The sequence below is a fragment of the Erpetoichthys calabaricus genome, chromosome 5 (genome assembly GCF_900747795.2).
Source record: "Erpetoichthys calabaricus chromosome 5, fErpCal1.3, whole genome shotgun sequence".
Classification (NCBI taxonomy): Eukaryota; Metazoa; Chordata; class Cladistia; order Polypteriformes; family Polypteridae; genus Erpetoichthys; species Erpetoichthys calabaricus.
Genome location: NC_041398.2, coordinates 235728756 through 235872934, shown reverse-complemented (window position 1 = coordinate 235872934; position 144179 = coordinate 235728756).

The window sequence follows — 144179 nt, the reverse complement described above, 5'->3', positions numbered from 1 at the left end:
CATGTGTAGGCTGCTGGGAGACTCCATAATAATAATAATTCATTACATTTATATAGCGCTTAGACGCTTCATGGCTCATGAAGCAAAGCACCTGCACCCACAGGGTATAAAGGAGCATAAAAAGTATAGAGGAGGGAGAGAAAAAAAAGGAGAAAAATTACAAATGTTTTGGTTGGCAAGAGTGAGTGCAATTGAGGAGCAAAGGACAAGAGACTTAGCAGTCAGTAGTTGGTCCTGTGGTGAGAGAGAGGAACTGCACTCTTGGGGTTGGGTCAGTCATAACGAAGTGCTTTGAAAGGTTAGTCATGTCACACATAAAGACAAATCTGCCTGCCTCCCTTGACCCTCTTCAGTTTGCATACCGCTCAAACAGGTCAACTGAGGATGCCATATGCTCTGCCCTTCACCTCTCCCTGACACATCTGGATAAAAAAAGACACATATGTCAGGATGCTATTCATAGACTTTTGCTCCGCCTTCAACACAATCATCCCACCAAAGCTGGTTGTAAAACTGAGCAGGTTGGGCCTGCACACCACCCTCTGTAATTGGATCCTGGACTTCTTGACAGAGAGGCCCTAGTCAGTTCAGATGGGCTACAACACTTCCAGTATCATTACACTGAGCACTGGAGTGCCGCAGGGCAGCGTATTTAGTCCACTGCTCTTCACCCTGCTGACTCACGACTGCACAGCCACGCACAACACCAACCACATCAAAAAGTTTGTGGATGATACGACGGTGCTGAGACTGATAAGCAGGGATGATGAAACAGCAAACAGAGATGAGGTGGAACAGCTGTCTGCATGGTGTGAAGACAACAATCTATCTCTCAATGTCGAGAAGACAAAAGAGATAATCATGGACTTCAGAAAATCACATCCTGCCCACATCCCACTCAGCATCAACGGTTTAGATGTGGAGACTGTTAGGAGTACCAAGTTCCTTGGTGTGCACATAACTGAGGAACTTACGTGAACACATAACACCGCATCACTAACCAAGAAAGCCAAGCAGAGACTACACTTCCTGAGGTGACTGAAGCGAGCAAGTCTTCCCCCTTCCATCCTCACCATGTTCTACAGAGGCACCATTGAGAGTGTTCTGACCAGCTGCATCACTGTCCGGTATGGCAACTGCAACATATCCGACCACAAGCGCCTGCAAAGGATAGTGAAGACAGCAGAGAACATTATTGGGGTGCCTCTCCCCCAATAACGCACCACTCCCGAACGCAGTGGCCGCAAGGCCTGCAGCATTGTGCAGGACCCCTTACACCCCTCACATGGACTTTTCACACTTCTGCCATCCAAGAGAAGATACTGCAGCATCAAAGCCAGATCTGCTAGGATGCAGGAGAGTTTTTACCCCCAAGCTGTTAGACTCCTTAACACCAGGCTGCCCCCTGGGATCTTCCACACGGCCTCAACCACCGCTAAAAACAGAACTTTTATACATGTGAGCCACTTTCCTGCAAAGATGAGTGTGCGGGTAGAAAAGAACTGAGAATCTCATACTGACCTTTAAGGATTTTGACACTCTTGATATCCTTCTGCTGTGAAACATTCTGATCTGTCATTGTTTACACACGTCTTAAACAACTATTATCATACACTGATAATTTCTGTATTATCTATATCTATTATTTATTATTTATTATATTACACTAGCCGTGTGCGCCCAACTACGTTGTGCGTGTTAAAGTTGTCTGTGAAGGGCTCCCTGTTTAAACGCGGCTGCCAGTCGTGAATTGGGCCCTTCGTCGCACAGCATTATGATTTTTTATAAGGGAAACAAAATTACAAAACAAAACCCTTGGACATTGATTCGATAGGAACGGCCTACTTGGAATCACTGTCCGAATAGTAATTATGTGGTGGTGGAGGAGCATTTCTGTTTCTCTTCCCACAACTTATGGATGGTTCATCATAAGCGGCGTCTTCTGCATCGTCTTCGAGATGTAGCGTATGTGCTTCGCTTTGTTGAGCTTTTCGCGAGACAGCATCACAAATATCAAGTCGTTCCAGTCCCTTAAGAGGATCCACTGTGGGAGAGCGGCAAGACAAACGAATCTGAACACCAGCGACCCTAGATCGATCCCCACAGCTCCCACCCCAAATGAGACTGTCATTTATACGTAGCTTTTCGTGAGGCAGCAATTCGCGGACAAACAACGATCAAGATCCAAATGAAAATTATATGTAAAGATATCTTACACATCAATATTGCTGCTACTTCTTTGTCCTATCTTTGCACAATGTCTTGTCTTGTTTGTGTTTTAACTTTAAAATTTTAAAATTTTAAATTTTAATTCTATTTATAATTTATTTATTGCACATCATGTTGTTACACTGTGGACCCTGAGCTTCGCAATTTCATCTATCTGTATACTTGTATATGGTTGAGATGACAATAAAGTTCACTTTGACACTTTGACTTTGAGTCCTGCTGAGCTCCCAGGGAAAACAGGACCAACTGAAGGGGTTCGAAGGATTGTCCTATGGATGCTAGGGAGAAGGTGGTAAGAACAATGGGATGCCTCAGGGGGGGCCTTGCCACCTGTTGTATAGGGGATGGAACTGCTGCTGACTTCTGGATTAGTAGGAGTTTTGTATGTCATCACTGGCATGCGTCACATGAAAAGCCCTATTGGGAAAAGTTTGAAATGGGAGTGGCAGATAGATAGATAGATAGATAGATAGATAGATAGATAGATAGATAGATAGATAGATAGATAGATAGATAGATAGATAGATAGATAGATAGATAGATAGATAGATAGATAGATAGATCTTTAACTGCTCTCATGGGGGAAATCTGGCACACCCAAATTGTATGTAACTATAGGGCTTTGGATGTATTGCTAAAACTCTGACTTTGACCCTGCTTTAGTGATCTTGCTTGGAAGATAGAATTAATTTTCTGGTTTTGTCCCTTGCCTTATTCTTTAATTATATCTTTGCATATGAATCCATTTTGTTCCTTCCAATGTTTACTTTGTTTCAAGTTACCAGCATTCTATGGTCAGAATGATTCATCATTAGAGTGTTGGTAACACAGTGTATTATTTCTGTTCCTGCAATAATAAACATTTACAACAGGACAATGTTACTTATCTCCCTAGACACTAATGCTGACATACTCTGACAGCCAGGTTTTTAAATGTCTAGATTACGCATTTGTAATGTGCTTACTTTTACATTACTGCTCATTTAGGTAGATGTCTAGTTCCCCCCTCCTGCCTTGTCTCTCTGATCATATCAGATGAAATCTGTCCAACACAAATATAGCATTACATTTAGAATGAGAAGTTTAAGCTAGTTCTCTGCAATACACACAATATTTGGGGTGGAGTGGTGGCTCTGAGGCTAAGGATCTGTGCTGGTATCCAGAAGGTTGCCAGTTTGAATCCCCGTCACTGCCAAAAAGAGATCCTACTCTGCTGGGCCCTTGAGCAAGACCCTTAACCTGTAATTGCTCCAGGGGCGCTGTACAATGGCTGACTCTGCACTCTGACCCCAAGGGGTATGCGAAAACTAACAAATTCCTTATACAAGAAATTGTATAAGGCAAAATAAAGAACAAAAAAAAAAAACAATAGTGTACTGGAATGTGCCACGATTTACCATGAGATGCGACAGCTCACCCAACATTCAAAAGTGACTGAACATTCCTCATTATATTGAGGCAGACCAATTGTAAAGCCTTTCCTCCTTACTTTTTTCCTCTCCCTGGCTCTTTGCCCTTTCCGTCCAGGGATGAGTTGCTCTTCCAATAAATACATAAATAAATAAAATAAATAAGTCACACTTTATAGAAACAAGCTAGTAGCTTCTGACACAAAGCAATTTGACACCCTACAAAAAATAGTATTCTTGCATAATTTTGGTTATACTGAGCATTTGATCAAAAATTAGGAAAAAAAAAATACTAAAGAAGTCAAAGTTGAGGTTTGTTATAAACATTTTAATAATGAGTTAAATTGCTGAGAAAAGTGTATGTTATTTTGCAGAATATCTGTTTGGGCTGGGTCCCATGGGCCCTTGATGCAGAAACGCCACTCTTATTGAAAACTTTGCTTTATATGATTTTATTGTCAGGGAAGAGCTACATAACTACAATTGGGTAATCAAGAAAATGCAGGATTTTGAACTTTACTCCATTTAGACATCAGAAAATGACGTCCAGTTGTAAAGTGTTAAAAGGCCTGATAAGCTCAAAGGGATAGTTTAACATACTTAGACAAGATAACATGAATTATTCAGTTGGGCTGTCAAGACAAGTCACTATAACTGACATTTAAACCTAATATGGACTAAGGGACAAATAGTCACCACATGGAGGAGGTATGAGTCAGTAGTTTTTATGTTCAATTAAAGCAAGGATATCTTTCAACTGTTTTATGACTACAGTGACTATAAGTCAGTGAATAGACGTGCCTAAATTAAAGTAAATAAGTAAAAGAAACTGTGAAAAATCGGAAGATGTTTGGTTTAAAATGTTATGTTACAGTTTTCTTCTAGTTATTATTTAGCTCTCCTTAACAAGGTGTACTGTAAACAAAGAACAAGTCAGGCAACATAAGAGTATTTGCTTAATAACTAAACTATCAGAATTGTGATTCTTGTATCTCCAGGCTGTAAGTTTTGAGTTAAAAAAAGCACAGATGGCAGTGCTGTGGTGGTGTGAAGTAATGTCATGGAGAGTGTTTATTGTGAGATGACTCACAGTTCACTGATAGATGCCTGAGATTGATAGTGATATTGCCATTTGTCATTAACAGTTGTGACCTCTTTGGCTAATTCTCTCCTGCGCTAGAATAAATATACATGAAAAGTAAAGTACAGGAAAGGAGAAAATAGCGGGGAGAAGAGAAAGACAGCAAGTCACTCCTTATCAATCTTTTTTACCTCCAAAACTGTAAATGCCAAGTTAACAATAAGCTCTTTAGCCATAATACCTGGCAAAAATATGAAATCAAGGTTAAAGCTAATTAATGTAACAACCCAATACTATTACTTAAGATTATGAAATGTTCTCAAAAGCTCCAATGCATTGTCTCTCTGACCACACAGTGAACTTTGTAAGCTAGAATATCAAAGGACTCAATCATGAGCCAAAGAGAATAAAGTATTCTCTAACCTAACAGGCCTAGTTGGGACCAGTTTTGATGGCAAAGAGATTGAATCTGCCAAATAATTCACTCCAGCAATACAAACAAAACTAGAGGTGTGGGAATCTTAATACCTAAAACAATCTAATTTCTAGTATCAGACATAATATCTGATCCTGAAAGGAGCTGTGTCATGGGGATAGGTAATCTATTCAAATCTAAAGTAATTTTGACAAATATCTATGCACCTAACATGGATGATAGAGCTTTTTTCGAAAATGTATTTGCATCAATTCCCCAATATGAGGACTCATAAAATTGTGACTCTGAATACTACGCTCAGACATTGTCTATGCAATGTGTGTGTGACTTCTTTTAATTAAACAGGTTTTCTTCATGAATCTCAAAGCCATGTTTGCTAGGGTATTTTGTGATTCCAGGTTGCATGGGTGGCAGTGACCTTGATGTTCAAACGTTGATATTGTGTGGTTAATTAAACCCTGCAGCTAACACTGTGCGACCATGAGCAAGTCACTTAATCTGCCTGTGCTCCAGTTGAAAAAACAAACACAATTGGTTAAATTTTATCTCAAATGTTTTAAGTCACCATGGATAAAGGTGTCATCAAATAAATACATGTAATTTAAATGATTGGGCCCCTGTCAGACTGGCACCCTGCCCATGGCTAATTTTTCACCTTACACGCATTGCTTTCAGGTTGGGCTCCAACTTCTAGAGCTCTTCAGTACAATGAAATGGTATGAGAGTGTCATGTCATCCGCCTGATTTCATTTGATTCACACCACCTATGCAATAAAATACAACACAACTTATTTTTGTATAGCACTCCTCACTGAGTGCAGGAGCAGGGTGCTGTGAACAAATTATCAGGTAAAATACAATTATAGATCAAGCTAAGTACTAAAATAGAATTAGTATATATAAATATGAATTTGTCAAAATACGGGGAAACAAAGTAGAAACTGATTAATGTAAATGAAAGTTAACAATATCTATTCATTAATTAATTGATTAACTATGGCCAGTTGACAACGAAGGAGATGAAAATTGTAAAAGAGAAAGTCAGATACGGTGACAGTCCTGGAGACCTTGGACATTTAGATGCCAACCCCTTCCTGGACATTCTGCAGTTAAGTTTGTACTGGGCATCCAATATGATAAGAGAAGCCTTCCATCAGCATGGGAATGTTGCTATATAAATAAAATGTATTATTATTGTTATTAATAATAATAATAATAATTATCTAATGATTCAAAGGCTCCTTTATCCTGGATGACTTTTCCATACGCAGGAGAGCAGACTGGCAGTAGAGTAGTGACACCAAGTGACAGATTCAGATACTGAGAAGGAAAGAGAATAGAGGATGGCTGGGAACTGTTTATAATTATTTTATTATTTTTTATATTTTTGTACAAATGACTTAACAAACAGCAATAAATTATGCACATTTAATCAGCAGCTCTAGTCAGGGTATGCAAGACTAAAGTCATGAGTCTTCAGCCTGGATTTAAAAGCTGAGACTAAAAGAGCATCTTTCAGTGTTAATCAGAACAAAGAGTTGATTTGATAAATAACCATAGTTCTTCATAATGTTGATTCTGTGGATTTCTATTTTTATTCATCCTATTTGATTGTAGTGTTTTATGAATGAGCCCCTTCACATGAGTTGTATACTTATAGATTTTAAGGTTTTGTGGAATTGTTCCCCAATGTTCTGGGACTACCAAGGAGAACCTGTTACATTGGTGCGGTTAGCTGGATTTGTGAAACAACAAGCAGAGTGACAATCACCTTGCCATTAAGGGTGATATTACTGAAAGGACAACATAGAATGTGGAATATAGACGTTCACAGTTAGAGACCCCATTAGTTATAGAGTTCTCCTTTGGCTCTACTAGTTTTCCACATTATGCACCAAGTCATACCACAAGTTTGAGATTCCAGTGGGTATGACATTTGTGGGGAGTACCACCCAAGTAAAAGGCACCAATTTACTTAACCTTAAATCATAATCTGTAATTTCCAATATAATCCGAGTAACCAGATAGCTCCACAACTGAGAAGGTCTTCTTTTATGACATGACATTGAACAGTGACAACATGAGCATGCCTGTCATACGATTTGACATCACAGTAGTGTCGATATTTGATCTTTGTTACAATTTCTGATCACTAATCAAAGAATACCAACTAATATATAAAGAGATCTGTATATATATATATATATATATATATATATATATATATATATATATATATATATAAACTGCTACAGTCTGTCCATCTGTCATGCGATTATGCTCAAAATACAGCAGCTAGAACCTTGATCTTGGTGTTATTTAAAAGCTCATGACCTGATACATTTGGTAATGGATTTATTATAGCAAAGTGATGGCAAAAGCAAGTGGCATGGTGGAAAGGAAAAGTAAAGCAGCAACATCTGCTCAGTGTCAAAAAAATTGCAGAGGCCGATTATTTGATAAAGAACCCCATAACAGGAAGAAGATGGTGTGCTGCAGTATCTGCTAAGTGTAAGGCTAATTGAGGAAGGTGCTTAAATGACGAAGAGTTGAAAATAATAGGAAGTCAAGACCTTGCAACATATAAAGGAGCAAGATGCAGTCCTGAATATACAACACTTGAGCAGCAGTCAAAAACAATGGCATTGCGGCAACCCAAATCCAAGATACAACTGTACAGACACAAGTTCTGGTTATAATAAAAAGGTTTATTTGTGTAAATACCATACGAAAAGGTCTTGACATCACAAATAACACAATTCTTATCTTTCTCTCTCTCTCTTTATCGTCTCCTACACACCTGCCAGGTGAGCTTTTTCCATCTTCCACACTCGACTCCAACTCTCCTGGCTGAGATCAAGCAGCTTCTTTTATGTTTGACCTGGCAGTACTTCCAGCTGTAGGGAATAGCATGTTGGAAGCACTTCTGGGTCAATCGGAAGTCCCACAAAGTGAGGATAATTAACACCATCAGCTCCCCCTGGTGGCCCCCACGGAACCCAAGAGGGCTGCCCCATGGGCCTACAAGTCCCAGCATGCCATGTAGGTGTCTGTGTGGGAATCCTGTCCCAGGTATACTTCAATCTAGCATATTTGGAGACCCTGTCAGGACTACAGTCTACCTTCCCTTCTCCTTCCGTCATACCAGCCTCCCGGTTGGATAAGTGTTTAGATTTCATGATTAAGTATAAGTATTGTTTGTTTATCATTAAACAGAAAACCTTATTAAACGTAAATAAAAGGATGACAAAGTGGCCTGTAGTTGTTTGTTTGTGCTAAATCGATCGCAAACTATAATGGCAGAAAGAAAATGAAGAGCACCAACACCTGCTGACCATCAAACAAATAGCAGAAGGTGATTAACCCTTAAACTTCCAGAACGGGCTATAGTCGGTTCCCAATGCAATTTGCCAGCACGCCAGAGCCTAATATATTCGGCAATGTATATTCGTTGAACGCCGCAACCGGCTTAAGTCAACCCCCAGTGCAATTTAGCAACATGCTGGAGCCGAGTATATTCGGTGATGTACATTCATTGAATGGCGGAACTGGCTATAGTTGCATCCCATTGCAATTTGCCAGCACGCCGGAGCTGATCAGTCAGTGCTGTACATTTGTTAAGCAGCCAGCTCATGACCACTGCGGCCCCCTGCAGCATCACTGTCCCTGGGATTCAGCCACTGCACTAGACTAGCCTGTTACCGTCAGCATTGGCCTCCGTGTGCTTGCATGCAGCCACTTCAAGCGCAGTTGGATCAGTGATTTACTGAATTTCATCAATGGTGGCAGTTGCACCTTGTACATATTGTTCCAGTAGTTTTTTAAAATAGTTTTACAGTTCATTGGCAGTGTGTAAAATGATCAGTGTTGCAGTAATTGTGATGCTCTTTGCATGAAAAAGTATTCCATTAAAATTTCACTTTTTCTTTGTGAATTGTGATGTTTTCTTAAAAAGTGCAGCAAAAAAGTATTTGGCGTCCAGGGGTGCATTAACCCCCAATGTATGTGGCAGTTTAAGGGTTAAGTGATGAAGAACAAAAATTAATAAGAAGACAAGATGTTGAACCACAATGACAAGCAAGAAGTAATCCTGAATAGCGGAAAAGCAGGACGGCTCATAGGCACGCAAGACATAACCGAAGAAAGCCGAAATGTACGATGACAATCGAGAAAATGGTCAAGAGTCAAAATTTCCGAATATGAAAGCTTTGCTTTTCCAACATTATAATCGATAACTATTTAGACAACAGTTCCTTATCTAACTTTGTTTTTATTCGCATTTTATTTTAGAACCTTGGGTCAGGGCGTTTCACTGGTAAATGATGTCATTACAGAAAAACAGCATAAAAGAGTAATGCAGTTGTAAACTGGAGTCAATCACATTTTTTTTTACAGCTAATATAATTCAGTTGGAGACTATGAAGGACAAACTGAATTGATTATATTAAGGAAAAAAATTGCTTAATAACCATATTTATTTACTTATTTTACTAAAAACATATTTAATTTTACTGTAACTAACATTTAGTAGGGAATGATGAAAAAAATACTCAGAAAAATTATTTCCAAGAGATGAGATAGGGAAGAATGACATATATTATAAAACAAACAGAAGGACACAGAAAAAGATATACTTGAAAGTTTTCGATGAAAGGCAAAAATAACAAAAATAGATCTTTACAGACTTGAGTCCAATACAGAACTGAGGTACATTGGACAAGATGGCCACTATATAGCCAACTGACAGGAAGAGGCGGGTTTGGAAGCGGAAATGATGTCATGGGGAGGCAGGTTCTGAGGGACTGGATGTGGAAATGATGTTTGTAGTAGGCAGGTTCTGAGGGACAGGTGGCGGAAGTCATGTTTTTTTGAGAAGGGTTCTTCTGATGGTCTCCAGTGGAAAAGAGGAGAAAGAGTTAGAGTACACCGCCATTCACCTGTCCGGTAGAGAAACACATTTATTCCAACTCATAAACTGTTTCCCATGTGTATGTGTGTGACAGCATGTAATTCCATTTTTTCATATTTTCTAAACCGCTACTAAAATGCATTATTATGAGCACAAATGTCTTTTATTCAGGTGGTCCCTGCTCTCATATTAGATAATTCCACAGAATTTTGGGGTATTGGATTATGAAGTCTCAGTCATGACAAAAAGTGTATGAGACCTTCTAAAAGTCCCAAACAAGCGGACAAAGACCTTTATCTGCCTGTCAAATGCATGCACCAGTACATTGGGTTGCTGCACCCACCACATGACAAAACAGCTCAAGATCCTGGTTGGCAACCCCACAGGCAGACATGTGGTCCAGTCTCACCCTCCGGAAATGACTCACTATCTGCTGCAGCCACGTGTTACGTGGGCATCCCCTCGGCTTGGTCCAGCCACTTGGGTCCTCAACAATGATCGCCCTCTGGGAATCGCACCACATTGCCATAGTACCATAACTGACGCTCCCTCACAATGCAGGTAATGTGCCTCATTTGGGACTCCATGAGCGACACAAAGTCAAACCAGCGATACCCAAGGACTCTCCGAAGAGACACAATACTGAAGGAGTCCAGTCTTCATCTCAGGTCAATCATATTGCAAGACAGGAAGCTCCAGAACTCTAAAGACTTCGTCCTCTTGCAGAGATGTTAGGAGCGGCACACCCTCCTTTCCAGAGACCTCAACCCCCCCAAAATGAAGAACTGCTTTTAAAGTCTCAAATGTGTTTTACATGGGAGAGGACACTATAACACCTTAGCTTGTAGAGACAATCCAAACTGGAATCTTCATAGAGCAGATCGATGACGTATTCAAACCCCTTCATTTTCTTCAAACGTAATTGTGTTTCTGCCCATCAATAAACACTAAATGTCAAACCGAATACATGTTTTCAGAAAGGTTTACCAAATTATTAAAATTCAAACACTGAAATATTTCATTGAAAGTGAAAGAGTCTGAAGACTTTCTGAAACCAATGTTATCCTTTTACTGTTTAAAATCAGTCTTTTCAAGCAAAATAAAATGTCTCTCTAATACAAAAGGACTCGACGTATTGTTTAAAGACATTTTGAGGCTTCATATATTATGTATGATATGAAAATTGTAGAATTCTGGGCTTTAATGCTACCTAAACATGCTGTTCTTTCAGAGCAAATGAAGGACTTCATTAACCTGCTCAGTACTGCAAAATGGCCCCAAGAGGAATGTATCCTGCAGTAACGAGATATGGACACTAGATGGCAATGTAGACATTATGATTTGACGGTCTGCCGCATATCTTAATTTCTGAGCTATTTTACTTAAATGGCTTTTGAAGTCAAACCACGTTTGGTTCAAATTATGGATTGAATTTCTAGCACTTCTGCCTGCCTATTCTGCTTTAACAGTCAATTCATACAAGTATAGTCATAATGTAATGGCAGATAGGATTTCAGATCACATCCTATTCCAAAATGGAATCCTGGAAAAATATAAATAAATGCATTTATATTACATACTTAAAGCTAGTTTTATTTTACTTGTAAAAAAATGGGAAGGTTAGTTGCTCTTGTGCCATTCTAATTCTTCCATTTTTAACATCCAGTCAATGTTTGGAAGTTATTACACAGCAACCATGTATGGAAAATGGAAATGAATTATACAATTGAACCCTTATTATTTTTTTTTTCAGTGTCACGCAAGTGTTTTCAAAATCAATCCAAAAAGCAGGGCAAGATTAATCAAGAAAATCAATAGAGCAGTGTTTCAAAAACTGCAAGAATAAAAGAACAGAAGAAATAAAATTGTTAATGTTAAATATATTAACGTGAACTCCAAGGGCGCCTAATGGTCAGATAGAGAGAATGCAATGGTGACTCTGAGTCCACAAAAGTGTTTTTTTAATTGGGGTTGAGCTGTGGTTAGTGCTACTGCTTCACAAATCTGGGTTCAAATCCTGGTCCATTTTAATTCAATTCAATTCAGTTTATTTTTGTATAATAATCTTCACTTAGTGCAGGTGCAGAGCGCTGTGACAAATTCTCAGGCAAAATGCAAGAATACATTTTACAAATTTGTTTAAACACACAGAAAAAACATAAATGGAAACCAAAAATATTGGGCCATTGATTAATTGTGGAAATATGGCCAGTTGACAACAAAGGAAGAGAAAACAAAAATTTAGTCAGCAATGGAGAATAATAAATCTCTGGAAGGGGGGGGCCCGTGGTCAGTTAAAACAGACAAAGTCAAAAACAGTCACAGTCCTGGAGGCCACAGCCAGCTAGACGCCTACTGGTCACTCTACAGTACAGTCTGTGCTGGGCTGTCTGGGTGTCAGAATCTTTCTCCCAGTATCTCAGATGACTTTTCCTTGGGCAAGAGAACAGTTTGGCAGTAGAGTAGTGGTACAAAGTGGCAGATTAAGATGTAGAGAATAGAAACAGAATAGAGGAGGGTTAATAATCTTTATATATAATACGCTACTGTGGCTGTCCGTTTGTCTGTCTAGGATTTTAAATCACCTGTAGCTCGCAAACCGTTTGTCCTATTGACCTGAAATTTGGTACACGTGTACTACGTGATGTCTACTGTCCACTTTCTGGGTGATGATTGACCGCCAAGGTTATTCCTCTTTTTATTTTTATTTTATTTTATTGTAGAATCAACTCTCAGCAATGGTCAGCATGGTGGCCGTGCGGCACATTTGTACTGACGCTGTTCTCATCCCTACCACCTTCGGCGTCACTTGCCATACCTCTTCATATCTTAAATCATTCTTGAGGCAGATTGAAGACTTTAGTGCCAGCTTAAGTGAAAAATTAAGGAAAACATACTAAGTAATTGCAACACAAATACTGACTTAATCAGTTTAAACGTGAAAAGATGCTGAAGAAAGAAGAGAAGTAGTGGGCCGCTAGGGTGGAGAAAAGAAGAGCTGCTCAGGAAGCAGCAAATGCATAAACCTCTGAGCAAACGAATGCTAAACGTACAGAGAAAGAGGATGAAAACTAGGAATGCTCAAGTCAAGTGTATTCACTGCACGTTATTGTTATAGCAGTGCACCGCTACTGGTTGTATTATAATTATTGTAGTGCTTATATTTCTGTGAGAATGAGTAACAAACAGAGAAACAGTATGCACAGCTCATCAGCAGCTCTAGTCAGGGTATCCTAGAATAAGTAGTGAGGTTTTAGCTGGTATTTAAAAGCTGAGGCTGAAGAGGAACCTCTTATAGTAACAGGTAAATTATTCCACTGCTTCAGAGCTCCGTAACTAAAAGCATAATCTCCTACTGTTATTTTATTAATCCTTGGAATCTTTAGCAGGCTGATGTCTTAAGATCTTAATTAGGGTTCTAGTTTTTGTAGATAATGATAAAATCGGTAAGCAAGGCCTTGGACATTTTTGTACGTAAGAAGGAGAATTTGTAACCAGCCCATAGCTTAACTGGGAGGGACCGTAAGGATTTGAGAAGTGGAATTATGTGTTCCTACTTTCTAGTCCTTGTATTGATTCTTGCAGCAGTATTTTGATTTAACTGAAAGCTATATAAAGTTTGATTTGAACAGCTAGTGAATAATGCATTGCCATTTGTCAATCCTACTAGAAATACAATGTCCTCCATCAGTCCTCCATCAATAAAAAGGTGGCGGTATGCATACGTTGCATTTGAATCAAATTCAAGGTACAATGAAGGTATATAGAGGCTGAGAGTCCTAGCCCTACATATTTTGTTTAGTTGGTGAAAAATAACGTTTAAAAGTTGAAACTGACAAATCACCAGTTGCGTCATACTGCATAATATTGTGCTTGACAGTTTAAAATTACAAACACAGAATTTGCAAAAATCAAAGAAAATCAACTTCAAGTTAATAACGAGCTCAATATTCTACAAAAACTTGTTATGTAGTCCTGCAATGCACTCAATGCTTAATTTGATTGTGTTTTAAAGAAAATTCCAAACTTTTTGCATGTTTTCATCAAATGCAGTCTTTCCAATTTGTTCCTTGCTTTGTGTGTCCTCATCGTCCTCATCACAGCCATGAATTAATGTGAATCGAAGCGTGTGAGTGGAGGGCCAACCAATCGTATGAAGAGAAGTGTGGAGACAGTGCTTCTCAGTAAAGAGTCCCTCGATGGAGTAATAATTAGATTTATTTGCAAAAACTCACATTCACACTCACTTGATGAACCTGGACTACAACAAATATCGTGCAATAGAGGCTGCAGTTTTTAGGACTGCTTTTCAATGAGATACTGACAGAATCCGGGAATGTCGTTCGAATAACTGTAAATGCCTCTAATATGGATGACTATAGTACATACTGGAACCAGTTAAAGGAGATGGATAAAAGTATACACATCTGGACAGCACACAACTGATTATACCATCATGAATATGTAGTCGATGACATGACCAGTTGTCGAGGCCAAGATGCCCGTACGCCATACCAAAACGTACCATCACAAAACAGTCCTGCCTGCCATAATGTTTGAGACAAAGACACATTTTTCCTTGATTTGCCCCTCTGCTCCACAGTTTTAAATCAACAATCAAATACTTCAGACATTGTGATTAAAGAGCACATTGCAGACTTTAATTTAAGAGGAAATGACAGCGCTTTTTCTACATTGTCCTCCCCATTACATGGCGCCATAATGTTTAGGACAATGCTCGTCACAGGTGTTTGTGACACTCAAGTGTATTTCAATCCTTCATAAGATACCTCAGCTTGCTTCTACCCTTTGGAGTCTGTAGTTGCCATTGTTCAAGATCAGGACAGGAGCTGTGCCAGTGAAAGTCAAAGAAGCCATCAGGAGGATGATAAACAAGAATAAACCATTAGAGACATCAGTAAAGCCTTAGGATTAGGCCTTCTACAATGAACTACCATGATAAGTGTTTAGATCACACAGGAGCCCTGTCCTCTATTAGCAGTGTCTCTTGGGGGACCACCTATATGGCAGACAGAAAGATTAATAGACAAATACAAACTAAACAATGTTAATATAAAAAATTAACAAAACAGACATAACAGAGAAATGTAAACCCTAGCTAGAAACATAACAGGAGTAGTAAAATACATTTTTTGTGTTTGAGTTATTTTAGTAAAAGACACCTATTGTTTTGACACTACTCTTTGTATCTCATTTTCTCACAGGTTTGGTTTGGTCATAAACTACAAGATGTCCCCCAGGGTCCAAGAACCATGTTGCATCATTCCATCTCTATCCCTTATATAGCACCTTTCATATCTATCTATCTATCTATCTATCTATCTATCTATCTATCTATCTATCTATCTATCTATCTATCTATCTATCTATCTATCTATCTATCTATCTATCTATCTATTATATAGTGCCTTTCAATTCTGCTATCTTTATTTAAGGAATAATTTTAATATAACTTTATTAAGAGCCTGATTTATGAAATGATATTTGGTCACAGAGGATCATATCAAAACATAAACTGTACTTTATGTAAATAATTTCTGTTCTATAGAACAAGCAGCCATTTCTCAGTGTAAGTGAAGAGCAGGTGCATTTGCTGGGTTCCAAATTAAACTGCAGATCCGCATCGGTTCCATTTGAAGCAGAAAATTAATACAGTTAAACAAGACTGTCATAATATAAATACCACATGAAAAATGATAGCTTTATTAAAAAGAAAAAAAAGCCTGTAATTGCCCAGCTGCTGATCGTAATTCATACAGTGTTTTCAATGTCCAGCTTGTAGGTGGCTACAAAAATATCAGATGCCATCTGCAAGAGAACAGAATGACTTAATGGAAGGAAAAGTATTCTGCCTTTCAAAAATGAGTCATGCACATAAAGCAAATTGTCTCTGCTGCCTTTATTCTAGAGACAATAATTTTTAATTTGAAATATCCACAGTAATAATAATATTGATAATCATAATAATAACAGTAATTAATTACATTCATTTAACACTTTTTCTCACTACTCAAAGAGCTTTACCTGGGGTAGGGGACACTTTAATCACCACCAATGTATATGACCCACCTAGATGATGCGATGGCAGCCATTTCTGCGCCAGTATGCTCACCACACATGAGCTGTTAGATGGTAAAGGGGTGACAGAGAGATGGCCAATTAGAGAGAGAGGGTTGATTATGAATGGATGAGGCCATAATAGGCAATTTAGCCAGAACATCGGGATAAATCCTACACTTTTCGAAGACTACAGACAGCTAGGGCCTCAGTTTTATGTCTCATTTGAAGGACAGTAATGTTTGTACAGCACAGTGTCCTCATCACTGCACTGAAGCATTGGAATCCATATTCAGACCACAGGGTAAGTGGCCCCTGCTGGCATCTCCAACACATCCAGCAGCAACCCAAGCTTCTGGCCTCTCCATCACCTTTTTCATTAACACCCTAAGCTTTTCCAGATGGTCTCCAATCCAAGTACTGGCCGGGCCTGAATATGCTTAGTATGAGGTTGTATGGCTGCACAATAGATAGATAGATAGAAATTAATGACACTGTTAGATAGATAGATAGATAGATAGATAGATAGATAGATAGATAGATAGATAGATAGATAGATAGATAGATAGATAGATAGATAGATAGATACTTTATTAATCCCAAGGGGAAATTCACATACTCCAGCAGCAGCATATTGATAAAGAAAATATTAAATTAAAGAGTGATAATGCAAGCGGACAGAGAAAAATAGACTTCAACTGACGTCAACAGTTATTGCTAAGCTTGCTTTATTAATCCCAAGGGGAAATTCACATTCAAGCACAGTAAATCTGCTTTCTTGTGCTAGTCTGCATTGTTCAGATTCTGTACACAGCTTTTTGTTATCTTAAATAATTTCTGATCTACAGTATTTGTGAAACTGTCAATAATATTACACTACAGATCTTAAAGAGGGGTGGTGCAGTAGTAAGACCCAACATCCTGGCTTCAGATTCCACAGCTTATTCTTATTTATTGTATGGCTGTTGTCTCTAAACATTAAAGCAAGAAGCAGAGATGTCATTCATACTTTTAGGTAAAAATAAAAGAACAGTCACGTGTAAGCAAAGATCAAAACACTGAACACTTCCTGAAACTTTACACAGGTCTTCAAAATTAAACTCAAAAAGTGGTTTTAATTATGAATAGTTATTTCAATTTGTATTTATTAGCACTATAAAAAATATAATTACAACGCATCTATCACTTCACATTTAAGTGCAAAACTGAAAAGAAATGCAATTAAAATTAAACAAATTATACAGTTTTACTCATGTTTACAATATTGTTCTAAACCAGTTTTAAGGTGAAATGTTCATTCCTCTGCGAGTGCCCCTGGGGGTCTTTTCTGCCCATTGCTATTAGATAATTCAATGCTTAAATTCTTTAAGTAATTTTTGCTATTTCTGTATATATTTCAATATATATGTATTTATCTCTTTATTGTTTGCCCTGTGAGTCTGGATCTTTCCTTTTTAATGTTTCTGCTGCTGCTTTAGATTAATAATGTTCATCTAAACTAATCTAATGACGGTTGTGGGCGGTCCCTTGGGAGTGACATAATAATGGCCCCGCCTCTTCAGGTTGTCAGGGATTTTCTGTTTATTAAATAGTCAGTCGAAGCTCTTGATGATTCAGAGGTGCCTTTATTTATACCAGGGTACCAAGAGAGCCCAGCACAGCTACCTCAAGTAGGTTTCAGACTGAAGTGAGACAGTGTGGAAATTGCACGAGTGTTTAGAATTCTTGCACATCCTATGATACTCGGGTTAATCAGCAAATAATCGTTACTTAAGGGCACTTCTTTTGTTACATCAGTTTGTCCTGGCCAAATAATTCTACTAATTTTGTTAAATTCCAGAGTCTCACCTTCATACTGAAGAGTCTACACTTTAGCTTAAACTAAAACCTTTTATTTATTTTTTTAATGTAAAGATTTTCTCCTTCATGGTGGGGTGAGGCCTCCAAAATGCTCCTCAAGCAGGTCAGGATCTGGATTTTCCTGTCTTAATGTAGCCTCACCCCTGGGCAGTTACTCTCCAACTAATGTCTGCAGGTTTTGGCCTAAGCAGGCCCTAAACAGGGAGCAGGTTTTAAAGTTGAAAATGCAATGAAAGACCCACGGTGTTTTCCTTGATAGAGAAACTCCGGTCTGTAAAGACTATGAAAACAGAAATCTTTATAAACTGGAGATTTATTAAAATAGTTAGAAAAAGGAGAGCAAAGGCAGAAATAAAAAAAGCAATCTCTGGCACACAAATCTCTGATAAGCTATATTCGCTCCAAACTGCGCTGCGTGCAGTATTTTAGAACTGTTAGGGCTCATTTATACTTCACGCTCAGAAAGCGTACGAGCACGCATCATGGCTGCCATGTGTTCACAGTGTTCATTTGACGCATCCTCTGAGCAGGTCCTCAGAAATTAAAGCGACGCGTGTGCGAGTTTGCAGTACCAGCAAAAAGTCGGGGGGCACAGTGTGATAAATGTTGTGAATGTGATGTCAGAGTCTCTGTTTACTATCTACTTGTGACAGAAAGCCGCTATGCGCATCATATGAGATCAATGTGCGTGCTTCAATGTTTGATGAATGGTTCAATGTGGTGAAGCAAAATGCCAACATACAAATGCATTCATGGTGCTTTTATATTCAAGCGTCTCATATTCCCAATCGTAATGACACGATACATTTTAAAAGTCTCACATACCGTTTTTTGTGCCGTCTTTTTTTTCTGGGGCTTCTTCCTGATCTGACAGAAGTGGCAAACAGCAATAGATCACATTAAATGTGTGATATTCCAACTCTCTGCACATTTAGAATCCTAAGATTTATACTTGATATCACTTTCATAATGAAATGCATTAAAGAATGTATGTTACATTTTACAGATAAGTCGTTAATTTCCTTTAAAATAATGAATACACACATGGGGGTGACACAGTGGCGGAGCAGTAGCACTGCTGTCTCACAGGGAGTCACGTTCGCTGGTATTCCCTGCCTGGAGTTGACATGTTTTCCTGCTGGGTTTCCACCGTGTGCTCCGGTTTCCTTCCAAAGACATGGAGATTTGGTGACACTAAAATGATGCCAGTGTGTATGTGAGTGCTTGTATTCACCTTGCGATGAGTTGATGCTCCATCCAGGGATTGTTTCTACCTCATGCCCAAAGCTTGCTGGAATGGACACATCCCTGGATTGATGGATTTAATCATTAAACATCCTTTTCAGAGATTTTGCGGTAAGGTGTCATCGGAATTTATTGGGTGTTCCAGGCAATTCACAACACAGCAAAGATGAACCTGTTCTCACTGTGATAATATCTCACACTGCCACCTGGTGGAATCTTCCAGATTTACGTAAAGTACGCACGCAAGTATAAACAGTAAAACTCTTGCATAGCAGGAGCGCCTGCTGAAGCATGCGTCGCGTGAAGTATAAACCTGGCCTTAGTGTGCCTCTCCCACACTGCCACGCAGCTGCACCGTCATCTGTGGCTCCCAGAACTCCACTGGGGACCCTCCAAACTCGCCCATTCTGTATTGGTGCTTTGCTGCTATTGATACTTCACAGGGACCTGCTCCATGCCACCCACTAATGCAGTGGAGCCTCTTGATGCCTGAAATTTAAAGGGGAATTGGAGAAATCAATCATACAGTAAATACCAGCTCATGTGTTATTCACACCCACTAATCAGTAAAAGAAAAAAATTGTGGCACCGATTACCAGAAGCACACCAAACAAAGCCCCGATTTATCGAGCGTCTCAGAATTACACAAGGAATTGCACTATAAGTCGCTGTAGAATAAGAGTTTGTCCGGCCTCAGAGTAGGACATAAGAAGTAGTTATGAAGCGTCCTACTAGAGTTAGCATTTGAGTATGAATGACGTCACAAATTTATGGCAGTCTGAGATGCAAAGTGGTACTCATAATGATATTTTGTAGTCTTGAAAATCATGATGACACTTTGTAGGTTTCTAATACACTACTGCTTCACCACAAAGATGATTATAATAATAATAATAATAATAATAATCTCCTTAGCATTAGACCCAAGCATCACTCGGACTGTAACTAACTCATTATCTGGGAGTGAGCACCCCCTGCTGGACACAACTGACATCATGAACAGGAATGTGGCTGATTTACTGTTATATCTATATAAATTTGGGTTAAGAAACACAATGCAATCAAACTAACTCATTCCCACAGAATGAGCTCCCCCTGCTGAACATAACTGGTATTACGAACAGGATTGTGGTTGATTTACTGTTATATTTATATAGATTTGGGTTAAGTAACACGCTGCATTCACAAATGAACTCATTCCCAGAGAACAAGTGCCCCCTTGCTTAACACAACCATAAAATGCCATTAAAGAACCATTATTTTTAACTCTGTGAAAATTTTTAATCATGAAAAAAAATTGTTAAAAGCTTAAAATGTACTGTCACCCACGTAAAATTGAGAGATAGCTTAAGGGCTCTTCTGATGGTAGTTACCCGTCCAACCAGGGGTTGGCGCTGTTTGTTAATATCTTCCTTCCTCTACAGAACAGAAGACTGACAGCCATTCAATCTCTGATGTCACTTCCATTGCCCGCCCTCCTGGACCCGCCCCTTCCTGCTTGGAAGCCATTTGACCAGCAGTTTGGCCATCTTGGAGTTAGTTCAGTTTTGAACTCGAGTTTACAAACACATATCTGTAACTTATTGTTTGTTTTTGTTGTGTGCAAACCTTTAGTTATACGGGTTCACAAGGATGCTATTGTGTCTCCTTTTATTGTGTCTCCTTTTACTGTACTTTGTGAAGCTAATGATACAAAATGAGAAGACTACCCATGTTTGCTGAAAAAGAACACATTAGGCAAGGAGTCTTTAAATAAAATGACACACCTATGTTAATTTCAGCTAATTTCACAATATGATTACTTTGAACTGTGTGCCATCTCAGTACACATTTGGATTTCATGCTTCACTCGGCTAATAAATTGCATTATTTAAAATAAGAAACAATTTTATGCCATGGTATAATGACTTACAGAAATTAGCGTTTTGCAGAAGGTAATGTAATATTTAATTAGAACAGGCTGCAGACATTTCATGGAGGACATTCTTTTTCAGAAAATGGAATGAGATTCTCCTGTGAGTCAATGCATTTCATATTATTTTTCTCAAGTATTCAAATCCTGTTAGTTTTATTAGAGTGATTAAAGTAAACAAAATCGATAGAAAGTGTCAATAACGTATGACAGTAAAGATTGTGCTTGTTGCCCTTTATAGTTTTTTTCACATTCAGCTACTTAAATGAAGGCTTATTTAGGTAAAAGAAGATACAGGAAATGTCAGAAATCATTGGGGCACCATAGTGATCCCCATATATTGTACGGCCAAACAGAAAAACATTTCCAAATGGTAAAAAAAAAGTTCAGACATGGGCCTTCTTCAGACTGCCCCAAGATGGAGGTAGTGGCGGTGATAATGTCTGCAAGCTGGAAGGGGCGGGTTCAGTAAGGTGGAAAACCAAAAGGGGCTGTCAATTACCCTTTCTGCAGAGGGGAGAAGAGAATAGGCTTTAGACAACAGCGCCACCCTCTGGCTTGGAGTGTAACAATTATTAAATGAGCCCTGAGGTTGTCTGCTGGATGCATATCTGAGACAGTAGGTTACTGAATCTTTTTTTTTTTTTTAATTTATTTACTACTTACTAAAAGCTCAATTTATACTGTGGATTCAAAAATTATTCAGACCCTTTCATTTTACACACACTTTATTGTGTTAAATGGGCCAATCCACACTTAATGACCCATTATGACAAAGTGAAAACTTGTTTTTAGAAAGGTTTGCAAATTTATTAAAAATCAAAATTGAAATCTCTCCTTCATGTAAATATTGAGAACCTTTGCTTTGACACACCTAATTGCCTCCTGCTTGTTTAATGGAGACAGGCGCTATACAAATAAAATGTATTATTATTTAAATCTTTAATAAGATGTGTTGAGAACTTGATTGGTGTCCACTTGTGGCAAACTGAATTGAGTGGACATCATTCTGAAAGGCACACGTGTACCTGTGCATGTAACATTTTATAGTGCCTTTCTATCTATCTATCTATCTATCTATCTATCTATCTATCTATCTATCTATCTATCTATCTATCTATCTATCTATCTATCTATCTATCTATCTATCTAACAGTGTCATTAATTTCTATCTATCTATCTATTGTGCAGCCATACAACCTCATACTAAGCATATTCAGGCCCGGCCAGTACTTGGATTGGAGACCATCTGGAAAAGCTTAGGGTGTTAATGAAAAAGGTGATGGAGAGGCCAGAAGCTTGGGTTGCTGCTGGATGTGTTGGAGATGCCAGCAGGGGGCACTTACTCTGTGGTCTGAATATGGATTCCAATGCTTCAGTGCAGTGATGAGGACACTGTGCTGTACAAACATTACTGTCCTTCAAATGAGACATAAAACTGAGGCCCTAGCTGTCTGTAGTCTTCGAAAAGTGTAGGATTTATCCCGATGTTCTGGCTAAATTGCCTATTATGGCCTCATCCATTCATAATCAACCCTCTCTCTCTAATTGGCCATCTCTCTGTCACCCCTTTACCATCTAACAGCTCATGTGTGGTGAGCATACTGGCGCAGAAATGGCTGCCATCGCATCATCTAGGTGGGTCATATACATTGGTGGTGATTAAAGTGTCCCCTACCCCAGGTAAAGCTCTTTGAGTAGTGAGAAAAAGTGTTAAATGAATGTAATTAATTACTGTTATTATTATGATTATCAATATTATTATTACTGTGGATATTTCAAATTAAAAATTATTGTCTCTAGAATAAAGGCAGCAGAGACAATTTGCTTTATGTGCATGACTCATTTTTGAAAGGCAGAATACTTTTCCTTCCATTAAGTCATTCTGTTCTCTTGCAGATGGCATCTGATATTTTTGTAGCCACCTACAAGCTGGACATTGAAAACACTGTATGAATTACGATCAGCAGCTGGGCAATTACAGGCTTTTTTTTCTTTTTAATAAAGCTATCATTTTTCATGTGGTATTTATATTATTATTATCTATACAGGGGTGTCGAACTCCGGGCCTGGAGGGCCGCAGTGGCAGCAGGTTTTCATTCAGACCCTTTTCCTAATCAGTGAGCAGTTTTCACTGCTAATTAACTTCTTTTCCCTTCATTTCAATAGCCCTGTTTTTAAGGATTCAGTCCTCCTGAATTGATTTGTTTCTTCATTAAATGGCAGCCAAACAGAAATGAGATGTGAAACGAGCCAACAGATGACCAGCTAAACTGGGATTTCAAACTCCAACCAATTTCACTCCAAACAGTCTCTTAATGAGAAGCTGATTCTTGCTGTTATTTAAGCCCATTATTTAATTCAATGGCTTGTTGCTGCTCTCATTCTGCCACAGCAGACATTTCCAAATCTGTTGATTTTTCTGTTTTTTCTAAGAACATTGTCAAAATGTTTTGGTGACCTTCACATTTCTTTATTTTCAGATTTTGTGTGATGGGCACAGGTGAGCTGGTTGTGTGGCAGCTTGTTTCGTGTCTCATTATTGTTTGGCTGCTAATTATGGAAAAAGAGACAACTAAGGGGCCTGAGTCAAGTTAATTAAAACTCAGACAGAAGAAGTTAATTAGCAGTAAAAACGGCTCATTAATTAAGAAGATGGTTAGAATGAAAACATGCAGTCAATGCGGCCCTTGAGGACCGGAGTTCGACACCTGTGATCTATTATATAGTACCTTTCAAATCTATCTATCTATCTATCTATCTATCTATCTATCTATCTATCTATCTATCTATCTATCTATCTATCTATTATATAGTACCTTTCAAATCTATCTATCTATCTATCTATCTATCTATCTATCTATCTATCTATCTATCTATCTATCTATCTATCTATCTATCTATTTTATAGTACATTTTATATCTATCTAATATTATATCTAATATCTAATATATTTAATTTAGCATAAAGAACAGGAAATAGTGACAAATGATAAGAGGTTACAATTTTCCTGGCATCAAACCCAAAACTCTGTCACTTTACACAGCTAATGTGTGGTGAGTATACTAAGTCCTTTCATAATAATACTCCACATCAATAAATATGGCAAAAGATTCAGTTATAAAAGAAATTGAATCTCGGGATTATAGTCCTGTCCTCGCCTATTATTGAGTACGTGTTTGATTTACCTGAACCACAGTTTGTTCATTTTTTGGCAAACTCTAAACTTCCTTTAGTAACCCTAGTCTCGTGTGAATCAGACACCAATATTAAGAGCCATAGCTGCCCCTCTGGCATTGTATTCTATCCAAAAGTAGACACCATACTGAACATTCAATGCAGTTTTATTGAGATGACAAAATCTCATGCCCCACATTTCAACCTTCAGTAGAAGAAAAAGAAGAAGAAAAAAAAAGAACATATAGGCCATCTCAAAAGGGTTCAGGTTTCTGTCTTTTATTAGGTAAAGTTACTTTTGTTAGGCTATTGTATAATTTAGATCACCCAAACTGTATGTGAAAGGATGAGTCTCGTTTAAACACAGGACTGAGTTTGCTTCCATGACCTCACTTATTAACAGTCTGCATGGACCTGATTTCTCCATTTATAACGCTTTACACTGTGCGGTGCTTAAAGTGGGCCAGTACCAACAGCATCAATTTTTACTTCTATAGCACATTTTCATGCAATTAATGAGCTCAAAGTGCTTTGCAGGGAATCAAAGAAGTCATTACATTCATACAAGGAACAGCAAATTAAAATTATATAAGAAGAATAATGCGTAAATAGTATGTCTATACCAAACATGACAGGCCAATGCTTTTCTAGATGAAAATTGTTGTACAAAACCTTCTGCTTTTCTGATTATCAATCAGCCTAAGATGTCGGACAAAACGTGATCTTAGGGCATTCTTGGTCTCCCCAATATATATGAGACCACAAGATCAACATAGAATGCCACAAATGCAATTAACAAATATTAACTGAAAAGACTGATAGATCTGTCTATCTATCAGCAACCAATTAGACCTTAGTGGGCAAACAGGAGCAGAGTGATGGAGAAGGTCACTGATGTAGTCCGGTGTGAGTTCATTTAAAGCATTGTAGGTCATTGATAGAATTTCATATTCAATCCTGTAAGACACAGGGATGCCAGTGAAGACGAAGCAGGATGGGTGTGATGTGCTCGCTGCTGCTGGTTCATGTCAGGATTCTTACAGCCGGATTTTAAATCAGCTGGAGTTGTGATATAAGATTAGAAGGAGCACCTGCCAATAAGGAGTTACAATAATCGATGCGGGATGTGATAAAAGCATGGACAAGTTTCTCAGCATTAGAAAAGGAGAGGAATGAGCGATCACGGGATACATTACGGAGGTGAAAGTAAGAAAGCTTCTAATGTGGTTTATGCAAGTGGAATAAGAAAGGCAAGGAATCAAAAATGACACCAAAATTCTGTGCATCAGAAGAAGGTCTGACGAGATCACCGTCAAGGGTGACTGAGAAGGAGTTCATTCTCTGAAGTTTGCAGAAGTTCAGTTTTGTTGCAGTTTCATTTCATGCAAGATCCTTGGGCATCCTTTGTAATGAGTAGGGTGTATCCTGATGTCCTGGGAAAATTTCCCACCTTGGCGTAGTCATTCTAGCCCCCTAATCATCCTCTTTCTCTAATTAGCTAACTATCTTTCACAGATAATATGTGGTGGGTGTACTGGCATAAAAATGGCTGCCGTCTGATCATCCAGGTCAGGGGTGGGCAATGTCTGTCCTGGAGAGCCGCAGTGGCTGCAGGTTTTTGTTCTAGCCCATCTTCTTAATGAGAAGTCAATTTATTGCTGATGAAGTACTTATTATTCAAGTGACATTTTGATTCTTCATTTTAGTGGTCTTACTCGTTAAGGTTCCCCACCCTTAATTGCTTATTTCAATCTTAAACAGCTGAATTCAGTGTTTTAATGGCTCCTTATTAGCAATAAGATGTAAATGACAAAGCAGCCAGCAGTACTCCATCTCGCTTGTTTCCATTTACATCTGTGTGTGTTCATCATGCACTGTTTGATTTAATAAAACGCTTAATAGAAAAATGTGACCGATTGAAAATTGTCCGTTTAAGGCTACAAATCATTTGGATGATATCTTTGGAAAGGAAAAAAATCTACGATATAAGAACCTTACATTGCAGAATAACAAGCCATGAAATTAAATGAGGTCTGAGATTGGTATAGATTGGTTTCTAATTAAGCAATTGGGTTGGAATGAAAACCTGCAGCCACTGCGGCTCTCCAGGACCGACATTGCCTACCCATGATCCAGGTGGATGCTACACATTGGTGGTGGTTGAAATGGTTCCCCACTCCCTTTGTAAATCACTTTGAGTAGAGAGAAAAGCACTCTATAAATATAAAGAATTGTTATTATTACTATTAAATGGTTACTTTTCTGCGGTGGGCTGGTGCCCTGCCCGGGGTTTGTTTCCTGCCTTGCGCCCTGTGTTGGCTGGGATTGGCTCCAGCAGACCCCCATGACCCTGTAGTTAGGATATAGTGGGTTGGATAATGGATGGATGGATGGATTGTTACTTGTAATCTTTTTAGAGTATTTATTTGCATTCTATTGTTATTTTTATTGTGCCGCCCCTCATTTTGCCTCTCTTCCTAAATTAAACTGTCCATTTGATCTGCCCTTGCATTGTTTGATTGCTGTTACCCTTTAATATTGTTATTTGCTTTTATGACACCATGCTTACTAAGAAATGTGCTGTGGTATATTAAATAAAGATTGATTGACCAATGCCATACATAATTTTCTCCTTTTGCAAATTAGTAACATTTGCACTTGTGGTTTGGTCAAGAGATTGTCACACACGTGCGAGTAGGAGGCAGCTAAAGGGTCTTAGTAAGTGTAATAAAACATCCGACCAGGGGGCGGCGGAGTGTACTGACTGTCTTTCTCAGTTCCCTACAGACCTTTCCCGGGAAATCCTTCAAGGTTCCGGCGCCTCAGATGACATCACTTCTGGAGCCGGCCCCATTGCTGACATCACTTCCAAAGCCGGCCCTTTTGCTGACGTCACTTCCGAAGCCGGCCCCTTTGCTGACATCACTTCCGAAGCCGGCCACTTTGCTGACGTCACTTTCGAAGCCGGCCCCTTTGCTGACATCACTCCTGAAGCCGGACCCTTTGCTGACGTCACTTCTGGTTCCGGCCATTCTAATGACATCAGTTCCTCTACAGGCCTTTAACTCTTTGAGGGCTGAATATATTTTTCCAAAAAACATAGTTTCTGAAAAGCAATGGTTTCACACAGAAATCAACGTAAAACGTCTGTTGCTGCATGCTGCAGCTGCCAGTTTGCCAAGAATGTTCAGCAGGCTTGCTGTTTTTTGCGTGGCAGCAGCAACAGTGGTCACGGTCGCAGTGCATCGCAATCTGGTTTCTACCTTTTATCATTAAGTGGCAGTCCTCCTGGTGAACATTGCCGTATGCATGTCAGCTACATGAACCTGTTCAGCCCCACGATTAGCTGGGGACCAGTCAGCTGAAGCTGGAACCTCACATTCGTTTTCGATCACTCATATCAAAATCGGAGTCCGACAAGTCATAGTCCAGTTCAGAGATAATAGGCAAAACTTAATCCATGGAGTATTTTGCTTTACCCATTCGCTTTGATTTCTCACCATTATTTCAGTGCCATTTTTGCCATTGTTTGCGCCTTGCTACTCACACGAGCGCTGGAAATCTCATTTCCTTCTAGCAACAAGTGTCCAACTAAAACATAATGGTTGGTTTTATTACAGTTTATAGTTGATTACCATCGTCAACTCCTCCTTTTGACAAAAGTCGACATCAGCCCTGAAAGAGTTAAAGCCTCCATCTTGGGCTACTATAGTTAGTTCTGTTATGGACTCAGTTCTACGCATATCGTGCCTAAAAAACTTAAAGTTTTGCAGCCAGGAAACACAATATACGGGTGGCTGCCCCAAATCTGTATGATGTCTTTTGTGTATTATTATCACAAGATCAACTGTTGAAGAGTGAAACACCATGGATGAAGATTATAAAAAAGAATATTTCTGTTACCAGTGAATGAGACACAGACAGCGTAGCCGGATTAGCTATTAATAACAGAAAGAAAACAGCCCCTCGCCATTCAAACTGATGTGACTTCCCACCATCTCTAAACAAAGAGGCCCCTTCCTGGAAATTGTGCTGTTTATTCAGAGTTAAATAAAACCTGTTTCTATATCCAGATCAGAGTCGCCCTGTTTCTGTATCCTGACCCGACGTCTCCTGTACCTGGCACTTAAAGTGCTCTTGTGCCTCTGTCCCCAACTGTTAGAACTCTACACCCAAATTCGGCCGTATTTAAACGCGATGCCCTTTTCCTACTCAGACGTCTCAGGTTTCTTTATCTAGCACCGTTAATGAAGGTGTCCTTGGACAGCTCTTTCTGTGAAGCACTCATTAAGACGGTGTGCTATAATTATCTAACTGCTTCTCCTTTTTCCCCTTGGAAATGTTTGTTTTTTTATTTTTATTTCAGAATATCAGGTGTCAGCACAGGTGTGCCGTTCCTGCTGAGGCATTAAAATCTAATGGGAAGAAGTGCCAATATATTTTCAGAGAAAGCAAATTCTCTGGGGAAATGGAAGTGCAGGAATCCAAGGGGAACATATTGTGAGACATTCTGACTTGTCTCAGCTGCTTTCATACTTCTTAAACCAAGGTGAATGTGCAGAGATCTATCTCCAGTTTTACTCCCAAAGATTTGCAGGTTATGTCAGATGGTAAGTCGAAATTCATCTGGTGTGGCTTGTGTGAGTGAATATGCCCAACGATGGAGTGGCACCTTATCTAGGGTTGGTTCTTGCCCTGAGTCCAGTCTTACCAGAAGGAACTGTGAGGCCTTGAGATTGGGTTACATGGATTCCAAAAAATGGAATAAATAAAGAGGCATGTCTAAAACATTCAAATGACCTCAAAAGGTCAAAGTGAACTGCTAGATGTTGTAAGGAGTTCTCATATTAGCTCATTCTATAAGTAGACAGCTTCAGAGCCAGACTTTGTGGGTTCACATCTGACCATCAGGAGTTCACCACAGTGAAAATCTGTGAGCTGAGATGCTTTGTGGTGTGAGTCCACAGCAATACATTTGGTGACGAGGATGTGATTTGCGCTATGGAGTGGGTGGATTGTAGTGGTGGTGTTGTGTAGAAAAGATGCAAGCGGACAGAAAGAAATAGAGCTCAACTAACGTCAATAGTTATTGCTAAGCTTGCAGTGTTTAGAAGCAGTTTCTGCACAGCCCATCCTGTAAGGAGTTTTCCAGTTTGCTGTCAACAGACTGCTTCTGAACCAGACATTGTGCATTCACGTCAGACCACCAGCAGTTCACCACAGTGCAAATCCATGAACTGAGAAATTGAGATGTTTTGCGGTGTAAGTCCACAGCAATACGCCTGAGGACAAATAAATCTATCTATCTATCTATCTATCTATCTATCTATCTATCTATCTATCTATCTATCTATCTATCTATCTATCTATCTATCTATCTATCTATCTATCTGTCACAGGTGTCTGGTCACACTTATAGGTAATCTAACTTAGACACCATTAAAATATCCGATTACGCCACCCAGTTTTATTAAGAGACTGGGAACTCCTGAAATTTACCAATAATAGCACACAGGTTTCTTTAAATTGGGCGGTGAGTAAACACACAATGAAAGACACAACAGTAATTTAGAAAAAAAGCAACAGTAAGTTCTATTGTACAAGACAATATAAGGTACATTAAACAGATAAACGAACATAACAGAACCTAAACATATCAGGAATTAATTTCCTTTTTTAAAAAAAGAAAATACACAGTCCACACTCTAAAAGTCCGTAAAAACAAGAATTGGAGGATACAACCTTTAGTGGTGCAGAGTCCAGTTTGGGCACTGTGTTACCCCAACACTTAATTGTTCATGGATGCACTCTGTTCCCCGGCAGAAGTTGTGTCAAATTGTTGACTCCCTGTCAGCGTCTCTGCGTTGTCCCTTTTTTTCCCACTCTGGGCTCCTTGTGTTGCTGGGACCTAAGCACGCCTCATTTCTTGTCTGTCAGCTTTACTGGTTCCTTTCATGCAGATTCCCTCTCTCGCTGAACCCACAACTGGCGTCTCCTTGTGCAGCTGTCTCTTCCTCCCTGGAAGTGTTGCCGTCCTTGTGCCTCACGTTGTGCCAGCCAGGTACCCTTGTCTGCCTGCAAGCCCCTGTGCCCTGTCCGAGTGTCTTGGCAGCGTTTTCTGTCGACTCTCCCTCCTGCCTTCTGCTGGCCAGCAGTTTATATTTACTTCACCCCTCTATTGTCAGTCCTGGACAAACAGTTTAATCCATGGCACATCTAAATTGCCTGGGTTTAACAATTAATAAAAACACAAACAAAATGTATGGTTACCAAACATTAATAAGTACAGATATGCTGATTAGAAACCAATATTTCCAAGCCAGGTAAATACAGACATTCTACCAAGGCCAGACTTCAAAGCAGTGATTCTCTTGCAGGACAGCAAATACCATTAATAAGTACAGATAGCCTTTTAACTTCTCACCCCCCCTAGTCCCAACAGTGGGTGCCTAATGGAACCACCCAGTGCACAAAAAAAATGTAAAAGTGTCCCCCTCTGACATATCTATCTACTTGGTAATGAGGATGTAATTTGCACTGTGGATGGGTGAAATGTAGTGGTGGTGTTACTTAGAAAGAATGGCAGTAAGAGAAAGAGAACTCAGCTGATGTCACCAGGAAGCACTCCACTCGCACTGTTTAGAAGCAGTTTCTGCACAGCTGATCCTGTAAGGAGTTTTCATATTTGCTCATGCTATAAGTAGACTATTAAAATTTCATGCCAGAAAACCAGCAGTTCACCACAGTGCAAATCGGTGAACTGAGAAGTTTTGTGGTGTGATTCCACAGTAATACATTTGGTGACGAGGATGGGATTTGCTCTTTGGAATGGGTGCATTGAAGTGGTGGTGTTGTGTAGGATAGATAGATAGATAGATAGATAGATAGATAGATAGATAGATAGATAGATAGATAGATAGATAGATAGATAGATAGATAGATAGATAGATAGATAGATAGATAGATAGATAGATAGATAGATAGATAGATAGATAGATACTTTATTAATCCCAAGGGGAAATTCACATACTCCAGCAGCAGCATATTGATAAAGAAAATATTAAATTAAAGAGTGATAATGCAAGCGGACAGAGAAAAATAGACTTCAGCTGACGTCAACAGTTATTGCTAAGCTTGCAGTGTTTAGAAGCAGTCTCTACACAGCCGATCCTGTAAGGAGTTCTCACTTTTGCTCATGCTATCAGTACGCTACTTTTGAACCAGACATTGTGGATTCAGCTCAGACCACCAGCAGTTTACCACAGTGCAGATTAGTGTACTGAGATGCTTTGTGGTGTAAGGCCACAGCAATACAAGCTTCTGTAAAAAAACAAAATTCCCCCTTGGGATAAATAAAGTTCTATCTATCTATCTATCTATCTATCTATCTATCTATCTATCTATCTATCTATCTATCTATCTATCTATCTATCTATCTATCTATCTATCTATCTATCTATCTATTGTGATAGACGACCGACAGCTTAACCCAGCAGGGACACCCACAGAGTGGAAGGATGGGGGAAGACAACCTCTTTGGGACACTACTTCCCTTAAGATGTTAGATGTCAGCTTCCCTGCAGTGTAGCGGTGCCCTGGATTCCCGCAGGGCACTATGGGACATGGAGTTCAGCAACACAGCCCTGCTGGGTACCATGGGTGCTGCCAGGGGACTGTGCAAGAGAACTGGAGGAGTCATGTCTCATCCATAGCCCGGAAGTATTCCCAAGTCACAAGGACGGAAGCCCCGAAGTACTTCCAGTCTGAAGAAAACTCAAGTTCTCCATCTGACCCAGGTCGAGGACTATTTAAAGGACTGCTAAAGACCCAGCAGGCGAGCCAGAGTCAGGAGGTAGTAGACAACGCTTGCTGAGAGGTGTGGAGGAGATAGAGAAATCCTTCACCGAGAAAACTGGGAAAAGCTACGCCGACACTGGAAGAACAAGATGACTTCACACAGGCATCAAGTTTGCACTGGAGTTGAAGGTGGCAGGGGCAGCACTAACCACTTGCCTCCATGCTTTCCTTTACAGAACTACTTTTAACTCAGAGATCTAAGGGTTACACTTGAATGAAGTGCCATTTAGAGAAATATTATTGTTGGAGCTCTCTTGGCAGAAAACAAATCTGTACACAGCTTACTGCTTTTTATACTGCTGTCTCTTGGGTACACATGACATTTCTTTTGGTATCTTAATCCTATTGAGTAAAACCCATTGAACAAAATAAGTTCCATATTTACCAAGTTACCAGAGTAAATTTAATTTCTAAGAACAGTATGCCAAGATAGAAGTCCTGGCAAATGTTTACTATTCAATGTGTAAACAGCCCCTTTTCTTACTATTTTGAAAATATTTTCTGGTATATGTTCCTTGGCTTACTGAGCAAACCATCATTGCCCCATGGCACGTCTGTTTGCTTTTTCTCAAGAGGGCACAAGTAGATGGTGCATCCTAATTTATCAAGAGTCCCACAGGCCACAGGATACCACTCTATGTGTTTCAATAGCCATACTGTGTCTTGCTCTCTCTCTGATAATAAATGTGTGAATGAAAGGGTAAAGGGTTATAAAATCACTGCATTCAAATTGGAGAACAGGAGAACTCCTTACAAGATCAGCTGTGCAGAGACTGCTAATAAAAACTGCAAGCAGAGCAATTACTGGAGACGTCAGCTGAGCTCTCATTGTCTTTCTCTTTCAGCTCCCATCCTTTCTAAGCAATGGAACCACTACATTTAACCCAGCTTCAGTTCAAATCCCATCCTTGTTGTCAAGAGTATAGATAGATAGATAGATAGATAGATAGATAGATAGATAGATAGATAGATAGATAGATAGATAGATAGATAGATAGATAGATAGATAGATAGATAGATAGATAGATAGATAGATAGTGTGACACTAAAGGGCACTATCGCTCCTCTAACCCGACAGACAAATGCTCAGGACACCAGGTAGAAGTACTAAGAAGTACAGGAAAGTAAATACCATAATAATCACACAATTCTCTTTCTCTATCTCCTCCACACCTCCCAGCAAGCATTGTCTACTACTTCCCGAGTCCGGCTCGCCCGCTGGGTCTTTAGCAGTCCTTTAAATAGTCCTCGACCCTGGTCAGATGGAGAACTTGATTTTCTTCAGCCCAGAAGTACTTTGAGGATTCCATCCTTGTGACTTAGGAGTACTTCTGGGCTATGGATGAAACTTGACTCTCCCAGTTCTCTTGCATCATCCCCTGGCGGCACCCACGGTACCCAGCAGGGCTGTGTTGCCGAACTCCATGTCCCATAGTGCCCTGCGGGAATCCAGGGCAATGCTACACTAGTGTCCCAAAAAGGTTGTCTTACCCCATCCTTCCACTCTGTGAGTGTCCCAGGTGGGTTGAGCTTCCGGTCATCTATCATTCATAGATAGATAGATAGATAGATAGATAGATAGATAGATAGATAGATAGATAGATAGATAGATAGATAGATAGATAGATAGATAGATAGTTGGTACGATGCTGGGAAAAATGCATCACAAATGAAGGTGACTGTGTAGAAAAGTGATGTCATTTGTTTTTGAAATTCTTAATAAATAGAGCTAAAAAAAGTGTGGAAACATTTTAAACGTCCCTTGTATATATACATAGACATTATGATCTGAAAATATGCGTTAAGGCAGAAAATATAAAAATAAACATCTGATTTATAAAGGACCCCCAGTTGCATTCCTTGACTGCTGAATGATTCTTTGGCTGAAAGTCTTCAGTGTTGGTGTGTCAGAGAGAGGATGTGCAGCATTGTTCATAATGGCACTCATTCTCTCCTTCACTATCAACACCAGGGGGTTCGTAGTGTGTCCCATAACCTAGCCTAACCTTTTAATTAGCCTGTTGATTCGGTGGGCCTCTCTTAAAGTGACATTACCAGCCCAGCACACCATAGCATAGAAAATCACACTGGCCATCAGAGTATGGTAAAGGATGTCACTTCCCACATTAAAGAAACATAGTCTGCTAAGAATAAAGAGCCTGCTCTGGCCATTCTTATACAGTTCCTCTGTGTTATGAGACCAGTCCAAACTGTTATTAATGTGGACTCCAAGTACTTGTAGTAGTGCACTACCTGAATACTGATCAGCTCTTTGGTGCGGCGAACGTCAATAAGCAGTTCCTTGCATTTGCTGATGTTAAGTTGCAGACAATTCTCTGCACCAAGAAACAAAGTCCACTGGACTCCTCTCCTCTCCTCTGCCTCATTCCCTTTTATCAATACAATTTCTCACTCAGACATGTTTTCTTTCTCAACCGTATTCTCAACCAGAGCCAAAATAAGTAATTTGTTTGTTAAACTACATCCCGTTTCCTTGTCACTTACATATACTGCATACTTTGCGTTTTATTCATTTCCTCACTTTTCCTCAGTATTTCTGTTATTATACTATATATGAACATGTAAGTGTCTCTGAGTTTTGATTGGTTTGGTGAACTTAGTGACCACATGCAAGTGGCCAACTGCGTTAATTTTAGTGTTGTGAAAAAGAGTCTTGAGTCACCGTTACATTTGAAATTCCAAAATGGATGTTCTTTATTACTTCTGGCTAGAGGAGCCTCACCATGTGAGCAGAAAGGCTCTCCACAGCAAGACTGATTAGTCTTAAGAGAACAGTTCTTTTAATCATTTAGGTTTATTTATATATATATAATAAAATTAAAGAATTATTATTAATTAATTATTAATTTTTATTATAATAACTAGAAAGCATTTCATTTAGGCTGACCCTACGCACTGACCCCCAAAAGGTAATGCAAAAAGACAATATCCCCTTAAGGATTAATAAAGTATATCAAAAAGGGTCAGGTCAGGTTGGGTAGCATGCACTGGTACAGCGCGTTGCTGCTCCCACCACACGATGAAACAGCTTGGGATCCTGGTTGGCAATCCCCCGGGTAGACACGTGGTCCAGTCCCTCCCTCCGGAAATGACCTTCTATCTGTTGAAGCCAGGTGTTACATGGGTGTCCCCTTGGCCTGGTCCAGCCATTTGGGTCCTCAACAATGAGGATCCTGTGAGCCGGATCACCCTCGGGAATTCGCACCACATGGCTGTAGTGACATAACTGACTCTCCCTCACAATGCACGTAACGTGCCTCATTCAGGACTCCATGAGTAACACAAATTCAGAGAAACGGTACCCAAATATTCTACAAAGAGACAGAGTACTGAAGGAGTCCAGCCTTCGTCTCAAGTCACTGGATAGCCTCCATGTCTCACAGCCATATAGCAAGACAGGAAGTACCAGGACTCGGAAGACTTGGACCTTCGTCCATTTTGCAGATACATCTGGAGTGCCACACACCCCTTTCCAGTGACCTCATGACCCCCTATGCTCTCCCAATCTGTCTACTAACTTCATAGGAAGAGTCACCAGGGACATGAATGTCACTGCTGTGGTAAGTAAACCTCTTGATGAGGTCGACACTCTCTCCACAGACAGACACACTGCTGATAGCCGTGCCCAAGAGCTCATTAAAGGCCTGAGTCTTGGTTTTTATCAGGACACTTGTAACCCCAGGCACTCAGGCTCCTTGCTCAGTCTCTCAAGAGCCATGATTTCAAAGCAAAAAAAAATCCAATCTGTTATGACCAAAGCCAAACAACATCAAAAACAACCATGAAATAAATCTCTCATTACTTGTGTTGCATAATCGACATGTCAAGTCATCCAGTCTTATGCTCACAATGACCCCAAATACATCCATCCATCCATCCATTTTCCAACCCGCTGAATCCGAACACAGGGTCACGGGGGGTCTGCTGGAGCCAATCCAGCCAACACAGGGCACAAGGCAGGAAACAATCCCGGGCAGGGTGCCAACCCACCGCAGCCCAAATACATGCATTTTTTTGTAAAATTTAGTTAAATAAACCACCAATCAATCTAACATATGCATGTTTGAGATGTGGGTGAGAAGCCTGAATACCATGTTGATATAATCAGGTTCTTGTCACTCAGGCAGTGCTCCTTTTATAGCTCAACCCTACTGGGCTCATGGGATGCTCAGTCAGATCTACTCGCGGGGTCAGTGAAGCTCCAAGACAACTCCTTTGGCTCGAGTGAGTAGTCTGGTTTATGTCTGTGAGGGTGTCTTTTCTTAACATTGGGCTTGGGTCATCTGAGCTCCACCACATTGTGTCCACATCATGAGACCAGTGTAACCAGATCTTCACTTACAGAGAGAACTTGAAGAGTTGACACAGTGTGGACGGGTGATGAACTGCAAGTCCCAGACAGAGAGAACGTAAAGTAAATTTTGGGGCGCCATTTCGGTCGTTCTTTGTTGTGGAGATCTCGGACCCAGACACAGACAGACAGACACCAAATGTCTCAAAGCACACACGTTTTATTCTTCAACTCGCAATGACACCACAAACAGTGCACCAACCACCAATAATACAGTCCTTTAGACTTCTTTCTTTCTCTCTCTCTGTCGTCTCCACTCCTCTCTTCCAAGCTCTGTCCACTTCCACCCGACTCCGACTCCTGAATGGAGTGTGGCAGAAGTGCTACTCTTGCACCCGGAAGCACTCTGGGCATACCTGGATTCTCCTTCATGGCAGCATTTCCTGGTGTGACGGAAGTGCTGCCTTCCATAATTATCCGGGCGCCCCCTGGTGGTGACCACAGGCCCCAACAGGGATGAGCTTCCAAGCTCGATTCCCGTGGCCCCAACGCAAACCAGGGTGGCTGCCCTCTCGTGACCTGGGGAAGGTATTGCTCCTCTCCCGGTCCCTCCAGGCATCCCAGCTGGGCAGGACCCCCAGCCATCCGCCACACTGTTTACTTCTTGAAACTTTTTAATGAAAATACGGGCACAAAGACAACAAAATAATAACCACAAAATAGCCCCAGTCAAATAGACTTGGATCAGTTTCAGGTAAGGTCTGTCAATGTTGTGCTCTGCTCACAGTGTGGCGCCTCCTTCTGCCGACCTCACAATATATAGCACAAAAACTGGAAGGGGCGGAGTCAGGGGCCCTGGGAGGTGTGTCTTCTTAGTGTTGCTGGAGGAGAAGGACAGGACATGGTTAGAGACAGCGCCCCCTTTTGTTCCGGGATGGTACCACATACCTTAGAGGAGCCCTGAGGATGTTCCATAGACGCACATGCATGACAACAGATAGTCTTAACGTTTATTTTCACTTTTCCACAGCACAATGGTAGACATTTGACTTCAATGTCTACTCTAGACAAGTAATAGTCGTACAATATAAGAACAATGATTAGAAAAGATTCACAACACGATTTACAACAGCAGATAAGAGATACAAGGTAATACTTACATAATCGCCATTATGAGGGGCTGTTGACCAGCCTTGTCACCTGCAGATAAAAAAAATTGTCTTTGAATACTGAAACTTTTAGTTTATTAAGATACTCTTAAATTATTTATTAATCAATACTACTTTTCACCAGTGATTTTAAATGCCGGCTGAATTAAAATGCTCCAAATCAATCAAACCGTATCACACGAGTTAAACTAAAAAACGGCCTAACAATAACAGCAAGTCTGAGGCACGAGAATGGGATTGAATGACAAGAAATATTCCAGGAGGCTGCTTTACTGACAGACTTTTCTATACCCCCCCGCCCCCCCCAATCTCCGGCAGGGCTTATAATTGGAGGTTGCTGGAGTCAAGTAGCTTATAGCAAGGACTTATTAGTGACCTGCTACTGAGGTGATCTCCGCTGCTAGGAGACCACGTCTGACAGCAAGCAGACAGATGCGTCATTGACACCAGTTTGTACAAAAGCTGTGAATTCCTGATTTCTGGGTTGTGCATGTTCTGTTTCCAAAATATATCCTAAAAACAAATTTCTTATGGGCTTAAATAGTGAGGAGTTTTTATAAATGTTTGGAGCAGCTAAAGACAAACTTGACATATGCTGTTATGAGAAAATCTTGTGTATTCTAGAAAAGAAACAGGAAAGGAAAAATCCTGCACTGCATTTCTTTAACCAAATCCCTTTATGGATACTGTATTAATTTATTTTACACTGTCTGGTCTATGAACGGTGGTACGGTGGCGCAGTGGTAGCGCTGCTGCCTCGCAGTTAGGAAACCCGGGTTCGCTTCCTGGGTCCTCCCTGCATGGAGTTTGCATGTTCTCCCTGTTCCCTCCGGGTACTCCGGTTTCCTCCCGCAGTCCAAAGACATGCAGGTTAGGTGCATTGGCAATTCTAAATTGTCCCTAGTGTGTGGTTGTTGTGTGTGTGTGTGCGCCCTGCGGTGGGCTGGCACCGTGCCCGGGGTTTGTTTCTTGCCTTGCACCCTGTGTTGGCTGGGATTGGCTCCAATAGACCCCCATGACCCTGTAGTTAGGATATAGTGGGTTGGATAGTGGATGGATGGATGGTCTATGAACAGATGTCTCAAAATTAGCACATGTTTAATTCATTTTTACACTGTATCTTGTTTTTTGGTACTGGCATTTTGGTTCTTTGCTTAGCATTTCAGCTTCAAAACTCCACAGCTTCAATTCCTGGCCCTGTCTCTATCCGTATGCGGTTTATAGATTCTGTTTCACATAAATTTCTGCTTACTTCCCACTAACACTTATGTTAGTTTAATTGGTAACTCCAAAAAAAAAACATCAATTTTAAATCAGTGCGTTGTCCTGGCATTTTTCTGACATTGTAGCCAAGGTTGGTCTCTGCCTTGCACATGATGTTTCTCGGAGTTGATGTCATTTACCAAATGTTCCAATATTGGAAAAAGTTAAGATATGAAAAGCACAACAATATGTTGTCAGACATGGGAGCATCTAAAATCCAAAATATTAGACAGTAATCTTAGTCAAGGGGCAGACAGGAGTTCAACACCAGAGATTCCTTAAAATGGACAAGCTTGGACAGGAAATGCTCCATGTTGCCAGCTTATGAGTCGTCAGGCTAATGATGTCACTCGGTGGGACTTTAAAACATTAGAACCCTCTAGACGAGAACAGGCCATTCAGCCCAACAAAGCTCACCAGTCCTGTCCACTTATTTCTTCCAAAAAAAACATCAAGTCGAGTTTTGAAAGGCCCTAAAGTCTTATTGTCGACCACACTAATTGGTAGCTTATTCCAAGTGTTTATCGTTCTTTGTGTAACGAAAATCTTCCCAATGTTTGTGCAAAATTTACCCTTAACAAGTTTGCAACTGTGTCTCCGTGTTCTTGATGAACTCATTTTAAAATAACAGTCTCGATCCACTGGACTAATTCTCTTCATAATTTTAAACACTTCAATTATGTCTCCACTTAATCTTCTTTTCCTTAAACTGTAAAGGCTCAGCTCTTTTAATATTTCCTCAAAACTCAATCCCTGTAGCCCTGGAATCAGCCGAGTTGCTCTTCTCTGGACCTTTTCTAGCGCTGCTATGTCCTTTTTGTAGCCTGGAGACCAAAACAGTGCACAGGACTCCAGATGAGGCCTCACCAGTGTGTTATAAAGACTGAGCAGAACCTCCTGTGACTTGTACTCCACACATTAAGGCGCTATATAAACTGACATTCTGTTAGCCTTCTTAATGTCTTCTCAACACTGATGGGAAGTTGACAGCTTAGAGTCCACTATGACTCCTAAATCCTTCTCATAAGGTGGACTCTCGATTTCCCGACTGCCCATTGTGTATATTGTGGCACGCGGCTGGGGGTGGCACCCAGCCGGGACGCCCAGGAAGACAGGAGGAGGGCTTATGCCTCCTCCAGACCACGAGGGGGCGACCGCCCTGGTTCCTTTGGGGGCCACGGGTGCAGGGCTTGGAAGCCCAACCCTGTAGGGGCCTGTGGTCTTCGCCAGGGGGCGCCCCCATGCCTGAAGGGCCCAGAACCCCAACACTTCCACCACACCAGGAAGTGCTGGGGGGAAGAAGACTGGGAACACCCGGAGGGCTTCCAGGAACACAGCCGGCACTTCCGCCACAAAGTGGAGTGTCTAGGGAGTGTTGGGGATCACCTGGAGCCCATCCGGGTACTTATAAAAGGGGCCGCCTCCCTGCAAAGGAGGACTGGAGTCGGGTGAGGATTGGACAAGGTTTGTGTGCAGGAGAGTGGAGGCGGCCTGAAGAGCAGGCAGAGACCGAGAGAGGCCTGGACTTTGGGGGAGGTTGGTGCTTGAGGCACTGGGTTGTGCACTTTATTGGACTGTGAGTTATGCAAAATAAATATGTTGTGGACTTAAGAATGGTGTCCGGGAAGCTTCTCACAATATATATATACAGTACACACATATATGTATGTGTATTCAAACCTAACATTTTCACTTCCCTATGTGTAATACTTTACATTTACTGACATTAAATTTCATCTGCCACAAATCTGCCCAAGCCTGTATGCTATCCAAGCCCTTCTGTAATGATATAACGGATTCCAAATTATCTGCTAATCCACCTATCTTGGTATCATCTGCAAACTTAACCAGCTTGTTACTTATATTTCTATCTAAATCATTTACAGATATTAAAAATAGCAGCAGCCCCAGCACTGACCCCTGCTGGCCACACTCTTAACATCGGCCAATTCTGATGAGGTTCCTCGCACCATCAGCCTCTGCTTCCTGTGTCTGAGCCAATTCTGCACCCATCTAAAAACATCACCCTGAACTGCCACTTCTTTTAATTTGATGCCCAACCTCTCATGTGGCAGCTTACCATATTCTTTCTGAAAGTCTAGATAAATAATCTCATCTGCTCCACTTTGATTGTATCCTTTTGTTGCTTCCTCATAGAATTCCAGCATGTTAGTAAAACACGACCTCCCTCTTCTGAACCCATGCTGACTGTTCCTAATAACAACGGTCCTTCTCATATGTTACTCAATCTTACCCTTAATAATTCCTTCCATTAAATGACTTCCCCTATCTCCTCAGTTCTGTTTTGGACTCTGATTTGTACACATCAGTGCTATCACTTTATTCAGTTTTGCAGCCAGGAAATAATATAATGGTGGCTGCCCCAAACCTTGCTATGGCTCTTTGTTGAGTTTGTGACAGTGGAATAGTCAGCAGGATTACAGAATCCCAGAACTGAGAGGATAGGGGAAAGATGGCGGCTATTAAATGTCACAATAGGAAGTGACCTTGAAGGGGCCGGAACCAGAAGGGTCTTCATCCATAGGCTCGGGCAACACATCTAGTATATATATATATATACAGTATATATATACTAGGTGGCTTACCCCCGCTCGCTTCACTCGCCAACCACCCGGGCCTGCGCTACCTGCCAGCCACTTTGTGTCTCTGCCACTCGCGTTGTGAAGAGGGGGGCTGAACGCATCCCAATGAGACGCGGTCGCTCCTCCAAAACCCCCTCTTAAACGGTGATACAATGGGAAACAAATACAGTTCTTTTTTTACCTCCCCTTTGCTCGATCAGCTTCTGGCTTGCTGCTGCTGCCGTGCTATGTGATCTGCATCTTGCGCGGTTCTTCGAACGTTTAAAAGCCTGTACAGCAGCTGTCCTACTCTTGGTCTTTGAGAAAGAGAAAAAACATTATTAACTGAAATGATTATAAGTATTTAAGTCTCAATACTAATAACTGAAGTTTGCATTAAGCATGATGCAGAGAGCTATATGATTTATTATTTCTATATGATTTGTTTATCATATATATAGAGAAAGAATTAAGCTTGTGTATAGTTTAAAGATGTATTAAGCCAATCGAACAAAAGTAACTCAATACAGACGCTAAGCTGGAAGAGTGTATTCTTGTAAGACAAATGTACTAAACTAACTTTTAAGGTAGCTTTTGATATTGTATAACCAATTATTATATGTGATGATCATTATGTGCGAAATGTAAGCTACAATAAGATTCTTAAATTGTAACTGCTACATAGCCGTTGAAGTATTGTAACCCTGATGGTGCAGAAAGAATGAGGAAGTGATTATTGTCTAAATCTGCTTAGGTTGCACTCGTCCTATGGCAGTTAGCTGGGAGATCGCTGCAGTTGCTATTATGTGTGTTGATGCTCACAAGGGCTATTGCTTAAGACTGTGAATGTGCTAATAACTCTTTTAACTGTTAGAAACACTGTGTGTGCTCCTGTATGTTCAAATCCAGGGTGTGCCCACAAGCTATAACGATCTATGTATGACCTCAAAATGAACTGCTGCGTTTTTTCTTTCTTCTTCTTGGGTATTAAAGGAAGTCTCGGCTTCCTACTAGGGGGGTGACAGTTTGTGGCAGACTGGAACGTGACAGGGTCTGGAGGCTGCAGGCAGGCTGCTGGTAGACAGGGTCTGTAGCCTCCTCTCACCTAGAATAAAGAAATGGATTTTTATTTTATATTGGTGTCCATTTCCTTGTCGTTCCCGACTTTCAGTGTCCACATATTTTATTTCTGGCCCCGGGCGTGGTTAAATCTGTTGGCACAAAGTCTCGTCTCGCAGGATGTGAGTTCTTGCTATTTTAGTTTATAATTTAAAAATGGAATACAAATCTGAAAATCTAACAACGTTACATTAAAGTTCGATAAATTCTGAAAAGAATGATACCAAACATATATATGTATGTTTTAAAATAAGCCCAATGTAAAGCGTGACAAAAAACGTGACATAAAAATGTCACATAAAATCGTTGCACTTTTAGTCTTAGGATTTCATATATAGAGAGTATAGATTTATATATATATATTTATATACTCAAGTGCACATGTGTGCCTGGGAATCACCTTCCTGACACTATATATATATACAGTAATCCCTCCTCCATCGCAGGGGTTGCGTTCCAGAACCCCTCGCGAAAGGTGAAAATCCGTGAAGTAGAAACCATATGTTTATATTGTTATTTTTATATTGTCATGCTTGGGTCACAGATTTGCACAGAAACACAGGAGGTTGTAGAGAGACAGGAACTTTATTCAAACACTGCAAACAAACATTTGTCTCTTTTTCAAAAGTTTAAACTGTGCTCCATGACAAGACAGAGATGACAGTTCCGTCTCACAATTAAAAGAATGCAAACATATCTTCCTCTTCAAAGGAGTGTGCATCAGGAGCAGAGAATGTCAGAGAAAGAGAGAAAAAAGCAAACAATCAAAAATCAATAGGGCTGTTTGGCTTTTAAGTATGCAAAGCACCGCGGACAATGCAGCTGCAAGGAAGGGAGCAATTGTAAAGGTAGTCTTTCAGCATTTTTTAGAGGAGCGTCCGTATCCTCTAGGCCAGTGTGCGAACAGCCCCTCTGCTCACACCCCCTCCGTCAGGAGCAGAGAATGTCAGAGAGAGTGAGAGAGACAGAGAAAAACAAACAATCAAAAATCAATACGTGCCGTTCAAGCTTTTAAGTATGCGAAGCACCGTGCGGGAAGCATGTCGCTTGACAAAGCAGCTGCACAGAAGGGAGCAACGTGAAGGTAATCTTTCAGCATTTTTAGACGAGCGTCCGTATCGTCTAGGGGTGTGAACAGCCCCCCTGCTCACACCCCCTCCGTCAGGAGCAGAGAATGTCAGAGCAAGAGAGAGAGAGAAAAGCAAACAATCAAAAATCAATACGTGCTGTTTGATCTTTTAAGTATGCGAAGCACCGTGCGGGAAGCATATCGCTTGACAAAGCAGCCACATGTAAGCCCAGCAAGGAAGGGAGCAATGTGAAAGTAATCTTTCAGCGTTGTTTGAGGAGCGGCCGTATCCTCTAGGGGTGCGAACAGCCCCCGTGCTCACAATATATTTGAGGAGTTTTATTTAATATGTAATACGCGCTCTGGTTGGGTAGCTTCTCAGCCATCTGCCAATAGCGTCCCTTGTATGAAATCAACTGGGCAAACCAACTGAGGAAGCGTGTACCATAAATTAAAAGACCCATTGTCTGCAGAAATCCGCGAACCAGCAAAAAATCTGCGATATATTTTTAAATATGCTTACATATAAAATCCGCGATAGAGTGAAGCCATGAAAGTCGAAGTGCGATATAGCGAGGGATTACTGTATTGAGGTTACCCAAGTGAGAGAAGGTCGTGATAACTGGAGAATTTTTGGGGTGCCATTGCCAACACAACCCTCCCCTCCCCATTTACTTGCAGTCTTAAAACAAAAATAACATGCAATCAAGTGATCACCACATAAAAGGGGTGGCTTCTTATTAAATCGCCTCTGCTGTTGGTTCGTCAGATTTGGAACTCCTTCATTCAAGGGGACTCAGTGCTAAGTGACACCTCCTTTCCAGAAGGTTATCTTTTTGACGCCCTGGGACCAGAAAGTGCGGGTCGTTTGCCCTCACTGGGTGGTTTCTCAGAACTCTGGAGGAAGAAAACGACAAGACATTTAGTGGCAGCACCCCCTCTCGGTCCAGTGTGGTATCACATAGATATATATATTTATATAGTATGCATGTATTGTGTAAAGTTTATAATGTACATGTGTATACTAGTTGGTCTTCTGTTGGCTTACTCACTTCACATTTCATTTCTGTTTTAGTGCCGTTTATGGAAAGAAATTAAGCAATTCAGAGGACCGATGAAGACATTCAGGGGAACAAATCTTTAAAAAATAAGTCAATTAACAGGAAAGGAAAGGGAGATAATTAACATCAAAAACAAGTCACCAATTAAGAAAAGGGTTAGAATGAAAATCAACAGCCACTGTGGTCCTCCAGGACTGGAGTTAGGGACCCCTGGTCCAGTGGGTGGACACTGCAATTGACATCAGAGGTGTTTTAGCCATCAATCATCCAGTCTGAAGAGGGAGGAAGAGAAAAAGGCATTAGGTACTCAGCGGCAACGTCTGGAGTGGTGGTAGAACTGCAGATTTGAAAAAAGCCCCACCTCTCAGACCGCTCGAGTTTCTGAACACATCTGAATGTTTTGCCACTTTTTTACTTGTTTGCAAACGAAAAACAGGATCACTTAGGTTTATTATTTTCTATTCTGTTTCCAATTTTAATTTTACTCCCTTGTAACATAACACGTTTTTTTGTAATTCTAATATATCAAATTAAAGTGAAACCAGATAATACAATTATCCTTACACAATGCTGCGAAATGGACCTGATGTTTCTACAAATGCTCCCATTATCAGGCTTAACCTCCCACAAAGACAGGCTGGCCTTGTTTTAAGCTTTGGAGCAGTCCAAGAATGCCGCATGAGAGTGAAAATCATTATTCAGATTAAATAAGGCAATGACCTTGGAAACAGAGGAGGCTACTTAGTGTGGGCAAGCTGTTGAAATCAAGACCAATAAACTTTATTAGGTTGAAACTTTAACTTGAAAAATATTCATTTCCATCTTAGACTTGTCTTGCTTTATTGGCGGCTTTATTAAAAGGTGCTGTATCAAATTAAAATGCACAATTTCCATAGTAAGTAGTCAAGTCATGATGAGACTTCAAACTTTGAGAAAGTAGGTCATCCCACATGCAGGGCACCATTAAAGGCAACCCGCTGAATAAGAGCATGAGAGCCTCATCAGAAGTGAAACAAAGATGAGCTTGAGGATCTCTCAAGGCTTCCAGGTCATTAAAAGCTCCAGGCATAGCTGCCAATATATTCAAGCTGCAGACTAAGAAAAATAAAATAAAATAAAATGAAACAGTTAAACATCTTACTGCATTTACTGCAGTGCAGAACCCAATTTGCAATTGTGAAAGAAGACGGAGAATTAAAAGAGTCCCATCAATGGATCTAATGAGGAGTTACTGTGGTGAAGTAACCTTGTGTTGGGAAACAGAAAAACATTTATTGTCTAAAAGAACAGACCATGAGATCTTCAGAACTGATTAATTCAATTCAAGCCGGTGGGAGGTAGGAACCTAACCTGGAAGCACATGATCCAAGGCAGAAGGGAGCCCTGGATGGGATGTCAGCCCCAGTATAGGCCACACATATTCCCTTAAAGTGACAACAACAACAACAACATTTATTTCTATAGCACATTTTCATACAAATGATGGAGCTCAAAGTGCTTTACATGATGAAGAAAGAGAAAAAAGACAAAACAATTAAGAAAATAGAATTAGGGAACACTAATTAACATAGGATAAAAGTAAGGTCTGATGACCAGGGAGGACAGAAAAAACAAAAAAACTGGAGAAAAAAATAAAATCTGCAGGGGTTCCGATGCCACAAGACCACCCAGCCCTCTCTAGGCATTCTACCTCACATAAATGACCTCAATCAGTCCTCGTATTCAGGGTTCACATGGAAGAACTTGATGATGACGGTCATGTGGATTTCTGGCCTGTAATCCATCAATGTAGGAACATCACGATGCTTTAATCAGGTGGTGGTGGCACAGATCGCCACCAGAGAAAACTGGAAAAAGAACAGCAGAGAAAGTAGGGGTTAGTACGTATTGCGGAACCACCAGGAATGATAATGATAATTAAATGCATATACAGGGTATCAGGATAAACTAAAATGAAGCTATGAGAAAGCCATGTTAAAATGATTAGTTTTTAGCAGTTTTTTAAAAGTGCTCCACCGTATTAGCCTGGCGAATTTCTATCAGTAAGCTATTCCAGATTTTAGGTGCCTCACCACTTCTTTCAAGTTTAGTTCTTGGAATTCTAAGCAGACCATCATTTGAAGATCTAAGGTTACGATTTGAAGTATAAGGTAAAAGACATTCTGAAATATAGGATGGAGTGAGATTATTTAAGGTTCTGTAAACCATAAGCAGTATTTTAATGTCAATTCTAAATGACACAGGTAACCAGTGTAGTGAAATCAGAACTGGTGTGATGTGTTCTGATTTTCTTTTCCTAGTTAAGATTCTAGTAGCTGCATTCTGCACTCGCTGCAATTGATTGATGTCTTTTCTGAGTGGTCCTGAGAGGAATGCATTACAGTAATCTAGTTGACTAAAAACAAAAGCGTGAACTCATTTCTCACATCTTGCGATGTTATACGAGGTCTAACTTTTGCTATATTTCTGAAGTGAAAAAATGCTGTCCTAGTAATCTGATGAATATGTGATTTAAAATTCAGGTCAGAGTCAATAGTTACCCCTAAATTCTTTAATTCTATCTTGACTTTTAATCCTAATGCATCAAGTTAATTTCTAATAACCTCATTATATCCATTATTGCCAATCACTAAAATTTCTGTTTTCTCTTTATTTAGTTTGAGAAAATTACTACTCGTCCATTCGGTAACACAAGTAAGACATTGTATCAGTGAATCAAGAGAGTCAGGGTCATCAGGTGCTATTGATAAATACTGTTATTTATCATCAACATAGCTGTGGTAACTCACGTTATGCCCCCAAGATAATCTGACCTAACGGAAGCATGTAAATCAAAAACAGCAGCGGACCCAGTATAGAGCCTTATGGAACACCATATAGAATATCATGTGTCATAGAAGTATAATTACCACAACTAACAAAGAATTTTCTACCTGCCAGGTAGGACTCAAACCAATTTAAGACTCTGCCAGAGAGGCCCACTCATTGAATAGGGTGATTTCTAAAACCACTCTAAGTTACCACTTAGAGTCTTACTTTATGGGATCTCATCTCATGTCAATTTCTGGGCCACCACCCTTGAACATATCCATCTACATTCATTTCGGAAGTGTTTCAACATGACTTGATTGCCCAGATATTCGTAAGTGCACAACACGCAGTAAGCAGGGCTCTGAGACAGCCTGATTACTTACTAACAACCAATCAGCAAACACTACCTCTGTGTCATTTGTTGCTTTTCTTGAAATCAGATTAACATTTGTTAATATAACAATTGTGGTGAAAAAAAATAAGCAGCAGACAAGAGAAAAGGTTTGGGGATGGCTACCCCATTGACACATATTTTTCGGAAATCACTGCACACTGGAGAGATTCCAAAGGACTGGAAAACTGGCAAATATTATCCCATTATATCAAAAGAGTGACAGGGCAGATCCAAGCAACTATAGGCCAGTAAGCTTAACATACATCACAGGAAAATTAATGGAAGGAATTATTAAGGATAAGATTGAGCAACACCTGGCAAGGACAGGAGCTATTCTGAACAGTCAGCATGGGTTCAGAAGAGGGAGGTCATGTTTTATTAACATGCTGGGGAGGCAACAAAATGATACGATCAAAGTGGAGCAGATGATATTATTTATCTTGATTTTCAGAAAGCATTTGATAAGGTGCCACATGAGAGGTTGGGCATCAAAAATAAAAGAAGTGGAAGTTCAGGGTGACGTTTGTAGATGGGTGCAGAATTGGCTCAGACACAGGAAGCAGAGGGTGATGGTGTGAAGAACCTCATCAGAACTGGGTGACGTTAAGAGTGGTGTCCAGCAGGGGTCAGTGCTGGGGCTGCTGCTATTTTTAATATATAGAAATGATTTGGATAGGAATATAAGTAACAAGCTGGTTAAGTTTGCAGATGATACCAAGATAGGTCGATTAGCAGATAATTTGGAATCCGTTATATCATTACAGAAGGACTTGGATAGCAGACAGGCTTGGGTAGATTTGTGGCAGATGAAATTTAATGTCAGTAAATGTAAAGTATTACACATAGGAAGTAAAAATGTTAGGTTTGAATACACAATGGGCGGTCAGAAAATCTAGAGTCCACCTTATGAGAAGGATTTAGGAGTCATAGTGGACTCTAAGCTATCAACTTCCCGACAGTGTTCAGAAGCCATTAAGAAGGCTAACAGAATGTTAGATTATATAGCGCCTTGATGTGTGGAGTGCAAGTCACAGGAGGTTTTGTTCAAGCTTTATAACACACTGGTGAGGCCTCATCTGGAGTCATGTGTGCAGTTTAGGTCTCCAGGCTACTTAAATAGCATAACAGCACTAGAAAAGGTCCAGAGAATAGCGACTAGGCTGATACCAGGGCTACAGGGGATGAGTTATGAGGAAAGATTAAAAGAGCTGAGCCTTTACAGTTTAAGGAAAAGGAGATTAAGAGGAGATCTGAGTGAAGTGTTTAAAATTGTGAAGAGAATTAGTCCAGTGGATCGAAACTGTTATTTTTAAAATGAGCTCATTAAGAACACGGGGACACAGTTGGAAACTTGTTAAGGGTAAATTTCGCACAAACATTAGGAAGTTTTTTAAGTTACCAAGTAGTGTGGTAGACAGTAAGACTTTACGGACTTTCAAAACCTGACTTGATGCTTTTTTAGAAGAAATAAGTGGATAGGACTGGTGAGCTTTGTTGGGCTGAATGGCCTGTTCTCGTCTAGATTGCTCAAATATATTGAAAAATCGGTAAAATAAAAAAAAAATAAGAGACGTCTTTACAGAGGCAGAGTTCACAACTGAACTAACTAACAGGTATAGTCTGGGCTCGAAATATGGTGAATAAGAGGAAGAGGTGGAGTCAGGGAAGCTGGAAGAGGAGGTGATGTAGCAGGAAGATGGATTCTGGGTACTGGCAAAATGATGTCATCAGGGGTTGACGGAAGTGACATCAACAGTGGGTGGATCGGTCGTGATGTCATTGAGAGGCAGGGTCTTGAGCTGAAATGTAAAGGAACAAGAGGAGAGGGGAATCAGTTGAAACCCTGGACTAGCTGACGAATAACACTATTTGAGCCTGTAAACTGTCCCCCCATAAGCACGTGTATAACACAATTTAAATGTGCAAAGCGTAGTAAAGGCACAAATGGCTCATGTTTAGATAGTAAAGGAGTGAATGGAATGCAGTCTTCAGTTATGAGCTATTATTGTCATCCATTTCAGTGGGAGATTCTCCATTGGTACACTGACATAAGTCATAGAAGTTAAGAGGAAGTGCATTTAAGACTGAAGCCAGGAAGCATGTCTTAACTCAAAGAGCTGTGGTACCAAGGTACCAAGATGTGTACTTGAAACAGAAACCTTGACAACCTTTTAGAAGTACACCATATGGACAATAGTAGTGGGACACACCTCTTGATTATTGAAGTTGGGTATTTCAATCCACCCCATTGTCACAGGTGTATAAAATGAAGCACCTAGCCATGCAGTCTCCATTTGCAAACATTTGCAAAACAAAATGGAACATCCTGAAGAGCTCAGGGACTTCAAGCGTGGTACTGCGATAGGATGCCACCGTTGCAATAAGACGGTTTGTGAAATTTCATCCCTATTGGATATTGCGCAGTCAACTGTAACAGGTATTACTGGAAAAGTGAAAGCGTTTAGGAACAACAGCAATTCAGCCTGAAGTGGAAGACCACATAAAGTCACAGAGCGGGGTCAATGAGTGCTAAGGTGCATAAAAGCCACCAACACTCTGCTGATTCCATAGCTGAAGAGTTCCAAATTTCCATTAGTAGTTTCATGCAATGGACTTTCTTTGCCTGAACAGCTGCATGCAAGCCAAGCGTCGGATAGAGTGGTGAAGATCACACTGCCACTTGTTCTAAGGAGTGACAAATCACACTTCTCTGTTTGGCAGTCAAATGGGTAAGTCTGGGTTTGGCAGATGCTGTGAGAACATTATCTGCCTGACTGTACTGTGCCAACTGTGAAGCTTGATGGAGCAGGGATAATGGCTGGGGGCTGTTTCTCAGGGTTTGCGTTTGGCCCCTTGATTCCAGTGAAGGGCAATCTTAATGCTTCAGCATATCAAAACATTTTGGACAACACTTTGTGGAAACAGTTTGGGGAAGGCCTTTTCCTATTCCAGCATGACTGTGCCCCAGGGCACAGAGAAAGGTCCATACAGACTTGGTTGGATGAGTTCAGTGTGGAAGAACTTGAGTGGCCTGCACAGAGGTGCCCTGACCTCAACCCCATCGAACACCTTTGGGATGAACTGCAACGGAGATTGTGAACCAGGCCTTCTCGCCCAACATCAGTGCCTGACCTCATAAATGCTCTACAGAATGAATGGGGCACAAATTCCCACAAATACACTCCAAAATCTCCTGGAAAACCTTCCAAGAAGAGTGGAAGCTGTTATAGATGCAAAGGGGGGAGGAACAACTTCATATTAAAGTCTATGTATTTGAGTGCAATGTCATTAAAGTTCCTGTTAGTGTAATGTTCAGGCGTCCCAGTGTATTTGTCCATACAGTGTATCTGGATGAGATAGCATAGTGTAGACTGGTGGAAGGAGTGCAGGAACAAAGTCGTCCCGTTTCAATTATAGCATCAAATAACAAAACAGGTGCTTGTGGACAACAAATCAAAACATAAATTGTCTCTCAGACTCGAAGTAAAAAGATTTAATGAGCAGGGATTTCGGAGCTCTGTCCTATAGATTTGTTTGGGTTCAAATTAGACCCCGTCATTAGGGAGCGTCAGGCTTTTATAGATGCCTGGGTGGAAGGGTGGAGTTAGTTTACCTCAAGGGTTTTCTTCTCACTGTTGAGTTAGAGAAATGAGATGACACTGTTAGTGGTAGCGCCCCCTTTCACCTGGGTGGGAAATTACACACCTTGGATCAGCTCTGAATGTGTCTATCAGACACATATAGGTGAGAAACAAGCTTAATGGACTGAATGGTCTCCTCTTGTTTGTCAGATTTCTTATGTTCTAGCAATAAACGTTATGAGGGTTAACCATGAAAACAATAGAGATAGATAGATAGATAGATAGATAGATAGATAGATAGATAGATAGATAGATAGATAGATAGATAGATAGATAGATAGATAGATAGATAGATAGATAGATAGATATGAAAGGCACTATATTATAGATAGATAGATAGATAGATAGATAGATAGATAGATAGATAGATAGATAGATAGATAGATAGATAGATAGATAGATAGATAGATAGATAGATAGATAGATATGAAAGGCACTATATTAGATAGATAGACAGATATGAAACGTACTATATTATAGATAGATAGATAGATAGATAGATAGATAGATAGATAGATAGATAGATAGATAGATAGATAGATAGATAGATAGATAGATAGATAGATAGATAGATAGATAGATAGATAGATAGATAGATAGTGTCACAAGGATGAGTCTCAGACATCATGAAGGTTTGGGGCAGCCACCCGTATATTGTACCAAGGGTACAAAAATTAGCTCAATTGAACATAGATGTTCACAGGTTCGAATCCAAAACAGAACTGATGGTATGGAGGTAAGATGGTGGCTTCAAAGGCCAGTAAAGGACCTAACGTCATCGGGGCCGGAACAGGAAGTGATGTTGTCGGGACCAGAAGTGACATTATCAGTGGCGCCCTGGCCCCCTGGTGGTTTCCCATGGATGGTCTGCAAGAGATTGGGAGAAACAGTCAGCACACCCTGCCACCCCCTGGTCTGGCATGGAATTACTATCATTTAGTCCAGTGTTTCCCAAACTCAGTCCTGTGGCCCCCCTGTGGCTGCAGGTTTTTGTTCCAATCAGATTCCTCATCAGTGACAACACCTGATAGCACTGATCTCATTTAATTAGCTGGTATTTTTTTTCTTTTATTCTACATTCAGAAATGCACAGCAGCATGATTTTTACATTTATAAGACATTTAGAAATATTTCTGCTTTTGCTAGAGATTGAAATGTTTAACTCTCTTTTGTTGATTTCATTATATTTTGCCCTTCCTTTGTGCAGTTTTTCCCCTTCATTGTATCTTATTAATGACAATTAAAAACAAGCAGAGCAGACACCCAGGCAAACAAGACTGAAAAATTAAAGGCTGCAAGTACTTTAGTATCAGACCCACTAATTAGTAAATAATGAATTGATTAAACAATTAGAACACCTAGAAAAGTAGAATGAAAATCAAGATGAAAATATTGTTTAAAAGAAAAAAATACATTATTCCCACATATTTTAATATATATATATATATATATATATATTGTGGTGCCCGGCGGGCGTTCATGCCCGGCCGGGATGCCCAGGAGGACCGGAGAAGGGCTCATGCCCTGGTTGCTTTGGGGGCCACGGGTACAGAGCTTTGAAGCTCTACCCTGTAGGGGCCCGTGGTCACCGCCAGGGGGCACCCCGATGCCTTGGGAGCCCTGGACCTCAGCACTTCCGCCACACCTGGAAGTGCTGGGGGGAAGAGGATTGTGGACACACGGAGGACTTCCGGATGCACCGTCAGAGCTTCCGCCACACAGGGGTGTGGCTACGGAGCCCCTCAGGATGCACCTGGAGTCCTTCCGGGGTGAATAAAAGGGGCCACCTCCCTCCAGTCAGGGGCGAGAGTCGGGTGGAAGAAGGACGAAGCTTGGAGGAGAGGAGTGGAGGCGGACCAGAGAGATTAAAGGCATTGTGTTGTGGCCAAGAACTGAAGGAGTGATTGGTGCTGCGGCACTGGGTTTGTGCTCACTATTTCTGTAAATATTAGTGTAAATAAACGAGTGTGTGGTGAAACATCATGTCTACCTGTCTGTGTCCGGGCTGTTCCCCACAATATATATATATCCATCCATCCATTTTCCAACCCGCTGAATCCAAACACAGGGTCACGGGGGTCTGCTGGAGCCAATCCCAGTCAACACAGGGCGCAAGGCAGGGAACCAATCCTGGGTAGGGCGCCAACCCACCACAGGGCTATATATATATGTATATATATATATATATATTACCAAATTTAGTTTTCTATATTGTTCCCAAAACACAGTACTTGGGAAATAACACATCACTTAATTAGCCCAGGAGTCCAATTAAAAACAGAAGCTGGTTGGAACAAAGACCTGCAGCCACAGGGGGACCACAGGAGCGAGGTTGGGAAACACTGATTTAGACCCTTCAGCTGTCTCCCAATTGCACGTGTGTGACAACAGATAGATAGGCAATATGAAAGGCACTATATAATAGGACGTCACTTCTAGGGCACCATTTCTTGGCTCTGCCACTTCTGGTATAGCTTCCTCTTAAGGGGCACCACCAGCATCAGGTGCCGCAACACATTGACATTGTCTTGTCTTGTTAAACACTTTGTATTTGTGTGTCCGTCTGTTGTTCAAAAAGAAGGCACATCACAAGTATTTGTAGTTATAAAATGCATTGCATTTATCATTCCAACACACGGTGCTTCATAAATATTAACATTGTTTTTACGAATCCCATTCCCAAAAGCCTATAACAAAGATATTTATTGCACATTCTCATTCCAATGGATGACACATTACAAGCATTTGTAGTAACGCATTTTTTACTACAAATATTTGTGATGCACCAACTGTTGGAATGACAAATGACATACATTTTATTACTACATGCAACATAAACAACATTCCAATGAATGGTGCACTGTAAACATTAATGTTGAGGTTTTTGTTGATTGGTTTGATTCCAACCCGTCTTAGGCAGGTAGCACAGCTAGTCTGTAATAACTTGTTAACCCCCCCCCCCCAAATGCTATGGGGAGATGAGAATGACAGCATTTCCTTTAGTTGTACCTTATAAGGGTTCAGCACTTAACAATTTAAAACTGGAAAAATAAAAAAACGTTGATGCTTCGAGGCATTTCAGTACCCGAGGGTGGGACATCAAGAAAAAAAAGGTTGAGAACCCCTGCTCCAGGATATTTACTGTGTAAAGCAATTTTGGGTTTTTAAAGAATGAATAAATCACTCAAAACTCTAAAACCTAACAGAAATGAAGGCAATGATATGAAAAAAATGTGTTTACTGTAAGCCAACATGCAACATGAGTGGAACATCTAAACTCGCTAGGAAGGGCTGATTACAAAATTTGATGACATTGAGAAATCAGTCCTTATATTTCAAATAGTTGGCTCCAGAATGTGATTTATTCTATCCTTATAAAGACATATATTGCTTTCCATGCATTTACCTTGCCATTTTTGGTAACCAACTCCTAAGTATAATTTCCACTTTTTGTATTTCAGGAAGCAAAGAGTGACCCCATGTAAACTGGTCTCCATGACTTAGCTCTTTACTAAACACTACACCACTCCTTAATTGCTCTAAGACACAGTAGGGTTATTGTATTATCCACTTAAGCAATTACTCCACCAGCCTTTTGAAAAGGGCATTGAAATCGGCCCCATGTTATAAAGGATGATGGGGGAATGTGAAGCTTTCTTGATACAGAACATTTTGTTGGAAATGTTAACTAAATTGAGTCATGTTCTTTAAAAATCGGTGATGCGTCAATCCAATTTTCCAAATATCTTGATTTGTTCTAATAAACAGCAATCTATCTTGCTTATAATTTATCTATTAAATAATAAGATAGATTAAACCATTGCCTAAAAGCAAATCTTATAAGTGAAAATAAAAAGTGGCTTCATTTTCTTCCCATAGCAAGATCAGTTACGTGAGATTTGATCTGGTGAATCTCATACTAATAGACTATGAATACAAGCATTGAACATGAGGACATCGGTGATCACCCTTCCCCACTGGTTCCCAAAAACATAAATAAGCACATTCATCAAATTATGGTAGAAGACTCTCAAGGTCAAGATGTTAGCATCATGCATTTCAGTTGTATTGTTCTAGTAATGTTGTCCCATCTATGGAGTACAGTGAAATTCTTATTTGCGTGACCGGCCAACATACATTTTCTCCACTCTCTGCTGCCATGATGTACAAGTCTGTATTTTAATACATAACTTTATTCTATAGGAGGTACACATCAGATTACCCGATGTACTCCGTAAGATAAGATAACACTTTAATAATACTCCATACCACTTGTTCTGCTATGCTACGAATTCCTAAAATCTTCCAGAAAAAATATTGAGAAAAACTAACTAAGCTGCTGAAAATAATAACATTCTGTCATAGCAACCATTGGTGGGTAAACAATTCACTTTAATTAAATGTCTGTCTCATAGTGTGCACACACCCAGTTGCTTTGTTTCTGTAAGTTGAACAGATGGCACATCACAAACATTTGTAGTAGTGATGAATGTACTGTATTGCAACAGACATCCTAGACATTAACACTGCATTTGTGCATCCCATTCCAAGTGGCATATAACAGTCATATGCATTGCTGCATTGCATTTGTCATTCCAAGAGATAATGCATTGTAAACATTTGTAATAATAAAATGCATTACAGCAAATGTTTATGATGCACCATCTATTGGAATAAAAAAATGTATTCCAACCAAAGTCACAGACATTAACACAATACTGCATTTATGAATCCCATACCAAATGGCAAATAACAGAAACATATGCATTACGTTTGTCATTCCAACAGATGATGCTTCAGAAACACTTGTAGTAATAAAATGCATTCCAACAGACATCACAGACATTAACACTGCATTTACAATTCCCATACCAAATGGCAGTTAACAGAATCGTATGCATTGCATTTGTCATTCCAAGAGATGACACATCATAAATATTTGTAGTAATAAAATGCATTACTGCAAATATTTATGATGTGCCATCTGTTGGGATGATGAATGTATTCCAACAGATATCCCAGACATTAACACTGCATTTACAAATCCCATTCCAAGTGGAATATAACAGAATCATATGCATTGCATTTGTCATTCCAAGAGATGATGCATGCTCCACCTGTTGGAATAAAAAATGGATTTCAACCAAAGTCACAGACATTAACATTACATTTACGAATCCCATACCAAATGGCAAATAACAGAAACATATGCATTGCATTTGTCATTTCAAAGATGATGCATAATAAACATTGGTAAAAATAAAATACATTATTGCAAATGTTTGTGATGCACCATCTGTTGGAATGATAAATGCATTCCAACCAAAGTCACAGACATTAACACTACATTTATGAATCCCATACCAAATTCCATATAATAGAAACATATGCATTGCATCTGTCATTTCAACAGATGACACTTCAGAAACATTTGTAGTAATAAAATGCATTCCAACAGATGTCACAGACATTACACTGCATTTACAAATCCCATGGCGAGTGGCATATAACACAGTCATATGCATGCATTTGGCATGCCAACAAATGGTGCATCATAACCGTTTGTATTAATAAAATGCATTATTACGAATGTTTATGATGTGCCATCTGTTGGAATGACAATTACATTCCAGTAGATGTCACAGACATTAACACTGTATTTATGAATCCCATACCAAATGGAATGCAAGTATAACAGAGACATTGCATGTGTCATTCCAACAGATGGCACATTGCAAAGATTTGTAGCAATGCATTTTATTACTATAAATGTTTGTGATGCTCCATCTGTTTTAATAACAAATACATTGCATTTTATTACTGCTTGCATTACCAAATGCATTCCATGTGAACGTTGTGGTCTACGTTCATTATTTAGGTTTCAACCCTTACTAGATGGGTAGCACACTTAGTCTATATAAATGCAATTGTAATGCCCTCTGTTTGTCTTTTGTTTTTTTCTGCTTTGTTTGATGCTATTTATCCATTTTACACAGTAAAGACCTAATTTCAACCCTCAGATCACATCTTGTCATGCATCACTCAAAAAAAGCTACAGTGGATTCAAAAAGTATTCAGACCCCCTTCTCTTTCGACACTCTACAACCTGTAATGACAAAGTGAAAGCATGTCTTCAGAAAGGTCTGCAGATTTATAAAAATCAAAAACTGAAATCTTTCATTCATATAGGTATTCAGAGCCTTTGCTGTGGCAATTTAAATTTTGCTCTGATGCACCCTGTTTGCTTCAGTTCTCCTTGAGATGTTTCTAGAACTTGATTGGAGTCCACCTGTGGCCAACTGAATTGATTGGGCATTATTTAGAAAGGCACACGTGTACCTGTGTATAGAAGGTCCACACAATTCACACTGCATGTCAGGACAAAAAAAAAAAAAAAACAAGCCATGAAGTCCAAGGAACTCTCTGTGGACATCTGCGATCAAACTGTGGTGAGGTTACAGATCAGGGCAAAGCGATAAAGCCATTCCTAAAGCTTTGAGTGCTCACAGAAGCACCATGGCCTCAGTAATTGTAAAATGGAAGAAGTTTGGCATCACCATGACTCTTCCTAGAGTTGACCATCCGATCAAACTGGTCAGGAAGGTGACCAAGCAGGACAACCATCTCAGCAGCACTCCAACAATCAGCATTTATGGTGGAGGGGCTATATGGAAGGCACTCTTGAACAAACAGCATATGACAGAAACTTAAGGATTCTGATACCATAAAAAAAAGTTTCTCTGGTCTGATGAGACCAAAATTGAACTCTCTGAGCAGAACTCTAAGTATTACTTCTGCTGAAGACCAGGAACTGTTGATCACCTGCCTTATACCATCCCTTCAGTGAAACATGGTGGTGGCAGCATCATTATGGGGGTGCTAGGATGGGGGCACTGGTCAGAATTGACGGAAGGATCAATGTAGCCAAATACAGAGAGCTCCTTGAAGAGAACCTGCTCCAGAGTGCATGCCATCTCAGATTGGGGTAACAGCTCATCATTCAGCATGACAATGCTGGAGTAGCTCTGGGACAAGTCTCTGATTGTTCTTCAGTAACCCAGCCAAAGTCCAAACTTAAGCTCCATAGAACATCTGTGGAGAGACCTGAAGATGGCAGTTCACAGAGACTCCCCATCCAGTCTAACAGAGCTGGAGAGGATCTTCTAGGATGAATGGGATAAACTGCACAAATCCTGGTGTGCAAAGCTTGTAGAGGCTTACCCAAGAAGACCTGAAGCTGTTATTGCTGCTAAAGGGGATTCTACAAAGCATTGAATTCCATCCATCCATCCAGAATCCAACCTGCTATATCCTAACTACAGGGTCACAGGGGTCTACTAGAGCCAATCCCAACCAACACAGGGTGTAAGGCAGGAACAAACCCCAGGCAGGGCGCCAGCCCACCACAGGGCACACACACCCACACACCAAGCACACGCTAGGGACAATTTAGGATCGCCAATGCACCTTACCTGCATATCTTTGGACTGTGGGAGGAAACCTGAGCACCCTGAGGAAATCCACGCAGACACGGGGAGAACATGCAAACTCCACACAGGGAGGACCTGGGAAATGAACCCAGATCTCCTTACTGTGAGGCAGCAGCGCTACCACTGTGCCACCGTGCCACCCAAGCATTGAATTAATGGCCAGAATACTTAAATTAATGAGAGATGTCAATTTCTGATTTTTAACGAATCTGCAAAACCTTCTGGAAACAATTCATCTCTTTGTCATTATGGGTTATGGAGTGTTTAATGATGGACAAAAATGACACATTCATCCATTGTAAACAGGAGAGAAAAACAAGATAAAGATTTGGGACACCTTGGAGGCGAATTCCATATAATTGGTGGAAAAATTGGCCGAGTTGTTTCACCATTGACCAACACGCCCTTGACCCTCTGCAGTTTGCATATCAGGAGAAGGTGGGAGCGGAGGATGCCATCATCTATATGCTACACCGATCCCTCTCTCACTTGGACAGAGGCAGTGGTGCTGTAAGAATTATGTTTCTAGACTTCTCTAGTGCCTTCAACACAATCCAACCTCTGCTCCTTAGGGACAAGCTGACCGAGATGGGATTAGATTCATAACTAGTGGCATGGATCGTGGACTATCTTAAAGACAGACCTCAGTATGTGCGTCTTGGGAACTGCACGTCTGACATTGTGGTCAGCAACACAGGAGTGCCACAGGGGACTGTACTTTCTTCGGTCCTGTTCAGCCTATATACATCAGACTTCCAATACAACTCGAAGTCCTGCCATGTGCAAAAGTTCGCTGATGACACAGCTATCGTGGGCTGCATCAGGAATGGGCTGGAGGAGGAGTATAGGGGCCTAATCAATGACTTTGTTAAATGGTGCGACTCAAACCACCTACACCTGAACACCAGCAAAACCAAGGAGCTTGTGGTGGATTTTAGGAGGCCCAGACCCCTCGTAGACTCCATGATCATCAGAGGTGACTGTGTGTAGATGGTGCAGAACTATAAATATCTGGGAGTGCAGCTGGATGATAAATTAGACTGGACTGCCAATACTGATGCGCTGTGCAAGAAAGGACAGAGCCGACTATACTTCCTTAGAAGGCTGGCGTCCTTCAACATCTGCAATAAGATGCTGCAGATGTTCTATCAGACAGTTGTGGCGAGCGCCCTCTTCTACACGGTGGTGTGCTGGGGAGGCAGCATTAAGAGGAAAGACGCCTCACGCCTTGACAAACTGGTGAGGAAGGCAGGCTCTATTGTTGGCATGGAGCTGGACAGTTTGACATCTGTGGCAGAGTGAAGGGCGCTCAGTAGGCTCCTATCAATTATGGAGAATCCACTGCATCCACTAAATAGTATCATCTCCAGACAGAAGAGCAGCTTCAGCGACAGACTGCTGTCACCGTCCTGCTCCACTGACAGACTGAGGAGATCGTTCCTTCCCCAAACTATGCGACTCTTCAATTCCACCCGGGGGGGTAAACGTTAACATTTAACATTATACAAAGTTATTGTCTGTTTTTCACCTGCATTATTATCATTCTTTAATTTAATATTATTTATTGTATCATTATGCTGCTGCTGGAGAATGTGAATTTCCCATTGGGATTAATAAAGTATCTATCTATCTATCTATCTATCTATCTATCTATCTATCTATCTATCTATCTATCTATCTATCTATCTATCTATCTATCTATCTATCTATCTATCTATCTATCTATCTATCTGTCATTGGTGGCAGCAATGGCCCATAAGAAGATGTCAGACCGGAAGGGGCGGGGCAAATAGACCATGACCTGTAAGGGACATCACTGGGACTGTTCGTCGTCTGAGCTACAGGAGAGAAAGGAGGAGAAGAATTAGGCAACAGCGCCAATCCTCGACCTGGGGTGGAATTACAATCAGACAAGCCTTTAAGTTGTCTGCCAAGAGCACGTATGTGTTTTGTCTCGGTAGAGTAATATACTGCTCTACTTTCCCCTTTTGTATTATTAATATGTAGTCTTTGTCAGAATGCCTGATCACACAGACTTACCACTGTTTATAACGTATTATAGTATATAACTTATCCCCACCTTCCCTTCTATATCTATAACCTCAGGCAATTAGGTATAGTAAAAAGACAAGCAGGAGTTAAGTTACACATAAAATAATGTATTATTGATAATATTCATAAATAATAACAATATGCAAAGTACATTTGAATATTGGCAACCATACAACCTGATAAATGGTGATGTGTAGTTTCAGACGGCACACAGACTTGTCAGTTATTTAAAATGTCTCTAGTTAAGGCATCATTGGTGCTCAGCTTTCTTCAGAACAGGTAATGACTACCAAGCTGTGGTCTCCATTGTGTTGTCTTCATCATCAGAGGTTAGTAAGAGATGCTTCTTTCAGATGTTAGTAAGAGAGAGATTGTGTGAGGTTAAACAAGTAAATTTATAGATGTTCTGTCCAACCCCTAGAGCTGGTGTGTCGAACTCTGGGCCTGGAGGGCCGCAGTGGCTACAGGTTTTAATTCTAGCCCTTTTCCTAATCAGTGAGCAGTTTTCCCTGCTAATTCACTTTTCTTCCCTTCATTTCAAGAGCCCCGTTTTTAAGGATTCAGTCCTCTGAATTGATTCCTTTCTTCATTAAATGGCAGCCAAACAGAAATGAGACATGAAACAGACCAACAGATGACCAGCTACAGTAAACTGGGATTTCAAACCAATTTCACTCCAAACACTCTCTTAATGAGAAGCTGATTCTTGCTGTTAATTAAGCCTGTTATTTAATTCAATGGCTTGTTGCTGCTCTCATTCTGCCACAGCAGATATTTCCAAATTTGTTGATATTTCTGTTTTTTCAAAGAACATTGCCAAAATGTTTTGGTGACCTGAGAGATCAACCTTACTGGGACCTTCGCCTTTCTTTATTTTCAGATATTGTGTGATGGGCACAGGTGAGCTGGTCATACGGTGGCTTCTTTGATGTCTCATTATTGTTTGGCTACTAATTAAGCAAAAAGAGACAATTAAGGGGCCCGAGTCAAGTTAATTAAAACTAAAGCCAAAGAAGTTAATTAGCCGTAAAAACGGCTCACTAATGAAGAAGATGGTTAGAATGAAAACCTGCAGCCACTGCGGCCCTCCAGGACCGGAGTCCGACACCTGTGCCCTACAGCCAATAGGGCATCATAGTACTTAAAGGCCTCTGAGACAAGCCAATTCCAAACAAGCATACCTCAGACCAATGGGGAAATAGAACATGTTAATACCTGCCATCCCCCAAAACCATTTGTTGAGCTAAAGTTTGCCAGTTAGGCAACCTGGCTTCCTTGCGGGAGGGTTGAAAGACTCTAGCAGAGAAACACCCGTGTCAAGCATCTGTCGTAAAATTCAAACACGAATGCCTCTCACCAAAGTAACACTAAATCACATTGCTTTGCCTAAATTACAAATAAAGACATACAAAATATTTATCAAGTTATATGCAAAATCTTACATCACAACAGTATGTAACACCATTTTAAAATGAAATCCACAACACAATAAAGTAGGCAGAAAGTGAGGGGGTCTGAATATTTTCTGAATCTACCGGACGTCTATTTTTAAAAAAGTTTTTATTTTTATTAAGTTTGCCTTTCCACATACAGGTGCTTTTATACTACAATCAATTGAAATCTCTTGACTGCTGACCACCATTGCCCTAATTCTGGGACTTCTAAAACCAAGAGGATTCACCAGTGATGATTTAGGGGTGTCGTATTAAAGAGGTGAGTATTTATGATCAATGTGATCAATCAGTGTGATGGTTCCTAATATCTGGAATGCTCTTCCTCTCAGCCTTTGCGAGGAAAAATCTATTATTCATTTCAAACTCCTGTTAAACACACATCTCTTCAATGAGCATTATTCATTTTCTTGTCTGTAATTTCTATTGTCTTGCTAATGTGTTTACCGAATTGTAAGGTGTCCTTGAGTGTATGAAAGGCGCTACAAAAATAAAATGTATTATTATTATTATGAGATCAATTATTTTCTGTATTGATATTTGTAATTAATTGAGACCACTTTGCAGAGATCTGTTTTCAGACAGTGGCAGGCTCGCTGCCTCAATGACGAATCCGCAGCCCCGCCACTCATTGCGTCCTGCCTCAATGACGATTTCTCAGCTCCACTGCACAACCCGTCTGTCGGCCATAGAAGACCCACTGCCTCAATGACGAGTCCACAGCCCCGCCACACAATACGTCCTGCCTCAGTTGGCAGCCCTCGTGCAACATGCTCATCAGCCATAGACCGATCGCCAATTTGCGGGGTACTATAATTTGGCCAATGACTTGGCCCGCTTTCTCTTTGTCCCCTTTCCTTCAGGACAATCCGATCCCACTCGTGGATCCACTGCTGCGGGACCAACCTGACAAGGAAGATTACCAGTACCTGAAGTGAAGGAGGGAGCCGAGGCAGACTGGCTAATGAAGTCACTCCTTGTTTGTTGTGCCTTTGTGTCCATGGAGTGGTAGCTCCCATTTCAATAAATACGCTTGCTGCTCCTGTTTTAAGTTGATTAATAAAGTTGATTGTTCTGAAGCCTAAGACTGGGCCTCGTCTTTCGGGTGCAAGACAATGACTCACGCGTCACAGAGTCTTTTTTCTGTTTTGTTCAGTGTCAACAAAGCCAAATGAAATCCACTGGGATTCGATGTTGTATATAACAATAAAATGTGAAAACTTCCAAGGGCATAAATACTTTTTATAAACACTGAATGTAAAAGAGAAGACGAGGTAAATATTTTCAAATGCACACGGGAAACGTTAAGTCATCGTACTGTCAAAATAGCTCCTTTCATGTGGAAAAACTGTGGAGAATTCATCACATACAGCAAAACAGGACCCGGTGAATACGTCTGCCTCAAGAATGATGCCTTTGATTTCATGGCGGAGCTCAGTGTGGTGGTGCACTTCTGTCTAGACATTACCAAGAATCAGAAGGCACATTTTGGTTATTTAACACTTCGGTCAGAAAAACCAACAGTGAGTCTTCCAGTTGGAATTTCCCCTCCAAGTGGCTTAATGGATTAGTCACTCTCTAGGTGGCCAGTCTGCCTAATCCTAATATGATGCCTTTGTTTTTAATCATGACTAAATTTAGCAGTGGAGTGTTATTGAAGTTTCTTATTGTGAAATTCATATTGACATCTTCCATTACACCAAGCTGTTCAGTTCTATTTTGCACTGCGGCCTGACAAGCAGCTGGCCATCGAGTTCTCCTCTAGGCACTCCTATCTGACACTTCTCTATACCCCTTTGGCTGGTATTTGACAGTTCAGAGGGGGGCAGTACATTGTCCTGGACAAAAACCTAACCTGCATAAATCCCATGTGCCCAGCTGGAGCTCAAACAGAGGCAAATAGGAAAGGCTTTCCGAGGCTTTGGAAAACATCTTGCATCACCCCAGTGCTAGTGAGCTGAATGACTTTCGGCCTGTTGCTCTGACATCACATGTGATGAAGACCATGGAGAGGCTGCTGCTTCACCACCTTAGGCCACAGGTTCAACACGCCCTTGACCCTCTGCAGTTTACATATCAGGAGAAGGTGGGAGCGGAGGATGCCATCATCTATATGCTACACCGATCCATCTCCCACTTGGACAGAGGCAGTGGTGCTGTAAGAATTATGTTTCTAGACTTCTCTAGTACCTTCAACACCATCCAACCTCTGCTCTTTAGGGACAAGCTGACAGAGATGGGAGTAGATTCATACCTAGTGGCATGGATCGTGGACTATCTTAAAGACAGACCTCAGTATGTGCGTCTTGGGAACTGCAGGTCTGACATTGTGGTCAGCATCACAGGAGCGCCATTGGGGACTGTACTGTCTCCGGTCCTGTTCAGCCTATATACATCGGACTTCCAATATAACTCGGAGTCCTGCCACGTGCAAAAGTTCGCTGATGACATCAGGAATGGGCTGGAGGAGGAGTATAGGGACCTAATCAATGACTTTGTTAAATGGTGCGACTCAAACCACCTACAACTGAACACCAGCAAAACCAAGGAGCTGGTGGTGGATTTTAGGAGGCCCAGACCCCTCATAGACCCTGTAATCATCAAAGGTGACTGTGTGCAGATGGTGCAGACCTATAAATATCTGGGAGTGCAGCTGGATGATAAATTAGACTGGACTGCCAATACTGATGCGCTGTGCAAGAAAGGACAGAGCCGACTATACTTCCTTAGAAGGCTGGCTTCCTTCAACATCTGCAATAAGATGCTGCAGATGTTCTATCAGACAGTTGTGGCGAGTGCCCTCTTCTACGCGGTGGTGTGCTGGGGAGGCAGCATTAAGAGGAAAGACGCCTCACGCCTTGACAAACTGGTGAGGAAGGCAGGCTCTATTGTTGGCATGGAGCTGGACAGTTTAACATCTGTGGCAGAGCGAAGGGCACTCAGCAGGCTCCTATCAATTATGGAAAATCCACTGCATCCACTGAACACGATCATCTCCAGACAGAAGAGCAGCTTCAGCGGCAGACTGCTGTCACTGTCCTGCTCCACTGACAGATTGAGGAGATCGTTCCTCCCCCAAACTATGCGACTCTTCAATTCCACCCGGGGGGGTAAACGTTAACATTTAACATTATACAAAGTTATTGTCTGTTTTTCACCTGCATTATTATCATTCTTTAATTTAATATTATTTATTGTATCAGTATGCTGCTGCTGGAGAATGTGAATTTCCCATTGGGATTAATAAAGTATCTATCTATCTATCTATCTATCTATCTATCTATCTATCTATCTATCTATCTATCTATCTATCTATCTATCTATCTATCTATCTATCTATCTATCTATCTATCTATCTATCTAAATACGAAATGCCGACTCCACTTAGATGACGACTTGAACACAAACCGGCGGGTCAGTGAGGCAGCAGTGTGTACCTCTGCTTTAAATATTTTATGTTTCATAAATTCCAAGTTCATTGCATATTTGGCATGATGAAGTCCCCAGTAGAGTTATACATGGCACATTTGCCTAATGAAAGTGGACCGGATGAAATAAGCAACTCAAAAGATACAACTCCCATGATTGTTCTTACAACCCCATATAAGAAAAAGTCAGAATGGTATGGAAAATGAAAAAGAAAAGCACAATGATTCTCCAATGTACTGTGACTTTTATTTCATCGCAGGGAATATGAACCCCATGTTTTGTCTGGTCAGCTTCATTTTATTTGTTAATATAAAAAAAATTAAAGGCACACTTTTTAATGAGAGTATGGCATCAGGTGAATGAAACTTGTGGGCTATTGATCTGGTCAGTTAAGTAGCAGAGGGGCTTGTTAATCAATTTCAGCTGCTTTGGTACACTTGAGGTGCAACAATGAGACGACCCCCAAAACAAGAATGAATGGTTTAACAGGTGGAGGGAAGCCACTGACATTTTTTCGTCCTCATCTGTTTTGTTCACTAATTTTGCATTTGTCAGTGTCACTACTGGTAACTACTGGCAACACCTGGACCCTACAGAGGTGGCACAGGTAGTCCAGCTTCTCCAGGATGGGAGGCACATCAATACATGCTACTGCCAGAAGGTTTGCTGTGTCTCCCAGCACAGTCTCAGGTGCATGGAGGAGATTCCAGGAGACAGGCAGTTACTCTAGGAGAGCTGGACAGGGCCCCTCGTAGAAGGTCCTTAACCTATCAGCAGGACTGACCGGTATCTGCACCTTTGGGCAAAGGGGAACAGGTTGAGCACTGCCAGAGCCTACAGAATGATGACCTCCAGCAGGCAGGCCACTGGTGTGAATGTCTCTGACCAAACAATCAGACACAGACTTCATGAGGGTGGCCTGAGGGCCCGACGTCCTCTAGTGGGCCCTGTGCTCACTGCCCGGCACCGTGGAGCTCGACTGGCATTTGCCATAGAATACCAGAATTGGAAGGTCCACCACTGGCGCCCTGTGCTGTACACAGATGAGAGCAGGTTCACCCTGAGCACATGTGACAGACCTGAAAGGGTCTGGAGAAGCCGTGGAGAACGTTATACTGCCTGTAACATCATTCAACATGACTGGTTTGGTGGTGGGTCTGTGATGGTCTGGGGAGGCATATCCTTGAAGGGACGCACAGACCTCTACAGGCTAGACAATGGCACCTTGATTGCCATTAGGCATCGGGATGAAATCCTTGGACTCATTGTCAGACCCTATGCTGGTGCAGTGACTCCTGGGTTCCTCCTGGTGCACGACAATGCCCGGCCTCATGTGACGAGAGTATGCAGGCAGTTCCAGGAGGATGAAGGAATTGATTCCATTGACTGGCCCCCACACTCTGCTCACCTGACCTCAATCCAATAGAACACCTCTGGGACATTATGTTTGGGTCTCAGCCTGCCCCGGAGCTCAGTGATGCCCTGTTCCAGATCCTGCAGGAGATCCCCCAGGAAACCATCCGTTATCTCATTAGGATCATGTACCCACCCCAACGTTGTCAAGCATGCATATAAGCACGGGGGTTTGGCATACAAACTACTCAGTACGATTTGGAGTTGCTGCAATGAAATTTTGGCAAAATGGATTAGCTTGACGTATCATTTTTTCACTTTGATTTTCAATGTGTCTTTGAATTCAGCCCTCTGTAGGTTGATAATTTTCATTTTCATTAAACGATGTGCCATCCTTTCATTCCTAACACATCACCATATCAGTCCATATCAGTAGAGATAGCCAGCAGAATTTATTTCTCATTGAGATCAAATGTGTTTTCAAAGTGTTCCCTTAATGTTTTTGAGCAGTTTACATCCATTCCTGCATTTTAGGCCTGCAATACATTTCAAAGGATATGTTTTATGGGTTGGAGACAGTGGTACTGACCAAAAAACAGGAGACAGAGCTGGAGGTGGCAGAGACAAAGATGTTAAGATTTGCATTGGGTGTGACGAGGATGGACAGGATTAGAAATGAGGACATCAGAGGGTCAGCTCAAGTTGGACGGTTGGGAGACAAAGTTAGAGAGGTGAGATTGCGTTGGTTTGGACATGTGCAGAGGAGAGATGCTGAGTATATTGGGAGAAGGATGTTAAGGATAGAGGTGCCAGGCAAGAGGAAAAGAGAAAGGCCTAAGAGAAGGTTTATGGATGTGGTGAGGGAGGACATGCAGGTGATGGATGTGATGACACAAGACGAAGAGGACAGGAAGAGATTGTCAATCTTGAGTCACAAAGTTGAGCAGGACAGTTCAGCAGATTTTCCAAGGAGTAGAAACTTTATTGTTATTATGTCAGTTAAAAACACAAGTCTCTTACAGAGGCAATCCAGCCTCACAAGGAACAGTTGTCAAACAGACGCATTGGCACAACTCCTGCTCAACAGAACACAAAGTCTTCCTCATCAAGGGGATACAGAGGGCCAGTAGCAACAGCCAGAGCAGAGGGAGTCTGGGGGAACTGGTAAACTGGAGGTAGGTGTTCCTGTCTGTGTGCCTCACGTCTTGCCAGCCACGTACCCTTGTCTGCCAGCAAGCCCCTGTGCTCTGTGCAAGTGGTTTTGGCAGTGTTTTCAGTGGACCATCCCCCTCTCTGTGCCATCTCCACACCAACCAATGCCCAGAAGTATATATCTGCTTCTGTCCCAGCCTAGATTAACACGATAATTTATCAAACAATGGAACATACCAAATTACTTTTATCAACAGTAGTGTAAATGTATTTTCTAAAGAGGGAAAATAAGAACCTGTACCTATTGGCTAGACAGAGGGAAAGATGTGCAGCAGGTTAGGGTAATAAAGGATAAAGATGGAAACGTACTCACAAGCGAGGAGAGTGTGTTGAGCAGATGGAATGAGTACTTTGAGAGGCTGATGAATGAAGAGAACGAGAGAGAGAAGAGGTTAGATGATGTGGAGACAGTGAATCAGGAAGTGCAACGGATTAGCAAGGAGGAAGGAAGGACAGCTATGAAGAGGATGAAGAACGGAAAGGCCATTGGTCCAGATGGCATACCTATGGAAGCATGGAGGTGTTAAGGAGAGATGATGGCAGTGGAGTTTTTAACCAGATTGTTTAATGGAATCTTGGAAAATGAGAGGATGCCTGAGGAGTGGAGAAGAAGTGTACTGGTGCCGATATTTAAGAATAAGGGGGATGTGCAGGACTGTAGTAACTACAAGGGGACAAAATTGATGAGCCACAGGATGAAGTTATGGGAAAGAGTAGTGGAAGCTAGGTTAAGAAGTGAGGTGATGATTAGTGAGCAGCAGTATGGTTTCAAGCCAAGAAAGAGCACCACAGATGCAATGTTTGCTCTGAGGGTGTTGATGGAGAAGTTTAGAGAAACTCAGAAGGAGTTGCATTGCGTCTTTGTGGACCTGGAGAAAGAATATGACAGGGTGCCTCGAGAGGAGTTGTGGTATTGTATGAGGAAGTCGGGAGTGGTAGAGAAGTACATAAGAGCTGTACAGGATATGTACGAGGGAAGTGTGACAGTGGTGAGGTCTGCGGTAGGAGTGACGGATGCATGCAAGGTGGAGGTGGGATTACATCAGGGATCGGCTCTGAGCCCTTTCTTATTTGCAATGGTGATGGACAGGTTGACAGACGAGATTAGACAGGAGTCCCCGTGGACTACGATGTTTGCTGATGACATTGTGATCTGTAACGAGAGTAGGGAGCAGGTTGAGGAGACCCTGGAGAGGTGGAGATATGCTCTAGGGAGGAGAGGAATGAAGGTCAGTAGGAACAAGACAGAATACATGTGTGTAAATGACAGGGAGGTCAGAGGAATGGTGAAGATGAAGGGAGTAGAGATGGTGAAAGTGGATGAGTTTAAATACTTGGGATCAACAGTACAGAGTATCGTGGATTGCTGAAGAGAGGTGAAGAAGAGAGTGCTGGCTGGATAGAATGGGTGGAGAAGAGTGTCAGGAGTGATTTGTGACAGATGGGTATCAGCAAGAGTGAAAGGGAAGGTCTACAGGACAGTAGTGAGACCAGCTATGTTATATGGGCTGGAGACGGTGGCACTGACCAGAAAGCAGGAGGCAGAGCTGGAGGTGGCAAAGTTAAAGATGCTAAGATTTGCGTTGGGTATGACGAGGATGGACAGGATTAGAAATGAGGACACTAGAGGGTCAGCTCAGGTTGGACGGTTGGGAGACAAAGTCAAAGAGGTGAGATTGCGTTGGTTTGGACATGTGCAGAGGAGAGATGCTGGGTATATTGGGAGAAGGATGCTAAGGATAGAGCTTTCAGGTAAGAGGAAAAGAGGAAGGCCTAAGCGAAGGTTTATGGATGTGGTGAGAGAGGACATGCAGGTGATGGGTGTAACAAAACAAGATGCCGAGGACAGAAAGATATGGAAGAAGATGATCCACTGTGGCAACCCCTAACGGGAGCAGCCGAAAGAAGAAGAAGTGTAAATATATTTTCATCGTGTAAGCAACAGAATCAAATCAGGTAAACATGTAAGTCCTGTAGGCAGCCATCAACAAAAACCTCATTTTCATTGTTTAAACAACAGAATCAAAGCAAGTAAATATCTATGTCTCATAGACCACCAGCAACAATAACCTGTAGCACAATTACTCAGGAAATTTGCCTTTCCACTTATCACCCCAGTCCCAACAATGGGTGCCCCTTCATCCACTGGCTTTTACATTTAATCTTTACATGTTTCTTTGACTAAGAGAAAAAAGAAAACCACCCAGCGTACAAAAATGTTCCCCTCCAACACCAAAATGTTCTGACACCAATGTAAGTGAACCTCACCCTAGACAGTAATAACTGGATCCACCCACACACAGAGAGTCCTGAAGGATTTATATTGTGAGCAAAAATAATTCCTTTAGAGCAGAGATTTGATTTATTAATCCCAAGTGGAAGTATGGATGCATAGAGGAGCAAAGGCATGAAACAACACACTGGTTAGTCAGACTTCTAAAACATCTCAGGCAGCTTGTTGCACACATCAAAAGACTGAAGTGGCTAAAAGTGCTGTGAGAGAGCACCTCCTGGAGGGGATTTTTCATGATGGCATCCACAACCTCTTCTGGTGTGTCCAGCGTTCGCCCTGTGATGGAGAAGACATTTCTAACAAGTTTGTTCAGGCATTACGCATCTTTCAAAGTCAAGCTACTTCCCCAGAACACTACTGTGTAGAACACCACACTGCCTACTGTGGGCTGGTAAAACATCTTCAGCAGCGTGCTGCACGTATCAAAACACCAGAGTCTACTCAGGAATTTCAGTCTGCTCTGGACCTTCTTGTATGGCGCCACTGTGTTGTCAGACCAGTCCAGTTTGCTGTTTATGTGAACCCCCCGCACCAATTCATTGTAGGCTCCTTGGCATTCTGGAAGACCACCACCAGCTATTTTGTCTTATTAATGTTGCACCACTGGTGGTTCCCTGCACCACAAGACAAAGTCCTCCACACGCCTCCTGTACTCCAGCTTCTCTCTGTTAATAATTCAGTCTACACTCTTAAAATGGCACTTTATGGTTCTGTGTAGTTTGGTTTCTCATAGAACTATTGTTTGGTAAAACATCATTTCATTCTAGGGAGGGTTTGTAAGAGCCAATCTTAGAAAGTAATGCTTTAAGTTAAGTTAAATTCATATTAGTGTTTGCTTAGTCATAGCCATAGACAATACCTTTAACCCAGTGGTTTCCAACCTTTTTTTGGCCATGCCCCACCTAGGCCTCTCTAAAATCATGATGTCCCCCACTGTAACATATACCTTATTCTTATTATTACCTGGGCGGCACGGTGGCGCAGTGGGTAGTGCTGCTGTCGTGCAGTAAGGAGACCTGGGTTTACTTCCCGGGTCCTCCCTGCGTGGAGTTTGCATGTTCTCCCCGTGTTTATGAGGATTTCCCCCGGGTGTTCCAGTTTCCTCCCAGAGTCCAAAGACATGCAGGTTAGGTGCATTGGCGATTCTAAATTGTCTCTAGTGTGTGCTTGGTGTGTGGGTCTGTCTGTGTGTGTGTGTGTGTGTGTGTGCCCTGTGGTGGGCTGATAACTAATTAATAACAGTTACTACTCTTCTTAAGAAGAATCTGGATGAAGTATCAGGGCAGCTTAGCCATTAGCTAAACATATGGGCTTGTTGGACTAAATGGTCTCCTCTCGTTTGTCAGATTTCTTCTTTTGTTATTATAAAGTGTTACAGATTTTACTTCATCTTCATGTGTCTAAAGACACTCATGTAAGTTCTTTGCTGAAGCGGCCTATCTGAAAGTGTTACCATTTACTTTAGCTGAATTAGAAATTACAGAAAAATGAAAGAGAGACATCCTGAGAAAACACCTTCTGCAGAAGGAAGTCATCACACTGAATTTTGCGACAACATGAAACATTACAGGCCAATCTGCCTCCCCCGAGGTCACCCAGATCACATGACGTAGAAATGGTTCAACGTGCAGTGCCTGTGTGTGAAATACGGTGGTGCAGTGGGTAGCGCTGCTGCTGCGCAGTTAGGTGACCTGGGTTTGCTTCCCTGGTCCTCCCTGCGTGGAGTTTGCATGTTCTGCGTGGGTTTCCTCCCACAGTCCAAAGACATGCAGGTTAGGTGTATTGGCGATCCTAAATTGTCCCTATTGTGTGCTTTGTGTGTGGGTGTGTGCCCTGCGGTGGGCTGGCACCCTGCCTGGGGTTTGTTTCCTGCCTTGCACCCTGTGTTGGCTGGGATTGGCTCCTACAGACTCCCGTGACTCTGTAGTTAGGATATGGCGGGTTGGATAATGGATGAATGGATTATTATTACCTATTCAAAAAGTGAACTCCTACTCACGTGGAGGAAGCCCAGAATTTCATTAATTTGGTCTAAACAAGCTTCCAAAGAGCATGGAAACAAAAGAGGGAAACAATAGTTGAAGTACTGACAAAGAAATCACTAAGAAATTGTTAAAAAAAAAATATATAAGATGAAGTAATATGAATATACAGCAAATACAGATTTGAAAACATATAATAAGAGACTTGATGTTCATAAATATTAAATAACTTTAATGACAGCTTTTTCTGTAGGATTTTGATCATTTTATATTTTTGTTATATTGCAAAATGTTATAATCATTGTTACAATTCAAAATATTTCAATGGTAAAAACGAGTAGAAAAACCCAAACCAGTTGTAAAATCATAAATTTAAGGGTTCTTCACCATCCCTTCTATGTTTATATAAATACTAGCAAAATTCTCGCGCTTCACAGCGGCGAAGTACTGCTTTAAAATTTTTATTAAGAAGAAACGTAAACCTTTTTAAACTGAGGGAAAATATACCAATAATTATTTGTTAAGGATCTCTTTGTATACCACGTTGTCAGTTCGGCCCTTCCGGTTGTAATATGACCAAGCTGTGCGCTGAGCTCACTCTTGAGCATGCAACGTACAGTTGGCCATGTGAAAAGCAATCTTGCCTCAAATCAATGCCAACCTTTTGTAGGGTCTGTCCATGAGACTTATTAATTGTCATTGCGAAGCACAGCCTTACTGGAAACTGGAGGCGTTTGAATTGAAATGGGTTTCATCGATAACTTCGCATCCAGCTTTTGAGAGTTTAAACATTCATAAACATCAAAGTGTCCACTACTCAAATCGTCACCTGTGAATCTAAGATGTTTAAGAAGAATTGGCGGTTGTCCAAAGGTGTTAAATATTTGGCCATTTCGGTCCACTTAAAAGTGACAACAGAACAATTCAGCGGCAGCCATCAACTCACATGGAGAACCATAGGTGAAGGGCTTAAGCATTTCACTCTTCTAGTGCTCCTGTGTAGTGTAATTATCTCCTGTACCGTCATCAGTCCACACCTTGAACCTGTCCCAGCAATTCAATACATAAGACACAATGTTCCTCTGGATATCAAGAGTGAGCCTGATATGGCCGTGCAATATGTAACACAGAGAATGGAAAAGGCAGTCGACATCTCCGGGCATGGAAACCACTCAGTAAGTGACAGTTCTTTGATCGATGGTGATCACCTCGATAGACATGTTAATGAAGGTACGGTTGGAACAATAAAGGAAATGGGTAGCTGAACAATGTAAACAAAGTCTAAAATACCTACACAATAACTATAATCATAATAAATGAACAATAAAAGAGCAGAGAAGCCGTGGATTAAATAAAAAGGCTGCAGTTATCAGCAGGGAGACGTGAATACTGTGGCGAAGCAAGGAAGGGAATGAAGAGACCGGAGCGACGGATGGCTTTATAGAGGCAGACAGTCAACTACGTGGGAGGCGTGGGGATGGGGGACCCAACGCCGCCTCACACAGCGACCGAGCTGCAGGCTATGGACGTATATATGTACGTAAGTAGGATTCAGTTAGCGTTGGGAACCCGCGTACCAAATTTCTTGAAGATGGGCCCATAAGTAACAAAGACCGTTGGAAAGTTCAATATGGCAGCCGACAGTGGCGTCATACCACCAAAATAAGTACGTACATCGGTTTCGGTTAGCGCAGGGAAGCCGCCTACCAAATTTCGTGAAGATGGGGCCATAAATAAGAAAGTTTAACATGGCGGACGTTGTTGACCGTTATGACCGTTATGTGTAGAATTTTGAAATGAAACCTGCTTAACTTTTGTAAGTAAGCTGTAAGGAATGAGCCTGCCAAATTTCAGCCTTCTACCTACACGGGAAGTTGGAGAATTAGTTGGCCCATAACTAACAAAGACCATTGGAAAGTTCAATATGGTAGCTGACAGTGGTGTCATACCACCGAAATAAGTACGTACTTCGGTTTCAGTTAGCGCAGGGAAGCCGCCTACCAATTTCATGAAGATGGGGCCATAAATAAGAAAGTTTAACATGGCGGACGTTGTCGACCGTTATGACCGTTAGCATAGAATTTCGAAATGAAACCTGCTTAACTTTTGTAAGTAAGCTGTAAGGAAAAAGTCTGCCAAATTTCAGCCTTCGACCTACACGGGAAGTTGGAGAATTAGTGATGAGTGAGTCAGTGAGGGCTTTGCCTTTTATTAGTATAGATATAAATGTCTCTGTACAAAATAAAAATAAAAATTATTTGTTTATTTTTTACTATCATTTTTAACAGTGAATTTCTGTTTTTTCATTTTATAAATTGTTTAATGTACCTAAATTCTCGAATTGCCCCCCTAAAAAATCAAATTGCCACCCAGTGGGGCGTGCGCCCTAGGTTGGGAATCACCGCTTTACCCCCTGTAAGTTAATAAGAGATAGAACTTTCTTGCTAAAATTAAGATCCAGTGTGATAATTGAGTCACTTGTTGTTTATTACAGGTCCCGGTGCACAGGGATTTAAAAGCAGGGCTGTGGAGTTGGAGTCGGAGACCTGGAGTCGGGGTCGGAGTCGGCAAAAATGTACCGATTCCGACACCTAATAAATTAAAATTGTACTGAAAAAAAAATACAGCAAGTTCAAATGTCCCATTTCATAAACGAGTCCTAATTAAGTACTTCTATGATGTAAGAATAAAGCCCAGTGCATAGTTGTGTTACTGCTAGTGTGAAGTTCAGCTGAGCTATTATACAACCTGATATTCACATGTTGTAATCTGGATTATGGTACATTACAAAAAGTGTTTTCATTTTATTTCAGATATAATGTGTTTAACAAGTTCATTTGATTGTAAACCAGTGTAATGATGTAGATGGAGGTGTGTGCTATGGCCTGATGTGTGTTCTGGGGTGCTGTCTGCACTCTCCACATAGGCTCCTACCCAGAGCTGAACTTTAGCATAACTTTGCACAACACCTGTTCTAGAAGATTTTGAAATTAAAAAGGAACAGATGTATTGTGACAGATAATGCATCTAATATATTAAGCACAACTGAGAAAATGAATAAAGTAGATGGAGAAAGTAACAAACAGATATTAGAGGAAGACAGTTCTGCAAGGAGTTTGCATGATTCGTTAAAAATCAGAAATTGACATCTCTCATTAATTTAAATATTCTGGCCATTAATTCAATGCTTGGGCGGCACGGTGGCACAGTGGTAGCGCTGCTGCCTCGCAGTAAGGAGATCTGGGTTCACTTCCCGGGTCCTCCCTGCGTGGAGTTTGCATGTTCTCCCTGTGTCTGCGTGGGTTTCCTCCGGGTGCTCCGGTTTCCTCCCACAGTCCAAAGACATGCAGGTTAGGTGCATTGGCGATCCTAAATTGTCCCTTGTGTGTGCTTGGTATGTGTGTGTGCCCTGTGGTGGGCTGGCGCCCTGCCCAGGATTTGTTCCTCCCTTGCGTCCTGTGTTGGCTGGGATTGGCTCCAGCAGACCCCTGTGACCTTGTGTTAGGATATAGCGGGTTGGAAAATGACTGACTGACTGACTGATTGACAGTTCTGCAAGTTTTGGAGAAAGTGAAACCGAAGAGAATAGTGAAAATTTGGATAATATTGCTGAAGAAGCATGCTAAGCTTACTACTATTCAACATATGCATTGCGCTGTTTATACTCTGCAACTTGGATTGAAAGATTGCCATGCAGCTACTTTAATTGGCAAATTTTGGCAAGTAACTGTTGCAGCCAGGGCCCCAAAAACAGATGCCATTTTGAAAAGACGTGCAGGAAAAGGAGCCATTTTGGATCAAACAACACGCTGGGGAAGCACTTATTTGATGGTAAAGTGTTTGCTTGAACTAAAAGACTTTCTTGAAGAACTGGACAATGAAAATGTTTAATTAAGTGAAAGCCAGTGGGCACAAGTAAAAGAACTGGAAAGTCTATTTTCTTACCCCTTTACTATCAACCAAGAGGTTACAATATGAAGATTTAACACCCGGTACATTTTTCTTGGAATCGAAGAGCTTGATATATTGCCTGAACAAAAGTGAAGGGTTAATAGCTGATGGTGTCGTATCTTCAATGAAAAAAAGAGAGAGTCCCTTACTGGATAATCAAATCCTGCTAGCTGCTACTTATGTTAATCAAATGAGCTGAATTTTGTTGAGCAGTGACCAGATTGCTAATGGAAAATGACACTCTATGATGTAGCAGTTCGCATGAAGGGATTACTGCTACCTGAAACACCATCACTGGATGAAGCTATAAGCACTGGTAATTCAGGATCATCCTCTTCAAATGAAGAATTAGACTTTGATTCCTTCTTGGACAAAATGGAAGTTTTAAAAGCAAAGCGACGTCGCCTATGCATGAAAGATAAACGACCAGTAAATGTCCAAAAAAAGAAATTCCAGCTGGAGTTTTTTAAAGAAGTTGAAAAGTATGATTGCTCATTGAAACTGACTGCAGAAGAAGCCACCCTTGTTGATCCAGAGATTATTAGTGATGTGGCTAAAACTGTAACAGCAATGCCACCCACCCAAATCAGTGTTGAAAGACTATTTTCAGCTCTAAAAATAATCAAGTCAGATTTAAGAGCTTCTATGAAAGAGGATCTGGCAGAAACAATTCTGTTTCTTATAACACTGCATTGAGTTAATCTTGGATTGCATTTAACAGCTATTCTACTCTACAACTGTATTTCAAGTTTAATATATAAACTGTTCTAGGTTTTTCCAGCTTTTGTTTTTTGTTCATGTAGTTAAGCTTTGTTTTTGTTTTAAAACTACCAAAGAATGTGGTTTATATTTTTTGAACTAGTAACGTTCCTGTTGCTGATTTTTATGCATGCTACTACTTTAAAGCCACTTGATAAAAACAATAAATAAAACCTTATTGTTATCATTTGTTTAACTGGCCAATACAGTAGAGAGTCTGCTTCCTAGCCAGTAGTTCTGTGGTTAAATGATGTGTATGTTTCCTTCCTTCAATCAACATGGAAAATACATTAGCATATTAAATACAGAGGAGTCGGGGAGTCGGAGTCAGAAGTTTCTGGAAACTAAGGAGTCGAAGTCAGAGTCGGAGTCGAAGAATTTATCTACCGACTCCACAGCCCTGCTTAAAAGACCCATTTTCAGCATAGAAACGGGATAGGTATGCAGTTTTCTGAACTTGTCTTAAACAAGAACTTTTGTAATTTTTGCTATTTCAGTTCGCTCTTTTTGTGTGAATTGTTTTACTTTGGATTTTAACTAAAACTTTTCAAAACAAAGATATTTTGTCTGTGGAATCATTTCGACCTAACAGGCTTTTGCTTAATCCCATTTACAAACTGAAGCTGACGAACTTTGGTAACTTTGGGTAAATGCAGCGACAGGGTTCTTTACATATGAAGTTGATTCTTTTGGCTTTGAGAAATATCCTAATATGAAGAAAAAAATTGAAATCTTTAATGTATCGTAGGCTACTTAGGAGGACACTGGCAGAATAAGAAAACCTGGACTTAGCTAGTGTTATTGTATGCACTGAGAATCCTTTTTAAAATCATGAGCCATTGGTATTTCAACAAATCTGTTACCATCTAGTTTTGGTGATTGATATGTATGGAGCCTGTTAAAGATCTAGATAAATAAATGGTTCTTTCTGAAACCATTATGTGGATGGGTCTTTTAAGAACTAAAAATGGCTCCCCTATGGCATCACTCTAAAGAACCACTCCAACACCTTTATTTTTAAGAGTGAATGATGAAGGAGCAATCTGGGAATTTTTGTAGATGGCTAACGCTGGTATTGTACTGGATGTTTAGAAGGGAGACGGGACAGTTCCCTGAGGTGTTATTGAGTTCTTAGTAAAGTTATGTATGACACATTTACATTTACTTATTTGGTTGACACCTTTATCCAAGGCGACATACAACACTTATGATACAGTTGGTTACATTTCTTTTGGTTTTCCAATTGGAGCACAGGCAGGTCACGTGACTTGCTCAGGGTCGTGCAGTGTCAGTGTCACAAATGGACCAGATAAAGTAAACACGTTTTAAAGGAACAGCTCTCATGATAGTTCTTAAAACATTGCAAGTGAACCTCACCCTGAACAGTGATAACTAGATCCTCTCACACAGAGCATTGTTAAGTATTTCTATTGTCATAGGCCTCAGTTACCATAACCTCATTAGAGCTGATATTAGATCAGATTAGATTAGATTAGATTAGATCAGGTTAGGTTAGATTAGATTAGATACACTTTATTAATTTCAAAAGGAAATTTGGATGCATACATGAACAGAAACAAACAAAAACAAAAAAACAAAGAAACATACCTACTGTACAAATAGTACAATCAGTCAATTGAATGATAAATAACAATAAATATATGTCCGTGCAGATATAGAAAATTACAGATTATTTAGTCTGGGATGTTAGGAGAATGCATTGAATTGCCTTATAGCAGCGGGCAGAAAAATTCCCTCAGAGGCCTTCTTAGCATATCATGGTGGAATGAGCCTGTGGCTAAAATTGCTCTGAGAGAGCGCTTCCTGGAGGGAATTTTCCATGATGGCATCTACAGCCTCTATTCTCCTTTCCACAACAGCTGCTTCCAGTGTGTCCAGGGTTCGCCCTGTGATGGAGCAAACGTTTCTGACAAGTTTGTTCAGGTCTTATGCATCTTTCAGACTCAAGTTACTTCCCCAGGAGACTACCATGTAGAACAACATACTGGTTACTACTGACTAGTAAAACATCTCCAGCAGCTTGCTGCACATATTAAAAGCTGGAGTCTACTCTGGCCCTTCCTGTATGTCCAATCCAGTTTGTTGTTTATGTGAACCCAAACCAAGGTACTTGTAGCTCCATAGCAGTTCACTTCCTCAACCAAATGCTAACTGGTCTCTGAGGCTCTTTGGCGCCTTAGAAGTCCATCACCTACTTTTTTGTCTTGTTGATGTTGCTTCCTTGCACCACAAGATGAAGACCTCCACAATCTTCCTGTACTCTGATTCGTCTCATCATTAATAAAGACGTAGCCACCAGACGCACACAAAAAGTCAGACACACAGACACTTATGCTTTTAATAAGGTAGAATGAGATCATATTGAATTTTCTTGTGTCTTAAGATAGTGTGAAATGATACAAATGACACTGCAAAAAGGTTTGGGGCAGCCACCCCATATTCTTGAGAATTGACTGTAAAAAGGCAAAGATTTGAGTCTTTACAGAGATTAGTCCAAAACAGAACTGAGGTGACAAAATATGGCGGTTTTAAAGCTGGACAAGGGAAATGACGTCATCTGGGCAGGAACCAGAAGTGATGTCATTGGGCCCAAAACCGGAAGTGACATCATTGAGCCCAGAACTATAAGTGATGTCATTGGGCTCAGGCAGAATTTTCTGTGGTTGGTCTGTAGAGGAAAAAGAGAATGGATTTGTGTACTCTGCCCCCTCCGGTCTGACATGGTATTACTCTCTTTTGAGCCCTTTAGCTGCCTCCCATGAGGTGACATGTGTGACAGTAGACAATTTTGAAAATGTGGCAAAGCTTTTTAAATAGGAGCTTCTCAGAAAGGGTAAGTGTTGAAAATTTCAATTAAATTGGTCTAATGGCAGGTAACTGTTTACTTTGAACAGACAGAGAAGACCATGACAACTAGTGTTTCTCATTTTATCTGAACACAAATACTGGTGTTCGGTGTTCCTCGCTTCACTCCTACTAACTCCTCTGCTTCAGTCTCTCCACTGGCTTCCTGTAGCCTGCAAGGATCAAGTTCAAAACTGTTGTCTTTATCAACAGTTCTCTGATCGGTTCTCCTCCTCAGTATCTTCAGTCCTTGGTCTCTCCAAATGCTCCTTCAAGAAGTCTCTGTTCTGCCTCTGCCTGTCTGCTGACCCTCCCTCCTCTCTCAAGACACGCCAAGACTGGATAACGCTTCTCCATTCTTGGTTCCAAAGCTGTGGAATGATCTCCCTTCTTAAATTTGAACTGCACCCAACTTGTGTTTAAGCGTTGTGCAAAAAAAAAAAAAATCAAAGTATTAATTAACCCTTAAACTGCCACATACTTAGGGTGGGGTTAATGCACCCCCGGATGCCAAATACTTTTTTGCTGCACTTTTTAAGGAAACGTCACAATTCCTAAGAAAAAGTGAAATTTTAATAGAACACATTTTTTTCATGCAAAGACCATCACAATTACGGCAACACTAATCATTTTACACACTGCCAATGAACTTTAAAAACTATAAAAAAATACTGCAACAATCTATTATTATATGTACAAGGTGCAACTGACACCATTGATGAAATTCAGTAAATCACCGAGCCAACTGAGCTTGAACTGGCTGCACGCAAACACACAGAGGCCAACACTGACGCTAACAGGCTAGTCTAGTGCCGCAGCTGAATCCTAGGGACAGTGATGCTGATTCGCTAGGGGGGAAGCAGTGGTCATGAGCTGGCTGTTCAACGAATGTACGGCACGGACTGATCAGCTCTGGCGTGCTGGCAAATTGCACTGGGCAGCGACTACAGCTGGTTGCAGTGGTTTATGGGTTAAAGAAACGTATCCTCTACTAGGACAAGTGAGATAACACCTCTTTGAGTCAGGAACCAGGCAGGAGGAAACTTGTCCATTGTGTCTTTAATTTTATCTCTTCAGCAAATGCCAAAAAGGCAGCATTCATTATAGCAGTCTGTTACAGAATGATTAGAATGGTCAAAAAAAGTAAGAGAGAAGGTCAATTTTATAAATGACTGAATCTACATAGAAGTGCTGATTTACTCTGATTGGTTTGTTGGCTTACATGCAAATAACTTATTGAAATAAAAGTATATGCTGGTACACTCTTGTTTTTCTTAAATGTTTAGGTTCAGCTATTATCCCTGAAATCTCCATGTATGTGACAACCGTTTAGTCTTGTTATTCACAGGACATCTGCTGATCTCTTAATCATCTCCTAATACAATTTGTGTATTAAATCAACCTTCCTCCTAGTATATTCTTGTCTTTTATTCGATTAACCAACTCTTCATAACATTTCTAAAACAAATGCTTATATATTTTAACATGCACTGCAGGCCAAAGTACTTAACTGTTGTTACCTCTAAATTATTCTCTCAGGGCATCTTTTGAAAACACACCTTTTCATTAAATATTTTGGATCTGCGTAGCTTCTTTCCTGGATAGCTGCAGTTCTGCTGATAAAGAGTTTATAGGTATGTTATGGATTTGTGTCTTTTTGTGTTAGCCTAGTTGTCGTGTCTTTCCCCGTTGATTCTGGGGTTCGTCAGGGGAGTGTTCTGCTCCTACTCTGTTCAATGCTTGCATGGACTGGGTGTTGGGCAGCAGTTATGGGGACCAGTTTCTGTGAGGCTGTGGGGGAAGAAAGATTTACTGTTCTCGACTTTGCTGATGATGCTGTGATCTTCGCGGAGTCAATGGAGGTTCTGATCTGGGCTCTCCGGAGACTAAGTGAGGAGTCTGAGTGTCTGGGCTTAAAAACCAAAGAGCCAGGCCTTTAATGACCTCTTGGGCACGGCCATCAGCAGTGTGTCTGTCTGCACAGAGAGTGTCGACCTCGTCGAGAGGTTTACTTACCACAGCAGTGACATTCTTGTCTCTGGTGACTCTTCCTATGAAGTTAGTAGATGGATTGGGAGAGCATGTGGGATCATGAGTTTGCTGGAAAGGGGTGTGTGGTGCAAAAGGACAAAGGTCCAAGTCTTTAGAGTCCTGGTGCTTCCTGTCTTGCTACATGGTTGCGAGACATGGACGCTATCCAGTGGCCTAAGATGAAGACTGGACTCCTTTGGTACTGTGTCTCTTCGGGGAATCCTTAGGTGCCGTTGGTTTGACTTTGTGTTGCTCATGGAGTCCTGAATGAGGCACATTACCTGCATTGTGAGGGAGGGTCACTTACGGCACTACGGACATATGGCACATTTCCCCGAGGGTGATCAGGCTTGTAGGATCTTCATTGTTGAGAACCCGAGCATCTGGACCAGGCGCCCACGTAACACCTGAATAGATGGTCATTTCCGGAGGGGGGAACTGGACCGCATGTCTGCCTTGGGTATTGCCAAACAGGATCTTGAGTTGTTTCATCAAATGGTGGGTGCAGCAGCATGCTTTACCAGTTCATGCTCCCCAACCTGACCTGACCTGACCTGACCTAGTTGTTGGTGTAACTATTCAGTAGTTAATTGTGCCTGCTTTTTTTGTCTTGTTCTCTGTTGCTTTGATGCTTGTATCTTCATTCTTATATGTATTAGAACTTTCTTTGTATGTCACCTTGGATATAGGCATCAGCTGAGTAAATAGATAGATAGTCCCATTCCCGGCAGGGACGCCCCTTCTGCATCTGTTCCAGGGGAGCAACCATGGGCAGCTCAATACCTCCCCCGGGACGCTTGGTGGCAGCCTCCCTGGCGGACAGTGATTCCCCAACCTGTCGCATGGCTCCATGGGAGATGGAGTCCTCCACAGCCTGGTTGGGGGCTCTAGGGGCCGCTAGGGGCAGCTGCATGGAGTCAGCAGCCCAGCTGGTCGTATCTTCAGCCCCACCCGGAAGGGCAATTAGGACCAGGTGGTCAAGCACCTGGAACGCTTCTGGGTGGGATATAAAAAGGGCCAGCCACCACCACTCGAGGAGCCAGAGTTGGGAGGAGGAGGACTAAGTCTGAGGAGGAGTGGTGGTAAAGGAGAAGAGTGTTGTGTTGTAATTGTGCTTGTGGACTGTGTATTGCCTGTGGGTCATGGGGAAGACGTGCACCCACGGGTGAAGAACAATAAAGTTTGGTTGTATTTGGTACATGCCTCTGTGTCTATCTGTGTCGGGTCGGGCGCCTATATAGCGCCTTTGTTACAATAGATAAAGCAAAAGTTATTTCCGTGCTGAAAAAAATATAGAAAGGTTAAAGTGGCAGTAATTTAGCTGATGAATATTCTTTTGCATAAATAACTTTTTCCTTTTGTTTTTCCATTTGTGGGTACATGCTGACACAGCCCAGTCCTTCCCTAACTTCTACCCTCACCAAGTATGCGGGTGACAATAACAAGCTTGCCAGGTATTACCATTTTAAGACCTGTGTGAAGTGATTTACAGGCAGTAAAAGAAAGGCACTTACCTTTTTTGAACATTTGAATTGCAAGTGTTCGTTCCGCAAACATTTTAATTCTGCTCCGACAAAACTGTGCTGTGAGACGCCAGAAGTTAGGCATATGTGGGTTCAGGAAAGGACTATTGGACTTCATGTGTGGTCGGTTAAAACATAAGCATCTTCATAGTCACCCACCACTGTATAGCAAGTAGCGTGGAGCGTTATTTTAACGAAAGCAAAATGCATTGTTTCAGTGAAGGGGATCGAGTTAAGATGAAAGTTTAACTCAATTAAGTTTTTGGAGGAAGCATCGGCATGTCCGACTGGAACACTTTTGTGGGTGCTACTGCAGAATTTAATCGAGGCCTTGCAGGGGTGTGGCGTAGCATGCAATTTGAATGTACCCGAGTCAGCTGAGATTGGAGGAAGGGAGCAGTGTGAGACAGGATTGGATGACAGTAACACTCCCCAGGATTAAAGGCACCTACTGCCTGCAGGGCTCATCTTTCTGTGTTTTGATCAAGTACAGAGTGGGGTAGTAACATTGCAGAGCGTTTTGGAATGTAATAGTTGCTAATGGCTTGTGCCTATTTTTTTCTACATTTTTCTTTTTGCTTTATTATGGACTAGCTGTCCCTTGTGGCTCCGCCCACGTAGTAGTAGTGAAACAGGACAGTGAGGAGGGCCCTTCCGGCTCCCCACTCCTGATGTCACGCTTCCTCGTCCTCCTCCTATGATTCCTCTTCCTCCTATGATTCTTAGCGAGATTAGAGAAGTAGCAAAATCAGCCAGAATGTTCAAGCAAATTATAGAAAAAGCCTGATCTAAATCTGTTAAGTAGTTCTCTCATTCGCTAGCTAAGTGGAGGTAAGGTACACGCCCCAAAGCTGACGTGTGAGTGAGGAGGGCCACTTTAAGCCCCTCTGTGAGCCCACCAAACACAGCTGTTAGTGGATTAGGAGGGATTGTGACACTAAGGCTGTCTGATAGGCGTTTAAACATTTTTGTCCAGAATGATGTTCATTTGGTGCAGGACCAAAACATGTGATCCAGTGAGGCTGGAGCTCGATTGCAGCGTTTGTAGGTTGGATCTTGCCCTGGAGACAGATGTGCTCGATATATAATTTTGAGTTGAATAATTGTATGCTTTGCGAATATGGAGCTCGAGTAAATTCTCTGCATTGCTACCTTCCACTCTGATATGTTGAGTGAGAGATCCTTTTCCCATTGTCCTCTTGGATCTTTGAAAGGGAGGGATTGTAAAATAATTTTATATATTGCAGAAATGCTGTCTGAGTCCTTGAAACTGAGCAATATTTTTTCCAGCATAGAGGAAGGTGGGAGGTGAGGAAAATCGGGCAGGTTCTGTTTAACAAAGTTTCTAATTTGAAGATAGTGAAAGAAATGTGTAGCTGGAAAGTTAAATTTGGAATGTAATTGTTCATAGGATGCAAAGATGTTGTCTATATAAAGATCTCTAAGTAATTTAATCTCAAATGTTTTCCAGCAAGGGTGGAAAAAGGTGGTTCTTATGCAGAGGTGCCAGAGATTAAAGATTCTCCATCTTAAAATGCTTTCTACATTGGTTCATATGCTGAGTGAGTGAAGCACAATTGAGTTATTAACAAGAACTTTCTTAGCCGTGTCTATAAAAAGGGGTGTAAATTAAGTTAATTAGGAAACAGTCTCACTGCTAGCATGGACTGTTAGATAGATAGATAGATAGATAGATAGATAGATAGATAGATAGATAGATAGATAGATAGATAGATAGATAGATAGATAGATAGATAGATAGATACTTTATTAATCCCAAGGGGAAATTCACAAACTTCAGCAGCAGCAGCATACTGATAAAGAAAATATTAAATTAAAGAGTGATAACAATGCTGATAACAATGCAACAATAGACAGACAATAACTTTGTATAATTTTAACGTTTACCCCCCCCCCCAGGTGGAACTGAAGAGTCGCATAGTGTGGGGGAGAACGATCTCCTCAGTCTGTCAGTGGAGCAGGACGGTGACAGCAGTCTGTCTCTGAAGCTGCTCCTCTGTCTGGAGATGATCCTGTTCAGTGGATGCAGTGGATTCTCCATAATTGACAGGAGTCTGCTCAGCACCCGTTGCTCCACCACAGATGTCAAACTGTCCAGCTCCATGCCTACAATAGAGCCTGCCTTCCTCACCAGTTTGTCCAGGCGTGAGGCGTCCTTCTTCTTTATGCTGCCTCCCCAGCACACCACTGCGTAGAAGAGGGCGCTCGCCACAACCGTCTGATAAAACATCTGCAGCATCTTATTGCAGATGTTGAAGGACGCCAGTGTTCTAAGGAAGTATAACCGGCTCTGTCCTTTCTTACACAGAGCATCAGTATTGTATTGTTATACAAGTTTGCAATTAATAGATTGGCATACAGTTTTCTGACCGTGCTTGACGTGCTTAACGACTGTACGACCAAACTTAGAGAAATGAAACAAGATATATAAGCCTTAAATAGAACTTTTCTTTAACTTTTCATTTTTTCTTTAATTTTGTTTTAATTTACTTTTTACTATGGAGATCCTTGGTCTGTGGAATTATCTGAACACGTGTCACACTATTGCCAGAACAAACTGTAGAATTAAAAGCTGCATAACTTTGGTGATTTGGGACAAACGCAGCTCACAAAGGCCATTAATTGCTTTCAATACCTGCCAACATTACAGCCACTTTCTCTAGCCATGAAAACACCCTATAATTAAATTTATGAGATTTCACAATATATTAAAAAAAACACTCAAAACATTTATCTTAAAATATTAAGAGATTACAGTAAATAAAACAAGTAAGCACAGGTGTAAAAAAAAAAAGTGAAATGAGTATCTCTGTATAATCTGAAGAGAAAAGCCACAAACATGCTCCAGCGTCCACGTTCCAGCTGCTGTGGAGAGGGAATCCAGCTTAAAAGGCCTGGCATCGCACACATGGACTGTGGGATGAAGGCAACTCGATATCTTGAAAGGATTCGGTTTCGGGAAAATCCTTAACATCAAATCCCCCACAACATAAACACGCTCTGTTCTCGGTTCTGACAGAGATAAAAAAAAAAACAACACACAGAACACAGGCCATTAAAGTCTTGTGGAAATTTTCCTCTTCGCTGTCTAAATATGAGCGCTGAAGGGATTCAGCTGTGTTTTTATTATGTCGTCGCTCTCGTATTTCACACACTGGCACTGCACGTTGAACCATTTCGACGTCATGTGATCTGGGTGACCTCGGGGGAGGCAGATTGGCCTGTAATGTTTCATGTTGTCGCAGAATTCGGTGTAATGACTTCCTTGTGCAGAAGGTGTTTTCTCAGGATGTCTCTCTTTCATTTTGCTGTAATTTCTCATTCAGCTAAAGTATATGGTAACACTTTCAGATAGAACTTACATGAGTGTCTTTAGACACATGAAGATGAAGTAAACTCTGTAACACTTTATAATAACAAAAGAAGAAATCTGACAAACGAGAGGAAACCATTTAGTCCAACAAGCCCATTTGTTTAGCTAATGGCTAAGCTGCCCTGATACCTCATCCAGATTCTTCATAAGAAGAGTAGTAACTGTTATTAGTAATTCCATCCATCCATCCATTATCCAACCTGTTATATCCTAACACATGATCACTGGGGTCTGCTGGAGCCAATCCCAGCCAACACAGGGCGCAAGGCAGGAACAACCCCCGGGCAGGGCGCCAGTCCAACACAGGGCACACACAGACACACACACCAAGCACACATTAGGGACTATTTAGGATCGCTAATGCACCTAACCTGCATGTCTTTCAACTGTGGGAGGAAACCACGCAGACAGGACCTGGGAAGCAAACGCTACCACTGCGCCGCCTTATTAGTAACTCATTAATAGACAATTAGTACATGTACATTCAAATAGTTTTTACTATTCAGTGGTAATCATTCATTAATAGATTAATGGACACATATTACTGAGCTCCATTGATGTTAGTCACTTGTGAACCTCTTTCTTTCCTGTCTGTTTAAACAAATCTGTGTCGTTATATGCACTAATTTCAAACATTGTCATTTGTAAGGTTTGTATTTGCATACTACCTGTTGTAACAAAGGACAAAAGAGATCATAAATAATTGGGGCACCAAATGGCGAACCCCGTTTAACAAAAACACAAATTCACCATCATCATGAGAACGTCTTTTCGGATGGGAATCCAAGAGTGAGCTGAACTCAAGATGGCAGATCTTCCAGTTGTTGGTCCTTCTAGCAGGTGGATGGACCCTAAAAGTGACATCAGTGGTGGTACAGCTGTCAGTCTTCCGGTCTGCAGTGGGAGGAAGAGAAAAGGCATTAGGTCACAGCGCCAACCCCTGGAGTGGAGGGGAATTGCCGTCACTAGAGCCATTGAGCTGCCCACTATGCACACGCCAGTGACACTGTGAACTTCTCACAAATATCTGCACCTGTGCTCTGTGAAAAGTGCTGTTCAAAAATAAACTGAACTGAATTGTTTTAAATGACAATTCATGTATTGATAATACTTAATGAGAAGCTTCTTTAATAAAAAAATCGTTATATAATGCCCCTTTATATCTGATAGATCTTGTTGCAGTACCTAAACTTACATTGCAATATATACGAGGTGTGATTAAAAAGTATGGTGAATGTTGATGCAGAGCACCATCTAAGAGCAACGCAAAACAATTCAATGAAGGTTCCGACATGTCCATCCTAGAGCCGAGTTTGTTTCACCTTGTTTCAACTTGCTTGATACTGTCGGTTGTTTGTGAGCCACTGTTGAGTTCAAGTGTGTTTTTCAAGTTTTTCGTTTATAATGGGTATCGAGCAATGCATTAACATGAAATTTTGTTTCAAATTGCAAAAAGCTTAGGAAACCCATCAGATGTTAAAATCTGTTTATGGTGACACTGCACAGACAATTAAGACTGTTTACAAGTGGTTTGATCGATTTCGTAATGGATCTGACTCGGTTGAAGACGAGAAAAAATCTGGACGTCCTTCAACATCAATAACCGAGGAAAATGTTGAAACGGTTTCATTCTTCATCATGACAACAACAACAACATTTATTTATAAAGCACATTTTCATACAAAAAGTAGCTCAAAGTGCTTTACATAATGAAGAAAAGAAAAATAAAAGACAAAATAAGAAATTCAAATAAGGCAACATTAGTTAACATAGAAAAGGAGTAAGGTCCGATGGCCAGGGTGGACAGAAAAAACAAAAAAAATACTCCAGAAAGCTGGAGAAAAAAATAAAATCTGAAGGGGTTCCAGGCCACGAGACCTTGCTCCTTGTCACACATCCCTTCTAGTATGACAATTTCTGTCAAATAAAAACTTTACGCTGTGTCCGCATCCACCTTATTCTCCGGATCTGGCACCGTGTGACTTCTGGCTGTTCCCTAAATTGAAAATGATCGTGAAAGGCAAACGATTTCAATCCATTGAGGACATCCAGGCAGCCATGACAGCCCAACTAAAGACACTCCCGAAAGAAAACTCCCAGAACTGCTTTGCAAAGTGGCAGGAACGCTGGGATAAGTGCATTTGCAGTGGAGGAGAGTATTTTGAGGGTGACTAGTAGTTGTAAATCTTTTACTGCAATAAACATTTCTTTTTTAAAACATTCACTGTATTTTTTGATCACACCTCTTATATAGCAGACACAAGTTTTGCCACACACAGCACATATTTATTATAACAACAACAACATTTATTTCTATAGTACATTTTCATACAAACAATTTAGCTCAAAGTGCTTTACGTGATGAAGAAAGAGAAAAAAAAGGCAAAATAAGAATTAAAATAAGAGAACACTAATTAACATAGATCAAGGATTTACTTAGTAAAAATAGAATTACAATTTTTAAAAAGTGCAAAAAGAGGCATGGAAGTTGTCACAATGTCAGTCCAAAGCACACAAGTCTCAAAACGATATCCAAATATTGTTTAAATAATCAGAAAACTATAAAACCCAAAAACAATAAATAGCAATACTTAGTAAACAAATTATTCCCTGCTCCTGAGCCTTCTCAGCTCACTTATATTGCATGAGTGATGGCTCGAGTGCTGTGATGTCATAGTGGCCCCGCCTCCTGGGGCCCTTCCCACAAAGAGCAGGGAAAAGCACAACATTCAAAAAGACAGAACATAATTATAGAGTTGCCAATGAAACCAACAGAAGCAACATAAAGACATGAAAAATAATAAATCACAATCAACACAAACAATAAAACATGAAATACATATAAACTGAAGCTTATACATAACAAAAAGGACTTCTTATACTTTACTGGGCTAATTTTATTTTGTTTAGGTGTTTTTTAAGGTGTTTTAAGTAGTTTTTATTGACAAAAACAATAATATTTATTTCTATAGCACATTTTCATACAAATGTTGCAGCCCAAAGTGCTTTACAGGATAAAGAAAGAGAAAAAAGACAAAATATAAAAATAAAATTAGGCAATACTAATTAACATAGAATAAAAGTCAGGTCCGATGGCCAGGCAGCACAGAAAAAACAAAAAAACTCCAGACGACCAGAGAAAAAATAAAATCTGCAGGGCTTCTTAGGCCAGAAGACCACCCAGCCCACTCTAGGCATTCTACTTAATATAAATGACATCAATCAGTCATTGTATTCAGGGTTCTCATGGAAGGACTTGATGATGATGGTCACGTGGACTTCTGGTCTTTAATCCATCAATGTAGGGACATCACGGTGCATAGTGAGAAAGCGATTTTTTCTCGCTGCTCACCACAGCACAGATCTCGACAGTCCACGCACCAATACAAGTAAGACACAATACTTTCTTTCATTCTCTTCCTCTTCCTCGTTCTGCCTCCTCTGGCCAGCTTTATCCTCTTCCAACCAACTATGGCTCCCGAAGTGAAGTGAGGTGGCTCCTTTTATGCTGTTCCTGGAAGTTCTTCAGTTTGCTCGTTAACCAGATCTGGAATCACTCCCAGGTGTGGTGGAAGCCAAATGTAAGGCTCTGCAGCTCCCCACTGGCAGCCCCCACAGAACCCAACAGGGCTGTTCTGAACTCCAACTCCCATGAAGCCCTGCGAGAATCCAGGGGGGCTGCCCTCTATAGCACTGCAGGGGAGGCAGCATCCTGTGCGCATTTGTTCCCCTGTTCCTTCTGGAATATTGGCCTCCCAGATGGGCAGGGGACACAGCCATTTGTCAAAATACAGGGCGAGTCAAAATTATGTTAACATTTGAATGTCGGAAACAATTTATTCACAAAACATACTTCATATTTGCAAAATGATTTACAGGAATGTCTCAACCTGTTTGCCATCAAGTTTAACACACAAAAACCAACGAGTACCATTTAAAGCTCAGGCACACATTTCGTGGGGAATAGATGATACCACAGTGCGTATTCTGTCCTTGAGGTCATTGATATCACAAACTTTCCTGCTATACACGCGCTCCTTCATCATACCCCATATCCAGAAATCACAGGGTGTCAAATAAGGGGAGTTTGGAGGCCATGGCAATGGTCCACCACAACCTATCCATCAACCTGGAAAGGTGTGGTCAAGATGAAAATAATCCATTAGCGTTAACATAATTTTGACTCACCCTGTATATATTGTAAGGCTACAAAATTCAGTTTTAGGTTTGAGGAATACTTCAGTGTTTCTCAACCTTTCTGGTGTCGGGACTCAGGGTCCCCCATGGTGAATTCACAGCATAGTCATAAGAGTGTGTGGTGGTGTCCAACTTGGTGAAATGAGCACGTGATCGTAAGAGCAGGAGGTGGAACGAGTCCCCACTTTGTAACCTACCATGACCCACTATCATTATAAACAACGGCAGCTTGTGATCTGCCAGCAGCAGCCCACCAACCAAAGTGGGCCACACTGCAGTGGTACTGGAGAGGTCTCTGTAATACATGATTGAGGCGTGGAGTGAGACCTCGTTAGAGTGCTCTTAAAGAGGTCCGCTTAGGAAGGATCACAGGAATAGCAGGTTTGCTATATTTTGTGTTCTCCATGTGATCATTTCTCCTTTCTGTATGTTGGCTATGGCAAACCTTACCTTACTTTGGAGATACTCCAGGGAGGAAGACTCTTATTATATGGTAAATAGTTAGAAAAAATAAAACAAATCTACAAAAAAAGCCCCACACTTGTAAAATCAGACACATTTTGGTTATTTAGAACTGGTTTAAAACCTGAAATAATAATTCATTAAATACAACAGATAGCCAAACTTCATGAATATAAAAGTGAAAAGAAGTCCAAAGGAAAAATATTAAATGGGAAATGAAGAACTGCAGCAAACACCACATAATTAATGAATGGAATAAAGCACAGCCGCCAACACCACCACAGAGCATTAAAGCGATTTGATGAGCCAAGAAAGAGTGCATTTTCATCCACATGTGTGCCTTGTTAAAGGATGCAATTCAATAAATTTAAATCACATTTAATTTGACTTTTTAACCATTCTTTTGATGTTAACTGAAATTAACTATAGTGATACTTATACCAAGTGGTGTATGAAAAAGTACCCAACAAACCATGAAGAACACACTGACATGATCTCTGTGACACACCCTGTGTTGTGATAATATGTGTGTCGTCTTATGGGGCCGACTTTCCATACAATCCGCAATGTCAGCATCCATAACCACTGGGATATGGATAGACAGAAGTTTGTTTGTTCCCTAGGGAACTTTCACTTTTTACAGAAGCTCTTTAAATAAATGAATACATAAACTGGAAAAGGTTGTTTTGGTTCAGCTTTAGGATCACCTCAAAAAATTCAGTCTGTCTGAAAAATTTCAATCTGGTTTTCAAACTTCTCACAGTACAGAGACAGCCCTGGTTAGAGTCACCAATGACCTCCTGATGGCTGCTGACCAGGGCTCTCCATCACTCCTTATCCTCCTGGACCTCACAGCTGCATTTGATATGGTAGATCATAATATTCTCCTTCATCATCTTCACTACATAGTAGTGGACTTTCTGGCATTGTTTTGGAGTGGTTCGACTCCTGTCTTACAGATAGGGCTGAGTATGTGGCCCTAGGGGATGCTAAATCTCATACCTACACTGTCACCTGTGGGGTCCCACAAGGATCAGTCCTTGGGTCGACCCTCTTTAATATCTACATGCTACCCCTGGGTCACATCATTCGCAAGCATGGAGTTTCATTCCATTGCTATGCCGATGATACGCAGCTCTATGTGAGACTGGATTCGACTTCTCTTACACCTCCATCAACTTTTTCCTCTTGCTTGGATGAGATTGAGGCCTGGATGTCCAAGAACTTCCTCAAGCTGAACAGCACCAAAACTGAAGCTCTTTTAATTGGCACCCCCATCAACTTCGTTCCTCTGTAAATTGTATTTCCTTTTCTGACTGTACCATTACCCTCTCCCCTTCTGTTACAAATCTGGGTGTCAAGTTAGACTCCCATCTGTCATTTGATACACATGTCCATCACCTTTGTAAAATTGTATTCCTTCATCTCTGAAACATAGCCAAACTCCGTCCCTACCTCTCCTTCTGTGATGCTGAAAAGCTGGTTCATGCCTTTGTCTCATCCAGACTGGACTATTGTAATGCACTCCTCATCAGGATACCCAACAAGAGCCTTCAAAAGCTCCAACAAATTCAAAATAGTGCTGAAAGAATCCTGATGAGGGTGTGGAAATATGAACACATTTCACCAATCCTTCAGTCACTTCATTGGCTCCCCTATCCACCTCCGTATCGAATACAAACTCTGTTTGTTTACTCACCAGTGTATCCATGGAAATGCTCCACAATATCTCAAGGAACTCCTTATACTACAATTCACTGCAAGAAACCTCTGTTTTGCAAATACCTACCGCCTTCGCCCCCCCGTGACCAAACTTCATACAATGGGTGACCGAGCCTTTGCAGCCACTGCTCCACGGCTCTGGAATGGCCTACCAGAGAGCCTGAGAACACAGCAGATTGTGGGCTGTTTTAAAAAAACAGCTAAAGACTTTTCTCTTTAGGAAAGCTTATTAACAAGAATGCTATATTTATTGTTGTTTTATCTCTGTTTTTATATATATATACAGTGGAACCTCGGTTCACGAACGTCTCAGTACACGTACAACTCAGTTTACGACCAAAAAGCTCGCCAAACTTTTGCCTCGGTTCACGACCACACACTCGGTATACGAACAAGCCAGGTTCCCTTTCGGTTTGTACATTTTCAGTCTCTCCGTGCATTTCCTGTGCAGCGAGCAAGAGAGAGAGCAAGAGAGCGCGAGAGAGAGCGGCACACACACACACACACACACACACACAGAGGCAGCGTGAGAGACAGAGAGAGCCACGCGCGCACACACACAGGAGCACGCGCGCGCACACACACAGGAGCACGCGCGAGAGAGGCGCGCACACACACACACACAGGAGGGAGCTAGAGAGACACACACACAGGCGCTCCAGGCTCGCACAAGAGAGACGCAGGAACACACACACAGGCGCGAGAGAGAGAGCGAGCGAGGGACGCATAAGGTAGAGAAGGCTTGTTTTTCTTTTCAGTTCTGTTTACATTGATCGGTTCGTAGCCTGCATTGTTGCAGTGTTATTTCTCTTGGTGGTTTATTAAACTACGGATTTTTCAAATGTTCATTTTTTCCCCTGTGCTTAAAACTCATTAAAAATAGTGTTTTTAGCGAGCAGTTCCTAGCACTATAGCGCGAACTATTGCAGTGTTAGTTTTCTCTGTTGTTCAAGGTTTACTCAGTGTTATTCAATGTTTTTACATTTATTTTACCATTACGCTGTGCATTCTATGGTATAATTAACTATATTTGTGCTTAAAAACTAAAAAATATATATATATATATACATACAGTTCGTACGGTCTGGAATGGATTAATTGTATTTACATACAATCCTATGGGAGAAATTGCTTCGGTTCACGACCAACTCGGTTTACGACCAGAGTTTTGGAACGAATTATGGTCGTGAACCGAGGTTCCACTGTATAGTGATGGATGGCAGTGTCTCTTGCTCAATATAATGGAAGGACTGGTGGGGCAGATGTGTATAGGACACAGCCTTCAATCCTGAAGCACTAGAGGACAGCCCCCCTGGTTTGCTGTGGCTCCACGGATTCCTACAGGATTTCATGGGACAGCCCTGTTGGATTCCACGGGGACCACCAGGGGGAGCTGCAGAGCCCTACATTGGGCTTCCACCACACCTGGGAGTGATCCCAGATCTGTCTAACAAGCCACCTAGGACATCTCACTTTACTCAAGGAGCCAAATTCTAGAAAAAAACCCGATCTAAATCTGTTAAGTAGTTCTCTCATTCGCTAGCTAAACAGAGGTAAGTTACACCCCGAGGCTGGTGCATGAGTGAGGAGGGCCCTGGCACCTCCTCTCTCCCCTCAGTCCGCTGGTCTCTCTCTGATTCATGCAACTAAATCAGTACTGCAACTGCAATTTCCTGTGAACAGTCTACAGAAAAGCAAGAGAAAGAGTCAGTGCACTCCACCACCTACCGGTCTGGCTCGGAATTACCCTCATTCAAGCCCTTTAGTTGCCTCCCATTCGCACGTGTGTGACAATATATATATATATATATATATATATATATATAAATATATATATATATATATATATATATATATATATATATAAAACGCTTACTGTCAAATAATGCAAATAGTACACGACATGTATTTCGCCCTTATTTGGGCTCATCAGTCACACACACTCCACTGTATCCCCTCACGGGGATCGAACCTCGGACTTCAGCATCAGAGGCAAAGCGCCACGGCGTGTGGTTTTGTTTATTTGACAGCCTGGAGATCGGAGTAATTACATTCATAGCATTCGCAGTCTGAAACACGATCTGATTGTATGGGTGGTTACCTACCAGGTAACACACATATATATATACTGTATATACAGTGCATCCGAGAAGTATTCACAGCGCATCACTTTTTCCACATTTTGTTATGTTACAGCCTTATTCCAAAATGGATTAAATTCATTTTTTTCCTCAGAATTCTACATACAACACCCCATAATGACAACGTGAAAAAAGTTTACTTGAGGTTTTTGCAAATTTATTAAAAATAATCAAGAAAGCACATGTACATAAGTATTCACAGCCTTTGCCGTGAAGCTCAAAATTGAGCTCAGGTGCATCCTGTTTCCCCTGATCATCCTTGAGATGTTTCTGCAGCTTAATTGGAGTCCACCTGTGGTAAATTCAGTTGACTGGACATGATTTGGAAAGGCACACACCTGTCTATATAAGGTCCCACAGTTGATAGCTCATGTCAGAGCACAAACCAAGCATGAAGTCAAAGGAATTGTCTGTAGACCTCCAAGACAGGATTGTCTTGAGGCACAAATCTGGGGAAGGTTACAGAAAAATTTCTGCTGCTTTGAAGGTCCCAATGAGCACAGTGGCCTCCATCATCCGTAAGTGGAAGAAGTTCGAAACCACCAGGACTCTTCCTAGAGCTGGCCGGCCATCTAAACTGAGCGATCAGGGGAGAAGGGCCTTAGTCAGGGAGGTGACCAAGAACCCGATGGTCACTCTGCCAGAGCTCCAGAGGTCCTCTGTGGAGAGAGGAGAACCTTCCAGAAGGACAACCATCTCTGCAACAATCCACCAATCAGGCCTGTATGGTAGAGTGGCCAGACGGAAGCCACTCCTTAGTAAAAGGCACATGGCAGCCCACCTGGAGTTTGCCAAAAGGCACCTGAAGGACTCTCAGACCATGAGAAAGAAAATTCTCTGGTCTGATGAGACAAAGATTGAGTTCTTTGGTGTGAATGCCAGGCGTCACGTTTGGAGGAAACCAGGCACTGCTCATCACCAGGCCAATACCATCCCTACAGTGAAGCATGGTGGTGGCAGCATCATGCTGTGGGGATGTTTTTCAGCGGCAGGAATTGGGAGACTAGTCAGGATAAAGAGAAAGATGACTGCAGCAATGTACAGAGACATCCTGGATGAAAACCTGCTCCAGAGCGCTCTTGACCTCAGACTGGACCTCTCAGCAGGACAACGACCCTAAGCACACAGCCAAGATATCAAAGGAGTGGCTTCAGGACAACTCTGTGAATGTCCTTGAGTGGCCCAGCCAGAGCCCAGACTTGAATCCGATTGAACATCTCTGGAGAGATCTTAAAATGGCTGTGCACTGACGCTTCCCATCCAACCTGATGGAGCTTGAGAGGTGCTGCAAAGAGGAATGGGCCAAACTGGCCAAGGATAGGTGTGCCAAGCTTGTGATATCATATTCAAAAAGTCTTGAGGCTGTAATTGCTGCCAAAGGTGCATCGACAAAGTATTGAGCAAAGGCTGTGAATACTTATGTATGTGGGATTTCTGTTTTTTTATTTTTAATAAATTTGCAAAAACCTCAAGTAAACTTTTTTCACGTTGTCATTATGGGGTGTTGTGTGCAGAATTCGGAGGAAAAAAATGAATTTAATCCACTTTGGAATAAGGCTGTAACATAACAAAATGTGGAAAAAGTGATGCACTGTGAATACTTTCTGTATGCACTGTATAATCAACAGCTGTGCTGTGCTATTCCTGAGCACAAGACATTTTTATACATACTGTAGCTTAATGTAGATAAGATACTTTAATACTCCTGCTTATGCTAACACCTAATAGCATTTTGCCACCTTTGTTGAGTAAGTTTTTTTCACAGTCAAGTCCACTTCTGTTCCATTACCCCCCGTTATTCATTATGCTAATAGCCAAAACCTTTTGGCATTTTTCCATCTTTGTCTTCTATCTGTTTAAACCATACCCCCTTATTGCTAATCATCCAGCCAGTCTTTGGCATCGGCTTACAGGGTGTCATTTTACATTGGTGGAGTGGTTGCCTTTAAGGTCGGGGACACACTTAACACTACACAATGAGTGAGCTTAAGGAAGCTGCTGCTTCGTAAGCAGTGTACTGGCTATACTTGCATGCATTCTTTAAGTAAATCTGGAGGATTCCATTGGGTGGCACGATGAGAAAACAATGTCCAGTTTTACTGTGTTGTGAGTTGAGGGAAGAAAGATGTTAAAAATAAAAATTGTTTGCATTCTGATCCTGTTGCAAAGGTGCAAAAAAAATAAAAAGACAGCAATAGTGACACAGAAGATGGTGTGTGAGACCTTTAATTGTATCGCGTCATTACGATGGGGAATATGTGACGCTTATTGCCTATGTGAGAAATGAAAACATTCACGTCAGTATTTAAGTATGATGATTTGCTTCACCGCATCAAACCATTCATCAAAGATCGAAGCCCGCACAATGATTCTGTTGGAGCTGCAAGCCTGTCATCACATGTTGATAGTAAAAAAACAATGCTGATGTCATGTACCAAAACTTGAACACACCTACCACCCATATTTTTGGTGGTACTGCAACACGTGTACACGTTGCGTTAATTTCTGACGACATGCTCAGGGGAATGCTGGGAACAAGTGGCAGCCATGATGCGTGTGCATAAGCATTCTGAGCGTCAAGTGAAAACCGGCCCTAAGACTCAGTGCATCTCAGTGCATTGTGGTGTTTTAACTCTCCAAGGCTCAGTGCAATTCAGTGTTTAAAAGTGCTTAAACCAGGGGTCTCCAACACGTCGCTCGTGAGCTACTGGTAGCTCGCAACCCCTTTCCAAGTAGCTTGCCAAAGGGTTAATGAATCCTACATAAATTTGAAAACTTGATTAGTCAAATTAGGGGTGGGCGATCTGTCCAAAAAATCATATCACAATCCACAATCTGAATTGCAGTCTTATCTTTTCAATGTGGTATACACTTAAGAGAATATCCAGACTCAAACTCATCAAGACCTAAGTAAAACTTTATTTTAAATATCAAAGTTGAATTCAATTATTCTCTCGTTTGCTAGCTAAGCGGAGTTAAGGAAGACGTCCTGAAGCTGGCAAGTGAGTGAGGAAGGACCCTCTCCTCAGGCCGCTGCGTGTTTCTTGGATTTGCGCAAATAATTCGGTACCGCAAGCGAACTATGATGCTTATCGAAATGAGAGAAGTTGTAAAATCAACTGGAATGTTCAAGCAAATTATAAAAAAAAAACTATCTAAATCTGTTAAGTAGTTCTCTCGTGGAAAGCGGACAAACATACAGACAGACAGACGTTGGATTTTATATATTATATATTAGTAAACTTTCATAATAATGTGCAGTTAATGTCTCAACAGCATTCTCAGCATTTGTGGAGCTTGGTAGAGCCAGATAACTAGAAGAACCTTCACCAAGCAGCTCTGAAAATGTCTGCTTTGTCTGGGTCTCCATACGTCTGTGAGTCTGACATGAATGTCATGAAATCAAAGTTCAGAACAAGACTGACAGACGAACATTGAAAAGACTGCATAAGAGTGAACCTGAGTGGCTTCACTCCACCAGACACCTGTCTCTCTTCTTGACTCCATGCAGTGCCAGTCATCTGACCAACTAAAAAACACATCACACATACAACTGGACCTGTGAATAAAGTGAAACAGTGACATGGAACAAAATGACAAATGAAGAAGTCAGATCTGTGTATTTGGAATTGCATTGTTTTGTTTTGACAGCATTCATGTTTTAATTCAATAGTGTGAGATACACTAGAAAATGCATACAGACATACAAAATGCACTTGCAGGTGAACTAAATATTTTTTGTGATGTTTTAATGCAAAATGTTAGATGTGGACACCAACATTTTGTAAATGTTGAGGCAAAACAAGCTTATTCAGTGTGTTTGGGTTGAAAGAAGCTATGAGAATAAACGTTCGAAAACACAAGTAGCTCTCAGCCATTTTCATTTTGTAAAAGTAGCTCTCAGGGGGAAAAAAGGTTGGAGACCCCTGGCTTAAACTGCACTGCAGAGGTTACAATATACTTTAAAAATAATAATGTCCTATAAGGTGCACAATCGCATACTAGTAAAGCAAGAGCTTGATTAAAATCTGTGCTTAATCATATGACTCATTCTAATTTCTGCTCATACTTTATCCTAATTAATTATCCAGCGTGTGATTGTATAGAAAAATATCCCATAAATATTCATGTAGATATTTTTCCGTAATTACTCTTTATTATAAAGATGTTAATTTCTGTACAAACTATGGCCCAAAAATAGCCCCGAAATGAGGGCTTTTCGGTTGTAGCCTTCAAAAGTACCTCAAAAAGCTCAACCTTTTACATAACCCAGCATTTCTCAACCTTTAAGTATTTGCGACCTGAGTTTTCATAACAGTTTGAATGCCCCCCCCCCCCCAATGTTTTTTTGAAAGGAGCCCACTAATACCAATTTGTTCTTTTTTAATTAATGATATATCATAGATGCATATTTTATTATACCTACTTAACTTTTATCGATATCTATCTAACTCTATATTCATTTTTCTAGTATCAGAATGTAGTTTAAGTTAGTTTGTTTTGGTTTCAATAGATGTATTTTTCATATTTTTGATTCTTGTTTCCATTTTTTCACATCTTCGCGCCCCACTTTTTGTTACTTCACGCCCCCCTAGGGGGGCCTGCCCCACAGATTGAGAACCACTGGCATAACCAAACCTCAAGGCGAGTCGAAGGGTTTATGATATGTCGGGGTTTTCTCGTACCAGTGAGTCAACAGGCACCAGACTGAAATAAACTGAAGGGATTTTAAAGCAATTGTTATGAGCACAATAATAGGGTGGCAGAGTAGTTAGTGCCGATGCCTTGTTCTTCAGGATACTTGGCTCTAATTCCCAGTCCCCACACTGCCTATGTTGAGTTTGCATGGTTACCATATATGCACTGCATGGGTTTTTCTCTCCCACATCTTAAAGCCATGCATGGTAGGCCTATTGGTGATTTTATTTAATACAAGAGGGAGTAGCTTTCTTCACGTCGTCATCCTGATGTTTTTTTAGCGGTCCACAAAGGTGGAAATCACACGGTGCCAAATCTGGCGAATAAGCAGGATGTGGCAATACCTCAAACTTCAGTTTCTCCAGACAACCCTTGGTGGTCTTAGCAGTGTGTGGCTCATTGTCTTGCAGCAAAAGGATTCCTTGAGACAGTAGTCCTCACTGCTTAGATCGAATAGCAGGCTTCACGTTGGTCTCCAGCAAGTCACAGTAACTTGTACTTGTGACTGGACTCCCCCTCGGCATGTTGTGTTCGACAATAACTCAGGTGCACGAGTGGCTGCGAGGGCGAGACCAAACCTTTTATTCTGGCACATCCAAGCAGGTGGTGGAAGTGCACTGAGAAGGGTGGAGACGACATTGAGAAATGACATCGTCAGTTTTGTGAAAGTTCGTTCTATTTTCTGATAAATCCCATTTTCTAACTTTAGCTTGACTTCTCCTCGTAGAAGCCAAGGTCTGTGATGTGGTTTTGTGCATTTGTAGCTAGAAATCCACAAAGGGAGAAGATAAGTCGCATGTCTTAAAATAGTTTTTTAATTCCTAAGCTTTCAACCCCTAACAGGAGTCATCATCAGAGGAAAATGATTAGACATACAGGAATAAAAAGAAATATATAGCAAGTGAGGAAGGGGGTTAGGTGGGTGTCATAATGGGGAATAATAAGATGGGGTTCAGAGGGTGAATGTATTAAAACAGAAAAACAGACCATGGTGTGTGGGAACATTTCTCTCTTTCCAAACAAAAATTATCTTAAAAAAAAAGTCTACATTTGTTTATTTTATTTCTATTTTTGGTTCCCTTCATTCCCCAAACAAACCAGACAAATTGCAGTGCTTTCTTAACCTCTATAGTAAACCATCTTTTACCCGTAAACACAGAATTCTTATCTTTTCTAAAGGAGTATAAAGTGAAGTTGAACAGTTCATAATTCAGAGACCCCCTCTTAGCCTGCTATATGAAAGGCAATCTTGGCTTACTATCCAGTCAATTCCACTTGAAGCCTTCAACACCACAAATATGTTCTTCACCCTTTTGCTAGGTGGTGGAGAATTTAAACCATGTAGTACAGTAATCCTCCTCTAACATTAAACTCATATCCAAATCCGTTAAGTGTACAGTTCTCTCTATTTGCGACACAAAACTAAACTCTGTAGTAGCTCTTTACCATACCATAATTACTAAAATGAAAATTGAAAATATGCATATAAAAATAAAATAGAAATGTCTTCGTGGGATAAAAACTAAATTAAAAGTAAAAATACACAATGAAGGAGAACTAAAATTAAATTGAATTTACAAGTAAGATTGGGAGCATGTGCTGATAGCGGGTTGCTACACCTACCACACACCAAACACACAAACGTTGAGCTGTTCCGCTGTTTTTGAAAATCTTGCACCACCACGGACCCCTAACACACTTCATCATAAATCGATACACAATTAGCCAGAAACTCTGTTACAATCTGCATAATACATTTTCAAAAATCAGAGATCATAACACCTAGAGTGAAAGCAGCTGAAAAACATTCAATGTCATATCCTCATTAAGCTCCGCCCAGCTGGGATAAAAATGTCAATCACCCAGCATGGCCAATAGGAGCTGCTGTCTGTCCAGAAACTCACACACCGAGCATAAACGTCATCTGTTGTGCACCCAAGTCGTCTCTCGCTCTCTCTGTGAAAGCATCGCTTGCATTAAGCTCGTACGGCAGAAGGGATAGAGAGACACTAGAGGTACAGTTATTTGGGTGTGTTTAGATAGATAGATAGATAGATAGATAGATAGATAGATAGATAGATAGATAGATAGATAGATAGATAGATAGATAGATAGATAGATAGATAGATAGATAGATAGATAGATAGATAGATAGATAGATAGATAGATACTTTATTAATACCCCACATACTCCAGAAGCAGAATACTGATAAAAAACAATATTAAATTAAAGAGTGATAACAATGCAGGTATACAGACAGACAATAACTTTGAATAATGTTAATGTTTACCCCCCGAGTGGAACTGAAGAGTCGCATAGTGTGGGGGAGGAACGATCTCCTCAGTATGTCAGTGGAGCAGGACGGTGACAACAGTCTGTCGCTGAAGCTGCTCCTCTGTCTGGAGATGACACTGTTCAGTGGATGCAGTGGATTCTCCATGATTGACAGGAGCCTGTTTATGGAAGGGGATTCCCCTTCCAAAGAGTAACCTTTGTCTTCTTCTCCACCATCCACATGGGACATCAGCACTCTTCACTAAGGTATAGTCAGGACTGGCACCACCATTAATGAGAATTGGGCATTCGCGTAGGGCACAGATCATAAGAGGGGTGAAAACCCAGCCGCATGGGTTATCTACTGAACAGTCGGTTGGCACACTAATAACCTTGGCCTGAGGTGCAAAATAGCCCAGAACCGGAACTGGGTACAGTAAATGCAATTTTCATATTATTGTACAGTAAAGTGTTTTTGTATTTTATTTATCGTTTTCCTGTTTTAATTAATTACTTTGGGCATTTAATTGTGTTATTTTTTCCTTGAATTTATTATCCATCCATCCATTTTCCAACCCGCTGAATATGAACACAGGGTCACGGGGGTCTGCTGGAGCAAATCCCAGCCAACACACGGCGCAAGGCAGGAACCAATCCCAGGCAGGGTGCCAACCCACCGCAGGACACACACAAACACACACACACATCAAGCACACACTAGGGCCAATTTAGAATCACCAATCCACCTAAACTGCATGTCTTTGGACTGTGGGAGGAAACTGGAGCGCCCGGAGGAAACCCACGCAGACACGGGAAGAACATGCAAACTCCACGCAGGGAGGACCCGGGAAGCGAACCCAGTTCCCCAGGTCTCCCAGCTGCGAGGCAGCAGCGCTACCCACTGCGCCACCGTGCTGCCCTGAATTTATTATTATAAATTATATTAAATCTTTATATTAATCAAATATTCATTAATCTTTATATTATAAGTGGAAGCAACTGGGGACAACAGCAACTCAGCCACAAATTGGTAGGCCACGTAAAAATCACAGAGCGGGGACAGCGCATGCTGAGGTGTGCAGAAGTCACCTGCTTTCTGCAGAGTCAATAGCTACAGACCTCCAAAAGCTCAAGAGCAGTGCAGCGTAGAGAGAGAGCTTCATGGAGTGGGTGTCCATGGCCGAGCAGCTGCTGCCAAGCCTCACATCACCAAGTGCAATGCAAAGTGGTGAATGCAGTGGTGTAAAGCCCACTGCCACAGAACTCCAGAACAGTTCAGACGTGTCCTCTGGAGTGACGAATCACGCAATCCGATGGACCAGTCTGGGTTTGGCGGTTGCCAGAAGAACGGTACTTGTCTGACTGCATTGTGCCAAGTGTAAAGTTTGGTGGAGGGGGGACTACGGTGTGGGGTTGTTTTTCAGGGGTTGGGCTTGGCCCCCTTAGTTCAAGTGAAAGGAACTCTTAATGCTTCAGCATATGAAGCCATTTTGAACAATTTCATTCTCCCTACTTTGTGGGAACAGTTTGGGGATGGCAACATGACTGGGCACCAGTATACAAAACAAGGTCTATAAAGAAATGGAGAAGCGAGTTTGGTGTGGAGGAACTTGACTGGCCTGCACAGAGCCCTGACCTCAACTTTGGGATGAATTACAGTGGAGACTGCGAGTGAGCCAGGCCTTCTCATCCAACATCACTGTCTGACCTCACAAATGCTCTCCTGGTCACAAATTCCAATAAACACACTCCTAGACCTTGTGGAAAGCCTTCTCAGAAGGGTTGAAGCTGTTAGAGCTGCAAAGGGTGGGCCAACTCCATTAAAGCCTATGTATTGAGAACGGGATGGCATTAAAGGTCATGTGTGTGTAAAGGCAGGCATCCCAATACTTTAGGCGATAGAGTGTATTTTATATAATATATATATATATATATATATATATATATATATATATATATATATATATATATATATATATATACGCAATGATAGAACAGAGTGGAGCCCGAATTCTTCTATAGCTCACCTAGACAGTCTTTTTAAGAATATGATTGAAACAGACCAACAGAAGACAATGATATTTTACGTGAGTAAAAGCAATTAATCATTTTTTAAAATTTTTTGGTTAGTGGATATTTATTTAAAGTCACTGTATAAATTACACAGTGCTAATTTTTATCTGTCGTGCCAACTTTCTTTCAATTCACCTACTTCTTTCATTTTGGACTTTCACATTGCTCTGCCTTTAAGTGCTTTTTCTGTTTCCTTTCATTTGATGGCCACACAACTGCAGCATCAACAACTCCTTATCTTTGTCATTCATATGAGCTGCAATTAATACTCCCCCATGACACGGCGCCTACGTGAACTAGAATTTTATATTCAAGTTTATCATTGTAATGGTGGGCAACATCCCTTTCAATTGCCTTTTATTTGAGGACTGGAGGTCTGCGTGTTTCCCAAGTAACTCATATTAGCACAATAATTACACTGGTCTACAAAAAAATATTTTTGTTTGCTACTGGGAACTTTAGAGCATCTATTTATTAAGTTTCATTTCATATATGAAATCGGAATTAAGCTAGCACATCAGGTTTTTGAAATACACATCATTGACGTTTTGACACTTTTGAATATCAATATAATATATCATTACGATATTTGGAGTTTGGACTCTGTCCCACCAAAATTGTTTTGATGTGTTTATTCTGAAAACAAACCAGAAGATGACACCAGAGACACGTTAAAGTATATTTATGTCAATTTACCTCAATATAAAAGTGAGGTCAGCGTGCCCAAAAATGTTGGAGGCACTCACTTTTGTGCTTGTACTGCACATCCGTCTCTCTTTGCAAGAACCAACAGTAGTCACCCATCATGCTCGGAGTAAATTTTCCCCGATATCAGTTTTCCATCACCTTTATATCTTGATGAAATCTTTCCCCATGCTCATCTCTGACATCACTTAGATTTGGTGGAAAAAAGTCGAGATGAGAATGTAAAAAATGCGTCTTCAGTGACATTCTGGCTCCTGTAAGCTGATACACTTTCAGCAGGTTCTCCACAAGCTCAGTATAATTCTCTGCTCTGTGACTGTCAAGAAAATTCTGGACAACCCACTCAAATGAGGCTGCTGATTCAGTGGGCTTCAGTTTCCTTTTGAACTCACGGACAGTTCACGGATTTCAGGGCCAACAAAAACACCTTCAATAATTTTGGCTTCACTTTTCTTGAGACCAAACTTATTTCTTAAATGCTGAAACACATCGCCTTTACTGTCCAGTCACCCTAGTTGTCCAAGACCTGGAACATCATAAGTAAAAAATGGGATGTGCTGGATGAAAACGGTTTTCAGATTTGGAGTCAGCAAGTGAAATTTGTTAGAGTACAGGTGAAAGAATCCCAGTAGCAAAATGCTTGTTGACCAGTGTTATTAATACAATTATGTTTATTATTTATGTTTAATAATAAGCTGTGTAAGAAGTAAATATAGAAGCAGTGTTTTCGGGCACCCTGAGGCAAACCCTGTGAAATTGAATATTGTCACATATGTACGCATGAGATGCAGCTAAAGGCTCAGAATTGTTGTAATTACATGCCAGACCAGGGGTGCACTGACCCTTTCTCTCTTTCTTCTGCAGACCAGCTATAGGAAATCCCGATAGATAGATAGATAGATAGATAGATAGATAGATAGATAGATAGATAGATAGATAGATAGATAGATAGATAGATAGATAGATAGATAGATAGATAGTTTATTAATCCCAAGGGGAAATTCACATACTGTATAGTCTAATATATACAGTGCATCCAGAAAGTATTCACAGCGCATCACTTTTTCCACATTTTGTTATGTTACAGTCTTATTCCAAAATGGATTAAATTCATTTTTTTCCTCAGAATTCTGCACACAACACCCCATAATGACAATGTGAAAAAAGTTTACTTGAGGTTTTTGCAAATTTATTACAAATAAAAAAACTGAGAAATCCCATGTCCATAAGTATTCACAGCCTTTGCTCAATACTTTGTCGATGCACCTTTGGCAGCAATTACAGCCTCAAGTCTTTTTGAATATGATGCCACAAGCTTGGCACACCTATCCTTGGCCAGTTTCACCCATTCCTCTTTGCAGCACCTCTCAAGCTCCATCAGGTTGGATGGGAAGCGTCGGTAAAAAAACAGTCATTTTAAGATCTCTCCAGAGATATTCAGTCGGATTCAAGTCTGGGCTCTGGCTGGGCCACTCAAGGACATTCACAGAGTTGTCCTGAAGCCACTCCTTTGATATCTTGGCTGTGTGCTTAGGGTCGTTGTCCTGCTGAAAGATGAACCGTCTCCCCAGTCTGAGGTCAAGAGCGCTCTGGAGCAGGTTTTCATCCAGGATGTCTCTGTACATTGCTTCAGTCATCTTTCCCTTTATCCTGACTAGTCTCCCAGTTCCTGCCACTGAAAAATATCCCCACAGTATGATGCTGCCACCACCATGCTTCACTGTAGGGATGGTGCCAGGTTTCTTCCAAACGTGACGCCTGGCATTCACACCAAAGAGTTCAATCTATGTCTCATCAGACCAGAGAATTTTCTTTCTCATGGTCTGAGAGTCCTTCAGGTGCCTTTTGGCAAACTTCAGGCGGGCTGCCATGTGCCTTTTACTAAGGAGTGGCTTCCATCTGGCCACTCTACCATACAGGCCTGATTGGTGGATTGCTGCAGAGATGGTTGTCCTTCTGGAAGGTTCTCCTCTCTCCATAGAGGACCTCTGGAGCTCTAACAGAGTGACCATCTGGTTCTTGGTCACCTCCCTGACTAAGGCCCTTCTCCCCCGGTCGCTCAATTTAGATGGCCGGCCAGCTCTAGGAAGAGTCCTAGTGGTTTCGAACTTCTTCCACTTGCGAAGAATGGAGGCCACTGTGCTCATTGGGACCTTCAAAGCAGCAGAAATGTTTCTGTAACCTTCCCCAGATTTGTGCCTCGAGATAATCCTGTCTCGGAGGTCTACAGACAATTCCTTTGACTTCATGCTTGGTTGGTGCTCTGACATGAACTGTCAACTGTGTGACCTTATATAGACAGGTGTGTGCCTTTCCAAATCATGTCCAACCAACTGAATTTACCACAGGTGGACTCCATTGAAGCTGCAGAAACATCTCAAGGATGATGAGGGGAAACAGGATGCACCTGAGCTCAATTTCGAGCTTCATGGCAAAGGCTGTGAATACTTATGTACATGTGCTTTCTCAATTTTTTTATTTTTAATAAATTTGCAAAAATCTCAAGTAAACTTTTTTCACGTTGTCATTATGGGGTGTTGTATGTAGAATTCTGAGGAAAAAAATGAATTTAATTCATTTTGGAATAAGGCTGTAACATAACAAAATGAGGAAAAAGTGATGCGCTGTGAATACTTTCTGGATACACTGTAATTCGCTATAGTCTATGGATGGCACTTCACTGACTTCACTTCTGGTTCTTGACTTTCTGACATCACTTCTGCCAGTTCTCCTATGTAACTGCCATTTTCAATAGTATTACTCAATTTTGCTTTTGACGCCAGTTTATAAAGACCATTTTTTTCACTCAAACTATTTGTTGCCAAGTATACAGGATGGCTACGCCAATCCTTTATTTTGTTTCATGTGTTCTTTATTTCCACTATTCAAAAATATTCAAAAAGAAAGACATGAAAAAATGCAAAACAGTCCTCTCAGACTTATCAATAGTGACCAAGATGGCGGTTTTTGCTGTCATATAGCAGTCATATAGACAAGTCCAGGTGGGTGGACACCGGAAGTGACTTTGGTGTTAGGAGAGCTGTCCATCTTCTGGTCTGCAGACAGAGGGAATGTGAGAACTTTGTCACACAGCACCACCCCCTGGATTGGTGGAGAATTACCGACACCTCAGTCCTTAAACTGTCACCCATATGCACGTGTGTGACATCTGTCATCGACCGAGAGGAATACACAAGTCCAAGGTCAATGTTGGGGTTCCAATCGGGTCACCTTGTTTAGTGAAACAACAACATCTTTTACTGATATAGCAAGAAAAAGTTACAAAAAAAGAATTATTAAGGAAAATAATAATAATAAGTACAAAAAACAAAAAAGTAAGATCTGATGGCTGGGAGGACAGAACTACCAAAAAAACCTCCAGTTAGGTTGGAGAAAAAAAAAAAAAAATCTGCAGGGGATCCAAAGCCAAAAGACCCCTAAGCTCTCACTGGGTATTCTACCTGACATAAATGTTTCTAACTCATTCCTCTTAGTTTTCATGCTTCCCTAGCTGAAGTTTGGCTCATGGATAGTTGAGATAACCCATCGTTATTATGTCATCACAGGTGGCTGCATGGTGACTTGATCAGGTGGTGGTGGTACAGAAGAACTGTAAAAGACAGAAAAGAATAGTGGGAATAGTGGAACAATATATTCAACCAAAATAACAGGCCCATGGAGGGGGGGGGGGGAGTAGGGTGGGCGTAAAACAGAACAAAAATGGTGTCTGTCATTGGCTAAAGCGATAGGAGCAGTCTGAAGAGTGGTCAGACTTCAGGTTGGAGCTCCATCCGCTGGTTTGCCCATCCCCAAATGAGACACATCCTTCTGGGAGCATCCTCGTCTTACAGTCCTTGGACCAGAAGGGGTGGAGTCAGCTGCCATCATTGTGATGTCTTCTCAGAGCTGTGGGTGGGAAAAGAGACAAGATGGTCAGCGACAGGGCTCCTCATGTCCTGTGGTGTTAGTGCTTACCTCTTCAGTTTTAGTTATTTTGGTCTCTTTTGGATTTATTTGTGCTTGAAGATGACTAGCAAGTGATCAACAGATGAAAACTGAATAAACGAATGTATGAAATTATAAATAAACTAGATGGGCTGATATCTAAATACTCAATATAGACCTCAGCATTAAATTTTGTAATGAACCATCTATTAAAATTCATTTTGTAGTGCATGTAGTAATAAGGTGTATTGCATTTTGTTCATTTCAACAGATGGTAGAGCACAAACATGTACAGGTTGCGCACAAAGTCCGTATACCCCTATCTTTAGGAGCATTTACAGGAATAACCATGACAATTTGGTTCCTGTGGACATCAGCCCAAGTCTTCCAGTATTTCGAGGTGTGTTTCCGACATCCCGTCTGGTGCTGCCACCTGCTGCTGCTCAAGAAATCGCAACAACATGGCGGTTGTTCTAAGACAAAGCGATGGGTGACACAAGTGTTTTCACAATCGAGGAGCATTTGGTGGCCACTGTGTGGGTTCATGAGAGGCCTGTTACTGGGAAATCGATCAAAAATGTCATGGATGACTTTGTTGTGCATTTTGGGAAGGCATCGCCGACAAAGAGGACGTTGTTGCAGTGGGAGAAGAAGGCTTTTGCAACGGCAGCGTCCGAGATGCGCCGCGAAGTGGAAGACCATCCACAAGGCATGAAACGTGTGCAGATTTGGCAGAGTCTGTCCAATGATCCCCAATGAAATCCACTCGTAAACGTGCTGCTGAGTTGGGAATAGCGGAATCGACAATGCGAAAACACATCAAACAGGACTTGCAAATGAAATGTTGGCGTCCATTGCCCGTTAACAAGTTATCAGATGCCGACCTGGACAGACGTCAGGAAGCTTGTGATCTGATGCTGCACCAATTTTCAACAAATGCTGAGAAGGAAAAGGTTATGTTCTCTGACAAGTGCGCGATTTATCGCAGCTACCGCAATCGAAACGTGTTTTTTTGGGGAAAAGAAAATCCACATTTCTTTGAAGAAATTGAGCATAGCCCACCACACGTGATGATCTGGGCCAGAATGACAGCACAGCATTTGTTTGGCCCTTATTTTTTTGATGGTTCTGTTAACCAAATCAGTTATCTGGAAATGCTGAATGGCTGGCTCATCCCACAACTGAGAAACCAGGGCGTCCTTGACAGTGTTTGGTTTCAACAAGACGGGGCACCTGCCCATTTCGCAGTCTGTTCGTGAATGCCTCAACGATGTTTTTGGGAATCATTGGATCAAACAACAATCCTGCTCCTCTTCCGTGGCCTCTGAGAAGCCCTGATCTCACAACTCCAGATAATGCACTCTGCGGGTTAATCAAAGAAGACGTGTGGAAGCGTCGTTATTCATCGAACGATGAACTGAAACATGTGGTTCACGCAGCGTTCCAGAAAGTCATCCCACAAATGTTGCAGAACATGAGCAGGAGAACCTGGCTGCACATTCGGCTATGCAGAGATCATGGAGGGACCCATACAGATGTTTTGGATTCCTAAGAGGTAACCTTTAGCTTTCAAAATCCTCCCAAAGACAGGGGTATACGGACTTTGTGCGCACCCTGTATAGTAATAAAAAGCATTATTACAAATGTTTGTGATGTGCCATCTGTTGGAATGACAAATGCAATGCATATGTCTGTTATATAATAGTTGGTATCAGACTAGTGAAAGCAATGTTTGTGATATGCCATCTGTTGGAATAACAAATCATTTTATCACTTCAAATGTTTTTGATGTACCATCTGTTGGAATGACAGCAAGATATCAACAGGACACACAGATACAGCGACACTTGTTATTTTATTAAGGTGGATCAGTGAATGATGAACTCACTTTGTACTGCACCTTCCAGACCTGTTTCCAGAGTCTGCAAGTGTTTTGGCTATGTTTAAATTGCAGTTTAGAAAATACGTGGATTAATGTTCACCTTGATGGTTAATGCTGTGCTACAAAAAATTAGGACCAACTGATTGATGGATTGATCATTTATAAATTAGGGGTTAAGATTTAGTTAATTGGAAGTCAAAAATCCGTGGCAATGCTCCAGTGAACCCACCTATCAAAAGCAGCCCCTAACTGGTTCCAAAAATAAGGCCGACTGAACCTAAAGTGCCTTCAGTCATGGAGAGAAGCTGCTAGTGCAAAGCAGAGCAAAAAAAAAAAATGCCATGAGCTATGAACTCGGTTGCCTAGCAACCACTGCATTGTTTCAAACAGGTTTGGAGAGGCTGGGAGCAGCTGTTTGCAATAAAACGACCCCAAACAAGCGGGCAGAGCCTGCGACTCAAAGGAAATCCGAAGGAGAGATCCTTGAGAGCCGAGCGCAAATAAAAACCCCTGCATGTACAAACATCTCTTATTGGAATTTTATTCTAAGTTCCTTATGACACTAATTAATTAAGAGGAGCAACTACATATTCTCCTGCATCAGCAAAGAAGTACACAACTGAGAAATCAGCAGAATTTCTGTGAGAGGCAGACACAGATGTTAGATATTCCAGTTTAAGCCTCCAGTTGCACTGCCATACTGACACCTCAAAACGCTGAGCTAAATTTAACAAATTTATACGGCCTTAAGCCCGAAGTGAAGACAAAATCCATCAACCACCACAGGCTGTGCGTGCAGCAGAAGAGGGTGACCTGCTCTCAAAAAGCAAATCTGTTACATTCAGCGCACATGTAATGAATTCACATTTCCTTGACACAAACTAAAGAAGTGTTCCATTTAACTGAAGCCAGGCCAGCACTTTAGAGATAGCTAGAAGTATGGATGGATTCCCAGAAAGATAAAGAAAGAGCCATCTCTTGGGAAGGCTTTGTGAAGCTGTCAAATGATAAAAGTAAATGTCAAAAGGATTTAGGAAAAAAAGAGAAAAAAGCAGGGCAACTTAACAATAAGTAAAGTAAAGGGGATCTTGAAACACATGTAAATGAAAATAGAGTCAAATGCAGGATCGGTCTTCATTGATGGGCAAAACTCTTACTCATATTTATAGGATAGATTCAGAGATTTAAGCATACATTTATCTATCTATCTAATATATATATATATATATATATATATATATATATATATATATATATATATATATATATATATATAGTGTATATATAGAGGGCATTATTACCCCAAGAAGTGTAGGCCTTTCATTTAGAGAAATTGCAAAAACAAATCAAAGTGTCAGTGAATCCAGTGGTCCACAATCCAAAGGCAAAAGGCAACTGGAAACTGGAAGAAACTCAGATAAGAAGAGATCTGATAAGAAGAGTCAAAGTCACAACCAGTCAGAAGACAAGTTTCTGAGGGTCACCAGCTCGCATGACCACAGTTGCTTCACAGAACAATTGACCCAAGTTCTTGCTATGCATTCAGACAGACAGACAGACAGACAGACAGACAGACAGACAGACAGACAGACAGACAGACAGACAGACAGATAGATAGATAGATAGATAGATAGATAGATAGATAGATAGATAGATAGATAGATAGATAAAGTAGCGTAATAAGAAGAACTCACACGCATGACTTCGATAAGGGTTGGGGAATTATCCCGTATAATGTTCGTTGGACAAAGTTGTAAAATTAATATGATAGAAATCAAAACAAAACATTAACAACCGGAGTCGGTTACGTGAAGCTTTTATATATGGAGAAATGGTTGCAGCAAATGACTTGAGAGGAAATGTCACAAAAAGCGGATCTACGGAAGTGATGTCATCATGGTGGAGCAGGGAGTGACATCATCGAGGGTATTCTGGGATGTATACTGGCCATTTTGGAGGACCAGAAGTATTATTGGTAAGTCTGAATTATTTTTCTTCACTGTAGAAATAGAGAAAGAGAGGGATTAGCACACATAATCAACCCTTTGTCTCGTGTACTATCACTCACCTTAGGGTTTGTTGGCTGTCTCCTAAGCGGACATGTGTGACAATAGATAGATATGAAAGGCACTATATAACAGATAGATAGATAGATAGATAGATAGATAGATAGATAGATAGATAGATAGATAGATAGATAGATAGATAGATAGATAATTCAGGGCTTTCCTGAAGACACTTCACTTTTGGTACCATCTTCTTTTCCACAACAGCTTCCATTGTGTCCAGGGTTCACCTTATGATGGAGCAGCCTTTCCTGATGAGTTTGTTCATCATTGTGTGTTGTTAGAACTCAAGTTGCTTCCCAAGGAGAGCGTAGAACAAAACACTGGCTACTGTGGGGTGGTGAAGCATCTCCAGCAGCTTACTGCACACATCAAAAGACATTAGGTCTCCTAGGGAAGTCCAGTCTGCTCTGGCCCTTCCTGTTCGGTGCCAGTTTGGTGTCAGACCAGTCCAGTTTACTGTTTATGTGAACGCCCCAGGTACTGGTAAGGTCCACTTCCACGTCCTCCCACTGAATGCTTGCTGGTCTCAGAGGCTCTTTAGCTCCATGCAAGTCCACCACCAGCTCTTTTGTCTTCCTGCTGATGAAGAAAAAGTCCTCTGCAAGCCTCCTGTACTATGACTTGTCTCCATTATTAATGAAGCCTATGATGGAGGGGGTCATCTGAGAATTTCTGTAGATGCCAAGTGCTGTTAAGTGCTGTGTAAGGCAGGGGTGTCGAACTCTGGTCCTGGAGGGCCGCAGTGGTTGCGGGTTTTCATTCTAACCCTTTTCCTAATCAGTGACCAGTTTTCACTGCTAATTTTTTCTTTTCTTCATTAAATGACAGCCAAACAGGAATGAGATGTGAAACGAGCCAACAGATGACCAGCTACACTGGGATTTCAAACTCCAACCAATTTCACTGTAACCAATCTCTTGATGAGAAGCTGATTCTTACTGTTAATTAAACCCGTTATTTAATTCCATGGCTTGTTGCTGCTCTCATTCTGCCACAGCAGACATTTCCAAAACTGTTGACTTTTCAGTTTTTTTCTAACAACATCGTCAAAATGTGTTGGTGACCTGAGAGATCATCCTTACTGAGACCTTCACCTTTCTTTGTTTTCAGATATTTGTGATGGGCACAGGTGAACTGGTCGTATGGCAGCTCGTTTTGTGTCTCATTATTTTTTGGATGCTAATTAAGGAAACAAAGACAACTAAGGGATCTGAATCAAGTTAGCAGCAAAAACTGGTCACTATTGAAGAAGATGGTTAGAATGAAAACCTGCAGCCACAGCGGCCCTCCAGGTCCGGAGTTTGACACCCATGGTGTAGAGGGTTAAACATGAAGTGAGGTGCTCCAGTATTACACACCACCATTTCCAACAAACATGTTGGGGCGTACTCAATCTAGCAATTTGTTCTGTGCTCGTTCATGTTTGTATGCATGTAACCCCCCAAAATCTAGTACATTTGACTAGTGTGATCGCTCTGTGCCGGGCCAACTGTACCATTCCCTTGCCCGCTTGGAAGAGGTGGGCCCGAGCACAGTTCACTAGGATTCGGGAACAGTGTGATCGCTAAACCTATCCGAGTACAGAAAACAGACATGATGCCCAAGGGGCAACAAATCAGGTAGTGTAATTCTTATTTCATTCGATACCATTTGAGTTAAAAACAGATTTTTATTCTCACCTTACAGATGAACGTTAATTGTAGATGGCAAGAAAAGCTGCAAATTCCTCCTTTAATATCATTTGTCAAAGTAAAAATCTTCTCGTATGTGCAGCACGATTAACAACAAAACGCTGTGCTACACAATTAATAAATATGTAAGAGGGTAGAGCGTCATCCTGCCCTACACGACTCCAAAACAACCACAAAATAAGACAAATCATGTTGACATCCTCACAGGTGGCGCAGTGGTAGTGCTGCTGCTTTGCAGTAAGGAGATTGTGGGTTCGCTTCCTGGGTCCTCCCTGTGTGGAGAGCGCTTTGAGTACTGTAGATTTTGCCACTTGTAATATTGTAGCAATTTCTCGGATGGGTTTTTTCTGTTTTCGCAGCTTAAGGATGGTTTCTTTCACCTGTATGGAGAGCTCCGTTGACCGCATGTTGTCTGTTCACAGCAAAATCTTCCACATGCAAGCACCACACCTCAAATCAACTCCAGGCCCTTTATCTGCTTAAATGATAATGAAATCACAACGGATTTGCCCACACCTGCCCATGAAATAGCCTTTGAGTCAATTGTCCAATTACTTTTGAGCACCTGAAATGAAGGGGTTGTGTTAAAAAATGCTTTAGTTGCCTCACATTTTTATGCAATCATTTTTTTCACTGAAATAAAGCTGAAAGTCTGCACTTCAACTGCATCTGAGTTGTTTCATTTAAAATTCATTGTGGTAATGTACAGAACCAAAATTAGAAAAAAGTTGTCTCTGTCCAAATATTTATGGACCTAACTGTAAATGTAAAGAATTATTATTATTATTGACGTGCATGCTGTCACTCCATATTTTGGCTTTACATGAAGTCACATGGTCATGATGAAACCGTGCCCAGGCCCAGAACATTAAGCGCAGTGTGAGTGAGTGCAGGCCAGCAAGTGGGTAGGTTGGGGGGGATAATCGTGCTTGGGCATGGTGCTGAACAAACGGGCCTAGTGTGGGTACACCCTTAGACTCACAAACTGGAGTTTGAGTCTGACCTGCAACTTTAATGGGCCATCAGTTCATCGCAGGTAATCTACGTCAGTCAAAAATGTTAAAATAAAACTGAAGGATAACCAGGAAGGATTTTGAAATGATCCCAAAGTTTAGACAGTGAAGGAAACTGTAATGAGTTAATAAGAAAATAAGAAGACAAATAATTGGCCTAGAAATGGAAAAAAGTAAATAAAAATGAGCTCCAAAAAGAGCAGAGGGCAATAAATAACCAGGAGAGTATGTGGTACCTGAAGGAACTTGAATAAAGCACTTCACATTCATTATTGTAAAAATGTGCTGCTTCCTAGCATTTCTAAAGACCTGATGTGTAACCATTTGACCCAAACTGATGTAATAAGCAGGTGCTAAGACAGATACAGTACCTTAATGAAGATGAAGGTTGTTGAGAGGTGGATGAATTCTTTCCACATTCAGCCAGTAAGATCAGTCATCGTCAATCTCAAACATACAGTAGTCAAAATCTCAATCTCTCAGTCAGGGTGAGTAGGTCAGATGAAGGTGACAGACTATGTTAGAATTGCAATTGTGTTTTGTCCGTTTTTCTTTGCATTTCTCATTTTTCCACACTCCCATACAGTTGTTAGGTTGAGGCTTAGTTTTGTTACATAACACACCGGTGTGGCCTCACCTTGACTACTGTCTACAGTTTTGGTCTCCATATTATCCAGTATAGCAGATGGAGTGGTGGCTCAGAGGATAAGGGTCTGTGCTGGTTTCTGGAAGGGTGCCAGTTTAAATCCTGTTACTGCCAGAAGGGATCCAGGAGTGATTTGTGACAGCAAGAGTGAAAGGGAAGGTCTACAAGATGATAGTGAAACCAGCTCTGTTATATGGGTTCCAGATGGTGGCACTGACCAAAAAACAGGAGATGGAGCTGGAGGTGGAAGAATTAAAGATGTTAAGATGTCAAATATTTTTTATTTGTTCTATTACCTGTCTGCGACAGATACCATAGCTAATAGATAAATAAATCATTAAAAATAAATAATAGGTAAGTGAAAAGACAGTGATAATTTGAAATAGATAGTAATCAGTGCAGTCGCCTTCTTCGCAGCTGCCCGAAAAACCTTACGAGACTGACATCGCGGCAGGCAGCGGATTTACGGCCGCGAAATTCAAAGAGAAAGGCGACTTCGACCAACATCCAACCCCAACATCGCGGCAGGCGGTGGATTTACGGCCGCAAAAGATCAAAGAGAAAGGCGACTTCGATTAAAGTTCTAGAGGCCTGAAAGGCGATTTCGACTACAGCTCGAGGCCTAATTACGCATTCTGATTCAATTACGCATTCATTCAATACACCTATATCAGGTTTGTGATGCTCATACTTATTACTATTCCACTCGTGCCCGTTTCATCTTACGTTGTCGAAACGGGCTCTTTGTCTAGTCATATATAAAGCAGACTGATACATTCTTGCGGTCTTGTATGTATGTTATCATCCAGTTGACACTTAGTAACCACAAGGGGGTGCCAGAGAGCCCCAGACACAGGAATACAGTTCACAATATAAGAATCTAAATACAATAAAGAGTTTTTATTCCACAAAGCACCTTCCAATGAACACATCTCCACCATTTAGCCACAATCTTATGTATAAAGCAAACTGTAACAATCTTGCGCTCTTGTATGTATGTTATCATCCAGTTGACACCCCCTTAAAGTTTCTGGTGTGCTCTGTAAAGGCAACCGACAGTTTTATCATGAAAAATCTGTAGTATTATTTGTTTGTCATTTAATGTTTGTTTTTGTTAACTATATTTTCAGCTTGTATTATTCTTATTGTAACAACGTTGTAGTGGTAATAAAACAAAAATTAATCTGTCAAGTTTTTTAATTATATTTTTTATCATAAAGTTGACGCTCAGAACGTTTGTGGTGTGTTCCGCAAAAGCAACGGATAGTTTTATCATGAAAAATCTGTAGTATCATTTGTTTGTTGTTTAATGTTTATTTTTGTTAACTACTAAACTCAGAATGTTTCTGGTGTACTCTGTAAAACCAACCGACAATTTTATCATTGTGTTCCGTAAAAAGCAACTGACTGTTTTATCGTGAAAATTCTGTAGTATTACTTGTTTGTCATTTAATGTTTGTTTTTGTTAAGTATAATTTCATCTTGTATTATTCTTATTGTAACAACATTGTAGTGGTAATAAAACAAAAATTAAATTGTCAAGTTGTGTTTTTTTTAATTATATTTTTTATCATAAAGTTGACGCTCGGAACGTTTCTGGTGTGCTCCGCAAAAGCAACAGAAAGTTTTATCGTGAAAAATCCATAGTATTATTTGTTTGTCATTTAATGTTTGTTTTTCGTTAACTGTATTTTCATCTTGTATTATTCTTATTTTAACAACATTGTAGTGGTAATAAAACAAAAATTAATCTGTCAAGTTGTGGTTTTTTTTTCAATTATATTTTTTATCATAAAGTTGATGCTCGGAACGTTTCTGGTGTGCTCCACAAAAGCAATGGATAGTTTTATCATGAAAAATCTGTAGTATCATTTGTTTGTTGTTTAATGTTTATTTTTGTTAACTACAAAACTCAGAATGTTTCTGGTGAACTCCATAAAACCAACCGACAGTTTTATCATTGTGTTCTGTAAAAAGCAACTGACAGTTTTATCATGAAAAATCTGTAGTATTATTTGTTTGTCGTTTAATGTTTGTTTTTGTTAAGTATAATTTCATCTTGTACTATTCTTATTGTAACAATGTTGTAGTGGTAATTGAATTAAATTAGCCTAATAATAATATTAATTTAATTGACGTTTTTTTTGTCGTCAAAAATTCTGCATGTAAAAACTTATTACTACACCACAAAACAAGTTTTTTTCAATTATATTTTTTATCATTTAGTTGACGCTCGGAGCGTTTCCAGTGTGTTCCATAAAACCAATCAACAGTTTTATCATTGTGTTCTGTAAAAGAAATGGACAGTTTAATCATAAAAAATCCATAGTTTTATTTGTTTGTCATTTAATATTTGTTTTTGTTAACTATATTTTCATCTTGCATTATTCTTATTGTAACAATGTTGTAGTGGTATTGTAATGTGAGATTTTGCATATAAGTTGATAAATGTTTTATATGTCTTTATTTGTAACTTAGACAAAATTAAGTTAGGAAAATGAATTTTATGATAGAGTTGGGGGAAGTGCCTGAAACAAGTTTGGTAAATGTTTCTCTGAAGTCTCTCAACCCCCATAGGAAAGCCAGGCTGCCTAACTGCCAAGCTTTACCTTAACATATGGTTTTGGGGGGATGGCAGGTGTTAAGGTGTTTTATCCCCCCATTGGTCTGAAGTATGGCTGTTTGGAACTGGCTTGTATCAGAAGCCTTTAAGTACCATGACGTCCTATTGGCTCTAGGGGTTGGACAGAGAATCTATAAATTTGCTCCCTCCCTCACTCTCTCACCAAACTGATGAATGGACAACACAATGAAGAGCACAGCTCAGCAGCCATATTGAGACAGGCATGCGGCCTGTGCTGAAGAAAGCTGACCACAAATGAGGACTTAACTAGAGACATTTTAAGTAACTAACAATTCTATGTGCCGCCTGAACTACACATCACCATTTATCAGGTTGTATGGTTGCTAATATTCAAATGTGCTTGGCATTTTGTTATTATTTATGAATATTACCAATAATACATTGTTTAAATTGTAACTAAACTCCTGCTTGTCTTTGACTACACCTGATTGCCTGAGGTTATAGATGTAGAAGGGAAGGTGGGGAGAAGTTATATACTATAATACGTTATAAACAGTGGCAAGTCTGTGAGATTTGAGGCATTCTGACAAAGGCTACATATTAATAATACAAAAGGGGAAAGGAGAGTAATATATCACTCTACCAAGACAAAGCAAGTGGTAATAGAAGGAAATCACCCTAATAATAATATTAATTTATGTTTTTTGTTTCGTCGTCAGAAATTCTGCATGTAAAAACTTATTACTACACCTCAAAACAAAAATTAATCTGTCAAGTTGTGTTTTTTTAATTACATTTTTTCTCAAACAATTTAAAAAAAAAAACTTTTTCTTCTTCCTGGGCAACACCGGGTATTTCAGCTAGTAATAAATTATAACAGTAAAACTAATGATAAAAAACAGTAGTGACAAGTATAACAAATGAACTGTATATAAATGCGCTACTAAGGGCCGATCTGAGGGCAGGGTAGGGCAGGGCGGGGCGGGGCAGCACAGAGTCCAGACTGCCAAGGGGTAGAAGCTGTTTTAGGACGTGACAAAACTGGTTTGGATGGTACGGTACCTTCTGCCGGATGGAAGTGGAACAAAGAGACCGTGGGAGGGGTGTCAGTGTTCCTTACAGATGCAACATTTTACAAAGATGAGCAGAGAGAACTCAATTATAATTAGAAAAGAATCTTCTTCATTTCCTTGGTAACTGTTCAGAACATGACATGTACCGTATATATTCTATCTTGCACTGTGTACCTCCTACAAACTCATTAACCTTGATCACTTTAGATAGAAATGTCTTACGGTGCTTTTTTTGTCCATCTTTACAACTCAGTAAAGACATTAGTCTACCTCTGAGCCTGCCGTACTTTTGTTGTAATTTAAATAGGTCCCATTTGATCAGTTTTCTTACTTAGCTCTATACTACAACAAGTATAACATCCCGTATCAAAGCTACGCTGATAATGCCCAAATTTATGAAATCAGGTGAAATGGAGTCTGTGACAAAGCTTTTTAACTGCTTAGATGATATAAAACACTGGATGGCACTTAACTTCTTGCAGTTAAATGAGTCAAAAACTGAAGTCACTCAACCTACTGTAAACCGAAACATTACTAACACTTAGGGTCCACTTTTCCGGTACTTAAAGCCATGTGCTAAAAATCTCGGGCTGATCTTGGATTCAAATTTGAAATTCGACAAACAGATAAACGCTGTGGTAAAGAGGAGTTTTTTTCTATCTCAGGGTGATCAGTAAAGCCATACCGTTTTTGTCATTTAATGACCTACAAAAGCTCATTTATGCCGTTGTTATGCCTTGTTTGGATTATTGTAATGCTCTGTATGCTGGGATATCCCATACAACACTGTCTCACCTGCAAATGGTACAGAATGCAGCTGCTAGAGTTTTCAGCAGAAGCAAAAAAAAATGGATCACATCCTCTCTTCGTTGTTAGTTACAGGGTGAATTGTAAGATTTTAGTGTTCATTTTTAAAGCCCTACATGGGTCAGCTCCACCGTACTTAGCTGACCTTATTGTTCCTTATTCATCGGCCAGGCAGCTGAGGTCTTCAGATCAGCTATTACTTATTGTCCCACATACACGGTTGAAGCTGAGGGGCGATCGCACTTTTGCAGTAGCTAGGCCTAAATTGTGGAACAGTCTGCCCCTCGTAATAAGGTTGTCTCCCACACTTCATTGTTTTAAGTTTTTGCTAAAAAAGCACTTTTTATTCACTTGCTTTTAGTTTGTGAATTTGAGTGGTTAAATCTTTGTTTATATTTTTCATACTGTGTTCATCTAATGTATGTATTTTTATTTTGCATAATTTTATGTCAGTCATTTATGTTTGTGTGTTGGTATATGTGTGTTCATGTATGTATAATGTTTCCTTTTTGTTTTTCTTTTTAATAATTCTTTATCTGGCTTTTATTTCATACTGTTACCTTTTTCTATGTAGAGCACTTTGGTCAACTTCTAGTTGTTTTAATGTGCTATATACAACAACAACATTTATTTCTATAGCACATTTTCATACAAATGATGTAGCTCAAAGTGCTTTACGACATGAAGAGAGAAAAAAGAAAAAATATAAAAATTAGGCAATACTAAGTAACAAAGAATAAAATAAAGTCTGAAGGCAAGGAAGGGAAGAAAAAAACCAAACAAAACAAAAACAAAATCTGCAGGGGGTCCAAGGCCACAAGACCACCCAGCTCCCACTGGGCATTCTACCTAACATTGATGATCTCAATCAGTTCTCACAGGTTTTAGGCTTCACATGGAAGAATCAGATGATGATGGTCATGTGGACCTCTGGCCTTCAATCCAACAATGGAGGGACATCATGGTGCTTTGATCGGGTGATGGTGGCGCAGATCATCACCACAGAAAACCGGAAAAAGAACAGCAGAGAAAGTAGGGGTTAGTATGGAATGCAGAGCAATGATAGAAACAATAATTAAGTCCATATACAGCATATCAGGGTTACATTAAAACGAAGCTATGAGAAAGCCATGTTAAAATAACGGGTTGCTAGCAGTTTTTTAAAGTGCTCCACCATATTAGCCTGATGAATTTCTATCTGTCAGCTATTCCAGATTTTAGGTGCGTAACAGCAGAAGGCTGCCTCACCACTTCTTTTAAGTTTAGCTCTTGGGATTTTAAGCAGACCCTCATTTGAAGATCTAAGGTTACGATTTGGAGTGTAAGGTGAAAGGCATTCTGAAATACAGGATGGAGTGAGATGATTTAAGGCTCTGTAAACCATAAGCAGTATTTTAAAGTCAATTCTAAATGGCACAGGTAACCAGTGCAGTGGCATCTAAACTGGAGTGATGTTTTCAGATTTTCTTTTCCTAGTTAAGATTTCAGATAGCTGTATTCTTCACTCGTTGCAACCGATTGATGTCTTTTTGGGTGGTCCTGAGAGGAGTGTGTTACAGTAATCTAATCGTGAACTAATTATTCAAAATCTTGCAAAGTTATAAGGAGTCTAATTTTTGCTATATTTCTTAAGTGAAAAAAATTATTTATATAAATAAAAGCTAAACTTTATCACAATTGCCCTCATCTACTTGACGTTTGTAACGTTAAAAAGCTCAATGGCTTCTTTAAGCTGATTGAACTCTGCGTCGCTTCCTACTAGACCTTTCACTCGTATAGCTCTGACTGGTCCTTCTTTTCAGCGTGCAGAGTTCTTGGCTCCATCCATTTCAAGCATTTCAAGCAATGCACTTCAAGCATTTCAAGCAATGCACTTCTAGGCAGCTTCTAGGCGACATTGGCGATGGCTCCTTCACAAATGCAAGGTTTTTGTAGGACGACTACAGTGTTAGACGAACTTATTTCATTTTAGGCCATTTTAAAACAATGAGAAATCAGAGGGTTTCCAAAATAACCGGAAAGGTTTGAGCAATTAGTATGACTCATGTACAAAAACAAATTCACAATATAAGTTTTAGTGAAACTCAAGGCAAACAATTTATACAAAAAATGAAGTGAAACATTGTGTGGCCTGCAGGGGGCGCTCCCAAGACCTGACACAGACAGATACAGGATACAAGCTCTGCAACACACACGTGATGTTATTTGTGGGAAACTCTTCCCAAAGAGTTTTCCACTATAACGCACGGTACAATAAGCACACAGCACTTGTCTTCTTCTCTCTCTCTCTCTGCCTCCTCCTCCTTCTTCCAGCAAGCATTGTATTCTCATCCTGACTCACAATGGCAGCTGGCTCCTCTTATGTAATACCCAGGAGTACTTCCAGTGTCCCATAGGCTCAGTCCAGAAGCATTTCTGGGTAAGGTTAGAGCCCATAGAAGCAGGGCTCTGCAGTCCCTGCAGCACCCCATGGTGGCACTCTTAGAACCCAACAGGGCTGAGACACCAAACTCCAATTCCCATCATGGCCTGTGGGAATCCATGGTGCCGTAGCAACACAGGGGGGCTGCCACCTAGTGATACGGGGAAGGTAATGTCCTTGGCACACCCTTTACCCAAGTCCTTCCACTTTGGCTGGGACAAGGGCACCAGCCATCCACCACAATTGATAAGACACACAAAAACAAAAAAAAAAAACTCTATGATGGTCTTCTTTATGTGTCTTGGGTACATTTCTTAAAGTTTCTCTAATTTATCACATACATTAAGACTGACGTTTAACATTCACATGTAACCCAACAGTCAGAAAACTATCTCGCGTATAAGTCGGTGTCTTGAAACCCGAAAAATCGATCATAAAATCAGACCCCAACTTATATTCAAAAATACGGCGCTTAAATTTTTTTTTCCATCATTTTGCTTCCTCCTCTCTCGCACCAGTTTCTCAGACACATCGAATTTTGTTGCAGCAGTGCAGTCGCCACTTTTAATTTTAAACAAGCTTCATATTTTCTTCTGATCAAATGCTCCATCGTTGGTAAGGGATGCTCTTACGATAAAGGTGTATTAGAGCGTGAGATACAAAAAACACAAATCAGTGCAAACGTCGCTTTGGAATAGTTCAGGCATTTCCGTGTGGTCACGTAGCCATAATACATAGAAAAAAAGGCAGTGTGCTATGTAGTGACTCTCTCAGGTGGGAGCTAGTGTATCTTAGTCTCTTGGATCAATAGCGTGAGTTTTCCACATTCGATTTATACAACCGACATTATAAAAAATACCGGAATTTATACAGTAAAATCAAGCCCCGACTTATACACGGGAGAACGTAAACACAAGTATATACGGTATAAGCCTTTATACGCTTCTGTCTAGCTGTAATCTGAGATTGTTTAAATACAGGAATATAGCAGAGTATTAAGGACATTCCATTAACATTTTAGCTAATGGGGGTAAAACAGAGTCTTCCATTATCTATGTTGCTTTGTGAAACTTACAGTACATTCTACTCAAATTAAGCAAAAAAGTGTATCAATTTACCATTATAATTTATTTTAAATGGTTTGGCTCTTACATTTCTGGTCCAGAACACTGAAGTGCACAGAACAGGTAATCCCAGAAGATTCATAAATTTACACAATAATAATAGTAATAATAATAATAAAACGCACAGAGATATACTCTTTGAATTTTTTATGCTGCAAGCCTTGTTCATATTTTTTCCTTTAAAATAAACCTCCACTTTTATAAAGATTAATTGTGGACTTGTCTCTTCTCCAGCTGGAGTTTTCAAGGATCTTCCCTCTGGTGAGACATTCTTCAGTGTTTTTTGATAATTTTTGAAAGCTTGACCTGCCATCTGAAGCCTAGTAAGACCTAAAACCCTCCTGTTGTCCTGGGATCAGGCTTGACATGTTGGGGATTTATTCGGTGGGCTATGTTGAAGGCCTCACCCATTTGTTATTTTATCTTGCCAGAACACTCGTGTTGAGGTGCCTTGAAACAAAAAGACGAAAAGAGCAATACTATTTGAAATTGGAAAAAATCAAATTCGCACTGAGAGGATCTGTACAAAACTTTTTCAAAACCTGGCAGGATCTGATCAATAACATTTTAGAATAAGCATTTAAACTGAGGCAGCAGATTCTCTCCCCCTTTTTCTTCTCCATTTATCTTTATTCACATATTAATTTATCTACAGTATTTACTTATTTCTACTAGCTTAAAGTTTTATTCTGCTGGCCTAGCTCTCTTTCTCAGGGGTTGGGGTTAATTTGTTTTGAACCTATTTTTGTAAAACTTGATTTATTTGTATGGAATGTTATTTGATTTTAATAAAATCAAAAAAACCAAAAAAAAGGCGAAAAGGGTACCTTCTTAGGGAGTGAAGGCTGGGCAGGCTGTTAAAAAACAATGCCTGTTAAAGTCCATTGCGGCATTCCTTGTGTGATTTTGGGCAATACAAGAAATACATTGTTGTTTTTGTTGTTACAAGGCCTCAAGAAAATCAGCAAAACATAATAAGGACCCCCCACTAGTCTGCCTAGAGGCAGGCCTTACCCAAGGCAGCCTGACCTCAAACCTAATAGCTGGCTTTAAGGTCCATTCAGGCCCAAATACATGTCACAGGTTTTTAACCCTTGTGTGATCTTTAGGGTGAAAAGTGACCCATTTCTGAACCAACCAGTGGAAAAGAAACCATAAACAATTTTGTTTCAGCGTTACATTTGATATTTTTTTCCTGCAATGACTCTACCACGACAAGAAAAAAAAAATCAGTACTTTTTATCAATATGAATGTTTAACACAGTCATGGTACTGTACAAAGATTGGGTCATTTTTGCCCCGGCAGGTAAAAATTTTTTTTTCAGGAAATGGAAACATTAATAAATAGGAAATATAAATCCTAGCAAACTGAATCAATTTTCTTTTCATATTTTTTATGATAATCACCTCTACGTTGTGAGACACAGCACATGTAGGCAGGTGTCCAGCCCTTCGGAAGCAAGAAAATGAAGGCAAAGGATTGTCCTGTCATGGCCAGAAGTGGATATGTGGGAGGCCAATATAATGGGAGACTCAGGGAAGTTAACCAGCTTGGACAATTTGCTTTTCTGATACGCTAGATGGCCACATCCCTGGGCTAAGATTCCCACACGGACACCTGCAGGTACCATAGTACCATAGGGGCTGCCGGGAGACCTGCCAGGATTAGTAGGGCCTCTATTTGACCCAGAAGTGCTTCCAATGGGCTATGCCCTAGCACTGGAATTATTCCAAGGTACAGGATACAAGTAGCCAATTGTGAGTTGGAATCGGGTGTGGAGGACGAACAAAGCTCACCTGGGAAGTGTGGAGGAGAAGAAAGAGAGAGAGATTCTTGATGGAGAATCGCAGGAATCGTGGGGTAGAGTGGTCCTTTCATCGGATTGGCTGGCCCAGCGCTGTTTCAGCTGTAGAGTGTTTTTTTGGGAGTTTTTCCTTGTACAATACAATACAATTTATTTTTGTATAGCCCAAAATCACACAGGAAGTGCAGCAATGGGCTTTAACAGGCCCTGTCTCTTGACAGCCCCCCAGCCTTGACTCTCTAAGAAGACAAGGAAAAACTCCAAAAAAAAAAACCCTAGTAGGGACAAAAATGTAAACCTCGGGAAAGGCAGTTCAAAGAGAGACCGCTTTTCAGGTAGGTTGGGCGTGCAGTGGGTGTCAAAAAGAAGGGTTTCAATACAATACAATACACCGAACAAAACACAAGTAATCCTCAATACAGTATAAAATAAAAATATTACAAGTATGGAGCAGAATTTAACAGTAGATGATATCACATAATATGATTTGGATTTGTTTAGAGTCCTGGAGACCATAGCCATCAAGCTGCCTCCCCCATTTGGCCAGTGCTGGGCCTGCCAATCCAATGAAAGGACCCCTCTACCCCACGATTCCTGCGATCCTCCATCAGGGATGACTTTACCTTAGGCAGGCAGGTGGGCCGTGGCACCAAGTGCCATATTTGAGTACTGAGAAGAAAAACGGAATAGGTGAGGTTTAGTAACAAATTATAACTGTCATGTTACTTATGTTTTAGTGCTAATGACTAACAATAGAGATGCAGTCTGTACAGTTAATCAGCAGCTCTAGTCAGGGTGTGCTAAACTGAAGTAGGGAGTCTTCAGCCAAGATTTAAAAGCTGAGACCAAAGGGGCATCTCTTATAGTAGCAGGCAGACCATTCCACAGTTTTGGGGCCCTGTAACTAAAAGCTCGACCTCCCACTGTTATTTTATTAATTCTTGGAATCATTAGCAGACCGGCACCTTGAGATCTTAATGTGCGCTCTGGTTTGTAAATCATGATAAGTTCAGACAAGTAAGCCGGACCTCGGCCATTTAATGCTTTATATAGCGGGTTGGATAATGGATGGATGTTAAAAGGAGGATTTTGAAATCGGTCCTAAACTTAACCGGGAGCCAGTGTAAGGATTTAAGAACTGGAGTTATGTGTTCGTATTTTCTTGTTCTTGTAATAATTCTTGCAGCAGCATTTTGGATTAACTGGAGGCTTTATAAAGAACAGTTTGAACATCCAGTGAACACCACATTGCAGTAGTCAATCCTACTAGATATAACTACATGAATTCATTTCTCACAATCCTATTTATTTAGAAAGCGCCTTAATTTCCCAACATTTTTAAGATGGAAGAAACATAATATGGACAACTTTGTATTATGCGCTTTAAATGACATGCTAGAGTCAAAGATAACTCTTAGATGGCGGGCTGATTCAGTAAAATTAATGGTGATTCCAACTGAGTTAAATGATGACAAAATATTGTTGTGATCAGCGTCATTCCCTCCAACAATTAACATCTCTGTTTTATCTTTGTTTAAAGACAAGTAGTTCTAATCCATCCACACCTTTAATTCACTAACACAACTAATTAAAGACAACATTGGAGAAACTTCATTTGATGTAAATGAAAGGTATAACTAGGTGTCACGAGTGAACATTAACATTATGTTTCCTAATGATAGGTCCCAGTGGAAGCATGTAAAGTGAAAACAGTAAAGGTCCCAGTACTGAGCCCTGCGGGACACCATATTGAACTTCTGTGTATAATGATGGAGTACTGTCAGCACATTTCTGTACATATTGTAATCGATTTGATAAGTAAGAACTAAACCAAGCGAGAACGGTGCCTGTAAGCCCAACATCATTTTCTTGCCTGTGCAGTAAAATAGAATGGTCAATGGTGTCAAATGCTGCTTGTCTTCTTAGTAAGTCAAGGCTGGGGGGCTTTCAAGAGGCAGGGCCTGTTAAAGCCCATTGCGGCACATCTTGTGTGATTTTTGGGCTATACAAAAATAAATTGTTTTGTATTGTATTGTATTGTATAGAGAAAATAATGTATTATTTGTGATTTATGCAAACCCCTTTCTATGGTACCAGGACTTGTGTCTGTGTGGTTGTGTCTTGGGCGTAGGGTGTCCCCTAGTGGTCAGAACATTCATGGCTGCAATAAAGTTTAACCTTAAAGATAGGGTGAGAAGCTCAGTCATCCGGGAGGAACTCAGAGTTGAGCCACTGCTCCTTCGCATCAAGAGGAGTCAGATGAGGTGGCTCGGGCATCTGATCAGAATGCCTCCTGGACGCCTGCCTCCCTGGTGAGGTGTTCCAGGCATGTCTAACCAGGAGGAGGCCCCGGGGAAGACCCAGGACATGCTGGAGGGACTATGTCTCTCGGCTGGCCTGGGAATGCCTCGGGATTCCCCCGGAAGAGCTAGTAGAAGTGGCCTGGGAGAGGGAAGTCTGGGCATCTCTGCTCAGGCTGCTGCCCCCACGACCCGATCTCGAATAAGCAGAAGAGGATGGATGGATGGATGGATAGATATTTAGATGTAGCTAAGGAACTAGCTAAGGATGCACCTAGTGCTGGCAAAAGTAAGAAATGGCAAAAGTGACCAACCCAGTTAAACCAACACAGTGCGCTGTCCATGCCAGAAATGCATTTGCAATTCCCATGCTTGCTACTTGGCAAATTGTTTTATACTGTATGTGTCAAATAAAGAAATACACAGGAAGTTATAAGAATATTTAGGCAATATAACTTTTCAATTAACTTCACTGAAATGTTCAATTTGTCAATGTGGTTATCTCTTGGTGCAAATGAATTCAAACAAATTTTTACCCATGTAGTATCTTTAGAAATGGCAGTAATGATAAAAATACTAACAACAACAATAATAATAATAATATTAATATAATATTAATTACTGTATAGTATAAATGAGTAACCGTAAAACAGAAAAAAAAGTTATTCATATAAAAGTAACTATAAAATGACACAAAAAGCACAGATAAATAGTTGGGGTACCACCTTGGTAACCCTGTATAATTTGACAGGGTTTTTGTGTGTAAATAAACATGGAATTAGCTGTGGAGATGTCCAAGTAGAACTAAAGTAGGTAACTGGTTTTCCGAGTTATCAATAAAGACAGTAGGAAGGGGCGGGTCCAGGAGGACAAACACCAGAGATGATGTCAGTGATGGAAGAGCTGTCAATCATCCTGTTTGTAGAGAGAGAGAGAGAGAGGATCACATAACAGTGCCAAACCCTGGCTCAGCAGGTAATTACATTTAGTAGGGCCCTGAAGCCGATTTCATGGCTACAGTGGCACATAATTTTCGGTGGAAAAATTTTTTTATTTTTATACTGTATTGAGGATTTGTTCTGTTCTGTGTATTGTATTGTATTGTATTGTATTGTATTGTATTGTATTGTATTGACAATTCAACGGAATTGTCTGTAGACCTCCGAGACAGGATTGTCTCGAGGCACAAATCTGGGGAAGGTTACAGAAAAATTTCTGCTGCTTTGAAGGTCCCAATGAGCACAGTGGCCTCCATCATCCGTAAGTGGTAGAAGTTCGAAACCACCAGGATTCTTCTTAGAGCTGGCCGGCAATCTAAACTGAGCGATCAGGGGAGTAGGGCCTTAGTCAGGGAGGTGACCAAGAACCCGATGGTCACTCTGTCAGAGCTCCAGAGTTCCTCTGTGGAGAGAGGAGAACCTTCCAGAAGGACAACCATCTCTGCAGCAATCCACCTATCAGCCCTGTATGGTAGAGTGGCCAGACGGAAGCCACTCCTTAGTAAAAGGCACATGGCAGCCCACCTAGAGTTTGCTAAAAGGCACCTGAAGGACTCTCAGACCATGAGAAAGAAAATTCTCTGGTCTGATGAGACAAAGATTGAACTCTTTGGTGTGAATGCCAGGCGTCACGTTTGGAGGAAACCAGGCACCGCTCATCACCAGGCCAATACCATCCCTAGTCAGGATAAAGGGAAAGATGACTGCAGCAATGTACAGAGACATCCTGGATGAAAACCTGCTCCAGAGCGCTCTTGACCTCAGACTGGGACACCCACTGCACACCCAACCTACCTGGAAAGGGGTCTCTTTTTGAACTGCCTTTCCCAAGGTTTCTTCCATTTTTTCCCTACAAGGGTTTTTTTAGGAGTTTTTTCCTTGTCTTCTTAGAGAGTCAAGACTGGGGGGCTGTCAAGAGGCAGGGCCTGTTAAAGCCCGTTGCGGCACTTCTTGTGTGATTTTGGGCTATGCAAAAATAAATTGTATTGTATTGTAATATCCCTTTAAGGGTGTACAGGAATGTGCCCTTGGATGGACTGATGTGTTACCACTTTGCCATTGCACTAAAATGATCATATCAGGTCCAGAAAATGAATGAACATCATACTAAATGATTACTTCTGATATTCTGTCACTCGTCCTGTTCATATTTCTTCTTTCAGTAAAAATAAAGCAAATTACCTTTTGTGTCTTTGTTAACATTTTCTTAAGTTAATGTTTGCTACATGTTTAAATGTATAAATAGCCGGGTTTGCTTTTTGTAATATTATGTGCAATATTAGATTACTATGGGAGAATTTTAGAAAGCTGTCTTAAATCTGAGACATTGTTATAATACCAAATGCAACATGTAATTTGAATGAATCCTCTCATATAATCACTGTAACGGTTGCCCTTGGTAACCAATAATGTGTTGAAACAGACAGGAGCAAAGGCAGCGAGAGCAAAAATCTGTTTATGCATCCTAGGCGGTGGGTCACTAAGAGTATTTGTATTAATCCAAATAAAAATGTTTCATTTATTTTTATGAAATGTAGCTAATTGTGGTATATATTGTGTTAATTTATTATACTAATATAATTTTTTACATTTAAACCATCAATATAACCTTTGAAAATTGTACGGTTGAGTAACCTTTAATTAAAAAGAAACCACAGACATGTTTAATAAATTACAAAACAGTGTGGAGGAGAGTGGGACCTGAAAAGGACCTTCAAATCTTGACTTTATTTTAGACAATCCCGGTGATTAAGGTGGACAAATTTTTTGGTCTTTTCTTGTCACAATTGTTCTAATGTTCTAAAAATTGTTAGCATATATAAACTCAGGGATACTCAGGTGGATGAGCCTGTGGTGTCCTGGATAATGGATTGTCTGTCAGGAAGACCAGAGTCTGTGAGACTCGAGGACCATGTGAGCAACACTGGAGCACCACAAGGAACAAGCCTGTCTGCTTTACACTGTACACCTCTGACTAGAAATGTAACAGCAGGTCAGGTCATTTGCAGACATTGTCAGATGGGTTCTGCACTTATGGGGTGTATTGATAAGGGGGATGAGGCAGAGGTGCTACTTGAATTTCAAACTGCAACTCCCAGCAGTCCCTGCAGTGCCTCTGATTGGTCTTCTGCTTAGGGTGCAGGGGCTGTTGGGGTCAAAGGGTGTCAGTGCGGCTTCTAAAAAGGGGGTCAGTTACGAAAAGATAAAGGGTTTTTGTAATTTGTGTTTCAAGTTCCTGTCTGTCTGTCCTGGAACGTTTCGTGGTTGGGGTCTGAATTGTCTACCGTCTGGAGGACTGTAAGTGGATTCGTGGTCATCTTGTGAGGAAAGGAGTGCTCCTGAACCCGCCCACCCTTCTTCACCATCTCAGGAACTACCAGTAGGACCATTTTTACATTCCCATTCAACGTGCAGATCTCTGGACGTTATCTTCATTATTACATTTCATTCGTTGCCGTTTTTCATGGACTTTGCTGTGTGTGTTTTGTTTGTGCTTTATGTATTTAATGTATAGTCGCGTAAGGGGAACAGGGGTGGTATCGTTGTTTTCATTTATTTCATTTGTTTGCATTAGATGCTTTAATTGTTTGATTACCAGTTTGCTTTGTTTTTGTCTCTGTTTGTGAGTGCGTGCGGGTCGTGCCAAGGCTGGGTGCGTTCCTGGAATCTCCACCATAAAAATAAATAAATCAGCGTCTTCTCAACAGTGTGAATCTTAGTGGCGCCGGATTGCTACAAGGTGGAGAACTTTGTTGAAAGAATTGTCTGCATGTTAACATCAGCCAAACTAAGGCACTGGTTATTGATCTTGGCTGCACCAAAGAACCTGATTCAGGTGGTCCACTCCTACAAGTGCCTGGGGGTCCACATCAATGACAGGTTGGACTGGTCTTGGAACACAGAGGGACTAGAGAAGAAAGGGCAGAGCAAGCTTTTTCTCTTTAGGGGGCTGCATTGTTCCTTTATTGTGAGAAGTGACATCCTTCGCTTCTTCTATAACTCTTTGATGGCCAGAGTGGTGTGCTGGGCTGGTTACATCACTTTAAGAGGGGCCCAGCGAATGAGCAAGCTGATTTAAAGTGCAGGCTCAGCCACCAAGTCTTAGAGGAGGCACAGCTAACAAGTGCTCTGTTATGAAATCAAATGTAAAATGTAAATTTATAACAGATTTGGCTTTTGTTTATTGTGCTTGCTCTCGTCCTTGGGTATGCATGCAGAATGATAAAATATCAGATACGTTTCCTATACATCCCGTTGTATTTCTGTGCTATCAGTGGACGACCCACATTTTTGGGGCTCTGAAGCTGTTATCGGGGTCCCATATAACAACACAAATGACTTCAAGGTTTTTTTCTTCATTAAGTTTGTTCCATGACAGACCACCAAAATTATTTTAGAAAGATAACCATTTCTTCTCAGTTTTGGTTTAAAATTGCTGTACTGAACTACACTATATTTTTAACATTATTATTTTTTGAAAAACCCTTCTCATACAATAAATACTCATACAAGAGATACTCAAGTCATACCATAGATACCCAAACTTTTTAAGCAATGTGGACTAAAGTCGCTTCTGGGGTCCCTCTGGGATTAGGGTCCTTGAAGCTTAAGCATCATTAGTTTCATAGTAGACCTGCCACTGTGTGCTACCATGGACTATTGAAACCAATGAAGTGTGACACCATGTTACCACTGGCTTTTTGTTCTGTCAGTGACATTGTTATCTTCATTCTCCATGAAAACTTGATTAGCATTTTGTTTTTTATCTACCATCACTACAAACTACATTGGGTTAGTAACATTTAAAATATAGGGAACTTTTGAGTGGAGTATTCATTCAATAAAAGCAGATTGTCCATCCACGGACATACAACTTAAGAATATTACTTCTATCTGTATACATGACATTGCCAACACCACCACCACTACCACCAAAACTACTACTGCTTTGTATTAATGATCTTTAATATTCATCCATCCATTATCCAACCCGCTATATCCTAACTACCGGGTCACGGGAGTGTGCTGGAGCCAATCCCAGCCAACACAGGGCGCAAGGCAGGAAACAAACCCCGGGCAGGGTGCCAGCCCACCGCAGGATCTTTAATATGCAACAATATTTTATTTATGTGATCTGTAGGCCATGCAAGAATTTTCCCATACATGTGCAGACTTCTCTAACATAAATATTAACTTACCTAACTAACCATGTCAGTCCATCTTTTTCTAAATGAAATCTGCAACACAAGACACTGGGCAGAAAGTGAAAAGAGATCGGAATACTTTCGTTCTTGGACCTTCTATACATCTCTACTGGACTTTATCCCCTCTTTAATGAATGAAAAACACTTCCACAAAGGAAAAAAGAATTGGGGACCATCCCTGTAGAATGTCCACAGGACAAAAGAACAACACACAGTCCAAATGATGATCAAATACTTATTACAGCAGTTGACGATGTGTATCACAGAAGATGTTTTTTTATACAATGACGAAATGGGGGGCGGCACGATGGCGCAGTGGGTAGCGCTGCTGCATCGCAGTTGGGAGACCTGGGTTCGCTTCCCGGGTCCTCCCTGCGTGGAGTTTGCATGTTCTCCCCGTGTCTGCGTGGGTTTCCTCCCACAGTCCAAAGACATGCAGGTTAGGTGGATTGGCGATTCTAAATTGGCCCTAGTGTGTGCTTGGTGTGTGGGTGTGTATGTGTGTGTCCTGCGGTGGGTTGGCACCCTGCCCAGGATTGGTTCCTGCCTTGTGTCCTGTGTTGGCTGGGATTGGCTCCAGCAGACCCCCGTGACCCTGTGTTCGGATTCAGGAGGTTGGATAATGGATGGATGGATGACGGAATGGTGGACGGAAATGAGTTGGCAGGAAATGACGCCGAATCAGGCAGACGGATAAGACGTCATCAAAAGTGGCCGGAAGTGATGTAGTGGTGGAAGTGACATCATCTTCTGGAGACCAGGAGTATCGTCATTGGTTGGAGCCGGAAGCGATGTCGGCGGCCATCTTGGAACCCAGAAGTAAGGTAAGGAGATTATTTTTCTTCTTTTGGTCTGATGAAAAGAGAGAGAGAGAGGGAGAGAGGCGTTAGTACCGCAAGTCAAGTCAACCCTTTGTCTCACGATATTTCACTCACCTCCGGGCTTGTTGACTGCCTCCTAAGCGCATGTGTGTGACACCTCACACACCTTGTCTCCTCAAATTGTCGTGAAACTAGAAGTCTCAAAGCATGTAGTTCCAAAAGCACTTCCAAAAAGGACCACTAGAGGGGGATAGCACTGTGAAACCCCAGCTTGTAATATGGCCAAGCACTGAATCTAAAAAAAACATTATTCTTAGTAAAAAAAAAGTATGGAATTACCTGAAACACAAAAGCAATCCAAATCAAACAAGTCCTAAAACAGGTTCCAAAAGCAAGTTCAAAAACACCAAGAAGAAAGTCAAAGTGTCAGAATTAACAGAATCCACCTAAATTAAGACATAAGCATCTATGTGTCTGTCTGGGTGTCCTTCTGGTTGCTGGCTGTCTGTCATTCCAAAACATAGCACATCACGGACATTTTTCGCAATGAAATGTATAGTATTTATCATTCCAATAGATGGTGCACCAAAACCATAACCACTGCTTTTACTTATCTCATACCTAATGGCACATAACAGAGACATATGCAGTGCATTTACCATTCCAACAGATGGCGCATTACAAACATTAATAGTAATACTTATTATTATGTGCCAGCTGTTAGAATGAAAAATGCAAACACATATTATTACTACATACATTACAAAATACATGCCAACAGATGGCATACTGCAAATGTTAATGCTCAGGTCTTAGATGGGTAGGCGTAGCTAGTTAACAATTAACACAAAAGAAACCTCACCAATCCCAGGCAGGTTTGAAATAAACCACCAGGAACAGTAGAAGACCCTCTGGATTTATAGGGTGGAGGGCAGTTCCAGGCAGTGATTGGTAGGTGGTCCCACCTCTTGGAGGACTACCCACAAAACAAATGGAACATTGTAAAGGCAGCTGATATAAAAAGACAAAATCAAAAATAAAGAATGGTGTACATCATTAATATAAATAATAGAATCAAACATCAGAGACATAAAACATGAATTTGAACCCCAGCCTGGGGAGGAACCCTGGTTGAGACATGACACTGGCGCAGTGGTAGTACTGCTGCTTTGCAGTAAGGAGATTATGGGTTCGATTCCCGGGTCCTTCCTTTGTGTAGAGCGCTTTGAGTAGTGAGAAAAGCGCTATATAAATGTAAAGAATTATTATTATTACTTGAAATGACACCTCCGTCTCCATTGTATGTTATCCCTCTTTTCCAAAAACGCCCCTCGCCTCTTTTGTGACCCTTTTTGTATCCATGGAAGTCCCTTTTGCCAGCCAGCAGCTTATCACAGTCTGAGATAAAAGCCAAGGATTTTTATTTTTTAAGCAGACAGTGAGGTTGTATTCAGTTCAAAAGTAAAATTTTGCTACAGGCTTATTGCATAAAACAAAACCCAAGGTTGCCCTTACCTGACCTCTTTTGAAGTTATCTGAGAATGGATTCATTCAGAAGCCAAAACAAATGCTGGCACACCTAAGGTATTATTATTATTATTATTACTACTATTATTATTATCAGAGTGTCCTTCAGCCAATTTAAAAAATTGCAGAAAAAGGAAAAGCATTCAGCTCTGACAAGTGATGCTTTGCAGGTGGCAGGGGCAGACAATAAGAAAACTGTACTGTGGGGCTTAGGGATCCAGGGAGCTGCCAACTTTGTCTTCATATGCTATTATACTACAACTTTAACAAGGACACCATTATTATGGGGAGAAATTTGGAGAAGAACAATGAAAATGTATAATTCCATCTTTGTCAAGCTACCTGTAATACTTCTTGACATGTAATAAGTGTATGATTTACAGATTTATGTCTAATATTACTTCGTTTGATTCTCTAATTCTCCTTCTCTTTAGACAGCTCTTCCTGTATCCTGGCTGGTCGACAAAACCAGGTCAGCTTTTTAAAGCTGTCAAGAATGTATACATCCATCCATTATCCAACCCGCCAAATTCCAACTACAGGGGGTCACGGGGAACTGCTGGAACCAATCCCAGCCAACACAGGGCGCAAGGCAGGAAACAAACCCTGGGCAGGGCGCCAGCCCACCGCAGGGCAGAATGTATACAATAATTAGTTATTGTTAAAAACAGAATTCATTTAATGGACTGCTGTGTATTTTGACATTCATGTCTCTAGTGACTCTTCCTATGAAGTTAGTAGACGGATTGGGAGAGCATGGGGGGTCATGAGGTCACTGGAAAGGGGTGTGTGGCGCTACCGATATCTTTGCAAGCGGATATAGGTCCAAGTTTTTGGTGCTTCCTGTCTTGTTACAGATATGGACGCTATCCAGTGACCTGAGACGAAGACTGGACTCCTTGGGTATTGTGTCTCTTCGGGTACCGCTGGTTTGACTTTGTGTTGAACAAGCGGTTATTCATGGAGTCCCAAATGAGGTACACTACCTGCATTGTGAGGGAGCATCAGTTACTATCAGAACGATCGCATCATATTATCAGCTTGAGTAAAATGTCTACCAGAAACAAAAATGGAAAATTAAAAATTTCATTTACTCAAAAACAACAAACAAAATAAAATGGTGGTGCATCGATCTGTTTCATTGTGGTTTAGTTTTATTGCATTATCTCCAGATTTTTCTTCTGTATTTGTTTATTGTGTGTGCATATGACATGCCACAGACATTGCGAACGTCTAAGTGTTGATTGTCAATGTGAACTTAGTATGGTAACCTCTTCTCTTTCACAACCTAAAGTTTTTATAAATAATGCAGTGCAGTGTAATCAGTTCAGACGAGACTTATTGTCAAGTGTAAAATGTAAAATGAAACTCTAACCGTGTGTACGCCCTTCATGAACATGCTCCATACTACCATTCAGGGTGAATCTCATACCACGAGATCTCTAAAATATATAAAATAACAGAATGTAATGTGAAAAGAAGGCCCTGTTTAGGAAAAAATATCATCCTATGATTTGAGTGCACATCTGTCATTAAACCACTGTGTCTGTATGTGATTCAGTATGTGTGCTACCACTGCCTTTAGAAGAATATGATTTGAGTCCACATGGTGTTTTATCATGCATATTATCAGATCACCTGTGACGTCCACCTAACACAAAGGGTACCAACTGACCTCTTAGATTATTTTCTTATTGTAGAATAGGAAGAGATGTCAAAACAAGCTACGTAGTTGTTATCTGTAACCTCTCACTTGTCTCACAGTCTGTGTTGTACCCCACATATTCAACTCCAGGGAACTCTGATGGCAGGCTGCTTTCTGACTGAGGCTGTCTTATAGTTTCATTCTATTATTTCAAACCAGTTTACTATCAATGGAGAATTCCATAAAACATTCTTCGTGCCCCTAAGAGACCATAATTGCACAAGGAATGATCGATCTTAGCATTTTGACTATGCAAGTGGCAATAGCTGACGGAGCCATTAAGTTTAACACTTATTACTGGGACGCTGCAGTATAGGTCTATGCATTTCTCTCTATTATAAAAAAAAAAAATCTTTGAAGGCTTGGAAGGAGACAATACGTGATACTTCTCGGAAGACAATTTGACATCCCGCGAGAGACACTTTAATGTCACGCGACACAAGGCAGTGAGAAAAAAGGACAGCTGCTGTACTGGCTTTTAAATGATCGACACGCAGCACGACAAGCAGAATACGCAGCCTGGCAGAAGCAGCAGAAAGACAGCAGCTGATCAGACCGCATCTCCTTAGCGTGCGTTCATATCCCCCCCACACCCCTTCACAACGCAGGCGGCAGAGATGCGAAGTGACTGGAGCACAGTGAGCCCCGGGAGGAGGGGATGGGCAAGCAAAGCGAGCAGGGGACAAAGCCTCCTAATATAATAAATAATGAACTTATAAAAAATGTTTTAGAAAGCAATGGTTTTATTATCTACAGTAATTCTGTCAAAAGTGTAAAGAAACCGCTAATTACTTTATTTTCACCAAAAACAGAACTAATTCAATGCACAATGCAGTGGTCGCACATATGTCACAAATATAATGTGATTCTTTTGGCTGTCCACGCATGCTGAGTAGTTGGTGACTATTTGCACTCAGTTGGCTGCAGAATGTCCATGTACTGCTGTCCTGACAGCCATAACAAGTCGGACACCTTGTGATGAAATAACGCCTTTGGGGCAGCGACCCACATCAGTGCCAGAGCTTACAAGTTCCACATCATCCAATTGATTGTCACTATCTTGATCACTGGCATTATCATCATAATATTCATCCTGCAGTAAATCTAGTTGTTTCAAAACATTTGAAGATTTACCTTTACCTTTTTCACAACAACATAGCTATGCACTGTCTACTTATTGCACTATTTTTCTCAAACTGTTGCCACCAAAAAAAAAAAAAAAAAATTCTATGGCTATCCACTAGATGGCAGCACTACAGTAGGTAACTTAGACATGGCAGCAAAGCACACCAGCAAGCTGGCTACATCTCAGATAACTATAATAAAAATAAATCATATTTATATTCAGATACGGCTTCTCTCGTATGTCTCGTTTTGCCAGGCTCAATGACATACAACTTAACTTGTACCTCATATTGGCAGTGTTAAGCTTTCAATTAAAAATTATATATATTTGCAGAATAACCAATAACAGCAAATATGACCAAATAATTATACCACCTGGTGGGATCATACAGTCTAAACTGCAAACAGCCTGGCTATACAAAAAGCCTGGGCTGGTAACATCACTTCAGGAGAGGCCCACCAAATCACCTAGTTAATTAAAAAGACAGGCTCAGTTATGGGACATGCTCTGGACTCCCTGGAGGTCGTAGCAAAAACCAAACTGAGTGCCATTATGAGCAATGCTGCACATCCTCCCTCTGACCCACCAACACTGAGGACTTTCAGCCAAAGAATCATTCAGCAGAAGTGTGTGAAGAAATGTGACGGATGGCTCCTTTGTAACAATAGCAGTACTCCTGTATAGGACCTTGGTGGGACTAGGACCACCAAGTCAGAAGTTTCTTCTTTGTTCAGACCAAAGTCTGTGCTTTATTTATTTATTTATTTTATTACTTACTTATCGACCTTTATTTATTTAAAGAGCTTCTGTAAAAAGCCAAATTTCCCCTCAGGATAAATAAAATTCTATCCATCTATTTATCTTTATAGAGACAGAACCATTATACATTTTTATAGTGCATTTTATATTGTATAGTGTGTCTCCTATCTATCTATCTATCTATCTATCTATCTATCTATCTATCTATCTATCTATCTATCTATCTATCTATCTATCTATCTATCTATCTATCTATCTATCTGTACAAACCATTCTAAGGTTCTGCTTTGCCTTTCTGCTTTCCCAGAATACACTTCACTTAGTTTTTGTTCAGCTTGACAAGACTTTCAGGCTTCTGTCAGTGGAACATGTTGACGCATCCCCCCCATACACATGGCATAATAAAATAACATGATTTGAGTACAAATGTAGTGCTGACACTGGCACACATGTTAATCATGGCGCACTCAAACCCAGTGAATTCAAGGCACATGGTGAGCTGTGCCGCTGTATCAGATAATTGACACACTTTTCTACAGAGCATCATTTGTTACAATAAATTTTAGAACAAGAAACAGAACTGGAGTGACAAAAGTAAGATAAATAGGCAGCTTGAAGCTATAGGAATTTGTTGAATAAATGTGAAAACTCCATCTATGAAGACCGCTGATAGCAGACCAGCGAACAGGAACCGAGTCTTAACCTAAAACAAGTAGTACCAAAGATGCATTACTTCTCTTGTTATCATAAGGCCTACCTCAGAACTGCAGAAGGCACATTTTCTTAATTTGCGCCCTCTGATGCTTCAAAATGGACATATTCAGTAAGCTTCTGGTCTTTTGTTTTCACATTTGCATCCCAACCCCATCACCACCATTTCAAAATGTAAAAGCAGGCTTGTTATTTTTTTTTTACTTTACAACACAATACTTTGTGGCAAATTAATATAGAAAATGAGTATAAAGAAAAAACATCAACTTGAAAAATATTGAAGTTATCCTTTAAGCCTATTCAAGATCATTGGGGCCACAGGCTATAGCAGCAGTAGATACAAAACAGTAAATAACCCAAGACATGGTGCCAGTCAAATACATTGTCCACTCATAAACCCACACAGGCTCATTTGGAATTTCCAATCAACTTAACCAGCATTTCTTTGGAGATATGAGAGAAAAAAAAAAAAAGAATTCAGCCATAGTGGAAATGTTAAAACACCACACAAACAACTACATGGCATGGAAGTCAAACCCAGGATGCGGCTGTGTAATCCAAAATGCCATCCCTTCTTACTTCATTAAGCAGTTTGTGTGGAGTTGATGTGTTCACCCGGTGTTTTCGGGAGTATATTTTTGTCTTCTTAGGGAGTCAAGGATGGGAGGGGCTGTCAAAAATCAGGGTCTGTTAAAACCCATTGCAGCTTACCTTGTGTGATTTTTGAGCCACACAAGAATACAGTTTGGTTGTTGTTTTTGTTACAAGGCCTCAAAAAAAGGCAGCAAAACCATATCAGGATCGTCATCAGCCTGCCTAGAGACAGGCCATACCCCAGGCAGCCTGACCTCAAACTTAACAGGCTGGCTTTAAGGCCCATTCAGGCTAAAATATATGGCAGAGACTTTTAACCCTTGTATTGTCTTTAGGGTCACAAATGACCAATTTCTGACTTGACCAGTGGAAACTAAAACCCTAAACAATTTTCTTTTAATGTGAAATTTGATTATTTTTCATGCAAAGACCCTACGACTACAAAAAAACCAATCACCCATCCATCCATCCATCCATTATCCAACCAGGGTCACGGGGGTCTGTTGGAGCCAAACCCAGCTAACACAGGGCACAAGGCAGGAAACAAACCCTGGGCAGGGTGCCAGCCCACCACAGAAAAACCAATCAATTTCTGTTTTTGTAAATAGCAATATGAATTCTGAATACAGTCGAAGGTACAAAGATTGCCTTTTAGTCATGTTTGACAATGGAAACCTTAATAATAAACCTTGTTTTTGTTGTGCATGTTTTTTGTTTTTTTATCGATGTCCTTGTCACTTAGAGCTTGCAAGGCAGTAGCACTTACAACTGTGAAACACAGCAGGGTGACAAACAAAACCAAAAGCCCTTCCATTTCTTTACATTTTCTAGAGCTTTGCAGAATAGAATCTGGCAGATGGCTTCCTAGATTTACACTTTAACATTTGATACCTAATCACCACAAAAAAAAAAAGAAGAAGCTATTTTGACAAGAATATTGCTGACTCAGATTTTTGCAGCTATTAGATGTAAAAAATGGAAACGAACTTTCACCTGTAGAATCCAGGCCTGTCAACTAAGCTGGGGATGATGTATAAACCATTTCATTTTTGCTTGCTTTGTATCAGTGTGCTTTAAAATATAAAAAAAGCAGACTGACAGGTACAGACTTTAAGTAGTGCTCAGTTATTAAAAGTACAAAATATAATATGGCTTCAAGAGATAATAATAACTCTTTGCATTTATATAGCACTTTTCTCACTACTCAAAGCGCTCAGCAATTGCAGGTTAAGGGCCTTGCTGAAGGGCCCAACAAAGCAGAGTCCCTATTGGCATTTACGGGATTCGAACCAGCAACCTTCTGATTGCCAGTGCAGATCCCTAGCCTCAGAGCCACCACTCCGCCCATGTAAATGGTGGTGCGGTGGTTGGTGTTTGACAGCCCCAGCTGGCCTTTACCTAGGTGGAGTTTGCAGGTTTTCCGGTTTTTCTGTGTGGGATTTCCTCCACATATTCCTGTTTTCCACCTCAATTCACAGACATGCATGTTTGATTAACTGTGGGTTCCCCAAGTGGGCAAATGGATGTGTCTAAGTGGACCACACACACCTTTCAGGGCTGCTCCTGCCTTGAGACCAGAGTTATTCAACCAGTTATGCACTATGGAGATAACAGTGTAGTGCACCTGGGTCTGAACCTGAGAGGGACAAGGACCTGGTGGTTGAGACCAGTCTGAGGAGTGACAGAACAACCTGGAGAAGCCGGCATAAAAGTGGCTCTGCCATCGCCATGATCTAAACACAACATTTACAGCACTTCAGACACATCTACAGGACTGCTGGAGTCCATCTGCCTGGGTGTAGGGTCACCACCGAGTCTCGCAGGGTGGTGAACAGTGAGATGATTCTACAGCAGAGAAGGGCTGGCAAAGGAACGAAACAGGTGGGAAAGTGCCATCAAAGTGCTCACTAAGTGTCATGTCTGCGAGTGTTGATCTCGGAGCTGCTTTTTTATTGTCTTCTCTGGTAGTCCCGCCCCTTCGGACAGTTGAGAACGTGTATGAGATTTAATGTGTTTGGGGTCAGTGGAAAAGTGGTGTGCCTTGGGATGTTTTTTGGTTAGAAACAGTGTGCCACCATAGAAAAAAAAAGGCTGGGAAACACTGGGATAGACTCTAGACCCCCACCACAATAAATTGGATTAAGCAGGTTTGAGAATGCCTTGTTATTGAAAAAATACTGGAGGATCCCATTCTTGTAATAATCTTGTAACAACGCCAACATTTATTTTTACATTTTTACACCACACCATGATGAAGTGGTGAAAGAGACAGCCAATTAAAGACAGGGGTTGATATGACTTGGCCGTGGTGGGCAGTTTAGCCTGGACATCGGGATACAATCTACTCTTTACAAAGGATGCCCAAGGATCAGTAAAGATCTCAGTTTTACATCTCATCCAAAGGACGGTGCCATTTTTACAGCACAGTGTCCCCATCACTGCACTGGGTTTCACATTCAGACCACAAGGTAAGCACCCCCTGCTGGCTTCACTAACACCTCTACCAGCAGCAAACCCAAGCATTTCCTAGATGGTCTCCCATCCAAGTACTGGCCGGGTCCAAACATGCTTAGCTTTAGGTGGATGACCTCTACTGAAGTGCATGTGATGAAGCCGTAGCCCTTCATGTGACACCTCAAGATTTGTGTCTGCCATTCAGCTCTCCTGAGGAGGTATCTATACAGGTCAAATTCCGTTAT